Raw genomic sequence first — 144179 nt, 5'->3', positions numbered from 1 at the left:
CCTTGACCCCTGACCTCTGACCCTAATGCTAACCTTTACCCTGGCCCTGACCCTAGCCTGGCCCTAACCCTAACCCAAACCTGAACCCAAATCTTGTCTAACCTGAACCTGAACCCTAAACCTAGCCTTAGCCCTAACCGGAACCGGAACCCAAACCCTAGATATAATTCTCTTTTAAATTTGCTTGAATTTTTATATTACATTGTTTAAAGTAACGCATATTGCACCATTAATGTCATTGAGTACATTATTGTAGAAAATGCATTAACTGATGGCCTATGACCTACTGAGTTATGTCACCTTTTTAATAAATTTCTAACATCCCCAGACTATTATGGACACTGAATGAATAAGAAAATGAGAACTTGGAAAAGTGAAAGAAGCCAACCACTCTCCCACAGTCAATGATATTTTGACTCTTTGCTTCAATGTTTCTCTTATAGAAGGAGAAATCACAAAGGAATAGATTTGATGGGTTAGCCATTGTTAAGAAATTTTAAATTGTCAGTTTCAACCTTCACTGAGCTTGAAAAATGTACTATTTTTAGTTACATTTCCTATGTCAATCAAACTGGTTTAACCAGTTTTTCCCCTGTTCAGAATCAAAAATGTTTGCTGCTGACACATGTAAGAGTACCTGAATTACCCATGCAAATGTTCATTCATCATGAAGTATGAATGATGCCTGAGAAGATAAAGCAAGACAAATCAGGTACCACTAAAAGAAAATTCAAAGGAACTGAGAAACATGGTCAGCATTGTACATGAAAAATAGGGTAAAATGTTAACTACAATGTGAGATAAAGCTACAGCATTTTAAGGAAATACAAGGATAAAAAGCCAATAAAAGCAAACATACCAAAATGTAGCAAGACTGACCACGTGTTAGTAATCACTACAGGTGGGTGATAGGTACATGGCAGTGGATTGCTCCATCCCTTTCCTAGACTTTTGTTAATGTTTAAAATTTTCCACAATGAAAAAAATAAAGAGAAAAATAAGTTAGAAAAACATCCAGTTTGTGCTTCTTGAAGACCTTCATTAAACAACTAAATAAAAACGTAAAGAATAGTTTGGAGGCATATAAAAAACAAGACGAATTGTAGTATAAGCTTCCTAGGGAAAATTAACACAGTATAGAATATTGAATTAATGTCAGGGGAAAAAAAGACCACTGATTGATTAATTATGAAAAGGTTGTGACTTTTAACAAAATGGATAAGTAACTCTTTTAAAAAAGCTTTTAACCAGAAACATGAGAAACTTCATTTGGGAAATTTAGCATATTGGCTCAAACACACACACACACACACACACACACACACACACACACACACACACACACACAATTAATTCTCCAAAACAGAAAAAGGGGTTCTTAGGAAATTTTAACTATATGAATAAATAATTTTAAATGAATAATTTGAAGGAATTGGTTTGTGTACTAAGCCAGTTATTTTTTAAATCACTGAGTTCTAGGAAACAATAAATGCTTCTAAAAAATATTATACCAATTAAAAGACAAAGGGGAGGTTTTTGTTAAAAGTGACATTATATTGAGTCTAATATGAATACATTAGTAAAATTATATGTAGCAGACAACTTTTGGAAATGAAATTGAACTAAAACAAAAGTTAAGTTTTAAAGAACAAACCAGGCCTAATACTTAGTAGTTTTCTTTAGCAGAATCACAATGTTAGAGGGTAGAGGGGACCCTGGCATATGTTACCCACTATTTGGTCTAGAATAAGATGCAGGCACTACCTCAGGAAAGTTTGTGTGAACATTGAATCTATCGGGATAATAAACTCTGCATTATGAACCAACTACTCTGTGAAGACCCATGAATGATGAGTGTGACTTGTTAAAGAAAAATAAAATAAAGTCGTTGTCATATTAGCAAAGCGTTGTCAAAATTAAGAACCCTCAGAAGTTTCCTTCTGAAGATGAAAGTGCAGGTGCACACACGCAGCAGCCTCCTGCTCCAGGCTTTCCTTGCACCTCGTCCTCCCTCACCCTAGTGCCCCGGGCCCTGTCTTCAACCTTTACACATCCAGTTTTCACCAGGACTTTCTCTCTCCCTCCTGAATCAACCTCATCAACTCCTTAGTGCTATTTTTGCATAGAGGAGATTTACTTAAACATTTTCTGGCAAATTTATTTGAAGACCCCTAATTTAAAAGGAAAAAGGTATGCTTAAGAAGCAACTGAATAATTTGGTAATTCTCACAAACAGGCCTAAGGAAAAACTTAGGAGTGTGCCTGAGTACTTACAAATGCAAGGCACACTGTGCACTGAGCGTTTACACATGTACATGTACATACCTGTGTGTTCTTTGTTTTGAGAGTTTGCTGTTATTGCTCCTAAAGTCCTTTCAGTGCACTCTTCCTAAGTGATCTGATTCATTCCCTTTCTTTAAATACCTACCATATGTCAAAAATTCCACATTACAGCTCAGACCTCACCACTGGGTTCTAAATTTGTGACTTAAACTCCTTTTGTACATCTCCCCTTGAATATCCCACAGTAATCTCAAACTCAACGTGTACAAACTGAAACCCCTAGTTCTAAACATCCTCCAGTCCTCTCTGAATCTTCTCCATTTCAGTAAGTGGCACTGCCACTATCCCCACCCAGTCGCTCAAGCCAGAGACCTGGTAGTTAACTCTGATGACTTTTTTCCCCATTGTATCACTCAAATCCACAACATCAGCAGCTGCCACCTAAGCTTTCCATCTGTACAGGTCTCCCTCTCCCTGCTCACAGCCCGGTCTGAAACACTATCATATCCCACCTCAGCTGCTGCAGTGGCTCCCAACTGGCCTCCTCTAGCCCTGTCTACACATCCTCCAACCAGCCTCCAGAAAAATGCTGCAGAATGTAAATCATCTTGTATTGTGGCTCTGCTTAGAATTCTGCATTAGCTCCTGAATCCTCACCAGAATCCACAAGATGTACATAACTGGGTGAGAAGAGAAGACAAGTGGCATCTGCTTGGCTCCCACACCATGGCAACCAGCAGAGCAGATGTCTATGGCCAAATGTGTGGGGCTTTCCCCCCACCCACAAACAAGCAATCAGTTCTGCAATGGACACCTGCTGGGTGTGTTCTAATCCAATTCAATTGTGATGTTGTATGCCTGGGGATCCCGCAAGATTGACCGCATGTCAAACAGCAGTTGTAGTCCAGGCCCAGGAACTTTGACCATCCAGCTTCATGTGTTCATCATAACAAATTATGATGACTTTTTGTGTCCCTTACCCAACTACCCCTCGTTCCCTCTCCCCCTCCCCCAAGAAAGAAAGAAAGACCATAATATTATAAAGAATATTTTAAAGGCTGCAAATTAACAGCCAGATGAAGAGATATACAGGGCGAGGTCTGGAAGAGTCCTGAGTGCAGGAGCTCTTGTTCCATGGAGCTGGGGTGTACTGCCCTCCCAGACATGCATAAGTTCTTTCTTACCTTCCTGCAAGCCTCCGCACATTCAGCTGTCCAGAAGCTCCCTGTACCCCGTTCTCCTGGCCCTTTATGGAGACCCTGTCAGACGGGCATGATTGAAGCATGGACAAGAGTAGGAATCGGACTGTGTGATCTGGTACTAATAGATGACTGGGACTTCTCCTGAAATGGAAGTCTTATAACCTGCCATCAGACAAGGCAGATCAAAGAATTTTTTTATGGCCAGCTCCAAGACAGAAAGGCGAGAGAAGAGTAGAGTACGTTTCTAGTTTCCATCGCCTGCCCTGGGGAGAAAAAGGAGCAGGTGGAAGGGGCAGGAGGTCAGAGGGAGAGACTTTTCTGGGACCTGCTTCTGAGGCCTAAAGTGCCCCAACATTACAACAAAAGGCTGTCTTTCACTTTTGTCACTCTGGAGCTGTTCTGAAGCTGCTTCAGGAATCAAGGACAGAGGCCAAATGCTTTAAGAAAAGATATGCATGCTGTTTCAGTCCCTTAGGAAATAACAGGGGTCGTGGGAGTTATGAGGAAGGAACCAGGACGAAAACCAGCATCTTCATATTGTCCATCGCACGGCCTCCCTCTGCCCACCCTCACCCTGTGTGCTGCCCCCTTCCTCTCCAGGCTCCAGCTCCATGGCGGGGCTGTGCTCACACGGTTCTCTGCCTGGATGTTCTTTTCTGAGCTCTTTGTACAGCTGGTTCCTTTGCATTTTTTAGGTCTCAAGTTTAAGTCGCTTTCTCAGATAGCTCTTCCCTTCTAATCAACATTTGGGTGCTTTGTTTCCTTTATATTACTTTTCCTCTCCTCATATGTAACTATTTTACTTCCTTCTAGCTAACTTTCCTCTTTCTTTCTTTCTTTCCTTCTTTCCTTCCTTCCTTCCTTCCTTCCCCTCTATCCCCCCCCCCCTTTTGGCTCTTGTACCCAACTTAAACTGTGTGATATGTCAACAACATCTGTCTTGTGTGCTGCTGTTCCAGCCCCAGACATACAATGGTAGGTCCATAAATATTTGCTGAAGAGATGAACAGATTGATTATCCATGTTTTTAGAAACATTTCAGACAATAGTCTCAAAATTTTTTTCCCAAAGTAGATGTCTAGTTATATATTAATTATTCAATTGAACAAATACATGTTGAGTATTTTCTAAGCACAGGATACTATATTCAGAAAACTTTTTAAAATTAAAATAGTTGATTTGGCTGTGGGAAATATATATATATATATATATATATATAATCATATATTTCTAGAGGGACCATAACTGGTATGCCTCCTAAGAAAGACATTTCATCGATTTCCATCAAAATTATGGGTGTATATATACCCTTTGATCCAGCAACTAGACTTCAGAAAACTCATTCTACAGACACACTTGCACATGTGCAAAATGATGTGAGTTCAACACTACTCATTGCAGCATCCATTACATTAGCAACTCTTGGAAATTACACAAATATCCATCAATAAAGTATTGGTTAATTAAATTATAGTACATCTGTACAATGAAATAATATGCAGTCATTTAAAAGAGGAGAGGAGACGAGTAATTTCTCTGTGTGACAATCTGGAAAGACTTCCAAGGATACACAAGGAAACTAATGAGTGGTTACCTGTGAATAGGAAGGTGAAAAATTAAGTAGTTAAAAGATAGGGATGAGAGAGAGACTTTTGCTGTACCTTTTACAGTCTGTGTGTCTGAGAGAGAGAGAGAGAGAGAGAGAGAAAGAGAGAGAGACAGAGACAGAGACAGAGAGAAAGAGAGAATTTTTTGTGTTTCCTTAGATTTTGTGTCTGGCATTCATTTGTCACAGAGACAAATGATCAAAGTTGTTTACACCTCCCTGTGATCCAGCTTTTGCAGGTGTGCAAAAGTCATGTTGCAAACCTTCCAACCAATCCTGAGCTCACACCCCCAACTACCTCCTTGATCTAACTCACACACCCAGCCAATGTTTCCCCTGCCCTAAATTGACCCAGGGCCACGTGCCAGATGACAAGCGTTATTCAATCTGGATGACCTCAGCTGTCTAACCTGCGTTGCCTCACCCCTGCCTTTCAACAGAAGCCCAGAGAGACTGGGCCCTGGGCTTTCCCTCCTTCTCCCACCTGCTGGTGCTCACATGTGGCCCTGTGTGGTGTGGCGTGCATTTTCTTGGGGAACATAGGTAGTAAATTCTTCTTTGGTCACCTCCATAAATTAAAATGTCACAGGTGTAATTGACACATGGGCGTAGCTTTTTTTATTCTTTCTTAACAATGTAATGGTATTAACTATTCCAGAAAATCCAATGGTCTTTTGGGACATCTCTGAACTTTTCTTAATTTAAAAAATATTTTTAAAATATGTAAACATCACAAAGAATTAGAAAGTTAATGTATTTACATTTCAAATGAATAGGGCTAGCAACTATTGTTGAAAAATAAACAAGTAACATTTCTTGTTCTCTTTTGATTATGAAACATTAACATTTACCATCCCTTCCATTCTCATCCCCGCCACCCCCATCCTTCTCTCCTCCCTTTTTTCTTGCTTTCTCTGCCCTAGACAAGACACAGAGAGAGCCTCTGTGGGGATGGCTCGGACAGTTAGGGTGCTCATGTCGTAGACAGTATTCCTGACACTAGTACACCACATCCACCCTGACACCAGGGGACAAAGCTCTAGAAAGAGCTTCTGATGCCAATTCTTGCCTGAATTCCAGCTCCTGGGCCAACCCTCCAATCCAACACAAGTTTAGAGTAAAAACATTCTCATTAAAATCTGAGTGAAAGAGAAAACATGCTTACCATTCTTCCATTCTAATCCCTCTTGGAGCAGATGTCCCTGACTGCTGAATTGTAAAGTATGGGTCATAGATGACCACTCATTGTATTCACTTAAACTGCATGACATGCAACATGCCCACCTGCCCCCAGCTCTTGCCTCACTACTCTTTTAAAACAGGTTTGAAATTTAAATATAATTTGTGTATCGGATTATATTGAAGTTGTGTTAAAACCAATTCTTCTCAAACTATTCCAAAAAATTTAAGCAAGGGTCATTCTTCCAAACTTATTCTGTCAGGCCAGCATCACCCTGATACCAAAAGCAGACAGACACAACAACAACAAAAAGCAGACTACAGGCCAATATCCTTGATGAACATAGATGCAAAAATTCTCAGCAAAATACTAGCAATCAGAATTCAAAAGCACATCAAAAAAATTGCACCATAATCAAGTGGGATTCATCCCAGGCATGCCGGGATGGTTCAACATATACAAATCAATAAATATGATACACCACATCAACAAAATGAAGGACAAAAACCATATGATCACCTCATTAGACATAGAAAAACATTTGATAAAATTCAACATCCCTTCATGATAAAAACTAATTAGGTATAGAAGGAAAGTATCTCAACATTATAAAAGCCATATATGACAAACCCACAGCTAACATCATCCTGAACAGGGGTAAGTTTAAAGCTTTTTCCCTAAGAAAAGGAACAAGACAAGGATGCCCACTCTCACCATTCCTATCTAACATAGTAGTGGAAGTTCTGGCCAGAGCAATTAAGCAAGTGAAAGAAATTAAGGGCATCCAAATTGGAAAAGAGGAAGACATTTTCCCTGTCTACAGATGACATGATCCAATATATAGAAAAACCTCAAGAATCGACAAAAAAAAACCCTCTTAGAACTGATAAACAAATTCAGTAAAGTTGCAAGATACAAAATCAATATACAAAAATCAGTAGCATCTCTATACACCAAAAATGAATTAGCAGAAAAAGAAATCAAGAAAGCAATCCTGTTTACAATAGCTATGAAAAAATAAAATATAATAAAATGTCTAGGAATAAATTTAACCAAGGAGATGAAGGAACTCTACAATGAAAACTACCAAACGTTGATGAGAGAAATGAAAGAAGACACTAAAAAATGGAAAGACATTCCATGCTCTTGGATTAGAAGAACTAATGTTGTGAAAATGACCATACCTTAAGTGATCTACACATTCAACACAATTCCTATCAAAATACCAATGACATTCTTCACAGACATAGAAAAAACAATTCTAACATTTATATGGAACAACAATCCTGAATAGACAATGCAACCCTGAGCAAAAAGAATAAAGCTGGAGGCTTTACATTACCTGACTTCAAAATATGCTACAAAGATATACTAACCAAAACAGTATACGGATCCCATATAGGGATGGCCGGTTAGCTCACTGGGTGAGCGTGGTGCTGACAAAACTGTATGGTACTAGCATAAAAATAGACACATAGACCAATGGAACAGAAAACCCAGAAATAAATCCATGTATTTACAGCCAACTGATTTTCTTTTAAAGATGACCAGTAAGGGGATCTTAACCCTTGACTTGGTGTTGTCAGTACCACGCTCTCCCAAATGAGCTAACCAGCCATCCCTATATAGGGATCCGAATCCATGGCCTTGGTGTTATCAGCACCACACTCTCCCAAGTGAGCCACAGACCGGCCCTGCCAGTTGATCTTTGACAAAGGTGCCAAGAACATATATTGGGGAAAGGACAGCCTTTTCAATAAATAGTGCTGGGAAAATTGGACATCCATACGTAGAAGAATCAAACTAGACTTCTATGTCTCACCATATACAAAAATCAATTCAAAATGGATTAAAGGCTTAAATGCAGGACCTGAAATTATAAAATTTCTAGAGGAAAACACAGGGGAAATTCTTCAGGATGTAGGACTAGGCAAAGATTTTAGCACAGGCAATAAAAAAGCACAGGCAATAAAAAGCAAAAATAAACAAGTAGGATTATATCAAACTAAAAAGCTTCTGCACATCAAAGTAAACAATCCATATAGCAAAGAGAATCCAATGGAATTGAAGGAAATATTTGCAAACTATGCATATGACAAGGGACTAATATTCAGAATACACAAGGAACTCAAACAGCTCAATAGGAAAAAAAAAGAATAGTTCAATTGAGAGTAGACAAAAGAGCTAAAAAAAATTTCTCAAAAGAAGACATACAAATGGCCAACAGATGAAAAAATGTTCAACATCACTAATCATCAGGGAAATGCAAATTAAAACCACATTAAGATATCACCTCACTCCAGTTAGATTGGTACTTATCAAAAAAACAGAAAACAATAAATGCTGGTGAGGATGCAAAGAAAGAAGAACCCTTATAAATTGCTGGTGGGATTGTAAATTAGTATGGCCATTATAGGAAATATTATGGAGGTTTCTGAAACAAGTACAGATAGAACTGCGATACAATCCAGCAATCACCCTACTGGATACATACCCAAAGGAATGCAAATCATCATGTCAAAGGGATACCTGCACTGCCCTGTTTATTGCAGATCTATTTACAATAGCCAAGATTTGGAACCAACCTAAATGTCCATCCACAGATGACTGGATAAGGAAAATGTGGTATATATACACAATGGAATACTACTCAGCCATGAAAAAGAATGGAATTTTGTCATTTGCAGCAACATAGATGAGCTTGGAGAAAATTATGTTAAGTGAAATAAGCCAGGCACAGAAAGAGAAATACTGCATGTTCTCACTTATAAGTGGAGCTAATAAATAAGTAAATAAACAATAATAATAATAATAATAATAATAACAACAACAACAAGTTGAACTTTTGGAAGGAGAGAGTAGAACTGTGGTTGCTAGAAGTAGGAAAGGAGAGGGGGAATAGGAGAGAGTGAAAGGTTGGTTAATGAACACAAAATTACAGCTAGGTAGGAAAAATAAGTTCTATTGGTATACAGAAGAGCTGGCATCTGTAATTAATAATAATCTACTGCATGTTATCAAATGGCTAGAAGAGTCATTCACATCACAAAGAGATGACTAACTTTTGCAATATGAATATGTTAATTAACCTGATTTGATCATCGCACATTGTGTACATGTATTGGAATATAACTCTGTACCCCATAAATATGTACAATCAATATGTTTCAATAAAATTTTTTTTAGTTAAGAAAAAAATGGGGCCATTTGCCCCTGAGGTCCTGAAGACAACCCTGGGCCCCAGCCCTGCCCACCACTGCTGGCCTGGCCATGGAGCCAGAACCAAAAGCCCTATTTTCCTGTCATTCAGAGGCAGAGTCAGGTGGCCAGGCCTCGGCCCTCCTGCACCTTCCTTGACAGGCTTGACAGGATGTGGAGCAGCCCAGGAGCAGAATGATGGCTGAGCCAAGCTATCTGTAGGCCCCTCCTTGTGGCTTTGTCATAGCAGCCACCAGACATGGTTGCAGAGCAGGGCCAGGGTGGAATGGTCCCACAGAGAACCCCTTCCACAGCAAAGCACAGTCACATGTGTTTCTTGTTTGGGGTACTAATAAAAAACTTAAAACACTCAATTTCCTTGTGTTTGGTATTTAGAATAAAGGTTTGTAAACTTAAAATACAATTTAAAAATAAATATGTCAGTTTTATGTTTGATCCATTGTCAGAGGGGCAAAAGTAAGAAACAAAAGAGAAAAGAGGGGAAATCTGGGACTTTGAGAGAAGTGGATAAATGCAGGTGCACGCAGCACAAGGGCCATCCCGGCGCGAACAGAAACAGACCCGTAGCAGAGCATGTGTCTGACTAAAGACATATTTAGAAAATAAGAACATCTCTAGATCAGTGAGATAAAGATGGACACATTTTTAAACATTTAAACTGGTATATCACAAAAGAGGGACTCCAAATGCCAATAGACACATTCAAAAAGTCCCCAAGATAGTCAACAGGAAAATGCCAGGTAAGATCACAGGAGATCTCCCCACACAAAAGTGGCAGGAACTAAGAGGCCTACGGCAACAAACCTGGGGTGGGGCACTCAATCTGCTCCTGGGAATGTACACTGGAGCAGCCACTTCCAAAGCTGTCCGGCAGAGTCTGCCAGAGCTCCACATAAAGGTTCCCTGCGGCCCTGCAGCTTTGATCCTGGATGTCTGCCCTGGATGAGTGTTTATGTCAGCAAAAGTCAGGGGCAATAAAAGATCCAGCGTGACTGAGTGTCAAAGCATCCTGTTGACGTAAAGAAGCCAGACTCAGAGCAGTGACTGCCTGACTTCTCTCACATAAAAGGTGAGGTCAGGCAAAACCAACCATGGTGGTCAAGATTAAAACCATGGTCAGCTTTGGGGGGACATGACTACCTTTGCCATTTTTCAGATAAAGTATAAGCAGCTTGTAACTGATGGAGTTGTGGCTAAAGTCCCATTTTCTATTTCAAAACATTATGGTTTTTTCATTGCTTAGTTCATGAAAATATAGGGAACTTTCTCAAGAACACACATAGTAATTCCTACCTTATGTATAAATATAAAAATGTATGTAAAGTCTATGGAAAGTATGTGCATCCATTAATATTTCCTATATAATTAACAGTATACTATAGTTGAGTATTCATCATAATATAGTATACTGAATACAATATGGTATGATTATATTGTATGTAAGCATTTTATATATTTACATTTATGGATAATCATATGTAATATGTAACATCATATATAATAACATAATCTACTGATGTAGACTATAGAGCAAAAGGAGGCTTGTGGCTCCTTTGCTTTCAAGATATTCTGGAGCAGAGGGGTCTCTGTGATGACTTGCTCCTGCCTGTGGCAGCCTAGAGACCTGTGTCCTTTAGAACTGTTTCCCCACCCATCCCACTAACAAGCACCCAATTTTCTAAAATATAATTCATCTTATGTCTGGACAGATTCCCAGGCTAAACACTAAAATCCAAATTTCTGGCAGATATTCTCAGGCCGTGGGAATTCTGTTCTCAGCTGACTCTGGCTGCTTCTAGAGGACGACACACAAGGAGCACTTCCTCATCCCCCGCTGCCTCCAATCCCAACACCTATGAAAACGCAGGCTGGGGAGCTGCATCCACTGCTGGGAAACCAGATGGCTGAGACCCCTGATCTCAGATCAGCATGTCAAAGAGGCTTTCACCTGTTGGTTACTGGAAAATGAGGACCAGCGATCTTTTAAATGATGCTACTAAAATGTCTTCCCACACAGGGACTTTGTAAGTAGCATTTCTAACATCTTAAACTTAATGTCTAGATCCAAACATATTTTAAAAGGACAAATTTGCTGTGCATGCACACACGCTTACACATGAAAAATAGGGGCTTCTACGAGAACTTGAGAATCAACTTCAGGACCAAGTTAGAAAAACAGCAGAGTCAAAATTTAAAACTGGGCTGTTACGTTCTCTTCCAACACGCCGCCTCCTGCAGCACTGATTACATCATAAAAATGAGAAGTCCCAGTAGATGAGTGAGCTGATAAAATATCCTCCTTTTTCACTATTTGTTAAATAATTTTATGTGATATGTCCTAGACAATTAGGTAAATCTCAAAAAAGGAAAACAAACCTTAGAAGCCACATCACACATATATAATGGCCAAAATGTTCCATCCCCAAACCAAATCTATTCAGAAATGTAGACAAAAAGGAAGACCTCTATTGGTCATGGAGAAGAGAAGTGTAAAGAAATCCTGTGTGGGGAGAAAGAATTTGGGAGACGCCATGGAGGAACACAGAAGAAAGACTTCTTAGCCCACTTAGTATACAAGATATTGACCCTCTTGATATCTCTCTTTCTGTATTTCCATTTGAATATCCACTGGAAGACTTATTTTAGATTCCAACTCCAGCTAAATATTTGCAAGCATTTCCACAAATGGATAGAATGCCTCAACCTACTTTGCAAGTATCTGTTCTAATAACAGATGAGTGAATGTGTTAGTCATATTCATAGTGTGGGGCAGAATGGATTCACAAAAGAGTCTTGACCCTCATCTGTGGACCAGATAATTGCATTTATTCTCATATATTCCAATTGAAACAAATAATTTGGAATGAGAATTGAGAAAGCACTCAAAGAAACCCTGTACACTTTTATATCAGTGCCAAAATGAGGGTTAAGATAACTTAATCCATGTTATTACAGATACAACAGATATGTTATTTAGGGTATTATTGGAATGACATTGATGAAGATACCCTGGGGTAAATTCCTATTCAGCTTATTTCAAATCTTTTTAAAATAATGAAAAGAGTCAAGATCTCTTTTGTTTTATATTTTAGGTTTTATTTCAGGGTCAGCTTGGAAAATTATTTTACTAGTTTGTAATAGGGAAGGCATGCACACGGTACAAAAAGTATATTTACAAAGTACAGAAGGGTTTTTAAAGTATATTTAAAAAGTAAGTCTCCTTCTAACCCCTGTCCTTCAGATACCCATTTACTACTCTCCAAGAGATAAACACTGTTACTGATTTAGGATGTATCCTTACAGAGATATTCTATGCTTAAATGAGTATATAATGTTCAGCTTTTCTTTTTTATTTAGAGTGATAACACAGTGGTACCCTGCACCTTTCTCTTGGTCCTGGGGGGTCTCAGGAGGCAGGACTACAAGTAGCCTCTGCCAGGAGCTCCTCCAGGGAGCAGGGCCTCATGCAGCCCAGCCAAGAGAGTGCAGTGAGGTGAGTTGCTCAGGGCACACCTTGAGCTAGGGGCAGTCGTCTAGGGAGGTGGGCAACCAGGAACCAGACACAAAGTTCTGGCGCTTAGCGCACGCACTAAGCAACTTTATTGGATTCAAGCAGGTGTTATACTTGTTTTAGCCAACTGTAAACCCCTCCCATCACCTCCCCGTCTCCTAGGTAACTCAACGGGGGGGAGTCTATGGTTTGCGGTTGAGCCTTGCAGAGTCTTGCTGACACAGTGTTTTCGCATCCTGCTGAGACAGTCTAAGTCCAGGAGAGCAAGATGCTTCCATCTTTAACAGGCATTCGCCTTCGTTTTCCTCCAGTACCTGGTTGTATAACTTGCATTTTTTTCTCATAATATGAGTGTACGTCAAAAAATTTGTGGAAAAAATAGAGTTAGAAGATAATACAAATCTTCCCATGAAATTTTTGAAGAACACTTGTGTATCTTAGAGGTAGATTCATAGAAGAATTATGGAACTTATTATTGTTTTATTTTCTTATTTTTTTGGTGGTTGCTGTGGTCTCTGTTTCTTTGAGTGGATGTATCATAATTTATTTAACCAATCCCTCACTGATGAGCATTTAGTTTATCAGTCCAAATAGTACTGTAATAAATGTCCTTAAATATAAGAGTACATCAAAAAGTTCACAGAAAGATTCATATTATGTTTTGATTCTTTTTTTCCACAAATTCTTTGAAGTACCCTCATATATATATTGTTTTGCCCCTGTGTGATATATTTGCAGGATAAATGAAATTGTTATCCATAGAGGTTGCTATCCAGACTTATATTTCCCACAAAGAATTCTGAGAGTAAAAATTGTAGTGAATATCAGAAAAACAAATACTATGAATTATATGATTATGAATGACTTCTAGAGTACAGTGATAGTAATGCCCATGATGAATATTCCTTTCTCTTGATTCCTTAAGGTAAATAACATGTTATCTGGTACCTACTGTGCTTTAAAGTCACTTAGCTTACCATTTAAAGAACACGGAGGCTCCTTTTTAATCCTTAATTTAAATAATAACCTAATACTATTAATAGTTAACATGTGTCAGGCACTGTTCAAAGTAGTTCATATATTTTAACTCACTAAATTTTCACAACAATTATACAAAGTAATTATAATTTGTATGTCAATTTACAGATGAGGAAACTGAGGCCTAGAGATATTGTGTAACTTGACAGAGTTAGTAACTGATAGGTCTGGGATCTGGACTCTAGGTAGTTGGGAAGCCAGAGCTTGTAATAAACCATGAGACTATCCTGCCTCTATTGGGCATTTTAATTTTTTTGAAAAATCATGTTACACGCACATACACACACATCTACCATTTGTTGAGTTGATATTCATGCTCTCATTGCAAATGATCTTTCAATTTCTTGTGTCTTTTTCTCCTTTCAAACCTACCTTTTACAAATGAGGCAGATGAGAATACAAAGTTTTTTGGTTTTGTTTTTCTTTTGTTTGAGGACACCTAGAAAATTAGGAACCGAGTTGAAATGGTCTTTTATGACAGTCCCTGGTATTATAAATAAATGTATAGCAAGTTTATATTTTTGGTTTTAAATTGATGACACTCAAGTTATTTCAGAAATATGCCCAAGAAGGTCCCAAGAAACATTTATAATAATAAATGTTTAAATCTTTCTAAAACAAATAGCTTCCTGCAGTTCTTTCAGCAAGCTCCCTTGACAGTTTTCATCTGCACAGAAGTGGCTGTATTCTTTTGTACCTTGACATGCAGGCTTAGGTGAAATATTCTGGACATAAAAATTGCATTTAGTAGATCTGCTAGGAAGGGATCGTGTAAAAGTTATCTTTGATTTGTTAATGGAACTTTTTTTTTAGAGATGTAGTATATGGCAGCAGTGATATGCATCCTAAGGGAAAAAATGATCCATTTTATAAAGGTTTATTTTCATATTGTATACACTGTAGTTCTATTGTGTGTTTTTTGATTTAGTGACAATTTATGTGTTTTTCTGTCACAGAGCATGGTCTGTGGTGTTGAGTCTCCCAGCCAAGCCATCCAGCCCTGTCACATCAGAGAGGCTGTTCGACACGATGGCCACAAGATTGGCCCCCTTTCTCCATTCACAGTAAGTAATAACAGAGTTATAAAAAGTTATATTTATAACCTGAAAGAATTTTGATTTTCAGCTGGTCAAATGAAGAAGCAATGGAATTGCTGAAAGCAATTTGTAGTGACTGTAATTTTGTTGTAGAAATTTATTTTTTAGTTCTCCTGGGAAATAAAAGTCATTTTTGTCTCTTTTTGGAAGGACATTTTTCTACAAAATTTTTTTTCAATTACAAATGAAGCTTTTTTGTTGGGGCTTATAGGTTCTATTTTTCAAATCTTAGGTTTATAAAACATTCTTGCCGAATGATATGTATCCAAATATTGCTATAAGCACTTCATAATTTTACATTGGTTAGATTGGCATCACTACTTCTATCAGGTGTCCTTCTCCTAAACATACTTTGAGTTGGAAGAAGAAATTATTTCTTTGCTGTCTTTGAACTAGGCTGAAATGCAGACGGTGTTGTCCCATCTTCAAGTGATTTGAAGGCATATAATCAGGGTTTTGCTTTTTCTTAATGGAGAATTAAAGAGTTGATATTTCAGTGGCCTAAAGAAAGTGCGTGCCTGTGTTTATTTTAATTAAATGCTCATTTTGTGGCTGACCCTTTAAAAAAATTTTATTTAAGTTAATAGAAGTTTCTCCAAATCCTTCTCAATTATAAGGAATTGGTTTGCCATTCAGAAAGTAAGATTTGATTTACATAACCAAGGATATGTAAAATTTACATTTTTTTGATATTCACTTTTGTTTTAATATACTAATGCAAAATATATAAGCATAATGTTATACATAAACAAATAAATGAATGAGTAAATAATAAGTACAACATAGTATACATTTCTACTTGAGTGGATTTTACTATTATTTGTTCACAGAAATCACATGAGCTGACTGACCAGCTTGTCGTGATTTCTTTTTATATCATTTCCTTTTTTCCCTGTGCTTAAAGAGAATTCTTTATTTGCATAAGTGTTTCCAGAAGCTTGCTGTAGTGGTGATGAATATTTTCATTTTTACTTAATATTTATCTTGTGTATCATAAGAACAATGTTTTTTTTTTAATGTTAACATTTACTTGTATGTATTTGTGGGGTACAGTGTGTTGTTTCAATACATGCATATACTGCACAATGATTCACTTAGGGTATTTAGCATGGTTTTGAACCCATTAGTCTACCACTTCTCCATCCAACCCTTTCTGCTCCTGGCCTCTGGTAACCATTATTATTCTCTCTACTTCTATGAAAACCACTTCTCTGAAAACCACTTCTATTTTTTTAGGTTACACATATAAGTGAGATTATGTGTCATTCTGTGTCTGACTTACTTCACCTAACTGATGGTTTCCCGTTCCATCCATGTTGCTGCAAATGATAGGATATCATTTCTTTTAATAGCTGAATAGTATTCTATTGTGTATATATACCACAGTTTTTTTAACCCATTTATCTGTTGATGGGCATTTAGGTTGATTCCATCTCTTGGCTATTGTGAATAGCATTGCAGTGAACATAGGAGTGCGGGTGTCTGTTTGATACATTGATTTCATTTCCTTTGGGTATATGCCCAGCAGTGAGATAGCTGGACCATAAGGCAGATCTATTTTTAGTTCTCTTAGGAACCTCCATTCTGTTTTCCACAATAACTGTGCCAATTTACATTCCCATCAATGGTGTAAAAGAGTTCCTTTTCTCTACATCCTTTCCAGCATTTATTTTCTGTCTTGTTCATAGCAGCCATTCTAACTGGGGTGAGATGAAATCTCGTGGTTTTAATTTGCATTACAATTTTTTCATGTGCTTTTTGGCCATTTGTATGTCTTCTTTTGAGAAATGTTTTTTCATGTCCTTTGGCCATTTTTTAATTGGGTTGTTGTTGTTGTTGTTGTTGTTATTATTATTATTATTAATTTTGCTGTTAAGTTCCTTATATAGTCTGGATATTAGCCCCTAGTTTAATGTGTAGTTTGCAAATATTTTTTCCCATTCTGTAGGTTGTCTCTCTAGTTTGTTGATAGTATCCCTCTCTGTGCAGAAGCTTTTCAGTTTGATGTAGTCCCTTTTGTGTATTTTGCTTAGTTGCTGTACCTTTGTAAGCTCACCCAAAAACCCGCTGCCCACTTCCATTTCCTTTAATGTTTTCCCAGTGTTTTCTTCTAGTAGTTTCATAGTTTTACGTCTTAAATTTAGATCATTAGTCCATTTTGAGTTGATTTTTATGTATGGTGAGAGATAGGAGTCTAGTTTTCATCTTCTACATCTCAATATCCAGTTTTCCCAACACCATTTATTGAAGAGGCTGTCCTTTCCCCAGTGTATATTCTTGAAACCATTGTTGAAAATAAGTTGGCTATAAGAGTGTGGGTTTACTTCTTGACTCTCTGTTCTGTTCCATTGGTCTATTTGTCTGTGTTTAAGCCAATACCATGCTGTTTTGGTTAGTATAGCACTATAGTATATTTTGAAGTAAGGAATAGTGATGCCTACAATTTGTTTCTTTTGGTTCAGTATTGCTTTAGCAATATGAGATCTTCAGTGGTCCCATACAAATTTTAAGATTGTTTATTCTATTTCTGTGAAGAATTCCATTGGTATTTTGATAGGGATGGCACTGAATGTGTACATTGCTTTGGGTAAAATGGACCTTTTGATGATGTTAATTCTGCCAACCCATGAACATGGGATATGATCCCATTTATTTGATCCTCAATTTTTTTCGCCTAACCCCCTAACTGCTCACCCATCAACACTAAGCTTTAACCCCTAACCCTAACTCCTAAACCCTAACTCCTAACCCCAACACCAACCCTAACTACTAACCACTAACTCCTAACCCTAACCATAACCCTAACCCTAACCCTCCACCATGGCTGGCCCTGGGAGCTGCTGTGGGGCCACGCTGGGCCCCCTCTGTTGTGTTATTTTGTTTGTTGCAAACACTTACCTGAAGGACAGCAAATCTGAAGGGCTCCCAAAGGTGGGGAGGGGGCTTTTTCTCCCTTCCCCTGCGTGCAGAGGGGTCACTATTTCTGCGCCTGCTGCACCTGCCAAAGGCAGGCTGGCAGCCGCAGGGGCTTCGAGTCCTGCATGCACACAGACCTCCCGGGGCCCGACAGCCCTCCCAGACCCTGCACCCCTCTGCAGACGTGGCCGACATGTACTCACGAGGCGGGGCCGCAGTTGCCGCTGAGGGAGGGCGCCCCGTCACAGTGAGTGTGAAGGATCCGGGTGCCCACGGGCCGGCCCGCCCTGCTCTGCCCTGAAGAGGGGTCCCAGGCCGCTCAGGGCCTGGAGGTGATCTGCAGTGGGCGCCTGCACTCGGGGTACAGTCATGGAAGTGAGGCAGAATCGCGGCTGCTCTTGCCGCCCTGTCCATGTGTTGTGGGTCCAAGCAAACCCACTCCTTTTCCCATTAAAAGAAAATTATTTAAAAGTATTATATCTATCTTGACTTACACAATTTGTTCTAAGAGGGTGAAAGTGCTCGTTCATTCACTTTACGTACATTAAAGAGAATCACCACTTGGCAGTGAGGAACAGCGGGAATCCAGGGAGACACTTAGCACCCCTGCCTGTCACTGCGCTCTGACCTAGGAAGGCTCCCGGGAGCAGCCCGGGGCCGATGCCAGCGGCCTGCCCCACCACGGCGCTCTCTCGTGCCTGGCCGATGTGGTTGTGCATTCAACATGTGTGTCTCGATTCAACAGGAAGGGGTGTGTGTGCATGTGTGCACGTGTGCATACGTGTGCATGTGTGTGCATGCACACATGGGGGGATACAACTGGCCTGGAAGGGAAAAAAGGAATAAAAATACCCTCATTTTTAGCCATGATGTCCTTGGAGATTATGAAGAGTTGGAAGAACACCACAACCCTGTATTTAATAAAACTTTCTGGCATTTTTAAATTCAGGGATTTGAAATTGTACAGTCCATTTCTTGGTCCTCAGTCTTCATTTGCATAGTCTAACATTTCACTGTCTCCTAATTGTAAAATGTCAGAATAGTTATAAAGTAGTAGTTTTGGCAACTTCCAAATCCTATTATAGGGCAACAAAGAAAATTAGCATGTATACATTAGCATAATTTTTCATTAGCTTTGCAAAGGAATGTAGTTTGGTATCTTGGAAACTGCTCGGTGGGAAGGAAGGAGAATTTAGCAGTATTATTGAAGAGATGAGAAATTTTCTATCACTTTACCTTGTGTACAAATAAAGGACCTTGGTGAGTGCACTATTATAGTTATTTAGTAAAATGTATATTAAAAATGTTACTATTTATAAAGTACATTGTCTTTTAAAATGTTGCTTATTTCATTTTGTGGAAACATAAAAAGCCTCTTACAACAATAAAACACATAATATCTTATAAAAATGTATAAAAACTGTACATGCCACTAAGCCAGTGGGATGAGTCACCTCTGAATTTTTGGACATGAGCATATTAGTGACAGAAAACAGTATTATTTTCCGCCAAGAGAAAATATCTTCGCATTTTACCAGAAAATTTTGGAAAAATATATATTTAAAATAAATATTCACCTTACTTTTGAGAGAAAAGTATAAATATAACAACAATTTAAAATCCACTAAGATTTGCCACCCTTGAAGAAAGACTTGGCAACTCACGGCGATGCCCTTATCTCCGACACATGCCAGTGGCCTTACTTGAACTGACGTTTTATTTCCCCTCAGACCAAAATCATTTAAATTTTGTATATTCACATTCTTTATATTTTCTTTTATATGATCTTGATTTCATTTTTACATTTTGATTCATTTTCATTGAAAAAAAAAGAAAAATAGCCCAAATATTAGTTAACTGCCAGTGTAGGGGCTGCTATTTAATTCCATCTGTCCGTGTTGTGGGGGAAACCGGCATTTTGGATACTGTGGTTTGGTAACTGATGCTTCCTTAGTAACCACGAATGCCACAAGTTTTCCTAAACACAAATATTGGAAAACCTTGACAGTACTGCCTTTTCCTTTCCTGGTTTTTTTACTAATCCCCATCATATTACATCCTGTGCATTCCTCGTTGTGAAAATATGAAGAGACCGACATTGTGACAGAGTCCCCTGTGGCCACGCCAGAGAGGGAACGCCCGCGTGGCCTCCGTCGGCCGTGGTCCCCGCCAGCGCCTCCCGTCTGCAGCTGCGGTGCAGAGAGAGGGCTTGAGGGTCCCTTTGGTCGTAGAATTCTGAATTGTAGTGACCCGTTCACACGCCGTGCAGCCGGCCCTTTCCTCCTCCTGTTTGAAGGACACACGGCACAGAAAGGACGTGGAAAACCTGTTGCCAACCTGGAACCGACTCAGCCGGGTGCTCTGACAGGAATGGGCCACGTGGGCCGGTGGAAGGGTTGACAGTCACCAAGCAGGAGCCAGGGGAGCGAGGCCGTGTCCCCCTGGCTCAGGGCGTCTCTGCAGGAAGTCTGTCCACGAGCGGCCGCCCCACCTCTTAGGAGATGCGCCCGGAACTGGCCGGGGTCTGCTACGGAGCCCCGCACTCCTGTCGCCTCACTTAACATGCAGCCACCGCGAGGTTCGCGTGTCAGCCCTCTCTGTGGATGGAGACCGACACATCAAGTGCTTCTCTCAGTGGCACGCTCGGTGCCCGCAGGATTCGAACCCAGGTCTGCTCCACGCCCGGACCAAGTGCTTCACCTCGTGGTTGTTTGGACGTCTTTGAAGGTGTGGGACACGCTCTTTCACACTGAGGGACGATCTGCCCAGTGAGGTCGCAAACACTGTTTCCTGCCGCACCGCGGAGGGAAGCGTCTCGACGCGGCCGCGGAATCTCCCTTAGTGACGGCGTCCGTCCAGGGAAGGTCTCGGGAGAGGACCGTGGGGTTTCCTCCTAGAAGAACCCGCAGCGCTTCCCCGGGGAGGCCCGTGCGCGGATCCGCCCGAGATGCGCCCTCCCGGGGCTGAGGTTCCAGCCTGTGCGTCGCCAGAGAGGACAACCTGTGTGATTTCCACCTGCGCATAGCAATGTGAGTGTATTTTAAGTGCGTACAGTCGGCTACACAAAACTAAATTGCAGAGAATTACCTCTATTTCCTAGGCCCAATCAGAGCCTTTCTCTTACCTCCTGAACCGGCTGCAATTGAACGCGACGTGACGGTGCGGGACGGAGAGTCCAAGCGGTTCCGGAAAAACGCAGAAGGTGGAGCAGATCACAGACGGTACCACGGTCGCACCGGCAGTGTGCGCGGAGGAAAATGTCCCTGCTTCCTCCACGAGTATTTCAGAGCTGCCGTGCGGAGCTGCGCGGCGTCCCTGTGCCCTGGACCCGCAGATGCTCTGGAACCCGGTCTTGGTGCGGGGGCCGGTTTTCCAGAGCTCCCGGGTGCGCCGTGTCCGACCTCCTGTGCACCACTCCGGAGCTGCTTTTGTGCTGACGAGAGCCGGTTCAAGTTTTAAGATGTTTACCAATAATTTAAGCTTAAAGAATCTGAAAGTACTTCCTAAGGAAGAAGGAGATGCTTTTTATTTTTTGATTTATTTCTCACGTTTTAAAATTCTACTAAGAAAGCAGGCCAATTTTAGTTTTCAAAAATACTTTCAATGACACTGTGGACTTTTGGAGGGCAAGTATGTGACATCTCAGTGTGAGTGTAGCCGGGGTGCTCGGGACAGGACCACTCTCCGTGGTCCTGTGGTCCCTGTGCAGCACTTTGGTTCTGAGGCAGAACGTGGGGTGCACGGGGAGCTGCAGACGCTAGTGTTACGGTGAGAGACGTCTCGGGTGTGCACAGAGTGGCCTCAGTGGGAAGGCGTGGTCGGTGGGCCAGCTCTGAGGCCGGACATCCGCCGGCCCCTGCGGCCATGGCCCCATGTGAGGAGGTGTCTTTTTGTTTACAATATTTTCTAGTTCTTCAATAACGAACATGTATTATCTATATCATAAAAAGTTTACAAGTTAAATGGAATACAGCTTTTCATGTACTCATCACTAAATGTTAACTCTGTAGAAATTGTGCATCTTCTGAAATCACTTTTTAAATAGAGCACCTGAAAAGTTTGGCTGGCATCTATGCGGTGACTTTAGATTAGAATGGTCTGGTCCCTACCTTGCTTGGCCAATGACCTCAATTCACAATTTTCACTTCTATGAGATGGGGGGAAGGGGCAAGGGTTAGACCTTTGTAGAACAAGCAATATAAAAAATGCTTCTCAGATCAGTCATTCAATAAGGATTTCAAAGTACTTAGCATGTGCAAAATAAAATAGCAGAGTTAGATTCACAGCGGAAGTAGAATATTTGGTTTTTGCCTTTTAGACGATCCAGGGAAGGCATTAAATAATCAGCCAACAACCAGAGAAATCAGTTCACACATCATTCCTCCCTTCTGCAAACATGTATTGCTCAGGTACATAGGGCACAGAAACTGGGCAGGGATACAGAGATTAAATGCAAAACCTCTGTCCTCAACTTGCCATCTGGAAGGGGAGACAGAAAATAAGCCATATCCTCCCACCCCAGTGTGAAAACGTGATGATTGAGCCAGGTGCAGAGAAGCAGTCCTCTGAGGGCAGCCCAAGCCTGCAGGAGGAGGAGGAATCAGCTAGGCAAGTAAGGGGTGCAGAGGTGCAGCTGCCTTGCAAAGACAGGCCCTTGAGACCACTGCACACAGAAAGGACCACAGGTCATGGGAGGACTGGGACTGGGCTAAAGGTAGGAAGGGCAGCCCTGTGTATGCCTGGGTGGCTGCTGGGCTGGCCTGCAGTGGGTGCGGAGTCCAGAATGACCCTTTCTGGGGCAGGGGACTGATGCTTTATGAGCAGTTTGGAAAGGAGGAGCAAGGGCAGAGATTATGAGCTCAGCTTTGCACATGTTGAGCCTCAGGTGACCAGCGTCTGGAAAGATTGCCTGAGAACAGGACAGAATCTGTGACGGGTGAAGGCAGGAAGGAGGACAAGAGGACCTGGAGTACTGTGACTTTCTTACTGGGTCACGAGGATATTAGGATTTTGCAGTGAGTGACAGTCTGCACAGTTACTCTCAACAGTTAAATTGGGAGATTCTGATCAAGGAAAAGAAGACACCAGAAGGGAATGCTGAGGTGTGGAGACTTAAAAGTGAACCAGGCATCTGAGAGACTAGATCAAGATAGTCCAAGGGAGCCCAGAGGATTTCCCAGTTTGTCCTTCGTTTGAGTAGCATTATTTGGGGACTTTAGTGGGATGTTCTAGAACAACCAAATTAGGTGTATGTTGAAGACAGAAGGGCCTTTCAGTCAGGCTGAGTATCAAGCTGGGTATGAATCCAGATGCTGGTCTTCCCTTGAGCTAAGGATGCCTATGGGAAGTTGCTCATTCCCCGTCTTCTGTGTGATACTGTTGGTTTTAGGACTGAGTGACAGAGCAGCGCCTTCCAGAAAGACTCCCCCACAGGCTGATGAATAATAAGTCGACACATGTCGATCAAGAATGAAGTGAACAACCTACAATAAATGCCTGGCTTTGGGATTAGTGCCTTGGCTAAGAGCTCAAGGCCAGAGGATGCAAATTGTTCCTTAACATTTGTGTAGCCAGGCACAGGCCAATAGACTTTGATGAATCAGGGACATTATCTTTGGGAAGGCCATAAACTGGCCCACCAGGAAGCCATGTTGAAGTAGACAAGAGGAAACGCGTGCCCAGTTTCTTCTCATGGGAAATCCAGCAAGGCCAGCACTACTCCCACCCTCTGGAGTGCCCTGGGAGAGGGGCCGCGAGATGCGTCGCTCTGGCAAGTGGAGGCTTGACTGTTGATAGCTGAGCACACTTCTCTGCCATGAAATCACATCCAGATGTTTCACCAACATGTATTTTAGACACATCCTGACCCATATTCGTGCTTAGTGTGATCCTTCGAATAAGGACTGTACTTTGTGTTCTAGGTCCTTTGAATTTTGAACAAGTGCTTCGGGTTCAATGTAAACCCAGAGACAGCTGGGCGATGTTTCTCTGTTGGCTTCCCACCTGAGTAGGTACATGCAGCTCACAAACACTCACAGGCAAGCTCTGCACTGCAGCCTCAGCAAGGTAGGATCCCTCACACTGGCCCAGGGGCTTCAAGCAGAGCCACTTTGTAGGATGTGAACAGATGCAAACAATGATTTCCACATGGCCTTGGAATGCAGGGAATTTAGCCCATTCAGACTGTCTACTGAAGGAGCTGCCGAAAAGTCAGTTTGGGTATAAAGCTTCCACCTAGGTCCAAAATATCACTTCAACAAAAAGGCAGAAAGGTCTACTTTGGACAGTTGAAAAGTAAATGGTGAAAAGGAGAAATGGGTCATATAATGAGACTCATATGATGATAAAGTGTAAACGCTTTACTATGCCATTCACTTGTTTCATCTGAAGCAATGTGTTTTCTTATCTTGCCCATTCGGAAAATATATTAGAATGCATTGCAACAACAGCACACAGGTTCAAATATCATAGTAATGCATTTCTGTCATCCACACAAAACCATCTTAGAGAATGTTTCCTTAGGAAATACATACCAGAAGCAAATGTTCAACCATAAACAAGCCTCATTTTTTTTTTACTTAAGCCCTGCCTCTATGGATTAAAATGTTAGTCACCAATCAATGTATCTAATAAATACATTTAATAAGTCATTGGCAGAGCTGGCCCCTTTAAACAATTGTGTCATTGGAAATATAATCAACCTACAAAAAAACACTTTAAATATTTGGGGAGAGATCAAAGAGGCTTTGGGTATGTGCCTACATGTTTTCAACAGAAACACAGCTCAGTCTCTTCTTCACCCCCTGCCCTTGGCACTTTCTCTGCCCCCTCACACGCTGGACCACAAGCCAGGAAGGAGAATTCTACTGCTGGCCGGCACCCCCTCACTGCCTGACTTGAGTACAACCTTAGTGTCCTTGGGTCTCAGGCTCCCTCTCCATCAAGTGGGGATTCAGACTCATGATCTACATGGGCCAGGGCTTCTCGAAGAGCCCATGCCATGGGCAGCTTGTAGGTATTGCTCTAACCCCAGGCAGCATGTGATTGTGGGCTGGAAGGTGGCTCAGATCTCAATTCGACTGACCAATTATCATGTGTGCCTGGCACTGCTTTTTTAGGAATGATCACACGTGTCTGTTATATGCCCTTTCATTTTACATAATCACCACTAGAACCAGTTTGTAGTTAAAGAGAAAAGAAAGATTCTTCACTGGGATTTAGCCATTTATTTTGTAGTCCCTCGGGAATGTAAACATTTGTTGATATTCCTATTTACAAGCAATTACTACACTAAACTAAATGCCTAGGCCTCTGATCTACAATAATGGCCATGTTATGTGGTTAGAGAATGTTTTCAGATGGCATCCACTTTTATAGAACAACCTCCACTGGGAAGGACCTGCCAATCCTAGACCCACCTGTCCCAGTCCCCGTGCTTCACTGGGGCTATGAGGCACAAGGAGAGAAGAAACACACAACCTGCCCTTCAGGGTTTCACAGGATGCCCATGTTCCAGGGCAATATCCAGAATCCATTCATCCACCTATCAGCCAGCCAGGCAGCCCTGAAAAATATCCAGGGAAATACAGACAGCAGACAGGAAATGAACAGGGTGTGACACGTGCACAGCAGGGGACATTCACAGTTCCGTGGGAGCACACTGGGAACAGCAAAGCCAACAGGAGGACTCTGGGAGGCTTCCAAAAGTTTGTGCAGGGTCAGCCTGACTAGGGATGGGAGGCAGGAAGCGCTCCAGGCAGGGGATGAGCTCAGGAAGAGACACAGTTGTTTCCTCCACGGCTGCAGGTGGCTGGTGTGACCAGACCAGAGCGTGACCAGGGAGGGACACCGGGCGGATGGGAAGACAGAAACGAGTGATTCTGCCAGCACCTTGGGGCTCATTTGGGCCCACTTTTGGCCTTATGTTCACCCCTGTACTATGGACACTGGGACAGGCACCGAGCAAAACTGTGAGTGGGTCACAATTGGTCTTCACCTACTGCCGCTCCTCCCTGATGTCCTCGCTCACCCCAGGCCTTGCTCAGAACCCAGAGAACGAGGGATGCCTGCCCTCCTCCTACCCAAGGATCCCAAGTAGCACACACTTCTCCCTGATGGTGAGCCCTCTAGGGTCCTCCCCAACACACCACGATGGCAGATATGGGGAGGGGGCTGGAGTCTGAGCTCAGTTTGGTCACTTTGCCTGAAGACTCCACCCATGAAATGGATAATTTGCATTTACACTTTCACCCCATTATTGCTCTTTTGAAAAACACATTGTCTAGGGACTTTCATACCAAAGCGTCCTCTTCAGATCAAAAGTTCAATAGTGAGATTTCTTTCTGTACAATTTCATATAATAGGTACAATTATATATAATTTCATCTTATATATACAGATACATCTGTACAGAGGGTTGTGTAAAAATGGAGGTGCATCGTTTGCCATTTCTTTGAAGTGCTGAGGGGCCTGATATTTATTATTGTTGGTTTCACAGCATGCAGTGCTTCCTGCACTTTATCTCCAGGCTCAGGGAACAAGAACAAAGCAAGCACAGATCTGCACACTTCCAAACAGCCACAGAGATCTGCAAACTCAGGTTCTCATAGGAGCTAACGGTTAGGGGCCTGGGTGACTGATGAAAGGGCAGGTGGGGGAAGCAAGTAACCGGGAAGACAGTGCACGCTGACATCCTTAGGAGGCTCAACAAAGGACCCTGTGTCTGAGACAGCTGGACAAAGTGAGGAAGAACTGACTTTGCCCCATCCAAGAACTTAGGGTTCTTGTGTGAGGGCTGGCCCTCTTGGTTAGCAGAAGCTGTGCCAAACTAGGGGTGGGAGCAGTGGGCCACCTACCCCACCTGCCAAGGACCTATGGAACCAACTCCCAGTCCTGAGCTGAAGGTTGCAAAACATCACTGCATTTATTTGCATATTTACTGTGAGTCAGGCCAAGTGCTCAGTGCTTGGAGCTATTGTATGTGCTCTGTTCGCATCCACATGGCTCTGCTGCCTACTAATTCTGCTCCTGCCATGTAAACCTCACACCACAGCCTCCCCCAGGTCCACTCAGGGGTCCCAGAAACCCCTGCCCCATGTGTCTGGTGATGCTGAACCTCCTTTTGTCTCTTATTTCTAGTCTTCCCTTCTTTATCTCTTCCCACTGAAGAAGGAGCTGGTGGTAAAAGGATGAAGCCAACTATTAACAATAACAGCAAACACATCATTGCTACCTGCATTTCACAGACGAGGAAACCAAGGCAGAGAGGTTCCACTGGAGGAAGCTAGTACACCCAGATCCAACACAGATGTGGCCCCACTCACAGGACGGTTTTGGCTTCAGCATCCCCAAAACTCAGCTGCAGCCCACCACAGGATCTAAGAGACACTGCTGGATCCTTATATAATAATAAGTCCCTTCACAGCCAACAGGCTCTTAACTAAACCACTTAGGCGAGTTACTTAAACTTAATCTGAAAAATGATTCCTGACAGGTTTCTAACAGGCTGCTAGTCCATGAAAAACTCAAGGCAAAATGGGAGGGTCTGGTGAGGAAGAGGAAGCAGCTGCCAAGCTGGAAAAGTGAGGACAGGGTAGAACTCGGGAAGAGAAGAGATGGCGTGCAGGCTGGGAAGGAAGAGCACTGGGACCCGCTCTAAACCCCTTTCTCCACTTCAAGCATCACTTCTGCTGGTGACTAAATCCAAGGCAGGGTCAGGCCCTGCAGTGAATAAATAAAGAAGTCTTGCACTCTGGGCCAAGGCCAGTTGCCAGCCAATATCCACAGAAGGGAAGAGAAGGCAGAAAATGAACGCCTTTTCTGCCTTTCCTCTGATGTGGACAGGCACCACCCCATTCTTGCTTGTCCCAGGGCCGGCATTTACAACTGTCAACTGCACTTGCCCAATTTGAAAAGCTGGAAATGTATCTTTTTTTTTTTTTTTACCTGAAATAGTTTATTTGAGATTTAAACTGAATACCATTCCTAACTTTGCTTCTGTCTCCCATTGCTCTGTTTTCTGCCCATTCATATTTACAGATGGAGCCCTGCCTAGTGTGCATGTGAAGTAGTGCTTTACAGCAAGGGCTTCAGGCTCCAGAAAAAGCTGTGCTCAAATCCTAGTTCTGCAACTTGTAACTGTGTGACCTCAAATTGACCTTCTCAAAGCCTCGATTTCCCCATTGGCAAAATGGGGGTAATGACATTAGTGTGAGTTTCATAGTGAAGTATGTAGGGCCCTTGCTGGGCCTGCCATATAGCGACTAGACTCTCAGCAAACAGTACTAGTGGTTAAGAATTCTAGAGACTCTACTTACTGCTCCGATTGCAATTTTTGTTTCAGAGTTTATCCCTGTTGAGCCTCAAATGCAGGGCTCAGCAAACACATCAAAGCTGAGAAAACACAAGAGCAACCCTATTGCAGGCCAATCATGTGAGCAGTGGGTAGCTGTTTTCATTCTGTCCACATATAGAGCCTCCTTAAAATCCATCTCCTGTTCTCTCTGCTTTGAGTCACTAAGACTGAGCTGTGTGGGGCAGACACTGGCATCGCCCCCTCTGTGGCACCCGCCCACACCCAGAGGTAGATTACTAAGTCATTTTGGACATTTGTAGGTGGTGTCTGTCCATTCTCTTCACAGATGAGGAACCTGAGAATTGTAGGAATCTAGTCTCCCAGCTAGGAGCACTCATAGTCTGCAGGCTGAAGGCTGGGACACGTCTGTGTTCTGGGGGAGCCCTCGACCTGATGCCTGCAGGCAAACAGGTTGTTCAGGTGGGACACTTTGCAAAGCTGTGTGTTCCCACTCTGCTCCACTCATACAGCTTGACTACAGGGATACGAACTCATAGCCATCATTTTTAAAATGCAGAAGATGATGTGAGGAGTAAAAACACATGCAACCCAACCCCAGGAGATAACCACAGTCTACCTGCTGATGGATTTTCTGTCAGTCTTCGAGCTGAGTCGATTTGTGCTTGAGCCTAGCCTGGAGGGTGATGTCACATGGACACCCACTCCCACTCTCATCATGGATGTACCCCAACACACCTAGACCTAACCCCTCACTCCCCCTGGACCTACCCGTGCAGGGTCCAAGGATCAGGACAAAGGAGGAGCTCTTAGTGCATATGACTGGGAGAGCTTGGCCTGCCCAAAGCATTCCTGATGAGGTAAACTCACACCTCTCCTGCCCTCTGGATTTGTGGAGCACTGCAACTCAGAGGGGGTCCACAGAGTGTCAGCAGCCTCACTGATAGTTTGTCTAATTTGTCTCTTTCTACCCCAAAGCTCAACCCAAATACCACATATTATGATGCTAGTGTGACAAGACCAAACCTGCTAGCACCAAAGAAAAATGAGCAAGAGACAGGTGCACCAGGTCTCATCAGAACTCTGCTACATAACAAAGAACAGAGTGGGCAGGGACAAACAGAGCATGCTGGGGGACCACTCTGACCCTGCAGAAGTTAGGGAGCTCAGGAGGGTCTAGGGACAAGGTCACCCACCAAAACTGAGAAAGAAAAGATCCTTAAACTTGACCAAGCTAGAGGAGACCACCCTCCTTGGGGGCAGGGAGAGGGATGAGCTGCGATCCTGAGCTTCTCCTGGAGGCCAGCATGACCACATTCCCTGGCACAGCCGACATTCTAGGCTAGATTTGTGGTGAGGCGTCTTGTGCATTGCCACATGTTCAGCAGCGTCCCTGTCTTCTACCTGCTTAGGGCACACCGCCATTCCTGACAATGTCTCCAGAAGTCACCAAGTGTCTCCTGGAGGAGGGGAGGGTAAGATTGCTCTGTTTAAGAACCACCATGCTGCAGACTCAGACTCTGGACACTCCTGAGGCCTCCTATGGGCCTCCCATGCATATCAAGTCAAGACTCCTCCCCATGTGTCCTAGCCAGGCTTCCTGGGCTGGCATGGACCCTTCTCTAGCACAGGCAGGCATCATTGAGATCTGCTGACTGGCTGACTCAGCAACTCATACGAGGCTGACTTTTCTCCTATTATTAAGGATATTAAAAAAATTTCTCTGTGTGCATTTCCTTACTAAAAGAACTGAAAGAATTGTTGATTGCCAATCTCCTTTGTTTCTGATGAAAATGTTTTAAGTCACCATATACCTACAAGTTTGGGAATTTGAAGTCTACTACTATTTTCATTTTGGATACCGAAGACTGTAGGACAGACCTGGGGCATACGTTTTATTGGGTCTGAAACATGTTTCCTTTTTGCCCCTGGAGGCTCAGTTACTGGTTTGGGATAGCTTCCTTGAAGCTATAACTCGAGGAAGATTAGGCCCCTACCCATCCCTATTTTCTTTCTCATTCTCTGTCTGAAACAGTCCACCAACAAGACCTCCTGAGGCTCCTGAGACCCCATGATTGTGTGGAAAGACAAGTCAGGTCTGAACCTGTAGAGAGATTTTTTTTTTTTCAGTCCTGCTGCTGGACTATGAAAGAGGCTCAGCAAGTTGTTTTTGTCTACACCCAACCCTACCAAGGGCTTGGAGCCCTAAAGATAGCTACTCAAGTCTCAGCTAGAAACTCGGGCTCCATAAGCCCCTGGCCAGCTCTCCAGCCTTTGCTCCTGCCTTTGTCTGCATGTCATGCCAACCAGGAGCTCTGGAGCAACGGGTAATCAAACTTCAATGTGCACACGAAACACCTGGGGATCTTGCTTGAATGCAGATTCCAACTCAGTGGGTCAAGGGTGAGGTATTGCTAACAAGCACCAGACAGAGCAGATGTTAGGCCTTGGATCACAATCTGAGCCACAGGCATTAAAGAAATTATCTCATTTCCACCAAGCTGTTCCAGAAGCCAAATCTAGAGCTAGCTGAAATTCTGGAGACTTCCAGCCTTTTCTTCAAAAGGTTTCTTCCCACTCCACAAGCCCTGAGGTCGCTGCTTGGTCTGCCACCCCTACCCCCATTGCTTGGAAAACTGTTCATTCTTCCCCACAGTCCCTTGCTCCTCCATTTTAAAAAATGTCCCGGTTGGAGCTCCCTGCTCAGGGTGTCCCTGAGCCTCTCCTACCCACAAAACAATGTTGCCCACTGCAGCTGGGCATCTTGCAATCAGTAATCAGCTTGTGACTTTTCTGAAGTCCAGAGATCTGCTATTCACCCTAGGAAATTCTGCTTGAAAGAAAGTCAGCACCGCTGTCCATAGTCTGTTTGCCAAGTGTACATCTCTCGGCATTTTTTGTTTGCTTGCTGTGTTCTGGACTCTGTTTTGTTTAAGGGCAGGGATTGTAAGTCTGTGCCTTTGTGATTGTAGTTCCTGGCATTAAGTCCCTGGCATGTAACAGTGTAAATATTTAGCAAGATTAAATGAAAATTAAATTTTAGGGAATGCAATTTGGCAATCAATCTGTATTAAAGGCTTTAGAGTTATATGTGCTTTATAACCTAATAATTTCATTTTTAGGAGTCGAATTTAAAGTAACAATCAGAAATAAGTGAATTCAAGAAATAGTACTATATAAAGCTAAACACTGAAAACATCTTAAACATCCAGTAATAATAGAATGATGATAAATTATGCCTACATTCATATATGTACCTTTAAAAAACATGTTTTCTAAGAACACTTAATGAAAATGTTCATTAAATAACATGAGGTGGAAAAAGCAGCTTGCAAAACTGGATAAACACCATGATAGAGTTTATAGAGCTGATTGCTGAGTAGCATGATTACAGGTGATTCGAACTTTTTTCTCTCACTTCTTTGTATTCTCCAAGTTTCTTTTGCAATAAATTTTTGGTAAATTTATAATTATATAACTTCTAAATTACAAAAATTTGTGGCACATTTCATAATAATTTTTTTTAAAAAACTGTTGCTTTTGTCTTATAACTTCCTCACAAATTCCTCAAGGACAAGGACTGTATCTGGTTCAGCAAGCCCCTCCTCAGGGGCTCTGGATTAATAAGCACTTGGTGATGCTACTAATAATGGATGCACCTTTCTACAAACATGTTCTCCTCTCTCTACTAGCGGCCCTAAAAATGTCTCCGTTTTCATCACACAGGCCTGGAGATGTTTCTGACCCTCTCCTTGTCCCTTTTAATTTGACCTGTGACTATGCCTTGCAAGTTTGCCTCCCCAAGACCCTTCCCCCGAACCATCTACAACCTGGCAATTAGTAGACAGGTGATGCCCAATGGCGGTTCTCATTAGCATTCTTCTCTTAAATAATTGCCCACGACAAAGGCAAATATCAGCCCTTTCCCAGGTCGCCCGGGGGAGGCAAACAGAACGCGACGCCCTGGCGGGATTGGGCTGTGCTTCCTTTCCCAGGTTCCCCGACCGCCAAGGAGGAGCTCTCACCTGCCAGCGCTTGGCGGCCGAACGGCCGCGTGGGGGCGCAGCGTGGGCGGGTCCTCAAGGCACAGGGAGGCGGGACGCGGGGCGGGGCTAAGGGCGGGGCGCGGGGTGGGTCCTCCAGGCGCAGGGAGGCGGGGGGCGGGACTAAGGGCGGGGCGCGGGGCGGGGGTGCGGTGGAGCGGAGGGGCGGTGGGGCGGCGCGCGCCGGCGTTCCCCGCGCTCCTCCCGCGCGCGGCCCCTGGAGTCCCCGAGGCGCGCGTCCAGCCCAGCTCGGGCCGCCGCACACGGAGCAGCGGAGCGGCGGAGCGAGCGCGGGCCTGGGCCAGGGCCGGGGCCCGGGCGGACGGCGGGGGCCGGGAGGCGCCGCCCCCGAGGTCCTTCTGTGGCCCCAAAGGAGCCAGGGCGAGGGCGAGGCTGACCGGGGCCGAAACCATGAACCGGAGTTTTCACAAGTCTCAGACCCTGCGCTTCTACGACTGCGGCGCGGTGGAAGTCAAGAGCAAGGTAAGCCCCGGGCCCCCGCCCCCGGAGGCTCTGCACCCCCCTCCGGCAAATGAATGGGGCTCCCCGCGGGGGAGACTGCAGCAGTGTGGGAGGCGACAGGCGCCGGCGACAACTTTCGAGCTCGGGCACCGCTCCGCGCGGGGCTGCGCGGGGTCCGCGGGTGTGCACGAGGGACCCTGGCCGTCCTTCTCGCCCCCCGCGCGGGCACAGAGCCCGGCTGCCCGGGAGGGTCCTATTGGGGCCGCTGCGCTGGGAGGGCCAAGGGCCATCGGACTGTCGGCGCAGGCTCTGGATCCGCTCCGCGGGAGCCGCTCTTTTGTTCCACGAGCGAGAGGCGACCCGAGCGCGCCACACGTTGGAGGGGAGGGCGGCGTTTCCGGGGCGAACTACGGGCCGGGGGCTGCTTGGATTCGGGGCCGTAGAGGAGCCTCCGGGGGCCCGGGCCGCGCCGCCTACTCGGCGGAGAAGGAGCCTTGTTACCGGCGAGGAGGAGACGGGCTCCCGGCTCCCAGAGCAGGGCCCCCGGCCGGGCTCTCGATGCCAGACCCCCGGGCACCGAGCGCGCCCAGACCCCGACCCTGTCTGGGCGCGCCCCCGGCCCACTCCACCCCCCCGGTGCGCCCGGCCCCTCCCGTTGCCTGTGCCGGGCCGAGCGTGCCCGGGCCGAGCGTGCCCGAACTTGCGGGGCGCGGGCGCCGTGCGTGTCTGGGTAATTGCCTGATAGGATCTGGCGCTTCTTGCCCCTTTGCGGAGGCGGCTGCTTCGCCGCAGACGCTTTGTCTGTGAGGGTCTCGGTGGTGGACCCCGAGGGCCTTCTGCTGACTACTGTCTGGGGGCCGAACGGCCCTTTCGCCCTACCCCCGCTTCTCGGTAAAGCAAGGCGGAGCTGGTAGGGTGGTGGGGAAGGGGCCCGGCCGCGGAGGGTGGGCTGTGACCCCCAACTCTGCGCTCACCTGGGGTGCAGGGTGGTTGCTGCCTAGGCCGGTCTCTGGGAAAGCAAGTCCAGCGGCCCGAACCCCCGACCCCGGCCCCCGGGCTGCCTCAAGCAGCCGGGCAAAAGGGGTCCTTTGGTGGAGGATTTCCGGGGTGTCCGCAGAGGACTGGGAGGCGGGCCGCGTCTGAACCGCTGCAGTGAGCTGCAAGATTTCCTCCTCATCTTGGGGGAGACACAGTCGTTTTCTGAACCCCTCATTTCTAGTAAGACGCTGTCCTTTCCCCCGAATGCTTATTCCATGACCCTCGTCCCACACCCATCCCCTCTGGAACCCAGGAGTGCCCCCAACTCCCCAGATCAAATGTGCCAGCTGTGGGTTATTTGAGGGAAGAACCGCAAGCATGAGTGGGAGGTTGAAAATAATTGCCCGGTTTCTTTAGCCCATGAGAATGCGCCTTTCTAAAGATGCACTGTCCAGTACAATAGCCACTAGGCACGTGTGGTATTTACTTTTTTAAACTTTTTATTTTGAGATCATTGTAGATTCATGAGCAGTTGTGAGAAAGAATGCAGAGATCAGCGTACACTGCACCCAGCCTCCCCCAGTGGTAACTTCTTATGTGACTAGCACAATATTACCTCCTGGACACCTACCTCATCAATCTCACCAGTGTAGCTGCACTGGTCTCTGTGTGCGTTTAGGTCTGTGCAGTTATGTGACCAGCAGTGCAATCAAGGTACAGAACAATTCCAGCACCGTGATCCCTCCTGCTGCCCTTTCATGGTGGCTATTTAAAATGTAAATTCATTAACATTAATGCTAAACTCTCTGTTCCTGGCACTCAGTAGCCATATGAGATGCGGGGCTGCCTTATCAGACACAACTCCTGAGGATCAGAGGCCTCAGCAAGGCCCTGGGATGGATCTTGAGGGAATGCTATCACCAGGCCTTGTCCTGCAGTCCTGGGCTGGGGCACCGTGCAGGCCTCTGGGGCTGGAGAGGCAGCCTGTCTTTACCTTTCTTTGGGGGGTGTCAGCCTGCCTACCTGCTCCAGCTCCACTCAGCAAAGAAGGGGTGCTTCCCCGTGCCTGAGTGTGGGTCCAAGTTCAAGTCAGCAAGTGCTCTCCTGGGGGTGAATGGCAGGGCCACACCAGCCTGGGCCCTGCTGGATGTGCTGTTCTCCCCAGTCCCCCATGATGGGGCTTGACTTACTGCCTGCCTGTCCAGAGGGTTCATGTGGCTCTTCCTCCTGTACACAGCCTCTCATCACCCTCTTTTTGGTTAACATTTGTTACTAGGGAGTCCATGTCTGCAGGGAGTTGCTGTTGTCAAAATACCGGGGGCAAAACTTAATGACAACAATGTCTTTATTCAACCTAAATGAAGCACTGTCACACCATGGGTTTGTTTGTGGGGAAGATGGCAGCCAGCGAGCTGAGTCTGGCTTGAGTCACTTAAATTTTCTGAGCCTCAGTTATTTCATCTGTAAAATGGACATTGTACCTGTTCTGCTCACCTCCCAGGATGAAAGGAGTCAATGAATGTGAGAGCACTTTGAGTTAGTGCCTGTGGCATTTCAAGATATCCAGTCGGAGAACTGCCTCAATTCTCTCAGAATTTTTGTCATGAGCCATCTGCCACAGCTGGTCAGTTCCCATGCCTTGGAGCAGTGTCCAAGTGGGGGGTGGGGATGATCTTGACCTGGTGGCTCTTTCCCATTACATAGCCCCTTACACTTCCCCGGACATTTTACTTTAATTCCAGTGGTTCACCTGTTCCTCCCCAAACCAACAGTATGCACTTCTGATTACCTAGTTCCTTACCTTTGACCTTGGCCTCTTCTCCCATAAGACGTGTACCAGGGAGGGAAGGAGCTGTGCAGATGTTAAGGGAAAGGTGTTTTAGGCTGAGCAAAGCAAGAGCAAATGCCTAGGCCACCTTAGAAGGTAACAGGAAGGCCAGTGCTGGGGTGGGGAGGGGTCTGTGGGGGGCAGAGTAATTGGAGATGAATTTTCATTTGAGGAGAAGATAGCACAATACCATCATGAACTCAGTAATGCCTTTAACTATATTAATATTTTGTCACTCCCACCATCATCTGCATAGGCTTGAGAAATATAAAGGAACACAGTTTATCCCATTTTGGCAGTACGCTCAACCCAGAGCTATAGCCCTCTGGTAGGAGGCCCCTGAGTTAAATGAGTTATGTGTTGCCCCAGGTTCCTTCTGACTCGGGCATTGGTGGCTCATTCCTCATGGCCTCAGTCCATGCTTTCTCTGACCTGTGTGCCTCTGGTTATGGCTTCCTCCACCTGAAGTGCTTTATCTAAGAATCCACCCTATCCTCATGACCCTCTTAGACTGCTCCCTCTTCTACACAGCCGTTCCTGATGCCTGTGCTGGTCCAGGCTCCCTCTGTCTGACCCCGTCTTGGTGTTTCTGCTCATTGGATGGCCTTGTCAAAATGCTGTTGCCAGAGTTATGTTCAGAGCAGGTCGAGGAGCCTGTCCTCAGCCACAGGGCTCATGGTGTCCATTGTAGCTGGAAAACGATAACACCACTGATGATTTTCATCCCATTTGTGCTTCCTTGTTTAAATAATGTTGGGGCTTTTTTGGATTCTAACAAATACATAGTCATAGAAAATTTAGAAACCACAGCCAAGCACAAAGAGAGGTAAACACCCTTGGTAATCCACTGTTAAATGTTGCCTTGTAGCCTTTGATCTTTCATATGCATGTGTGCATGCATACATTTCTGTTGTGTAGGTTTATGATCATATTAACACAACTTAACTGTGTATTGCAAGTGTTATTTCACGTCATTAATATTTTTTAGAAAACATGTTTTTAAAACATGATTGCATAGTATTCCATCTCATTTCTAAATCATAATTAATGTAAAAAGTATTTTATTGGGGTTTTTTCCAATTTTTTTTTCCATAGTAAACAATCCTGTGAATAATATATTTATGTTTGTTTTTATAAAGATTATATATAGAATATATAAAGTATGTAAAGATTATTGATTTTATTAAATCAGTACAGAACTTTTATTGTTTCTTTAGGACAAATTCTTAGAAGTGAAATTACTGTGTGAAAAGTATGCATATTTTTAAAGCTTTGACTACATATTGCTAAATTTTCAACTGGAAATTCTCTTCTACCAATTTATATGTACTGTTTCATATCTATTGGTCCATCTCTCTCTCACCCCCTTCCTCCCTCCTTCCAGCACCAAGCACTTTCTCATTCCCAATTAGATAAGGGAAGTGGTATTCCATTGTTTTCATTTGTATTTCTTATCAGTGAGTTGAAAATTGTCATATTTGTTGACTATTTGTATATGTATCTTTAACTGCCCGTTTTTGTCCTGCATCCTTTTTCTCTATTTGTGTTATTACTTTACTTTTTATTGAGTTACGGGAGTTGCTTGTCCACAGGAGGTCTGTGGTCAGTGCAGATGGTGCTGAGGGTGCTGAATGGAGCTGGTGCCCTTTCCCTAGGGTGGCCCCACCCCAGGCATTAGGTGGGCCCTCCAGGGGGCGAGTGGTGAGCAGCATGTTGGTGGGGTGGCTGAGGCTGCTGGCTGCCCTGGTGCTGCAGGGCCACGCCCTTCCTTCTGGTGTGATGTGAGGCAGCTGGTGGGAGGTGCCGAGGCCAGGCTTCCCCATTGCGTGGCTGGGGACTTGCCTCCATGGGCCAGTTGAGAACTGCCTGGACTCTGTGTGACTCACCTGTGTGTCAGCTACACCCCTTTAAGATTCCAGCTTTGTTGTATTTGTGTTTAAACAGGTTCGGTGGCTTGGTTTGGGAAGTCACATCTAGCGGAGACTCTTATCAAAGACCCAAGGGGGGACGCCAGTCTGGTGGGCACTGATGGCATTGCTGCCCCCAGAAGGCTGATGACCTGTGGGTCTGTGGCCTGTGAGCAGCAAAATGCCCTGATGGCTTTCCTGGGGGCACCCCAACTAGCCAGGGACAAGCTCTTTTCCAGGGTACACGGCATTTCAGAAGGAGTGTCTGGGATTGGCAGATGCAGCCATTCAGGGTCTCAGAATCTCTAACATTTGTGAATCACATAGAGAATTAATGCAAAAGTGAGAGGCATCCTGACCCTTTCCCAGAAAGGGGTCTGCTGGACCTTTAGAGGCAGAAGGAGGGAGCTTGGAATGATAGCAGCAGAATGTCCCAGGGGGTTAGATTTGTTCAGCTGCTGTTTATGTCAAATCCACATGTTTACTGGCTCCCCACTTCCTCTTGGCAAATTTCTACCATCCCATGAACTCAGGGAGCTATGGCTGGGCTCCTTCATAATCCCCAGCTTCTCCCCAACATACACCCTGCATCCCTGAGGCTGCCCTTGTACACACTGGGAATTTAGAGAATGGCCCCGGCTGGACACAGCCCACTGTGCAGAGGTTGCATTCTGGAGTATTTCTTAACATTTATTTAATGTTCCCCCAAATATATGTGTATTTATGTGCCAGACATGGTTCTAAATACATTGCAATTGCAAAGCATAGCTTACTAATCACTATCACAACCCTGGAGAATAGGTTCTTTTATCACCCCCATTATAATAAAGAGGAAACTGAGTCACAGGGAGCTTCACTGACCTGCCCAATGTCATTATGCGCATAAGAGGGATTGCAACCCAGATCGTCAGGCTTCAGAGTCCATGATCGGTACCACTATTGTGCATGGCTGCTAGAAGAGGAGGGCTTCTGGCTCCTCTTAGGATCTGACAAACTGAAACCCACACCAAGATATAAATGTAATGTTCCTGGCTCATCCCATGTAGGATGAGAGAGCACCATGGCTGTCTGAATCTATAGCTGTTAAGAAACAGCTGGGAGGGCAAGTCTCATACTTTTAGGGGAAGAAGTTCTATTTTTCTTGCCTCACTTTAGAAGGTTCTCGCTGCATGGCCTCAAGGAAGATCCTCTGTTCAGCAGCTGTTCTTAAAGCTCTGATCCTATCCATCTATCCACTCATTTATTTGTTTACTTGTTTGCTGAGCAACTGCTGTGTTCCAGGCATAGGGCTTGTGCTAGAGTACAAGGGTAACCAAGACAGACAGCATCCCTGCCTTAAAAACTTATGGTCAGTCAGGTAAGTGGGCAGATTTGAGTGTGGTGGTGGTGGGTGGGGTCCTTCATCCTGCTATCCAAGGGGTTACCAAATCCACAACTTCACATGTCCTTGAAACCTGAGGTTTCCAGTGCAGCTCAGCCATCCCTGCCATCCCCTCCATCCATATCAGCAGACATGATGCCTGCTCGGGTCGGGTCGAGACACTAGGCCAGGTCTCTACTGCTTCCAGGAGCAGCGGGGCCCCAGTCTCCACTCTGCCTCATTTGGGGGCACTTTCATCCTCCCCACATGTGTTGGTGGGTTTAACATGCTGGGAGGCCAGCTCAGAAGATTAACAGCCTATCTTAATAGTGTGCTGCAAGGAAAGATTCAGCATATAGAACGTGCAGAGTGCTGCTTGGTTGTTGAGTTGAATGCACGCAAGTAACAGCTGGACTTTCCTCATGGCTGCTAGTTCAGATATGGTATGGTAGGGTACGTTAGAAAGTAATACTTTTTAGAAGGTGACAAACACTTGATTTGCCAGTTGGCTTATTCCCAGGGATCTCTGAGGGGTTAGTGGCCTTGCTCCTCCCTGCCTGTGGAGGGAACTAATGCTAGTGCTGTGGGTGGGGAGGGGTGAAGATGAGCTGAACAAAACAGAGAAACTTTGGAAATTAAAAATCCATGTTGCTATTTCTGCTGCTGTTGGCACCTCCTGATTTCTTCAGTGTTCAATTACTGGCCAAAAACCTGCTGTTGCTGGCTCTGCATCTCCAGGGGCGGTGTTCATGTCCTTCCTTGTGAACCACATCGGCTTCCTCTTCCAGAGCCGCTTGGGCCCCCTTTGTGCTCCAGGGTCCTGTCCACTGGAAATGGGGTAGCTTGGACCAGGCGCTTCCTGTTACAGCTGTGATGTCAGCTGCCGTTGGCTCCCCACAACCCTGTCACCCCCCACCCCCTTCACTCCGTGTTCCTGGGTCCAGGGATGAGCTCTCCTCCACCCTTTCCGTCCATCCCACACTTCCTACACTGCTGGCAGAGGAATCTAAGGGTGGGGCTCCAGTCCCCTCCCCAGGCAGAGCATATCCACTGTGTGTTTTGGGGTGTGCGTGTATCATTTTACTTGGGAGGAAAAAGGCTCTGTTGCTTGAAGAGTTTGAAAACCACCATAGTTTCAGCCTCATGGCCCAGCCCACGTTAAATTCTTAGTTTGTCAGACTCCCTGCCCCAATCGATGACTTCCCAGCAAGCCAGTCCTTTCCTGCCATGCTTCAGGCTCAAACAGCCGCCTTTTCAGAAAGTTGTCTCAGACCCCCTTAACCCAGTGACAGTCTCTCCTGAGTTCAGTTAGTGTGTGGATGTATATTACAGTAAAGTACACTAATCTTAAGTGTAAAGCTTGATGATCAAGATATGGAATGTTCCAGCTCCAGGAAGGACCCGCCCCCGATGTAACTGCCATTAGGATCTCCATCCCCAAAGATGAGTATTGAATGGAATGACACAGTATTATACTGTGCATGCAGTGCTGGCTTCTTTTGTTCAATATAACAACTATACAATTCATCCATATTGTATGTATCAGTAGATCTTACTTTTCCATTGAGGCCTAGTATTACATCGTGTGGATACACCACAACTTATGTGTCTGTTCTTCCACTGATGGAGACGTGCTCAGTTTCCAGGGTTTGGTCTGGTGGCCACATGCCTGAACTTCCCTTTGGCACATGATGGGCTTGCAGTTTTGACAAGTCACACAGAATGACCTATAGCCACAGTGGACACTGCTGTACTCCAGCTTTAAGTGACACAGCTGGCCCATGGGGCGACCTCAGTCACTGATCTTACCCACAACTCAACACTTGGACTGTTCTTGACTCTGGTGAACTCAGATGGGCACCTGCTGGATTTGGGGTTCAGCAGTTGTTGTGGGAGGTCTAAGGACTCGGGAGTAGCTTGTTAAGTATTTGTTGATTAAGCCAAGTAAGTCAGGAAAAGATTCTTTATTTTACAGAACTTAAGGTTCCCACTGCTGATGTGTGAAGGGGCTTTCACAGCCTTCATTTGACTCTGTGGTTTGAATGGCTTGGTTTTCCTTTAGTTCACGCCAGCTGGCTGTTCTAGGGACCCCTCTGGGGGCAGGATGTTGTGGCAGAGGCTGGGACGTGAGATGAACAAGGACCAGCCTGGGTGCTACGCGGCAGGCCACGGATATCTGTGTGCTGCTGGCTCTTTGTGTACAATGAAGGTTAGAAAATCTTCTTTGGAGAGAGTGCCTTCATTTTACATGGGGAACAAAGACCCCACAACAACCTCGTGTGTGGTGGGCTGCAGAGCTTCCAGTCCCCTTTCACCCCAGGAGGTATGCCTGGGTTGCCTGGTATGCAGCTCATCACCTGTGCGCACACTTGGGGATGTTGATGAAGTCTCCCTGTCCTGTGGTACATCAGAGTATGGTGGATTTCTCTGCTCATCCTCAAGGTCCTGCCTACTGAGTGGGTATATTTATTTTCTATTTTATCACATCAGTATGCCTGTCAAAAGCTGCATTATGAGTCGGTCAGTTCTGTGGCAGCAGGTCTCTCTCTGTGCTTTTGCTTCTGATGCAGGATGGATGGATGATTCTGACATGCATGGGCCCAGAAAGCCTCCCCATCAAATAGCCTTCTTTTGGGGACTTGTGCTGGTGGTGGAAGGGCCCTCAGAGGTTACTGGTTAAGGGCTGTGAAAGAGAGAAATTTGAGGGCTGTGTAAGCTGTTGTTTTTAAGGGGTCAGCTGTTCTAGAGGAATTTGGAAATGAAAGCAATATTAGTATCCTGTTTTCCATGGCTTGAGGGGCCTGAGTGACTGGCTTCCCACCCCCAGTCCTGATCTCACCCCCTCGCTAGCTGAAATAATAATGGAGTGTTGCCATGGGACAAAACAAAGGTCCTTGTCTCCAAGCCGGTCCCTCACTAGGTGGAGGAGGTCACCTCGGCCCATAGGCATCTGTGCTGGTGCAGAGGTGAGAAAGGGGTGTGAACCCAGCTGCAGGGTGAAGCCTCCTGGGCCCCATGCCATGCCTGCCAGCCCAGATACCTGGGCAGGGCTCTGCTCGGTACAGTGCAAGTCCTCTGCCACCCCAGGTAGCTTAGTTCTCTCCAAAAACTTTGCTCTTTTTGCCAGAGATCCCCTGGCACCTGACAGTGGATGAGATGTGCCATGAGGGGTGCCCTGAAATTCTTCCAAGAGAGTGCTCTATAGGGCCCCTCTCTGCCCCGTCTCTATTCTGTAAGCCTGGGGAGGACTGGTGGGAGGAGCTGTCATCCAGCCATCACCAGAGGAGAGACCAGGTGGGTGTGACGTCTTCTTGTCAGTTTAAATAAGGCCTCATGGTTATAGGTGCCTTTCTTGGGGTGTAAGCTGTGGGCCAGGCTTTGTTCTGGGTACTTGGCACAGAAGATTTTGTGGATGCTCACGGTATATTATACAGTAGACGGTGTCCCTGGCTGTAGAAATGAGAACCTGAGGTTTAACAAGACTGAACTCGTGGCAAAGCTGGGTGTTGGGATCCAGCGTTCTCAGATACAACACCATCCTGCATCCAATCTAGTCCCCATTATCCTGTGACCACACCTCCTATAAACAGACAACACCTACCCTTCCTGAGAGTGAGGGTTAGGGCTGTCTTGTCCCTCTCCCACATCTCTGGGACATTGGCTCAGGGCCAGTGAGGTCCCTTTTCATCAGCAGCCCATGAGCGCTGGTGTGGGTTGCGTCTGGCCTGTGTGTAGTCTGCTGGTGGGAGATAGGGCATGTGCAGGGAGCACAGGCCCAGGAGCACACGTCACTTGGTAGAAGCCAGTTGAACTATGTGGCTGGGGGTGGGTAGCGCCCACCCAGCTCTTCATCTTTGCCAGGAGCTGTGGGCTCTGGTCAGGCTTATGAGCACAGCTTTTCTCTCACAGGATTACAAAGAGGTTGTTTCATTTTGAAAAATGGCCCCCCAAAATAACCACCTGCCAGCAATGGAAGGGACAGCCTCCTGAGAAAGCATCAGCCCTGCTCAGAAGTTAAGAAGCATGGCTCAACCGAGAAAGGAAAGGCTGGGCTGTTGGTGGCCCAGACTGCGGTGAGAGCAAGCCTACAGCAGACCTGCTGTTCTGCCCCACTCGTGCAGAAGGCCAGCTTTTGCTCTGTTTGCAAGTTTGGGTCTTTGAGAGGGGCTCAGCGGCCAGCCTGTGAGACCTGTGAGGTGCCGGGCCCCTTCTCTAGTCCCGCAGGAGGACAAACAGCTCAGTGAACAAGGTGAGTGGGCAACTCTATCACCAGGCACCATGTCAAGCACAGCACCTGTATTCATTTCAGAGTCTTATGATGACCTGTGAGGAATATACTGTTTTACAAAGGAGGGGAAAGCTCAGAGCTTAATAAATTATCCAGAGTTATGTAGCCAGTACAGGTAGCCAGGATCGGAACCCGGATGTGTGGGCTCCAGAGCCTGGCTTCTCACGACCTGGCTCTGTCATCTGTATCTGTACCTACAAGACACCATGGACCCAGCCCACGTCCACCTCAGCCACTCCCAGTGGGGCCCAGACACAGCACACAGCCTGGAAGCTGCCCGGCTCTTCCATGTATCATGAGCTCGTGTCAGAATGTGACCCCACTTTCCTCCGCAGGCCAGAGTTCCAGGTGTCTGCCTGAGTGGATTTACATTTCAGGAATGTCCCATGAAGGCAGGGACACCCCCAGCCCACCCATGCTGTGCCTCTTAGCTCCAGGGTCTCACTGTGCCCCCAGTGTGCTCAGCTCCTGGAGCAGCTGACCCTTCTGGCCCCCACTTGTCAGCTGGTTTGGACTTCCCCTCCCATGATGCTGTCCCTTGTCCCTAACCTTCCACTCAAATTTTCTCCCCACCGTAGGAACTCTTTAGGTCTTGTCTAAATCCCCTCCTGGAATTCAGCCTCAGCTTCATTTATTAGCCTTGTGACTGTGGGCAAGCTACTGAATCCTTCTAGGTCTCAGTCTCCTGGTCTATAAAATAGGAACAGTGACATCTCCCTTAATAGGATTGCTGCCGGGATTAAACAGAGCACTCACATAAAGCTTGGCACCAACTGCATCTTCTCTACTGTGCTGTAAATACCTTTTGGGCATAGACCAAGTTCATAGATCTCTGTGTCCTCCCCCCCCCACCACCACCCTGGCCTGCATTTAGCCATGCCAGGTCCACAGGTGAACTGGAGCAGCAGGCCCCTCTGCAGGGAGTGCAAGTGCTCACAGAGGGACCACAGGGTACAAGTGGGTTCTTGCCCCAGTAGTCATCCTGGGCAGTCCCATGTATGACATGGTGCTTGTCCTGGCAGTTCTGCAGGTGTTGACAGCTACACCATCATCACTCTGAAGTACGGTGGGTGGACAGGGCACAGGGGCCAGGCTCCTCCCCATCTGACTCACAGGTCTGTGGCCCAATTTTAAACTGTGTCCCAACATGTCAGCCCAGGAAGTCATCCCACGGCACACTACAGCCCAGTTCCATGCTCCAACACATATCTTGTTAGGATGACCACCTGTGTTTCTTTTTAGACCCATTGGGTTATCTTTTCCTACATGCATCCTTCCTGTAGTTTTCTATGGGGCATGTGCATGCATCTACACTCCTTGGCTCGAAGTCCAAGGTGGCTGGCTTTTACCATACACATGCACATTCATGAGACCTTTTACAGTCAGGACGTACACAGGCTTGGCTGGTGGTCCAGCATCCATCCCTCCTTTCCTACAGACCCTGCTCTAGGCCAGGCGCTCCGATGTCTAAGGCAAGCCCTATCCCCTGCCAGCTTAGAGATGGTTTTAGAGATGGGCATGTGATCCCACCCTCACAGTGAGACACGGGGGTCTTCTGTCTGTGAAGTTCTGTTCTTGTGACTCCAGGAGCCACCTCATGAATTGTGGGAATATCACAGACGACCCAAGCATCCCCATCATGTGTTGGTGCATGCCTCCCTCTGTCAGTGTTTTCCTGCAGCATCTGATGCACACACAAGGTCCTGCGTGTCTGTCCTCCCAGCTCCCGGGCTATTCAGGCTCCTTCAGGTTCTGCTTGGGATGAAACACTCTGTCCCCACCTGTCACCTGATTGCTTCTTTTCCTTATCCACCCAGTTTAAATTAGGGCCTTGTGTTCTACAGTCTGCTTGCATTTTTCAGTTTGTAATTATACATTTGCATGTGTGATTACTGTTTAACTTCCTGCTCTGGGCAAACCAGCAGCCCAGTGAAGCCAGGCTGTTTGTATGCTGAGCACGGTATACTCAACACCAACTCATCTGGCATTCGGTGATATTTTGTAGTGAATGAGTACTGAAAAACAGCCCATACTTGTGACTAGCAAGATGCTTACTGGGCTGTTTACTATACTGTTTTAAAACCTTTAATGCGCACAGGAGCCCCGATCTTGTGAGAATGCAGATCCTGATTCCCTGGGTGGCTTCGAGAAGTAGGAGCACCCAGCCCAGAGGTCCTGACCTCCGGGATTCGCAGCCCAGGGCCTTGTTCTGTGCGGTATTGTGCAGAGTGATTTCGGTGTGATTGAGATCAAGATCATGCTGCGGAGTCGGCTTGTGTCCGTCCTTGAACCCTTGAACCCTTTGTAAAACGTCGCTTCTGTTGGCTTCACATTTCGGCCTCGGCGTGTGCTTTTTGCACGTTTGATGCTCTCTTGCTACGTGCGTTTTTCACTTTTGTAAATACTTGACCGAGCATTTTCCCTGGGAATAGTCGTGCTTCTGATGACCTGCGATTGTTCCCGCCTGCGCGGTCAGGGGCGGGGCCTCAGGGAGGCGGGGTGGAGGGGCGAGGCCTGGCGGGGGCGGGGCCTCACTGGTGCGAGGCCTCTGTGGGCGTGGTTAGAGGGCGAGGCCTCGCGGGGGCAGGGCTTGGTGTGGGTCCTGTTCCAAGCTGGGCGAACCGAGAACTGTCTGGACCCTGGCCTTAGGACGCTGGAGGACGATGTGGAAGGGGCTCGGGTGGCCCCAGTGCTTTGATGTTGATGGTCTGTGCCCCACGTGTCCCCCGGATTGTGGAGTGCATGACCCCCTCCCGTCTCTGGTACTCTCTCTCCTCTTCCCCTGGACTCTTATCTTCTAACACACTAATTTACGTACTCTCTGTCTTCTCCGCCAGGACGTGAGTTTTATGAGAGCAGGCGTCTTTTCTGTCCTCTTCGCTCACGTTCCCCAATGTGTAGGATAGCGCCTGGCCGGCGGCGTGCTGTAAGCGTTCCTCGGATGAATGGAAGCGGGGGACGTCTCTTACACTGTGCGTTCATTCACTCATTCGGCAAATGTTTATCCGTACCTATACCAAGCTCTATGGGGGATGAAACACACAGGAAAATAAGCTCCTACTTGGTGGTTTGAAGGAGTGAGTTCAAACAGAGACACGTGTCAGTCAAAAGCCCGCTTCTGTAAAAGCGTCCTGGACGTTCTTAAACCCTGGTGGTTTGGTGACTCATGGGTCTGCTCTCTTGTGAATGGTGTTTCTCAGACATTCTTCTCTTTCTAGTTAAGAGTCTGTTCTGCTGAAAGGAGGGATGTGCTATGGGGATTGGGTGGGAAGTGCTCAGAGGCCCTGGGAGAGTCCATTCACATACAGCAGTCGTGTGGTGCATGCTGTGTCGTCGCTAGTGGGAAGCACAGCCCAGTGTTTGTGACCTGCGCCCATCCCCAAGTTTAACCAGCGGCAGAAGGTAAGTAGTCAGAATGGGTCACTACACTTCCTCCTTGGGTAATGTGGAAACGAAGCCTTTTCTCCAGAACACCCAGTACCTTCGGGCAGCTGCCTGGCATAGCTGAGGCCACAGGGTCTTGTTTCTTAATCACCTGCTTGCAAGGGTTCTTTGAAATACTACCTCCTTGTTTTTGTCTTTTGAAAACATCCTCACCAGCATGCTGCACTTGGGCTGGCGTTTGGCTCTAGGTGGATGGGAGTTATGGCAAATCATTGCCCTGTAAGGAACATCAAACTGGTTCATGACTTCGTGTTCACATTTCCTCCAGTCTTTCTGTTTTGTGACTTCATCAGTCAATTTCAGTTTAATAAGGTTATAGAATTTTACTTTAAAACTAGTTGACAAATTTAATTCATTAATTCAATGAAAATTTAAGTGTCTACTGTATGCTTGTAGTCAATGGTAAGCTGCTGCAGTTTCCTGACATTTGTAATAGGGCAATTAAAAATTTAAATTTTGTGGCTGCTTGGGATTTGGCAGGTGACCCAGTTTCTAAGCACATTTTGACAGTAAAGACTCTTCCTTAATGCCTGGTGCTTCAGTTGGCCAGAGTGATGACAATCTGTGACATCTCTGTAGGCACCTTATAAAACATGAGCCAGGTGACTTAACCTTTCTCAAGTTCAGTGACATCTGTGAATAGGGGTTACCTCCTCCATTGAACCATGAGCAATCGGCAAAAGGATGTTTTCAAAATACACCAATTAAATTAAAAAGGGGTAGAGTAGCCCAGTATGGACAGTATGCTGCCATTGTTTAGAAAAGAAGGAAGATAGATATTATTGACATATATTTGCCTTCATATGCATAAAATATCTTTTGAAAGGCACATAAAAACTGAAATTATTGGTTACCTGTTGGGAGGGGGCTGGGTGGCTGGAGACTTCACTGAATACCTTTTGGATTTTGAGCTATGTGGTTATATCCCTATTCAAACCATAAAGGAAAACATACCAAACAGTTTGTCATCCTAATTTTTAAAAAGGTATTCATGTTGAGAAGCCTGGAAGAACATCCTCTAACCCATTAGCAGTGGTTTTCTGTGTGGTAGGGTGACATCCCTATGTGGGGCTCTCATGAGCTGGCCCAAGTGGGATGGGACAGCCCCAGAGCAGGTGCATGCTGGGCTCAGCAGGTATGTGTTGCTCGTCTCCAGATGGCTCCTTGGGTCATACCAGACATTGATTCTCCTCCTGTTTTGGGGTGAGGGGGGAACTCTCTGGTTTCTGCTGCTTCTCCCTGAGAGGCTGTATAAGCAAGCACACGTGGTCAGCTTCTCTGACCACTGCAGAGAGGAACACTGCCTTGACTTGTGTGCAGAAGCAGGAAGAATGCTTTTTAAAACACAGCAGAGCATTTTGAGGAAATGACAGAGGACGATAGAAATTCAGAGTCAAAAACTTTTGCGATTCAAATTCAGCTTTTTTATGAAAACCAACCTGAAAGGGGAGCTGAGCCAGGGGTGGGGGAGCAGTTGAGTCAGACACTGTGGTAGAGGGTGGGCAGAGTGACCATGCGTGGGTCATTGCACCTCTGAGTTTAGCTGCCTGCCTCTGTAAAGGAGGAAATGTGTCTCTCCCAGAGGGCTTATAGATTAAGTGTAAAGTATGTGCATCTCACACTCCCAAGCAGCTATCAAAGGGGAGGGTCCCCTAGTTAGTGTCCTCCCTAGTTAGAAAGACAACAGTGTGAAAAGACCTATGTGAGAAGAAAACGTTATTTAAGATTCTCCTCTCCGATCTTTTGAATGCTTGTGAAGGAAGCATAGACATTGGCCCAACACGGGAGTGGCAGTTGCTTTATGCATAGACTCAGAAATGGTGCCTCAATTCCTTTGAAGATGGTGATGATCCAGAGCTGCACGTTAAGTAGCAAAACATGACATTTTAAAGTTTTTAAGTAAATACTACCAGAGTGAGCTTAAGATGAAACCTGGGGACCATGTTGTCAGTGGTAAGAAGAATGCATATGCAGTTGGCTTGCAGTGGCAGCAGCTCATTGCAGAAAGAGCACTGGATCAGAGTCAGGAAATAAAGGTCTCATTTCGAGCCTGGAATCAAATTGCTCTGTGGCTTTGGGAAAGTCTCTCTCCCTCTCTGAGCTATCAGTATAAGGTCTTGGAAGGGCACTTCAAACCGGGAAGCTTAGGATTTAATTGAGTGCATAAAGACAGCTAACAAGCTTGAAGTGCATGCTGAATGTGGACCTTGTTTGTGATGACAGTGAGAGAATCGCATACAGTGGGGAGGTTTGCCAGAACTTACTAAATCAGGGCTCAGGATATCTTAGGCAGGCCAGAAGGATTTTGGATTTCTGTTTCTTTTAGACAGAAAAGAGGTTATATACCTTCTAGAGCCATTTATGTTCTGAATTAAATATGTTTCTACACAGAATGGATAGGTTTAAAAATATGGTAAGTTTAGATAGACCTCTTAGGTTTCAAGAAAAAGAAAATTTTCCAATTTTAGTACCTTTTAACCTGGAATATAAGAAATATCATAGTAATAGTTATGAATTATCCTTGGGGATAAACGTTGAATAATGAAAATGGATTTATATTGCCAGAGCCCTGTCACTCCAGGACTACCACTCATAAAGTTTTAGCTTCTGAATTGGAGAAGAACTGAAGGACTTTTGCAGTTTGGGGTCAGGGTGGAGACAGGCATGTGAGGGAAGGCAAGTTCTGCCCTGTTTGGAATGCCTGCCCTCTGTCCTCCTTACCAATTCAACACTGCAGGACCCATTTGAACTGGAAAAGCTTGCCCTACTAGCTGGAATGGACTGAGTCTCATATCCTGCAACTCCTCTGGAAGGCCCAGCAGTGATGTGGCACAGGCCTTCCCTGAATTCTTCACTCTTCATTTTCTGTATTAATTGTGTGCTGAGAGCAGAAGCTGGGACCCTTGACCACCTGGGTTTCCGGCTGGCCTGGAGCAAAAGGAGAGCCTGTCCAGTGCCACCCTCCAGGGTGTCCATGTTTCTGAGCATGGCTTCCAATCAGCCTTCAATTGGCTGTTCAAAAAAATTAATCTTTGAGGTGAAACTTTTTAAAAAAATAACAACTCTATAAGCAGTAAATGACATGAAATAAAATTCACACCTTTAAAGTGTAAAATTGAGTGCTTTTTAGTATGTTCACAGAGTTGTGCAATCACTACAACTATCTACTTTTAGAACATTTTCTTTACCCCAAAGAGAAACCTCAAATCCATTAGCAGCTATTCTCAATTCTTCCCTCCCTCCAACCCCTGGCAACCACTGTCCTACTTTCTGTCTCTACATATTTGCCTATTCTGGACATTCCATATAAGTGGAATCATACAATATATGGGCTTTTGTGTCTGGTATCTTTCACTTAGCATAATATTTTCAAGGTTTGTTGCTTTGCCTCCCACGGACTTGTTACCCCTTTTCCCCTGGGTGACGGAGCTGCCAAAGATTACTCAAAGCCCATCTCTTCTGAGCAGTGAGAAGCCCCGAAAAGAGGTTAATCTCCCAGAATCCTCAAGAGAGAGGCATTCCTTCCATTTGGGAAATTAACCACGAATTGGGGTTTTCTTCCTGTGTTTATTCTCCAGAACAGGAAGTTACAGGAAGAGAACCTAGGTGGGGTTTTTTCTAAGCACAGTTTAACAGGTTTAGCAATAGAAGCTGGTAACATTCAGTAAGAAAAGCAAGGTAACATTCTATAATGCAATTTGCAACAAAACTTGATTTTAGCAAACATTCTCTTCTTATAGTAATTTCCCAGTATCTTTACATATCAATCAGTAACCTGCCTGTCTTTGAGCCAGCAACCTTGCTGTGTTACAATTCCTTATCTTACAACAGAGACTATAGCCAGGGGAAATTTTACTGTCCTTTGCAAGGTCAATATTTGAAACTGCAAGGCCTTGGAAAACCAGGTCCTGTGAAGTGCATTTGCTTTATGCATACTCCACAAAGGTTCATCTTTGTTGTAGCATGTGTTATAGTACTTACTACTTTTTATGGCCAAATAATATTCGGTTGTGTAGATATAGCACTTTTGTTTATCCATTTATCAATTGATGGACATTTGGGTTGTTTTCACTTTTTGGCTATTGTGAATAATGCTTCTATGAACATTCATATACAAGTTTTTGTGTGGACATATGTGTTCATTTCTTTGGGGTATATACTGAGGAGTGAAACTGCTGGGTCATATGGTAACTCTATGTTTAATGTTTTAAGGAACTGCCAGATTGTTTACCAATGAAGTTATACCGTTTTACATTACTACCAAAAATGTATGAGGGTTCAGATTCCTCCACATTCTAACCAACTTGTTGTTATCTTTTTTTTTATTATAACCATCCTAGTGAGTTTGAAATAGTAGCTCATTATGCTTTTGATTTGCATTTCCCTAATGACAAATGAAGTTGAGCATATTTTCATGTGTTTATTGGCCATTTATATATCTTTGGAGAAATGTCTACTCAATTTCTTTGCCCATTTTTAATAGGGTTGTTTATCTTTTTATTGTTGAGTTTTAAGAGCTCTTTGTATATTCTTGATGCAAGTCCCTTATCAGATATATGATTTGCAAATATTTTCTCCAATTCTGTAGATTTATCTTTTCACTTTTTTGGTGGTGTCCTTGAAGCAAAAAAGTTTTTGTTTTAATGAAGTCCCATTTATCTATTTTTTCTTTAGTTGCTTTTGCTTTTGGTATATCTAAGAAATTATTGCCTAACCCCAGTAATGAAAATTTAATCCTATGTATTCTTTTAAGAGTTTTGTAATTAATTTTAGCTCTCACATTTAGTCCATGATCCAATTTGAGTTAATTTTTATATATGGTATGAGGTAGGAGTCCAGCTCCATTGTTTTTCATGTGGATATGCAGTTGTCCCACCACCATTTGTTGAAAAAATTATTTGCACATTAAATTGCCTTGACATTCTTGTCAAAAATCAGTTGATCACAAATGTAAAGATTTTTCTGGACTCTCAGTTCTGTTCCATTGATCATCTGTATGTCTGTCTTTATGTCAGTACTACATTGTAAATATTGAAATTGGGAAGTGTGAGTTTTCCAACTCTTCTTTTTTAAGATCATTTTGGATATAGAGTCCTCTGCATTTCCATATAAATTCAGGATCATTTGCCAATTACTGCAAAAAAGGCAGCTAAGATTTTGATAGGGGTTGCATTGAATTTGTAGATCAACTTGGGTAATATTGCCATTTTAATAATATTAAGTCTTCTAATTCATGAACATGGAATGTCTTTCCCTTCATTTAGATCTTTTTTTCAACAATATTCTGTAGTTTTCAATGTACAAGTCTTCTACTCCTTTTGTTACATTTATTCTTAAATATTTTGTTTTTTAATGATATTAATAGAATTTTTTTCTTTCATTTTCAGAATGAGTCACAGTTTATTTTTGTGTATTTATACTGTATCTTACAACCATGCTGAACTCATTTATTAACTCCAATAAGTTTTTTTGTGGGTTCCTTAGAATTTTCTATATACAAATGCATGTCATTGGTGAATAATGATATTTTAACTTCATCTTTTCTCATGCCTTTTATTTTCTTGCTTAACTGTCCTGGGTAGAACCTCTAGTACAGCATTAAACAGAAGATGTGAAAGTTGTATTCTGTTTTGTTCTTGTCTTGGAGAAATCATTCTGTCTTTAACCATTAAGTATGATGTTAACTGAGTTTTCATAGATGCCCTCTACTAGGATTTCGAAGTTTTCTTCTATTCCTAGTTTATTGAGTGTTTTTAATCATAAAAAGATGTTGGATTTTGTCAAATGCTCTCTCTGCATCTGTTGAGATGATCATATGGCTTTTCTCCTTTTAATATTGTATACTACATTGACTGATGTTAAACCAGCTCTGCATTCCTATGGTAAATCTCACTGGTCATGGTGTGTACTTTTTTTTTTTTTAAAGATGACCAGTAAGGGGATCTTAACCCTTGACTTGGTGTTGTCAGCACCAGACTGTCCCAAGCGAGCCAGCCAGCCATCCCAATATAGGGATCCGAACCCGTGGCTTTGGTGTTACCAACACCACACTCTCCCAAGTGAGCCACGGGCTGGCCCTGATGTATACTTTTTATATGTTGCAGGATATGGTTTTCTAGTATTTTGTTAAGGATCTTTGTGTCTCTGTTTATAATGGAAATTGGTCTGTAGTTTTCTTTTCCTGTGATGTCTTTAAGAGTTTGTAAAGGTTTGGTATTAATTTTGTAAACACATGGTAGATTTTACCATTAAAGCCATCTGGGCCTGGATTTTGCTTTATGGGACTTTTTTAAATTAGTAATTTAATCTCTTTAATTGTCATAAGTTTATTCAGATTTTCTCTTTCTTTTTGAGTGAGTTTTGGTAGTTCATGTCTTTCTAGGAATGTATCCATTTCATGTAGTTTATCCAATTTGTTAGCATACAGTTATTTATAGTATCCCTTTATAATCCTTTTTTTAAAAATAAAATTTCATTTTAAAACAGTTTTACAGAAAACCTGCAAAGATAGTACAGAGAGTTCCCACATACACAACACCCAGTTGCCTTTATTATTAACGTCTCATATTAATATGGTACCTTTGTTATAATTGCTCAGCCAATACTGATACATCATTATTAACTAAAGTCCACACTTCCTTTGGATTTCCCTAGTTTTTATCTAATGTCCAAGATCCCATCCAGGATACCAGATTGCATTTAGTTGTAATGTCTCATTAGGCTCCTTTTGGCTGTGACAATTTCTTAGACTTTCCTTGTTTGTGATGACCTTGCTGGTTTTGAGGAGTACTGGTCAAATATTTTGTAGAAGATCCTTCAATTGGCACTTGTCTGTTGTGTTTCTCATTGTAAAAATGAGACTCTGGATTTTGGGGAAGATAACAACAGTGGTAAAGTGCCATTTTCGTCAGATCATATCAAGGTTATAGGCAACATGACATCATTATTGATATTGACCGTGATCACGTGGCTGAGAATGTTTGCCAGGTTTCTCCACTGTTGAGTTACTCTTTCTTCCCTTTTTCTATACTGTACTCTTTGGAATGAACACATTATGTAAGCCTATATGTAAGAAGTGGGGGTTTATGCTCTACCTCCTTGCAGATGGTATATTTACATAAATTATTTGGTATTCTTCTGCATGGGAGATTAGTCTACTCTCCCTCATTTATGTACGCAGTCATTTATTTATATCATTATGGACTCATGTTTATATGGATGTTTGTTTTCTACTTTGAGTTATAATCTAATACCACTTTATTATGTTGCTCAAATTGTTCCAGCCTTAGCCATTGGGAGCTTTTTTATTGATTTCTATTTCTCTTTGACATAATCCCCATGATTGTGGGTTTTGTTTTATTTTCAGGACTTCCTTACTTTCCGGTATTATAAAATGCCCCAGACTAATCTTGTACATTTCCTGTGCTAGTTCCAGAATCAGTCATTTCTCCAATGAGTCTTGGTTCCTTGGGTGCTAAGTGTGATCATTGCTACTCAGATGCTTACAATCTTTCTTAATTCCTTAAGGTTAAAAGTGATGTTCTCTCTTTTATTCCTGATTTTAGTAGTTTGAATCTTCTCTCATTTTTCTTGATCAGTCTACACATAGATTTTTCAGTTTTGTTGATCTTTATAAAAAAGCAACTTTTGGTTTATTTTTCTCTAATGTTTTTCTAGTCTCCATTCCATTTATTTCTACTCTAATCTTTATTATTTTCTACTTTCTGCTTGCTTTGAGTTACACTTCTTTGTAAGTTTCTAATGATGGAAGTTTAGGCTTTTGATTTGAATTCTTTCTTTTTTAATACAAGTGTTTATAGCTATAAATTTTCCTCTCTGCACTGCTTTAGCTGCATCCCATACATTTTGGTATGGTATGTTTTCATTTTCATTAATCTGTACGTATTTTCTAATTTCCCTTGTGATTTCTCCTTTAACCCATAGGTTATTTAAGAGTGCATTGTTTAATTTCCCATTTTGTGAATATCCAAAATTTTCTTCTTTAATTGATTTCTAATTTTATTCCATTGTGGTTGGAAGACACTTTGTATGATTTCAGTCCTTTTGAATTTGTTGAGACTTTTTTTAGGGGCTAACATGTGGTCTGTCCTAGAGCATGTTTCATGTATACTTGAGAAAAATATATTCTGCAGTTGTTGGGTGTGATGTTCTACAGATGTCTCTTAGGTCTAGTTGGTTTATAGTGCTGTTCAAGTCTTTCCATTTCTTTATTGATCTTCTGCTTAGTTCTGTTCATTATTGAAAGTGGAATATTGAAGTCTCCAACATTTTTTGTTGAATTGCCAATTTCCCCCTTCAAGTTTGTCAGTTTTTGCTTCATCTCTTTTGAGTCTCTGTTGTTAGGTGTATATGTCTTTATAATTATTATGTCTTCTTGATGGATTGACTCTTTTATTATAAAATATCTTTCTATGTCCCTAGAAACAGTTTTTATATCAAAGTCTGTTTTGTCTGCAGTTTGTATAGCCACTTCAGCTCTCTTTTGTATACTGTATTATTCCATTTTCTTGATTATAACAGAATACTTGAAACTGGATAATTTGTAAGAAAGTGAAGTTTATTTCTTACAGTTTTGGAGGCTGGGAAGTTCACAGTCCAGAGGACACATCTGGTGAGGGCCTTCTTATTGGTAGGAACTCCCTACAGGGTCCCATAGTGATGCAGAATATCACATTTCAAGAGAAAGGGAAGAGCATTTTCACGTGCTCTCCTTATAAAGCCACCAGTCCACACTCATGATAATTCATTAATACATTAACCCATTAATGGGTTGTCCATTCATGAGGGCAGGGCCTTCACAATACAGTCACCTCCTAAAGGCCCCACCTTTAAACACTGCCAAGTTGGAGAATAGTCTTCCCCGTGAGCTTTGGAGAGGACAGACATTCAACCCATATCAGATACTGTCTGCATGGTATATTTATTTCCATCCCCTTTTTTCAGCCTATTTGTTTTCTTGAATCTAAAGTTTTCTGTAGACACTGTATAGTTGGATCGTGGTTGTTTTGTATGTGTGTGATTTGCTTTTTTGTTTATTTTACACTTATGTTTTATTATTTATTTATTTTTATTTTAACATCTACTTGTATATTTTTGTGGGGTACATTGTGTTATTTCAACACATGCATATACTGCACAGTGATCCATTTAGGGTAGGTAGCATAGTTTTGTACCGATTAGTCTACCGCTTCTTCCCCTTCTACCCCCCACCCCCCCAGCCTCTTGTAACCATTATTCTACTCTCTACATCTATGAAAACCACTTTTTTGTTGTTTGTTTTTTGGGTTTCAGATATGAATGAGATCATGCAATATTTTTCTTTCTGTGTCTGGCTTGCATCACTTAGCATGATGGTTTCCAGTTCCATCCATGATGCTGCAAATGACAGGATGTCATTTCTTTTTATAGCTGAGTAGTATTCCATTGTGTACATATACCGTAGTTTTCTTATCCACTCATCTGTTGATGGATATTTAGGTTGATTCCATCTCTTGGCTATTGTGAATAGCATTGTGATGAACATGGGAATGCAGGTGTCTTTTTGATATATTGATTTCATTTCCTTTGGGTATATACCCAGTAGTCAGATAGCTAGGTCATAAGGTAGTCCTATTTTTTGTTCTCTGAGGAACCACCATACTGTTCTCCATAATGGCTGTACCAATTTACATTTCCACCAACAATGTAGGAGGGTTCCCTTTTCTCCACATCCTTGCCAGCATTTGTTATTTTTTGTCTTGCTGGTAATAGCCATTCTAGGAGAGATGATATTTCATTGTAGCTTTAATTTGCATTTCCCTGATGATTAGTGGTGTTGAACATTTTTTCATGTGCTTGTTGGCCATTTTTATGTCTTCTTTTGAGAACTGTCCATTCAATTCCTTTGCCTATTTTTTAATTTGGTTATTTGGGGTTTTTTGCTATTGAATTGTTTAAGTTCCTTATATATTCTGGATAGCAGCCCCTTGTCTTATGTGTAGTTGGCAAACACTTTCTTCCATTCTGTAGATTGTCTCTTCTCCTTGTTGATAATGTCTCTTGCTGTGTTGAAGTTTGATGTAGTCCTATTTGTGTATTTTTGCTTTAATTGTCTGTGCATTTGTAGTCTCACTCAAGAACGTGCTGCCCACTCCCATTTTATGTTTGCATTTCCCCTGTGTTTTCTTCTAGTAGTTTCATAGTTCGGGGTCTTAAATTTATATCTTTAATCCATTTAGAGTTGATTTTTGTTTATGGTGAGAGATAGGAGTCTAGCTTTTATAGATATCCAGTTTTCCTAGCACAATTTATTGAGGAGGCTGTCTTTTTCCACACTGTGTATTCTTGGCACCTTTGTCAGAAATCAGTTGGCTATAAGTGCATGGGTTTGTTTCTAGGCTCTTGATTTTGTCCCATTTGTCTGTTTTTATGCCAGTAGCATGCTGTTTTGGTTACTATAGCTGCATAGTATATTTTGAAGTCAGGAAGTGTGATTCCTTCAACTTTGTTCCTTTTGTTCAAGATTCCTTTAGCTGTACAGGGTCTTTTGTGGTTCCATACAAACTTTAACTGTTTTTTCTATTTCTGTGAAGAATGTCATTTTGATAGAGATTGCATTGAATGTGTAGATTGCTTTGGGTAATATGGACATTTTGCTTATGTTAATTCTTCCAACCCATGAACATGGGATATCTTTCCCTTTATTTGTGTTCTCTTCAATTTTTTTACCAGTGTTTTATAGTTTTCATTATAGAGGTCTTTCACCTCCTTGGTTAAGTTTATTACTTGCTATTTCATTTTTTTGGTAGCTATTGTGAATGGGATTACTTTCTTGATTTCTTCTTTGGCTGTTTGGTAATTGGCATATAGGAAGGATATTGACCGTTTCCATTCACTGCTTTATTTTCCTCTACATGGGCCATTCTTTTCTGTTTCTTGGTGTATCTCATAATTTTGTTCAAAACCAAACATTTTAAATAACATGCATTAACTCTGGAAACCAGACTCTTCCCTCTCAAGGTTTTTCTACTGTTGCTGTTGGATTGTCCAGTGATTTTCCCGGGCTAATTATGTGAAGTCTGTATTCTTTGTTACATGTGAGTCTGAGTGGTCAGCTAATGATTGGACAGAGATCGCCTCAAATGCCTGGATCAGTAACTTTCTCAGCCTTGCTGAGGGGCTCTGTGTGTGTGGCACATCTCCACATCCTGGCAGGTCACATAACATAACATAAAATTTACCCTCTTAATCTTTTTCAAGTGTCCAGTTCAGTAGAGTTAAGTACATTCACATTGTTGTGCTCCATCACCACCATCCCTCTCCAGAGCTCTTTCATCTTGCAAAACTGAAACTCTGTCCCCATCAAGTACCAACTGCCCATTCCCCCTGAGACCTGGACCCCGGCAACCACCATTCTAACTTCTTTCTCTATGATTTTGAGTACTCTAGGTAACTCGTATAAGTGGAATCATTCAGTATTTGTGTTTCTGTGACTTGACTGATGTATTTCACTCACCATAACGTCCTCAGGGTTCATCCATGTTATAGCCTGTGTCAGAATGTCCTTCCTTTTTAAGGTTGAATAATATTCCATTGTGTGTATGTATCACATTTTGCTTATTCAGTCATCCATGGATGGACACTTGGGTTGCTTCCATGTTTTAGCTATTGTGAATAATGCTGCTACAAACATGGGTGTACAGATATATCTTCGAGACCCTGCATTCAATTCTTTGGGGTGTATACCCAGAAGTGGAATTGCTGGCTCATATGGTAATCCTATTTTTAATTTTTGAGGACCATCATACTGTTTCCATAGCAGCTGCACCTTTTCACATTCCCACCAGTGGTGTGGTTTCTCCACATCCTCATCAGCACTTAGTATTTTCAGTTTTGTCTGTTTTGTTTTTTTTTTTTTTAATTTTTTTCAGTACTAGCACCCTAATGGTTGTGAGGCCTCAGTATTTACTCTAATGTGTTTGTCCTGTTCTTGTTTGTCCCAACTGGGCAACCATGCCTGAGGCACTTTCACAGTGATCCCTAAACCCTAATGCAGTAGTCTTCAAGTATCTAAAATAATTTTAAGAACTACAGCTGTAAAGGGGATAATGTATTTTTAAGTTAGAATCTAGGTTTTCTTATAAGAAATATAAATAGTTGCAAAAGATATCATTTCCAGCATGTTGTAAAAAATTCCTTTAAAAATAAAACTTTTAGGCCGCACAGGGATCCCAAGCCTTGACTTTAGTGTTATTAACACCGCGCTCTAACCAACTCGGCAAACCGGCCAGCCCCTAGAAGGTGACTCTTAAAGTTACTTTCAAATTCGACAGTTCCGTAATAACTGAGATTTACACATCAAGAGGAAAATTTGAGCGGAGGCTGGGGATTTCAGACTTGATCCTAAAAGTCAGTGGAGAGGAGTTTCAAGATGGCGGCGGCTGCGGCGGCTGGCGCGGAGTAGCTGAGGTGGAAAAGGTGGCCACTGGGCCTCAGGCAGCCGGGAAACTTGTGGACCTTCCTCTGGCCATCTCTTAAGGGAGGACTGCTGCTGCTGGCCGGTCGTGGGGGCTCAACGCCACTTTGCCCCCGGCAGGAGAGGCTGCCTCATTTACAGGCAACAGCTTTGAAGTGTGGAGCAGGAAAAGAACTGATTCTTAGCTGCAAAAGTGAGTCTTGAAACAGGGAACACGGCGCCAGGGCTGCTGTGGATGCAGCCAGGATCCCGGAGGCTGGGGCCGCACTGAAGGCGGCCAGCTGCCCTATTCAGGATTCGAGGTTTCAGGCCGGCATTAAAGAAGATTCCTGGGAGCGCCCGAGCGGCGCCGCGACTGAACAGCCCGAGGCGGCAGCGCCGAGAACACGGAAGGCGACAAACCAGAGACAGAGCGAGCGCCCGACCTGGCACAGCACTGTGAGTGATCCCTGGCACAGCTCTGTTCGGGGGGTGAATGCCCACGCGGCTTCCGCCTGCACCACCAGGCCACTCACTGCCCCGGTGCTGCCTCCATTTTCCCAGGTGCGGGCAGCTCCGCCCTGCTCGGCCATCACTGAGCCCATTTGCTTGGCCTGGCGCGGGGCTTTCCGGACCCTGCGGGCCGACCTCCTCTCCCACTCCCTCCACGGTTCTCTGGCAGGACTGGGGGTGTGGGGCGTCCCAACCAGTTTTGGGAGGGCTAGGAAGTACGGGCGGGCCGACTGTCACTCCACCACACCCTGGACTCCGGCCCCGGTAAACTTCCTGTTACTGGGAGGCAGATACCATCTCTGCGACCACCAGTTTGGAAAAAAGCCTAACGAATTTCTGGTTGGGAATAGTGCGGTAGGAGAGTTCCCAGGTCCGCTTGAACCTGCCGGAGAGCAGGCTGCAGGCGGGCACTAGACTCGGTTTATACCGGGGGGATACAAAGGTGAACAAGACCCGAGAAAGATCTACACAGTGCTACAAAGGCACCCAGAGAGACCGGTCGTCTGTGCCTAGCAGAAACCTGGTAGACTTCCTGGGCGAGGCGGTGCTGAGCAGGGTCTTGAAGGCCCAGCTGATAGACGAGGGGTGCAGAAGACACGCCCCAGCCCAGCACAGTGTTCACAGAGGGGGGAGACGTGCGGCCAGGGAGGCGGAGTCTCGACAGAAACCACACACCCGGTGGGGTCGCCACTGCACGATCTAACAGCCTGGGCCAGAGCACACGGAAAGGGGAGAAGTCCTGTACAGAAAGTGAAAGCTCAACAGAGATCACACACCCTGTGGTACGTGATCCACCAGCCCAGCTGACCAGAAAGGTGGCTCCCCGGAGAAGCCCAAGACCCGAGGCAACCACACACACAAGACACTAGAGGCCAACTGAGCAGTCACGGCGGGAGCCATACCAAATTGGCAACCACAGCAACATCCTAGTTAGTCATTAGTCTTAAACCGGTGGACTGTGAAACCCCCTGCCACAATGAATAAACACCAAAAAAAAGACACCAGAAATACAAAAAATCAAGAAAGTACACCACCAAAAGTTAATAAATCTCATACTCTAGATCCTATAGAACAAGAAGCCCTTGAAATAACTGACAAGGAATTTCGAGTGATAATTCTAAGGAAACTGAATGAGATACAAGAAAACTCAGCTAGACATCATGATGAAATGAGGAAAAGTATACAGGATCTGAAAGAGGAAATATACAAGGAAATCAATGTCCTGAAAAAAAATGTAGCAGAACTTGCTGAACTGAAGAAGTTATTCAGCGAAATAAAAAACACAACGGAGAGTTTAACCAGCAGGCTTGTCGAAGTTGAAGAGAGAACCTCTGAACTTGAAGATGGGCTGTTTGAAATAACACAAGCAGACAAAAAGAAAGAAAAAAGAATCAAGGACATGGAAGAAAATCTGAGAGAGATATCAGACAACCTCAAGCGCTCAAATATCCGAGTCATGGGTATTCCAGAAGGGGAAGAAAATGGAGATTCCATTGAAAACATATTCAAAAAAATAGTGGCAGAAAACTTCCCAGGTATAGGAAAAATCACAGATCTTCAGATCCAGGAAGCTCAACGATCTCCAAACGTATTCAACCCAAAAAGGCCTTCTCCAAGACATGTCATAGTCAAATTGGCAAAACTCAGAGACAAAGAGAGAATCTTAAAAGCTGCAAGAGAGAAGCGTCAAATCACCTATAAGGGAGCCCCAATCAGGTTAACATCAGACTTTTCATCACAAACCCTAAAAGCTAGAAAGGAATGGGATGATATTTTCAAAATACTAAAAGACAAAGATTGCCAGCCAAGAATACTCTACCCTGCAAGGCTATCCTTCCGAAATGAGGGGCAAATAGTATATTTCTCAGACAAACAAAAACTGCGGGAGTTCACTACCACAAGACCACCCTTACAAGAAATCCTCAAGGGAGTACTGGGTTTGGTTCCTGAAAAATAACTACCACTGCCATAAAAACCTAAGAAAAATCTAAACCCGCTAGTACAATAAAAATGGCATTCATGAAGAGAAAACAAGCTAACAAAAACACTATCTACAACCTAAGGAACCAACAAACAAAGAAACCAAACAGTAAATCAGAAAGCAAGGAACAAAAGACACCTAAGACAACCAAACAACCAATAAAATGCTAGGAATAAATCAACACCTTTCAATAACAACTCTTAATGTTAAAGGCTTAAATTCCCCAATTAAAAGACACAGACTGGCTGACTGGATCAAAAAACAGGACCCAACTATATGCTGCCTACAAGAGACCCACCTCACCCATAAAGATTCACACAGACTAAGAGTGAAAGGATGGAAAAAGATTTACCATGCAAACAGAAAAGAAAAACGAGCTGGAGTGGCTATTCTTATATCTGACAAAATAGACTTTAAACTAAAAACCATAAAAAGAGACAATGAGGGACACTACTTAATGATAAAAGGACTGATCCATCAAGAAGACATAACAATCATAAATATGTACGCACCCAATGTTGGAGCAGCCAGATTTATAAAACAAACTCTATTAGACCTAAAGAAGGAAATAGACACTAATACCATAATAGCAGGGGACCTGAACACTCCACTGTCAATATTAGACAGATCATCTAGGCAAAGAATCAGTAGAGAAACACAAGATCTAAACAAGACTCTAGACCAATTGGAATTGGCAGATATCTACAGAACATTCCACCCAATAACCTCAGAATATTCATTCTTCTCATCAGCACATGGATCATTCTCCAGGATAGATCACATATTAGGTCACAAATCAAGTCTCAGTAAATTCAAAAAAATTGGAATTATCCCATGTATCTTCTCAGACCACAATGGATTAAAACTAGAAATTAATAACAAACAAAACTCTGGAAACTATACAAACACATGGAAATTAAACAGCATTCTACTTAATGACATATGGGTCCAAGAAGAAATCAAGCAGGAAATCAAAAAGTTTATTGAAACTAATGAAAACAATGATACATCATACCAAAACCTGTGGGATACTGCAAAAGCAGTATTGAGGGGAAAATTTATTGCATTAAATGCTCACTTCAGAAGAATGGAAAGATGGCAAGTGAAAAACCTAACACTTCACCTTAAAGAACTAGAAAAACAAGAACAATCCAATCCTAAAGTTAGCAGACGGAAAGAAATCATTAAGATCAGAGCAGAACTGAATGAAATTGAAAACCAAAAAACAATTCAAAAGATCAACGAATCAAAAAGTTGGTTTTTTGAAAAGATAAATAAAATTGACAAACCATTAGCATGGCTAACAAAAAAAAGAAGAGAGAAGACTCAAATAACAAAAATTAGAAATGAAAAAGGCGATATTACAACTGATTCATCTGAAATACAAGGAATCATTCGAGACTACTATAAACAACTGTACGCCAACAAATTTGAAAATCTGGAGGAAATGGATAAATTTCTGGACACACACAAGCTCCCAAAACTGAACCGTGAAGACGTAGAAAATCTGAACAGACCAATAACAATAAAGGAGATTGAAGCTGTTATCAGAAGGCTCCCAACAAAGAAAAGCCCAGGACCAGATGGATTCACAGCAGAATTTTACCAAACATTCAAAGAGGAATTGACACCGATTCTTTACAAACTATTCCAAAAGATTGAAACGGACGCAAATCTCCCAAACTCATTCTATGAAGCAAACATCATCCTGATACCAAAACCAGGTAAAGATATAACCAAAAAAGAAAACTACAGGCCGATATCCTTGATGAATATAGATGCAAAAATCCTCACTAAAATACTAGCAAACAGAATACAGCAACACATACGAAAAATTATTCATCACGATCAAGTGGGATTCATCCCAGGGATGCGAGGTTGGTTCAACATACGCAAATCAATAAATGTGATACACCATATTAATAAACTCAAGCACAAGGACCATATGATCATCTCTATAGATGCTGAAAAAGCATTTGATAAAGTTCAGCACTCATTCATGACAAAGACCCTCTATAAGTTAGGTATAGAGGGAAAGTATCTCAACATAATTAAAGCCATATATGACAAACCCACTGCCAATATCATCCTGAATGGGGAAAAGCTGAAAGCTTTTCCTTTAAGAACAGGCACTAGACAAGGATGCCCACTCTCACCACTCCTATTCAACATAGTGTTGGAAGTACTAGCCAGAGCAATCAGAGAAGAGAAGGAAATAAAGGGCATCCAGATTGGAAAAGATGAAGTCAAACTGTCCCTGTTTGCAGATGACATGATCCTATATATCGAACAGCCTAAAACCTCTACAAAAAAACTGTTGGAATTGATAAATGATTTCAGCACAGTAGCAGGATACAAAATCAACACACAAAAATCAGTAGCATTTCTTTTCTCCAATAGTGAACATGCAGAAGGAGAAATCAAGAAAGCCTGCCCATTTACAATAGCCACCAAAAAAATAAAATACTTAGGAATTGAGTTCACCAAGGAGGTGAAAAATCTCTATAATGAGAACTACAAACCACTGCTGAGAGAAATTAGAGAGGATACAAGAAGATGGAAAGATATTCCATGCTCTTGGATTGGAAGAATCAACATAGTGAAAATGTCCATACTACCCAAAGTGATATACAAATTCAATGCAATCCCCATCAAAATTCCAAAGACATTTTTCTCAGAAATGGAAAAAACTATTCAGACATTTATATGGAACAATAAAAGACCACGAATAGCCAAAGCAATGCTCAGCAAAAAAAATAAAGCTGGAGGCATAACACTACCTGACTTTAAGCTATACTACAAAGCTATAATAACCAAAACAGTATGGTACTGGCATAAAAACAGACACACTGACCAATGGAATAGAATAGAGAATCCAGAAATCAACCCACACACTTACTGCCATCTGATCTTTGACAAAGGCACCAAACCTATTCACTGGGGAAGGGACTGCCTCTTCAGCAAGTGGTGCTGGGATAACTGGATATCGATATGCAGGAGAATGAAACTAGATCCATACCTCTCACCGTATACTAAAATCAACTCAAAATGGATTAAGGATTTAAATATACACCCTGAGACAATAAAACTTCTTAAAGAAAACATAGGGGAAACACTTCAGGAAATAGGACTGGGCACAGACTTCATGAATACGACCCCAAAAGCACGGGCAATCAAAGGAAAAATAAACAAATGGGATTATATGAAACTAAAAAGCTTCTGCACAGCAAAAGAAACAATTAAAAGAGTTAAAAGACAACCAACAGAGTGGGAGAAAATATTTGCAAAATATACATCTGACAAAGGATTAATATCCAGAATATATAAGGAACTCAAACAACTTTACAAGAAGAAAACAAGCAACCCAATTAAAAAATGGGCAAAAGAGCTAAGTAGGCATTTCTCTAAGGAAGATATACAAATGGCCAACAGACATATGAAAAAATGCTCAACATCACTCAGCATCCGGGAAATGCAAATCAAAACCACATTGAGATACCATCTAACCCCAGTTAGGATGGCTAAAATCCAAAAGACTATGAACGATAAATGCTGGCGAGGCTGCGGAGAAAAAGGAACTCTCATACATTGTTGGTGGGACTGCAAAATGGTGCAGCCTCTATGGAAAATGGTATGGAGGTTCCTTAAACAATTGCAAATAGATCTACCATACGACCCAGCCATCCCACTGTTGGGAATATACCCAGAGGAATGGAAATCATCAAGTCGAAGGTATACCTGTTCCCCAATGTTCATCGCAGCACTCTTTACAATTGCCAAGAGTTGGAACCAGCCCAAATGCCCATCATCAGATGAGTGGATACGGAAAATGTGGTACATCTACACAATGGAATACTACTCAGCTATAAAAACGAATGAAATACTGCCATTTGCAACAACATGGATGGACCTTGAGAGAATTATATTAAGTGAAACAAGTCAGGCACAGAAAGAGAAATACCACATGTTCTCACTTATTGGAGGGAGCTAAAAATTAATATATAAATTCACACACACACATACACACATACACACACAAACCGGGGGGCGGGGAGGAAGAAGATATAACAACCACAATTATTTGAAGTTGATACAACAAACAAACAGAAAGGACATTGTTGGGGGGGAGGGGGGGGAGGGAGAAGGGAGGGAGGTTTTGGTAATGGGGAGCATTAATCAGCTACAATGTATATCGACAAAATAAAATTTAAAAAATAAAAAAAAAGAAAAAAAAAAAAAAGAAAAAAAAAAAGAAAACTTTTATCATATGATCTTTAAAAGTTAAACAGTCGCTGCTGATTGTTCTCAACAAATGCCCTAGGGAGAGGGCTTTTCTCACTGAGTGAGCTGACTCGGTGGCGTATCAAAACCCTGTAAGTGGAGCTTTTCCCATAGTTGCAAGACAGGTCTGACAAGGACAGTTCTCCGGGTGTGGGGCTTTGGGGACCTCAACACTGCTGCCTCCCTCAGGCTTTTAGGCTGCTGGTGTTTACAGCTACTGTAAGGCTGCTCATTTTCAAAGCTGAGGACAGGGGATAGGAAGTTCAGACACCACAAAGTGTGCTATTCTTACTGAGATGCTGATGTTTTTTTCTGGAATAAACACTCCTTGGATTGTTGCAAGCCATTGGTTAATTTCCAGAGTTCTCCAAAAGTTGATTTTTACCATTTTTGCATTTTCTCATTGCTTTTATGGGTGAGCAGATTTTTGCAAGTCCTTACTCCTTAATTCTGAAAGTGCTTCAGGATTAACTCTTAAAACAGCAATTCCCTACTACATTTCCCAAGCACTTAGCTTTCTTGGGTTTTTACCATCTCTTTGTCTCCTTGTTCTTGACCGTGAACTTTATCAGTGCCATAGCTTACTCAGTGCTCACCACTTTTATAGCAACTGGCTTGTAGGTACTGTTCATACAGCAGGCACTTCTCAGGAGAAGCAGAGTCAAAACTGTGGTGAGGAGTTAGGCAGATAGACAGCCAGCCAGATAGACAATAGGTAGAGATGATAGACAGGTGAGAAGTTAGGCAGATAGACAGCCAGCCAAATAGACAATAGGTAGAGATGACAGACATGAGAGCTGACAGATAAATTGATTGACATGTATCTTTGTTTTCTAATTATAGTATAAGGATCATATTATTGTTGAATACTTTTTAAATGGAATAAAAATGATTTTCATTTAGAGGCTGATGTGCTTTTGTTATTGGTCTTGCTGTTTTGTATTTGTGATAATTTTTAAGGATCTTAAAAGGTGAAATCCACCCCCCACCCTCAGTTTTTACTATCTTGTTACAGGAATAATAGTTGGAGTCAGCTACAAAGTGGAATAAATGTGACTATCAAAACAATGGTGGAATAACAGTACATTTAGCTGGAAGCTTTGGAGAATAAGGAGTTGCACATCTGTGAATTTCCCAATGCCAGATGATCTTACCTTTTAAAAACATGCTTGATTTTTTCCCATGATTTACCAGTTTACAAAATAATGGGTTGGTTTCCTTGCATCCTCCAAAAGGTAACACATAATCTTTGTTTTAAGCACATGTATTGATATATATCGGATGTGTTCCAGTTCATAAGTTATCCTTATTGGTGGTCAGATGCACAAATGGTCCCATCTTTAGCTGATGGGAGATTATTCAAGCTAGATACTCAGCCTTTTTGATCTGACCTGAATAATCTTTGATAACTCCTTGCTTCCTAGAAGGACGAGATTCACAGGCTCATGTACATTTTGTGCCACCTGCCTAGAATGAGCCATTTTGCCTAGGAGCCAGGGTCCTTTTAAGGAGAAATGATGCAGTCCACACTCAGGCTGCTAGTAGGAAAGCTGGACTTTTTGGTGCAGTGTCTGCTGATTTGCCTACCAGCCTAGTCAGGCACAGCAGTGCAAACTTTTTAAAAACTTTTCTTAGTAAATACTGATCTTTGACTGAAGTCAGTTACCGGTTTGGAGTGAGAAGGTGACCTCCCAGAACAGGACAGCTCCCTTTGAGGCATTTTACGTGAGGAATAGTAGGTGAGTGAATGAAGCTCAGCAGATGCTGGAGCGTCACGCTGCTGTCAGCCCTGCTACATGGACAGACACCCACATGTGAGACCATGAGAGTACTGGCGAGTGGCAAGTCTCTCACTGAACTTCAGTGGAGCATGCTAATGTGCTAGCTCATGTCTCCCTTCCTCTTCTGATATGGCCACCAGCTCTACTCCCATGATAACCATTAATCCATTAACCCGCAAATCCGTCAATCCATTAATCCATGAATGGATTCATCCACTCACAAGGGCAGAGCCTTCATGGTCCAGTCGCCTCTTAAAGGCCCACCTCTCAACACAGCCCCATTGGGGATTAAGTTCCAACATGAGCCTTGGAGAGGACAAACAACATTCAAACCATAGCACCGCCTCAAAGAATTTTGAAAAACTACCACTGTAAAAGGGATAACATATTTTTAAGCTGGTATCTAACTTTTTTGTAGTAAGTATAAATAGTGGCAGAGGATATAATTTCCAGCATGCTGTAAATATTTCATTTAAAAATAAAGCTTTTAGAACATGGTCTTTAAATATAGCCAATGAAACCTAAATGCTGCAGTGATTTGATATTACCACCATGCATTTTAAAATAAAATGAGTGAGCTTCTTTTAATGATCTGAAATTTTACATTGTTCCTTTTTCTCTTTGATGTTGTCCTTCCATTACTCCCCCAAGAGATTTTGTCGTAATATTTTATACTAATAACGTATACTTATTTACCATGCCAATCTTCTCTGCAACAAAAATATGTATATAAACTGAAGTTTAAAAGTTTTTTTCTTTTTGCCACAAGGCTCTATTTGTTAAAATATTTCTAAGTTGTTTAATGGTACAGAATTTTAGTTTGCAAGATGAAAAAAGGTCTAGCGATTGAGTGCACAACAGAGTGAATATAAATAACACTCCTGAACTGCACGCCTGAAAATGGCTAAGATGGTGAATTTTGTGTTATGTGCATTTTACCACAATTATAAATAATATAAATAAATAGATTTTTTACAGTAAAAATAAATTCTGTATTGAGCTGTTACAATTATTATCAAATCACAATTGAAACATATTTTGTGGAATTTGATAATATTAGCCATCCAAAGTAGACATTTCAAAACCCTTCATTTAATGGAAAGTGTCTGTTGCTGAATGAGGCAGAGGCAGCATCAGTTCTGCTGATGCTTTTCTTTGTCACAGATGTCAACACTGCTGCAAATCTTTGTTTACATAAACAAGTAGTAGAGGGCAAGGTACCTAGGTATGGGTCAGTTCTTTGAACTCTCCCCAGGTCATGTGCCAAAAATACATAATCATATAGTGGTCTATCATTAAAATTATTTTGATAATTGGCCAACAATTTAATTAGGACAGTTTTTGATTTTGTTGAAAGTGAGGAATTGGAAACCACTGACTTGCAAGACTTATTGCCTGGTCATTAGAGCCATTCACCTTTTCAATTTCTGGTAAGTAACTAAATAATGGCTTTACCAGGAATTCTATGACAGTGATTACACCTGCTAATTCCTTCATTTCATGGCACCTTGTTTAATTTGATATAATGGGGAAATAAAAGTATTAATTTAGCACTCCATACCAATATGATTTTTAAATTAAATGCTTTTATTATATCACATTGGGAGCTCATTCAATGTATGGAGCATGATCACAATGTAGCTGGGTTGGCAAAGCCAGCCTCATCATCAGACACAAATCAGACTTGTTTTCTCTCAGGAGGAAGTCTGAATTCATTTTTCATTTTAAATTAACATGTTAAGACATATTTTGAGGAAAATTATTGAAAGTACTGAGAAATAAATTGAGATGCATCCTAGATTAGATGCTAAATGCAGTTAAAATTAAAACACTGTAGAAATAATGTGTTTAATGTGTGCTGTCTCTCAGTATTTAGATTGTGGTGACATTGCATGATAAGTCACACAGTGTACAGGATGAGGCAAGGCCTGGTGTTCTTCGGGTGAACGTGAGCGTGTGTCCTATTGGCATGGGGTGGGGGGGCAGTCCTTGAAGAATTATGTATGAAAGTACTGATAAAAAACCAGTGGCTTTGGAATTTAGCATATATTAGCTATATGAGATGGGAAAGATGAATGTTTTGTGATTTGATTGGAAAACTGAATCTGAAAGAAATCACATAGAATTATGTTATAGGCTTTATCTCTTGTGTCTTAAAGTTTTGCAGCCCCTGTGTGTGAGGAACTGCATTGATGTGCTGTGCCACTGGGGTGCATCCTTGGTTGAAACACTGAGAAGAAATGTCATGTTTATCTGTGAACAGTGGGGTGAGGGGTTTGAAGGTGGGCCCTGCTCTGCACCTCAGACAGCAGCAGGGGATGGCGCAGAGCCCTTCCCTCTGCCCTTTCTAGGGTCCAGCCACATCAGAGTACATGACTGTGGCCAGACACCAGGTTCTGGGGTCATGCTTCTTACCTTACTGAATATGTGGAAGGTGGGTTTTAGGGGTTTTCATTAGTCATTGAAGGTGTCTTTTCTCAAACCAGTATTTTGAATTATCCCATTGTTGGGTGCCTGGAGTTTTTATTACCAGGGGCAGTGCAGGGTGGGTGAGAGGTTTGTTCTGTTTTGGGTAACCTGGGGGAAGTGCTTTTTGAAAGGGAGGCAGGAAAGGAGACTGGTTCTCAGACAAATCAATTTTCACAAAGAGGATCCCAGGAAATTGAGATCTGGTGGCTGATCCCCTTAAAACTAGTGGTTCTCTGTGTGTGTGCCCCAAAACAATTACATCAGCTTCTTCTGAGAATGGTTTAAAATGCAGATTCTTGGGCTGCACCCCAGAAGAGCCAAATCCAGAACTCTGGGGGTCCTGCCTGTATGATTTGAGATGATTTGCCCTTGATTAGTTGGTGTCTCCATGATATAATGACTACTTTTGTGTAAACATTAGATGTTCAATTTTTGTATATTTTGAAACCAATATAGTTATCAATTATATTGAAGAGCAAAGGAGAGGAACATCAGTCCTAAGCCAGAATCCTCAGGCTTACAAACAACAGTGAGCCCTGTAGGAGGTGAGCTAGGCTCCTCTCCTGCAGGAGCTCCACGGGCATCTGGGATGGTGACCCAGCCTGCTGGCAAAGAGGTTGGTCCCTGGGCATTTCACAGAGTCTGGCCACCAATTATACTTCCAGAGGGGGGTGTAGATGCACCTTTTGGAGAAAGACCAGCTTTGTCTTTTTTGCAGCACCAGAACCCACCATCCTGTCTCTCTGGATTTGTGAAGCAGGTTTTTTTTTTTAACCAGGTTCCTTCTTTCTTTCAATTTTATTTCCACTTGTGATCCTTTTGAAGTAGTCATTTGGTCCTATAAGAAAAGTCAAATCAAAATTAAAACCTTTAAGGGCTTCCCCTTCCTTAGAAAAAAATCCAGAGCCATCATCTGGCATTTGTTTCTTCTCCTACCTGTGAGTTCTCTGAGCTCTGCCATGGGCTGTGCAGAGGCCACCTCAGAACTGCAGAGGAGGTGAGGGCCCTGGATTAACATGGAGTCCTGTTCCATACCACTCACCCTATTTACAGTTAAACTTGACGTCATTTTTCCTACACCCGAGCTCCACGGCCTGTCCTATTCTGTTCCCAGGACAACAGTCAGTGTGGACGAGGGAGCTGCCCCCTGGCCACTGCTATTTTCATTTCTTTAAGGACCCTTTTTCTGCCTGGTAATTTCTCATTGTCATATGTCACCATGTTCCCAGGGCCTCGTGGAGGCTCGGGAAACACTTGTTTATTAAGTGCACCAACTGCATCTAATGTCTGGGCCCTCTCCCTGGTGTATATTTACATAGCTGTCTTTTGCTTTGTAGTTTGGGGCTGAATTCCGAAGGTTCTCCTTGGACCGTCACAAGCCTGGGAAATTTGAGGATTTCTACAAGCTGGTGGTGCACACCCACCACATCTCCAACACGGAAGTGACCATCGGCTACGCGGATGTGCACGGGGACCTGCTGCCCATCAACAACGATGACAACTTCTGTAAGGCGGTCTCCAGCGCAAATCCCCTGCTCAGGGTCTTCATCCAGAAACGAGGTACCCGGAAAGCTGAACTGCTGATCTTGTTTGGCAGTCGTTTAAAAAATAAATAGTTTTTAATTTTGTCTGTCATGTGGACCATGTGATTCTATTTTTTAGTCTTTAGTGGGAGATTAAAGAAATTAACTTTGTTTTCTCAACAGGCTTAAAAATACTTAAACTGCATTTTCCACCTCAAATAGTGTTGACTTGTCTTTTAAATACTGAAGAGAGGGCCGGCCCGTGGCTCACTCGGTAGAGTGCGGTGCTGCTAACACCAAGGCCGCAGGTTCGGATCCTATATAGGGATGGCCGGTTTGCTCAGTGGCTGAGCGTGGTGCTGACAACACCAAGCCAAGGGTTGAGATCCCCTTACCGGTCATCTTTAAAAAAAAAAATTAAAAAAAATAAATAAATAAATACTGAAGAGTTACCAGAGTTGGGGAAGGGGGTGTGGGGGGGCAGGGTAAGGGAGGAATTGGTAAAGGGTCATGAAAAACGATTACACTGTATAATGCTGAACTTTAAAATAAAGCATCAAAAAAAATACTGAGGAAAAAATAACATGAATACTTTCAGTATTTTAACTGGAAGCAAGCGAAATTCAGTAATGAAGAGGCATTAGTCAGTAGCCGAAAAATGAGAGGAGGTGACTACTATGTATTTTCCACCGTCTTTTTAGGATTGGGAAAAAATGTTAGCTTTGAAATTATAACTTTGATTAGCTTTTAGCTCTGAAGGCCTAGCTTTGCTATAAGTAGTAACAGTGTCATTTTATGTGACAATAAATGACTAACACGGGTTCGTAGAAGGGAGGGAGGGGCACACTGCTGCGGGACCTCGTGCTGCTCACATTCCAGTACGACGTTTCACACTAGATTTTTTTTTTTTCCTCTTATCTGTAAACTTAAATATGCTGAAGGGGAAAACCACCTGCAGGTGAGGCTCGGTGCCGGGAAAATGGTGTTTCTACCACTGGTTTGGTCGTGATGTCCCTCCCGCTGGGGCGGACTGGTCGGGGAGTCTCTGGGTTCGCGAAGGCTCTGTTGGGGACGCCTGAGCAGGGACTGGGGGAGCAGCCCGGCGGCCGGGCGACAGGCGCGAGAGCCCTGACCTGGGTCTGTGTGATGCGGGTACGGACAGCACCGCCACCGAGGCTGCGCCGCGGGGCCTGCACGACAGTCCCGCTCGGACAGCACCAGCTGCCGCCTCTGTCCCCGCCATGCGGGCGCCGGGGAGCGGCAGGAGACCCGGTGACCTCGCTTCGGACTGAGTCTCCGGCCCGAGTCAGAACACGCAGCTTCTGCAGGCCCTGCTGAGCACGGCGTCCTGCTGATGGCCCCAGAAGGCAGCACAGCTGTCGCTCACTGCCAGGCCGGGGACGTCACCAGGCCCCGGGACGCACGTGGCTCAGCGCAGCCTCAGGAGCCGCTGCTCCGTTCTCTGCCGGCTTGCCGCTGAGTGGCCGCTCGGCCGCTGTCCTGGGGTCCTGGGACGTTGCCGGTAACCTGTGCCCCGCGTCCCTGCACGGCCCCTCGTAGGCGGGCCTCAGGCTGCTTTGCAGACCCATCCCGTGTCCCCCGCCGCGTTCTCCACCCCTGTTCTGCTTTCTCCGTGTCACTAGTGGCCCTCAGGGCTGACTCTGTCGGTCCTCAACCCGTCGCGAGCGCGAGCGGCCAACCTGGTGGCGGGCCGGTGTGTTCGGCCCGAAGACACACGTGACCCGCGTGGGAAGCCGGCCGCACAGCGTGGGTCCCGTCCGGGGAGACCAGCGCTCAGGCCCGCCCACCCCTCTGGCTCTGTGACATGCGTCATTCCTGCTTTAATGCTGAGCTCCGGTGTCCTCGTCTGCACTGGGTAACGGCGCCTCCCTCTTAGGTTGTTGTCGGGGTCAAACAGGAAAACACGCCAGTGTCCACAAGCCCTCGCTGGTCCTGCGGGCCCTGCCCGGATCCCCGATCCCTGGGCTGGGTCAATCGGAGCTTTCTTCTCGCTGCCCTCAGGGGCTCTGATGTGAAGACCGCGAGTCTGGGGCAATTGTGCATCAGTGGAGGGTCAGGCGCTTGCCGAGTTTAGAGCAGACCTGCTTATCTGTGTGGAAGGCGGTGTCCTTGTGAAGATCCACGCATCTGCTGAGGTTGGGGCAGAGCTGCAGACCTCGGGAGTCGACACAGTCCTGCCACCTTTTTACTGCGGCAAGGGCTTCGAGGTGTCGGTCCCTGTTTTGCCGTTTTCATGATTCCGCCACCCCACTCTGTCATTTGCTTGATAACTTTCTGCACACTGATGTATATCTTATATGTATTTTAAGAGGAAACTGTTACTGTCACACATGAAAAGTCAGCATTCATCTAATACATGTTGAGATAAACCCACAACTATGTTTTAAAAGTTAATCTGTCACTTAAAATAATCTCTTCCCCTAAACCGCACAAGGACATGACAAACTACAGACCAGGATCCCGTATAAATGGAGATATAAAAACCCCCCAGTGAAATACTAGCATATGGAAAACATGCGTGCACACAAAAATTTGTAAACCAATGTTCGTAGCAGCATTATTCACAATAGCCAAAAGTGGAAACAGGCCAAATGTCCATCAGCTGATGAATGGATAAACAAGGTGTATATATTCATACAATGGGATATTACTCGGCCATAAAAAGAAATGAAGTACTGACACATGAAACAGGGAGATGAATCTCCAAAATATTATGAAAGAAGTGAAAGAAGCCAGGCACAAACGGTCACATATTGTATGATGACTTTTACATTTGGTACTCATTATTCAAGGATTCTGTATTGATGACACTGTTGTGACCTAACCCTGTATTTCCCCAGGAGCAGTGGTTCTGTCTTCACCAATTCAGTGCTCATGGCCATTTTATAGAAACACCATGAATAACAAGAATCGACTGTGTGTGAAAAAGTCCAGTATAGGCAAATTTATAGAGACAAAAGGCAGATTCATGTTTACCAGGGGCTGGGGGTGGGTGAGTGGGCAGGGATTGGAAGGTATGGCAGTTTTGAGGGGGGACGATAGAAATGTTCTGTAACTAGAGATCTCTATAAATACTAACAACTGTTGAATTATACGATTTAAATGAGTGAGCTTTATGTAAATTATATCTCAATAAAGCTGTTAAAAAATAAAATGTACTTTGCCAGGACTGGCCTACTGATGAGCAGGATTCAAAACAGATTCTCCTGAGTCTGAGCTATAGCCCTGGGTAAGGATTTCTGGGTTTGTTTCGAGCCTTTGTTTCTAAAATTTAGCCATACTCAGTATGTGTGAGTACTTTGACTTTTTAATTAACATATTTTTTCAAATTTTTGAAAAAATCCTCTCTTCGTCTGGTAATAGGAAACTTCCTGTACTTCTATGAGAGGGCCCTGGGTGTAAGCAGTGCCCCAGGTGGGGCGTAGGAACCTGGCATCCTGAGCTGGCCTCTCTTGTCCTCATTAGGAAGGCGGACAGCACAGCCTGTGGGATTAGCTGGACCTGTCACTTTGTTGCCAATAGAAATCAAAGATATTTATACATCACATAATAGTTATATCCAGCTATCCTAAATATCGTTTACAGTAGTCATCATTCAGCACATTAATAAGAAAGCACATATAGGATTATATCACACATTTGCTTTAGTATTCTGATAATTGTCTCCAAAGTAATTTATTTCCTTTGTAATCCCTGTGTTTTATCTCATGCCTTTAAGAACATTATCCCAAGGATGGGTTTGTTCCCAAGCATCATCAGATTACTGAAGGGCTCTTGGCACATACAAGACTCGGAGCCCCATTTGTGGAGAGGCTGCATTTGGGGCTCAGACAACAGGCCAGGAAAGACTTGGCTTTGATCTCCTGGGAACTAGTCAGGGGACGTTCTTTTGAGGACTACGTGGCATTTCTGCCCACAGGGGCCAGAGAATCAGGCCTCCGGCCTTGGCTCCCACTAGTTTCTTTCCTCTGTGTTTACTATGATTCTGCCATCATCTGTCCAGGGCAACCATTAAAAGCTGTGGGCTTTTCCCTCGGGTAAAAACAGCTTCACTCTGCCCTTCCTTTTAATGCTTTGCCTGTTTACGTAAGAACAGTAGTTACCAAAGTGAAGTGGTTGTGGTGGGAGAGTCTGGACTCACATTTGCATGTTTGGGTTGCAAACCCAGTGAGTGTTAAGGACCCACTTCTTTGTTCCCCTGTCCAAGGGTGCAGGAACGTTTGGGGAAGCTGGCCTTAGCCAGAGAACACAGGACCAAAACCAGCAAAAGATACTCGCACTATCTTTTTCTATTTTTAGCAGAGTAAACAGGAAGTGCAAACTAACTTTTCACCACTTATCCAACAACTAAACCCTTCAAATACCAGCATACTTGGTAGTCTTGTTACTCACCACCAGGCCCCAGCCCAGGAGGAGAGGTGGGATCATCCCTCTGAAGGGAGGGACATACTTTCCCAGGGTGTGTGACGAAGGCCAGGATCTCCTCCTTAGGGAGTGTGAAGACTCAGTGACACAGAGATTTCCAGCACAGAGTACTCTGACCTATTTAATTTTTTTTTTTTTGTCTCATTTTTGTGACCGGCCGCACTGCGCTCAGCCAGTGAGCGCACCAGCCATCCCTATATAGGATCCGAACCCGTGGCGGGAGCGCTGCTGCACTCCCAGCGCCGCACTCTCCCAAGTGCGCCACGGGGTTGGCCCTGACCTATTTAATTTTAAAGTAAACATAAATATTGTACATTTGTTTGTATCTGTTAACTGTTCTTGGCATTCTGGGCATTCTTTTGGATTCCTAGAATAAGAACACATTTGTAAACTTTTTGGTTTATCAGAAGTTGCACGATGGGATATATTGCTTGTGATTTCACTCAACTGAATTGCTAGAAAAAGTAACTAAGGGACATGCTTCAAAGTAAAACAAATAGAATGATTGAGAATTTGGTTGTGGACACTGGCAGAATTTTTAAGTATCGAGTATATAAATCCTACTTATAATTGCTTTTCTTGGATTCTTATGTAAGTAGCTAGAGGTGTGTTCAGTGTTTAAATTGGGGGTTCACTGCTTAGCAGAAAGCACCCAGGTTAGCTGTCAGAACAGAATTTCTGTATTCTTCTCCCTGTTTTATTCTCTTTCGTTGGTAGGGGAGAGGTGTATCTTTCCTGAATTAACCTCATTTATGTCCCTGTGCTTAGGACCTGGCCTTTAACACCCCTTTGGTATGGGAGCTGTTCCATGGGACACATTTGCTTCTTTAATTGCAATAGATTTCTGGAAGTTTGTATGTTTGGAGGATTTCCTTTTTTTCTTCGTTTTTTTTTTTTTAATTCAAAAAAAGGCAAAGAGTCTCTCACTGCTCTTTGTGGGAACATGAAGAAAACACAGGTAGCCACTCTCACCGTGGAGTGGGAGTGCATGGGAGCGAAAATGTTCTGATGTGGCTCATTGGAGAGAAACAAAGCCGGGGGGTCCTCGAGGGCGCCCACATGGAGGGCGACTTGTGCAGGCACCATCAGACTCCACGGTTCGGTCTCCCCAGGTCTGCATCTTCCTCCCCCAGTTGAGCCTGTGGGAGGAGCGGGGAAACACAGGTGGTAAACTCTTGTTCTCAAATGGTCCCAGCACAGCACCGTGTATGTACATGGTGAGAGTTTTTATTGATCGGACCTCTTTTTCTAGTCACACATACTTTTACATATTCAAAACCGTAGTGTATTTATAATTTCGATTCTTTTTTAAAACCTAACATATCAAAAACATATCCTGTCATTAAATAGTTTGCAAAACTTTTTTGTTTTTAAAAAGTTTTTTCTGTTTATAATATATTTGTAAGAGAAAATTCGGACAACATGGAAATAATGTCACCACCCTGATGTGACCACCACTTGCATTTGATGAAATCACTCAATGGATGCAATTAATTGGATGTAGTTTTACATAAATGGAGTCATAATATTCATGCCGTAGAGATTATTTTAACCTAGCATTATATTTTTTGTCTTTTTGTGGTTGTATGTAAATATGAATCATCCTTTTACTTATAGACATCAGTTATATGAATCTAAAAAGTAACCAGTCCCTTATTGATATTTAAACTTTTTCAATTTTTTTATTATTATAAACTGTGTTGTACATTTTTATATACTTGTCAGTTTCTTTCTTTAGAGCAAGCTAGTAGAAATGTTTTTGCTGGGTTAAAAATCATGAGAATTTTGAACTAAAATATATATTGCCAGTGCACCTCTCCTTAGCAGGACATTAGAATAACATTTGAATTGATTCCTTTTCACTTGAAAAGGAATACTACATCTTTGAAGACTGTTATTGAGTGGCATGGAGTCTCATGATCTTTGAATTTACCCTCTCGAATGCTGCAGCAAAGGCCAGCAAGGGTCTGCCTTCCTGCCAGGACAGCACAGAGTGGGGGTGGGTGGGGGGCCACCCTGCCCTGGGGACTGGGATCCCGCTGGGATTCCCGCCTGCTCCAGGCACCTGGCACTCCATGTCCAGGGCACTCCTTGGAGCCAGCCTCACCAGGCGCAAAACTGTAGGGCCGCAGAGCCTGTCTCCTGTCAAGCAGACATTGAGCAAAGTGGAAACAGCTGCACATGAGCAGATTGTACCTGCTGAAGAAATTTTCTGTCACCATAGCCAAAGGCTTGTGTGGCTGGAAACTGTCGTCCAATTGTTGCGGCATGTCAGAGTGGCTTGTGTGTGATGATTAACACATTTATACATACTGGTTAGCAATGAGGATGAGCTCAAGGATTTTTACAATTTGATGGCAAAGGCGGCCAAGCACGGGGGCACAGTTTGGGGCTTTCTTTTCATGTTTAAACTGATGATAATCTTGAGCCAAAGTGATTGATTCTAAGGCTGTTTGTGTTAGCAGGACTTGTCTTTGAAACAAACCTTTTTTAAACAAAAAGCAGCATACTCCTCGGATAATGTAACAGCACTGTTTTTCTCTTTTTCCAGGGTGGGTTAGGGTTATGTGTACTGTTGCCTGTATTTAGAAGGGAGGGGTTCTTCAGCCCTCTGGAATGGCCCTGCTCGGGTGAACTCTGCATCCCCACTCACATGTGTGCCCTTGCCTTCACCACTTGGCGCTTCAGCATGGTTGAGGGAAGCTCTGGTGCCCACCTGACCACTGTCGCATGCAAACCAGACATTCACTCCTGGATTCACTAAGTGCTTATTAGGCTTTGCTCAAGTGCCATGGCAAACGAATCAGATACGTTTTCTGCTGTCCTAGCACAGGTCTCTACTGACGGGAGCAGATTGCTAGGTAAATGAAAAGTGAACAGTAGGATTTCTGAGAGTGGAAAGGGCTGTGGAGGAGATCAAGCTCGCTGCAATGCAGTGTCTGGGGCTGCTTGTGGAATGGGGCTTGAGTAAGGCCTCCTGTGGGACAAGGAGGGGGCTGGAGGCACTGAGAAGGGGCATCCAGCAGAGGTGCTGCACAGGAGGGAGGCTGGTGCTGGTGGTGGGCCAAGTCCCATGCGGTGTGCGTGCTGTACTGTGTCTGGTGTGGCTGTGGAAACATTTCCAGCAGGGGCTGCGTGTGACCCAGAAGAGGTGCCACCCAAGAGATTGACTGCTGCGTTCAGCATTCGCTAAGATGTCTTGCTTTCTCTCAAGTCAACTGCTACAGGGCTTACCCAGAAAGTTGAGGTGCTCTCCCCACCCACTTCTGCCTGTCATGGATGGCACGCTCTAGGAGGCAAGGCTACGCCTCATTCATCTCTGGAAAGCCAACAGAGTGAGCCATGGTCAGTGTGAGGCTTGGAAAGACCTGTTGTGTCTGGAGTGGATGAAGGAAGATCCAGTGTCAAGTCTCATTAAATGTCGCCAAAAGCTGGTGGAATGAGAACCACTGCCCCCAGGCAGGTAGGGGTTGAGTTTGAGCCCCCCAGGCCCTTGTTGGGGTTCGGCAGCCACAGGGCCAGCTGGGTCATGACCTTCACAGATTTGGAGAGCTGACCTGGCCTCTGGCACCTCCCAAAAGACGGGTTCTTGTTTCACTCCTGCTTGACCTGGCTCAGGCAGCCCCAACCTCATACCACAGAATGCAGAGTCCTCCCTGGAAAGTCGGCTTGTAGAGTTACCGCCTGTCTGCTAATGCGTCACTCTGCAAGCAGGCTGGGACCTCTGTGCTAACTCTCCTGTACTCTGAGGAGCATTCAGTTTGGACAGTCAATTGCTGGGCCTCCTTCTTTATAAGGCCCCTGACATGTGCCTGGTACTCTGCTACATCCTGGGAAAACAGTACCCTCACCACCCACCCATTTGGCTGGTGCTGTGCCCAGGCTGAGCAGGATGTGCTGTGGCGTCTGGGAAGACAGTGTCTGCATTGGATGGACAGTGCAAGGTCCTGGAGAGAGATAGTGGTGGGGGCTTGGTTTAGGGTACCAGACTGGAGCCTGCACTGGGAAGAGGTGGCAGGAGCTGGCAGGGACACTCCATGGGGTCTGGTGGGGGTTTCCTTACCAGCAAACAGTAGGTGCTCACTAAGGAGCTAGTAAATAAGTTAGGAAGCCCCCACTGGAGGATGCTGTCGGGTGATAGGTGCCGTGCAGGGTCATTTTCAGAGGGGCCTCCGGAGGAGAGGGCAAACAGGAGAAGCACCTAACAAGGACCAAGAGGATTGGGACCAGTTGCAAATCTCATGGTAAATCTGTATTAGAATTGCCTTCAGTTGAGACGTTTTAGTATGTTTAATGTGACTGGCTGAAACATTATTTGGTGAGAAATAGTTGATGGGTATTGATCTTAAGTTGTATTCCATGAGCATTTTGTATTTGTGACATCTTTGCTAAGTAGAAAAAAGCATCAGGATACTCTAAATAATAAAGTCCTTACCTCTTAGCCAAAGATTATGACACTTAACCTATGCCTAAGTAGTGGTCTTAGGGTTACCAAGCTCAGGAAGCTATTTACATTTCAAATTACTAGTAATTTTGAATCCAGTTAAATGCTATTCATTTGAAGGAAAATCTTTTTTGGAGAGATGAAGACTGTCCTGGAGGACAGCCTGTAGTGAATGTTGGCCCACCAGGAGGAGGCGGCTCTCGTGCTGCACTAAGGTGGACGCTGGCTGTGTGTCTGGCTCTGTTTAAAGGGCTTGTAACTCCACAGTCTGAGAAACCAGGAGTCAATGGAGACCCAGGTGGGCTCAGGTACAGCCCACCCTTCAGCTGTGGCCTGACCTCAGTAGGACTCCCCAGGGAGGAGAAGACGGTCCTCCCCAAGCCCTGTGTGAGATCGCTCCGGCATCTTCACCACGGTCCTGGGCTTGCAGCCCTGCAGGTGTCTGCTTGCTTCTTTCTCACTTTTCTTTCTCCTTTAATTCCCAGCCTCAGCCTATCCCCCAGCGCTGTTGACTGTTTTTCCACGTTCTGCCTGGCCTTCCCCCTCCTCTGTGTTTTTGTGGCTCCATGCCGGGCTGAGCTGGTTTCCTGCCTCCTCGTCCTCCTCTTTTATTCCCCCTGCCGGGCTCTGCTCAGCACAGCTTGAAGACCTGCCTGACCACCCCACCCCACCCCGCGCCCTGCCACACGGCTCACACACCAGAGGATCCTCTAATCACGTTTTCACTAAAGCATCTTGCATTTTAGTTTCTGTGTCCCCGTTTGTAGCACTCCCCAGCTCAGTTCTATCCTTCTCTTTTCTCTTAACATTCAGTGCTTCCTGAAGTTCACCTCTGTTACCATCTTTACTTTAGGAGTATTTAGAAATAGTTCCCTGCAGGCCGGCCGTGGCTCACTCAGGAGAGTGTGGTGCTGATAACACCAAGGCCGCGGGTTCGGATCCCTATATAGGGATGGCCGATTAGCTCACTGGGTGAGCATGGTGCTGACAACACCAAGTCAAGGGTTAAGATCCCCTTACCAGTCATCTTTTAAAAAAAAAAAAAGAAAAGAAATAGTTCCCTGCATGGCCTGGGGACATCCTGCACCAGAATCTCAGGGTGGTGGTTCAGAGCTTGTGAAATATGCAAGGTCTGGAGCCCCCTCCCCCACGCCCATGACCACAGAGCCAGGATCTGGGGGTGAAGGTCACAGCTCAGCTGCTCTCATGACAGTGAGGGTTGCCTGAGAACACATAGAAACATTTATTTAATATTTTACTGTTAACCAAGGATTTTTCAAATTATCATGTGACTCTCACAACAAACCAAGTTGTGTAATTCCTTTCATTTTGTACATGATGAAACTGAAACTTGAAAAAAGTCACCCATTGTAAATATAGTCAACTAAAGTGGTTTGAAATTTATTTAACATCTCTGCTTGTTGAGGATATAAAAGTAGTGACATCCAAGCAGCTCACTCTCTCCAGTGATTAACTACGTTTCACTCACTAGAGCTCAGAACCAAGAATATATTTAGTGGCCCAGCATCACACTGAGACCATATTGTTTTTCTGTGGCCAGGAGAATCCTTGTTCAGTAGTACATTCACGTGAAGATGTTCATTGTAGAAATGATTTACCTGTACTAGTTTGGAGTCCAAAGATATAAAAATTTCCACTGGGAACATTTTTCTTTTCCCAAAACATAAGCAAGGTTTGGATTTCCTCTTGCACAGCAGTTTCTTTTCCTGTTTTCGTCTGTACCCTCTGCATTTTCCATCCTTTCCTGCTGGAAGGTGATTCAGCATGAGGCCGGCTTCCACAACACATCCCTCCTGCACCGGTTCCCATGAGCCCCAGGCTATTTTGAAGCACTTAGACACAGACAGGGAATTAGGAGGAGGATTACAGTTGAATTTGGAGCTGTTCAGTCCTCAGGTATTTTCTGTGGGGACAGGGCCTAGGTGTCCTCACCTTGGTCCTGCCCGATCCCACTTTGGCACTGCACTTAGAGCTACACGAGGGAGAGGGCCAAGGGCAGAGCTGCCACTCCTTAAACTGTAACGGAGCGTGTTCTTACCAACACACGTTACCTAGTAATAAAGATTAATTATTACTTTTTATAGTGATAAAATATACATAAATTTACCATTTTAACCATTTTTAGGTATATAGTTCAATAGCATTAAGAACATTCACATCATTGTAGAACCATCACCATCATCCATCTCCAGAACTTTTTAATCTTCCCAAACTAAAACTCTGGACCCATTAAAGCATTTTGTATTGTTGGTGAGTTAAAGTCAAATTCCAAAAAAGTAGCTCCGTACCTATAAGTATAAATTCCTATAAAACATCCGTGGGGCATGTTTATAACTGATATGTCTATGGTCTTGCTAGAAATTTCAAATCAAAGGGTGAGGAATTATAGTTACTTCAAAAAGGAAATCACTTAAGAAATAATTGTCAATTGCTGATGCAGGCACTGAAGTATGGAGCCATTTTTTGGAGTTTGACAGTGAGACCCTGGTCCTTCCCTCGGGGACTGCATGCACTAAGTGCACCCCAGGCCGGAAGCTGGAAGGCCCTGGCACGGGGAAGCTGTGAGATGTGGGAGTGCTCACCCTGTGTAATTTCAACAGAACTTACTAACATGGGCGCTGAGGAGGGGCCGAGCTTCTTATACCTCAGGAGGGTCTCTGAGTTAAATTCCCCCAGGAAGGAGCACTTCCCAGCTCTGCCAGCCTGCCACCTGCTGGGGCCTTTCTGAACTACATCCATCCACGTGCTGGGAGCAGGGGCCACACGAAGCTTCCCACACATTCCCCACCTCCCATATGGGGTGGAGGGAATACTGAGATCCCAGCTGCTGACAGGGTGGGGACTTTGGGAAGGTGATGACGGGCAGGAACATGGAGGATATGGTACTGTGGCCCTCATCTTCAGGCTGGTGGGCTGGTCTTTTCTTTCTCAACTTCCCTCCCTCTCTCCTAGCTTGTCTTTGGTGTTTGGGACCACTGTGGGATTTACAACATATGACATGCTCTCCAACGTCTTGTGACCACCAGCCCCACGTGGCCCCAGCTGGCTCTGGGCAGCTTTTGGGTTCCAGGCCCCCACGGTGAGGTCTGCTGTCCGCCCTTACCTCGGGTCCTGCTGGGCAGTGGGCTTCCATTAGGGTTGATGTTCGATTGAGGCCTCATCTTGGGGCTCCTACACAGTTCTGCCTCCAAATGCAGCTACAACAAGGCTCCCCCGAGGTGGAGGCTGAGGCCAGATGGCCTCCCTGACCACCCCACACTCTACCTCAGGGTAGGGGTGAGGGTCAGACTCAAGGAGCACCAGAAGAGAGTGTCTTACCATTCAGAAATGAGCCAAGGAGCCCATCACTCCACGTGTATGTCTTCTAGTCATGTCGCTGTGCACTGTTGGACAGGCTTTGACCTTAACACCTTCCAGGATTTTAATATTCCTTGATGACTGAATGGAAACCAGTCATGTGGTTAACACAGACCAACAACATGAAAATGTGTGTTTTTGATGTTCAGGACAATCCTCAAGGTGCAGTGAGATACTGTGACCAATATTTAGATTCAGGGTTTAGGAGGCTGGTTTGTCAGTACTGGTAAGTAAACTTTGGTCTTGAAGCAAGTCTTTTCTGACCTAAACCGTTTCTCCAATAAACAATTCCTTCTGGCTACCCTCATTATCAAGTGTATATGTCTAAGCACATTTAGTTAATAAAAAGTGAGTCTCCTCCTATGTCAAAATCATAGGAATTGGAAATTTAAGGAATTTTAAAGATCATCTAATCCAGCTTTCTTATTTATAGGAAACTGAGACCTAGCCAGGCTAACGCCTCCCTTAGGTCTCTGACAAATATAGCCATATCATGTCACAGGCATTTGTACACTTGGTTTTGTTATAGACTAAAACCTAAATGGTTTAAGTACTTTTCATGCAAATTACTCGAGAGCAAACGAAAGAACTGGTAGGAATTCATCTGTCTGAGCTGCCTGCCATCTGTTGTCCTGGGCAGAAAATTCCTGTCTGTCCTTCTTAGTGCCCGGGACTTACAGGGAGACTCCCAGCTGTCAAGCTACTGTGGTTGACTCTCAGGGTGTTTTGAGTAATGATTTCTTCCCCGTCTTCCCTCATCTTAACAGGGTCTTGCTCTAGGTCGACAAAGCCCAAAGAATCATATAGCAGGGAGGAAAAAAAGAAAGATAAAAATTCTAACAGCTGTGGAAAATTTGGTAAAGTTTGCAGCAAAGTCAGTGAGAGGTCCACAGAGGCTGTGGGATGTGTGCTGATTGAAAAGGGGAGAGAAACCATTTGTTGTCCAAGTCCAGTGGTTTTGTGAAAGGAATCTTTCACCTGCGTTTGTCACGGAGATGATGTGGCTGCACGAGCCCCATTCCCAATGAAGATGGCTCAGGGTTATCGTCCCATGCAGCTCCGACAGGCCCAGACTGTGGCCAGATGTCCAGGCAGCTCCAACCACCCTGCCACTTTCTTTTGCAGGTCTTAGGGTGGTGGCTGGTTTAGCACGAGGAGGTTGATAGGTTTGTTTAGTTCTGGACCCTCCTGGAGTTACTGGGGATTTGCTGAAGAAATCCTTTGAATAAGTCTTCAGTGACCTCCCTACCTATTCCCAGGCACTTCTAAAATTAAAATGACATCCTCTTTACGTTTTGCAACTTTGCAAGTCCTCATGCACCTGGTGTTATGGAACCAGTTGATTCTCTTATATCCTCATGCTGCCAGGGTTGTTTTGCAGAGTAAGATGGGAGGAATATAAAAGAGCCTCCAAAACACCCTGGCACCTGGTAGGCTGTTCCCAGGACTAGGTGAAGGGAGCTGCAGAAATCCTGCACATTTCACAGGGAATCAGGCATACAGTTTCTGGGCCTGTTGTTTCAGGTGGGGATTTAATGAACTCTGTTTACTAAATGTGGATGGTGATTTTGTTGAAAGAGACCAAGGAAGAGTAACAAAGGCTTCAGGGCCTCCCAGAGCAATCAGGGGCATCCTTCATCAACCACCCCACCTGCCCTCCACTCCTCAAATCCATGGTCTCCCACCTGTAGAACTACTCTGAGAAGTGAGGGTCCTTTTACAAAGGACCAGAGTGAGTCCCAGAGAGGCTGTGTGACTTTTCAGAGACAGATGACAGACTGGGATCCGTTCCCTCCCCATGGCCGGAGTTACAAATGAACAAGAATATGTTGCAGCTCTCCCACGTGGTCAATACATAGAAAATTGGATCTACAGGTTAGGGTTTCCATTTTCCTAAAGGGAAACTTGAGGAAGTGTTCTTGGACTGCAGAGTATCCTTTGGTGACAGAATGCGGACGGGAGAGAGACATACATAATAGTTCTCAGCCCTGCTGGAGTTTGACCCTCCGAGGAGGCTCTGCCACTCGGGACCCTCCCTGGCCTCCTATGGGTCCACTTGCCTGTGTCTAGATAGACTTTGGCACATGGGGCGGCTTCTTAGAAATGGCAGGAAGATGACTTATTTGGTTCTTCAAGTCCAGGGTCTTCCAGCTGTTAAGTGGAAAACACAGGGTGCAAAATGGTGCATATGATACACTAACCCCACAGTAAAAGGAGAGAATAGGAATCTATGTTCACATTTGCTTGTGTTTGTATAAGTGGACTCTGGAATGATCCATAAACTGAGTGAAAGTAGAAACCCTGGGTGGGGATGGGAGTGACTGCTAATGGGCTTGAGGTTTCTTTTTGGAGTGATGAAAATGTTCTGGAATTAGGCAGTGGTGATGGTTGCACAACTCTGTGACTGTACCAAAAACCATTGAATTGTGCACTTTGCACGAGTGCTCTCTGTGGTAGATAGAGTATATGTGACATGGTGTCTCAGTACAGCTGTCTGACAATTCTTTAAGCAGCATTTCATTTGGCATTGAGCCTCTGCCCTGTCGTGTAAAACTAGTCGTGTTCTTCTTGGTGCTTTACCTCTTCCTCTCGGGAAGGAGGGGTCCGGCCCACTGGGACTGAGGGGGACTCAGGGACGGCACAAGGCCATTTCTCCCTCGGTGGTCTGTGGGCCATCAAGGAGGTCGACACTGAGCACAGTGTGGGTTGGGGAGACTGGCCAGCCTGGTGAGCTTCTGGTGTGGTGTTAGTGGAGTAACTGGAGACAACTAAAGTCTTCTGAGTGGACTTGGAGGAAAAAGGGATGTCTTGCCCATTTTGTACTGGCCTCTGGATGAGCCATGGATGTGTTTGCCCAGCGCCCTCTGCTTGGGAAGGGCTTGCTGTTGTGTGTGTTGGACTCAGCTTTTTGTGCAGAGATCGGCCCCCAGCTGAGGTGGGGCAGTGGCTCTCAGTTGAGTTGGGAAGGGACCAGCGGCCAGTCCAACGAGGACCTCGTTGACATTCCCCTGGGCCCCTCTGTGGTTCTCCTGCTATCTGCTTTGAGAAGAAAGAAGAAAACAGTTGGTTTGGTGTGTTGGCAAAGCCTGGGCTTGAACACTGGCCATGAGAATTGCTGAAGGAGGTCAGCTCTAAATATGGGCTTTTCTGCCAATAGTTATTTTTGCTCGTTTTGATTACAGTTGTGCTTTCTGGTAACCACTGCAGTGTCGCATAAGTACAGGCTGAATCATGGCGGTCTGTGGAACCAGATCTGGGGTGGGGACGACACATGGACAGCCCCCTAGAGCTGGGTCCTCTGCCCCAGATCTGCGGGTGGTGACGAGCAGCCGAGCTGAGCAGGGCGGCGCTGGGTAATGCCAGGGCAGCTGCGTTCTGACCTGATGGCGTCATTCTTCGCACAACCTCCACTCACACCTGAAATCGCTCTTGTGCTCAGCAGTCCTAGGAAGGCCATGCCACCCCTGTGGGGACTGCTTTCTGCCTTGACTCTCACACCTGCCCGTCCCAAGGCCTGGCCTTTACCAAGTGCCTGCCCCCTGGTCTACCCTGGCCATCCCAGGACATGGCGACTGGCTGAGGACCTGTCCTCCTGTGGCATAGACCCCAGAGAGGCTGTGTGAACTCTGCCCTGCGTTGTAGTGGGAAAGCAGGGACTTGTGTTTCCTTTCTTTTTCCTACATCATAAAAATTCAAGAGTAAGAAGGTGGGGAAACAGAAAGATTCTTCCTCTGGCAAGCTAGGGGTCAGAAGAGGGACAAGGATGGTTAGTGCTGGTCCTGAATCGGGTTTGGCCACCACACAGTTTGGTGGGCTGCATGTGGAGAGGCAGCAGTGGTCTTCCTGTTGTCCTCCCTGGGAATGTCGTTTCAGGACATGGGCCAGCAGAACACCCGGCCAGGTGACTTTTGATTCCTGGGCAGGGGTTACGGGGAACAGGGTGCCGTGAGGAGGTGCCCTGAGTTCTGGGTTGCAGAAAATGTTAGAGACCCAGCTCTGGAATCTAAATCCCTGTCCCCCCAGACACCCACATGGTTCACTATTTGTACTTGACAGGGTGGGTGGGGCCTGCAGTGTGACCAGGGCACGTGACCAATGCCAGGCACCTGGAGTGCGGCTCACGCTCCCCAGGGGTTACTAAGTCCTCATCGTGGCTTAAGATAAAATAGTATCTAATTAAACTGTGGCAGAGACTGAAGGAGGACAGAAATACAATAGAAGGAGAGGGATATTACTGTGTCCAAGGCAGCTCACCTGTAAACATTGAGTGTTTTTAGTTAAACTTGTTCTCTGGTATATATTATACCAGAACTTGAGTTTTTTCCCCATCAAGCTCCCTTGGAACCACCAAGGTCCTGTGTTTGCCAGGTCAGCCCTGGTCCTCAGACGGGAGCGACATGGAGCACAGTGATTAAAAGTGAGTCCTAGTTCCCCAACAGCCATGCAGCCTTGGGCAAATTATCTCAGCTCCCTTGTGCCTCAGTCTCCTCGTCTATTAAATGTTGGTCTGGGAGGATTAAATATTTGACGTTCTCATTCTCAGGCATCTCATGAGTATTAGCTATTGTTACCCACAGGCCCAGGTGGGGCTGAGGACATGAGAAAGGCGTCAGTTGCTCGGCAGGTGCTGTGGGCACAGAAAGAGGGGAGCCAATCGCCTTTGCGGGGCTGGAGGAGCGGGGAGGGCTGGTGTCCCCTCTGTTCTCTTTGGCTGTCCCACAGCGCCTACATTGATGGCTAGACTGCCCTGGGGCTCCATTAGGGATGCTGGGGTTCCCCTCGCAGAAGCTGGCTATGGCTGTGAAGTCCACAGCATGCAGAATTCTTCCCACACTCCCTGTATTATGCATCCAGCCCGTGGGACACAAGTTGTGTTCATTCTGAAGCAAAATTTAAAAAACAGTAAGCTCATGTTTTACGGTGTGGTCATCACTAGGACAGAGCCTACTGTGCGGAACCCAGCAGAGTACCCTCCATGTGTTGCCATCCCCCACCAGGACCAGAGGGTGAGCAGGCCTGCTCCTGGTGAGGAGCCTTGCTGGCATCAGGGTCACTAGGATAACTCTAGTGGATTCTTCCTCAATTTCTTAAGATGATTCAGAAGATTGGAAAAGGTGAGATGACATTGGTCAAGAAGTAGCTTTTAGGAACCAAGGGTGAAATTTTATATGTTACTTTTATACAGTGGGAGGAGCAGCTACAGATTAACGTGCATATGCAATGTGTGTGTACAGGTATGTGCATGCAAGGGCATACATGCACTGAGTATGTGTGCATGTGTGAGGGCATGATATGCACTGTGTGTGCATGTATGAGAGTGTGTGTGTGCACTGTGTGAGTGTGTACACTGTTGACGGTTTACATGTAAGGGTGCGTGTGCATTGAGCATGGGTGTGCATGTGTGCGGGCTTATGTGCCCTGTTTGTGGGCAGGTGTGAAGGTTTACATGCAAAGGTGTGTGTGCATTGAGTGTGGGTGTGCATGTGTGAGGGTGTGTGCCCCTTGTATGTGTGTGCATGTGTGAGGGTTTACATGCAAAGGTCTGTGTGCATTGAGTGTAGGTGTGCATGTGCGAGGGTGTGTGTGCATACGTGGGGGTGTATGTTGTATGTGCATTTCCCATTGTATCCCAGGGTCTTTAATCATGTGCCTAGATTGACTTCACCTTGGTGTATTGTGACATTCAGGTAACTTTGAATCCAAGTTTAACTACATAAGAAGGACAATAAAAGTTACTTACTTACATTAAAATTAATTTTTAAAGTCATTTCTTAATACGTTAAAAATTAAGCCACCTTCTGAGGCTATAATTGCCCATTCACAAAGAATTCGTGTGTTAGAAACTCTGCCTGTGCTGAGAGAATTGCCCACCCACCTCAGCAAAGCACATCCACACTTGCCAGATTCTCATTAATACGGTAGCTTATTCAGTGTTTTACTGGAAAAGGCCCAGGCCGAGAACCTAAGGAGTTATTTGTAGTTATTAGTTATTTGTAGTCTGTATGGTTTCCTGCAATACCAGAAAGAATGGCTGTCCTGGGATAGCATGGCCAGAGTCGGAGGCCAAGCTGGGAGGCTGAGGGTGTCTGCTTCACTAGCACTCGCAGGTTCCTGTGCAGGTCTGAGCTCCAGCACAGCCAGCCTGTGACAATGGCCCGGGGGACGAGCCTGGCAGAGGCATCTGGGTTTACCTTTTCTGCTTTCCATGTTCCCACCAGTGACTTTAGCTTCTCCACTGTACCAGTAGATAAGTTGTTTTCCGATTTGACTAGATCTTGGTGTGACTTTGAGCGAGGTGCCCCAAGCTGTTTTGAGGCAGTCGAGCGTGTGTGGAGGGAAGCCGCGTGTCCACAGTGCAGCAGAAAGGGGAGGTAGAGTCTGTGGTCAGCAGGCTGTGTGCATTCTGCTTTTCCGCGGCACTAGGAACAGGCGCCAGCTGAGCCTCAGGCCTGACCAGCATCTCACAGTGACTGAACTTCACTCTTTTCTTCCTGATAACACATTCTGGATTGTGTCAACTCTCACTATGTTGCCTTAATTTCTTGTGGCTTATTTCTGCTTTGTAAAGGAAGAAGATAATTTTAATTGTCAGTCACTTATCGGATAAAGGTGCTACTGGAGTTAATGAAATAATGTTGCCAAATTACTGACAGCGTCTGAGAAGCAAGGTCCTGTGTCTGTGCATAGTGTCCATTAAAACTACAGCTATTAACAGGTTCACTTTGCCACCCTTCCCTCTGACTGCAGACTGAAGATAAAGGCAGACGTGTTTGGGGTACCCCTGAACTGCTGCTCCTTCCCTCTGCAAGTCCATGGGTGCTGTGCAGGAGCCAGAGCAGAACAATCTGGAATGACTGAAAGTGCTACCTTTATTACAAAAATGGAAGCAATTGCAAGTTGTCAGAAGAAAAAAGAGCCCTCAGCAGAAATGTATGGTGACTGTGTTCAGAAATGCATTCTAAGTTCCATTGTGATTCAAACACCACACCAGAGCCTGCAGGCAGCCAGGGCAGCCCAGCCAGACTCCCAGGCAGTTGCTCCCAAGTACGGCTCTCCACCAGGGGCCCAGACTAGCCCACATAGCCAGCGTGCATTTCCTGGTAACAGCCCTGTCCCCTGCACACTAAAGGCAGATAGTATGGTAAAGGTAAAAACTTCCAGATTGTGATTTATTACTGTAGATTCTAGTCTATTTAGGGGAAGGAGAGTAGATTTAAAACAGAGAAAAATTTAGACTCTCTCATTAGAAAAAAAGCACCATGCCAGGAGTCTCCGGGACCTAGTGTTTCTTTTTTTTCCCCAAAGCTGGAAGGAACCTTTTTTTTTTTTTTTTTTTTTTTTTTGTATAAAAGCTATACTGATATATAATTGACATTCCAGGTCATTCACCCACTTAAAGTATCAAATCCAGTGTTTTTCAATCTATTCACAGAGCTGTGCAGCCATCACCACATTTGGTTCAAAATACTCTTCATCACTCCAGAGAGAAGTCTCTGTGCCATCAGCTGTACCCCCATTCCTTCCACCCCAGACCCTGGCAACCCTAACCTACTGTCTGTCCCTAAAGACTTACCTCTTCTGGACATTTCACGTAAATGGAACCAGGCAATACATGGTCTTCTGTGTCTGGTGTCTTTCATTGAGCATGGTATTCTCAGGTCTGTCTATGTTGTAGCATGTGTCAGTGCCTCGTTCCTTCTCCTGGCTGAATAATGTCCCATTGTTTGGAGAGACCATGTCTTATTTATCCATTCATCAATTGATGGACATTTGGGTTGCTGCTGCCTTTTGGCTGTTGTGAATGATGCTGCTATAAACACTCACACACAAGTTTCTGTGTGGCCATATGTGTTCTACTCAGTTCCTCAAAACGTTATATATAGAGTTACCATGTGACCCAGCAACTCCACTTCTAGAGAGAGTTTTACTTCTCACCTGGATCCCTTTTATGTCTTTTTCTTGTCTAATTGCTCTGGCTAGGACTTCCAGCACAATGGTGAATAGAAGGGGTGAGACTGGACACCTTCGTCTTATTCCTGCTGTCAGGGGGGACGTCCAGCCTCTCTCCACTGAATGTGACCTCGGCTGTGGGTTTTTTAAATGACCTATATCTGGTTGAAGATCTGGCGTTCTTTTTCACATCAGGGGCAAATGCATCTGGGGGTGGTTTTTAACTTCACCTTGTTTGGGAAATAAAAAGGAAGAAAATATGGCTCCTTGACCACTGACTTATTTACAGGAAGAAAGTCCCCGAAAACAGAGTTCCAGGTTTCAGCAGTACCATCGTCCTCCTCATCCAGCACTGGAACGGCTGTGTCAGTTGGTGTCTGCGCACGTGGTTTCGCTGTGTGCATTGCTCTCGCTCAGACAAAGACATCTGAGTTGACTTTCTGACTTAGGCAATGTCAGCTTCATACCAAAGCTTTATTTACAGGAAATATTCATTGTATTTTCCAATGTGTTTTGTTTAAAAGTTGTATAGAAGTCATGAAGGCTGGTTTTGATCTAGAAGAGTCGTTATGACTAGTTTTTCTAAATTCATACCTTCGCGGTCTGGGAAGTGGCGAGTGCTGAAGCCAAAGGAATGTCTGCAGAGACAAATGACGGGTTTCTCCCAGCTCCAAAGAACAACACAAAAGATGAAACGGATTCCCAGTCAGACGGCACTGGAGAGGGCCTGTCCCTCTTGCACCAAGCTCAGGTTGTGTGCAGCAGGCAGGGGCGTCCACTCTGTTCCAAGTTGTGGGGAGTCAACCGAGCCCACCCTGCCCCTTCTGACTGGCATGTACCTCAGGAGACCATCTCAGCCTGAAACCCACCAGGGCCATGTGAGTTGTCTGACTGTAAAGGAAAGAGATAGATGCTGGTAGTTTTTGTCTTTTGGTTATTTTAGAACACTTAGGAAGATTGGCATAGTTTTCAACTGCCTGTGTGTGGCTTTTCTTTTCCCCTGTGCTCATTCCTGGCTTGTTTTGCAGAAATCTCTCCCTTGGTTTTGTCTCTTGCTGTCTCTCACATTAGTAGGACCTCCATTTCTTCCTTAATTTTCCCACAGATGCCTCATTCAGACAGGGAGCATGAGGCAGTGAGCTGGGAAGCTGGCCTCGCAGTGCACCCTTCTGTTCATGTCTGCTGGGCGGGCTGTATGGCAAAGCACTGCCCACCAGCTGGCCCCTCCGCAAGGTGACTGCACCCCACCAGGAGCTACATGGGGAGAAGGCAGGCTGCAAGGACTTCTGGCCAGTGGGTGTGTTGCTTGCAGCTTTTTGGCACATGTAGCTTCATCCAAATATCCAGTCCTGTACCTATTACTAAAAAATAAAACTAACATCAGTGCTTCGTGCAGGTGAGATGATGATGCTGGGATGCTGCTAGATTCATATTCAGGCTGTTTCCCTCCCAGACGACTTGTAGGTAATTGGAAAAAGTGTTGGATTAGCGCCTTTTTTTTTTCTTGTGAAAGCTATTTGTATACAGTTTTGTCTTTGTTCTCAGAACACATTGTCCAAAAACACTAACTCAAAGTGTGAATTAATGTTTAGTGTGTATTTCCAAATAATATTGGAAATAAATTCAGAACTGAGGTATCAGAACACAGGAAGGTTGATTCCTCGGCCATTAACAAATAAAGACAAATAAATGTGTTTACTTTTCTATCAGTAAAAGCTAATGGTTTTCGAAGTGCAGTTCCGGGATCTAAAGTCCTTCCAGGCCATTGCTGGCAGCTGTTGTGAGTGTGTGTGTGTCTCCTGTGCAGACCATCATCAGTGAGGAGGAGGGGCGCTGAGAACGGGCCTGGGGTGAAGGGGCTGGCCCTGCAGGTAACAAAGCTAGTGTCAAGGTGTCACTGGGCCAGCGCCTCCCCAGGGGAGTCTGGGCCCTGGGCCTCAGGACTAGGTGGATCTGGAGTCAGGCCTGCTTGAGATCACAAGTCCCCACGGACCCACGGAGCTGAGCAGCACTGTAATCATGGTGTGATAGGGAGAGTTACGTTTGAAAACAAGATTGTCCTTCTGAAAACATGCAGGGGCAGCTGTATACCCAGCTGTAGGTAGAGTCAGAACCCCAGGGACTGGCTGGGTGTGTCTGGGGAGGCCCCCAGCAATGCCTGGGGGCACCAATGTGGATCAGAGGGTCTTCCTGCTACTGTGCTGCTGGGGAGCCTGGGGAGCCTTGTGAGACCAGAGTCCCTGCCCCAAGAAGAGGGTTGTGCTTCATCCCAGTCTGCAGCCCAGCCTTGTGTGTCCCCACCTGCCCCACTGGCTGTCATGCCCACATCCTGCCTGGCTCTGCTGCCTGAAACTCCACAAGCAGAAGCCTCAGGTGAGCATGTGCTCTTCACCCCCTCAACACCTGGGCTTCCGAACTGTATTGCCAGGAGTGAGGTCACACTCCTGACACCTGGGATCAGGTGGGCCATTCCCTTCCGGGCCCTGGGGCTCCCAGCCAGGCTTCCGTGTCACTTTTCCATGGAGCGTTTAACTTTCTGCAGAACTCTGAACTTTTATCATTATCAGAGGCACAGTGGGACACGCTCGTCAGACCTCTGCCTCTCTAGACAGGCAGGATCAGGAGCCAGCAGCTCCCCATCCCTAAGGGCCAGCCCCCCTGGGTGGGCCCAGGCAGCTCATCGGCCTGGAGCCATCGTGAGGCTTCACTGGCTTGCCAACCAAAACGTAGCCAATTTTAGGGTCATTTGGATTTTGCATTACCCAAGTCATTTGCTTCTGGATAATAAATAAGTGTTGTGGCAGATTTCACTTGGCTGCTCTGTGGGATGTCAACGACCACAGCCTCACATGACCTGTGTGGTGGCCTTCTCACCAGGCTCACCTGGGCCCCTGGCAGCTCCCTGGCGTTTCTCCCGCTACTCCGAGTCTTTGTAGGGACAGCTGCTGCAAGCCCTCCCTGGGTGGCTTGGGGAAGAGCAGTGGCATTTCCTTGGGGCCTCCTGCCTCCTGTCAGCCCTTCTCCAGGGGCTTGGGGGCCGTGACCCAGGGCAGGCAGGACACCCCGCGAGGGGCGGGCGCGGCCTTGTTTCCCAGCAGAAAGGCACCTCCTGGGTAAAAAGCGTGACTGCAGCCAGCCGCCGGTCGTGCCCGGGTCCAGGGGGTTCGTGCCCAGCTCCCCCCTTCGTGGCCCCACAAAGACGTATGAAATGGGACACTGTTGTCGTAGTTAGCGCTCTCTCGCTGGACGTGCTCTTGTGACCGTCTCTGCGCAGGGAGCCGCCTCCTTCCAGGAAGAGGAGCCGCGGCACGAAGCCCGCGATCCGCAGTGGAGGAAGGGGCTGGGTGGGGAAGGACCCGCGGGCCGTCGCCGTCCCTCTTCCTCCCGCAGACGCCGCCGGGCCCCCGGACCCCAGCGGGGATGTGCTGGCGGCTGCGTCCTCTCCGGGGGTCCTGGAGTCCGGGAACAGAAACCCGTGCGCTGCGGCCGGTGGCGGCAGGAGGGACCGTGAGGGACCGGGCGCGTGGGCAGGGCAGGGTCGGGGGAGCTCGGCGAATGCCCGGGAGGCACCGAGTGCAGCCGAGGCCGCTGGAGGAGGGGACGGGGTAGGTGACGTTTTTGTGGCGATCGTGCGGCTTCCCAGTAACATCAGCACTGGCAGGCCACGTGGATACAGCCCAGGCCTCCCCAGTTTCCCAGCGCTCAGCCTCCAGTGCCGGCAGTTTTTAGGAATTAACTACAGCTGCGTCTGGTAAAATTGGACACACAGAAAAAAGTCAGTTTCCCATCCACAGCCAGACCCGCTGTTTCGTTTCATTCGGTCTGTTTACTGTTCCATTGTAGGAGAGTGTCTGGCCTGCACTAAGTGCTCTCCCCACCTGTTAATACATTAATGAATGAACAGACACACAAATGCACAAACGATCACTTTGAGTTTTTACAATGAACATTTTTACTTTGGCAAAGGGGCTTGGGCCTTTTTGACATTCTCCTCCTCCATTACCCAGTGCACGAGTCAGAACACCTAGGTCCTGCCAGCACCTACTGGCCTCCAGCCTCAGTTTCCCCCTCTGTCAAAGAAAGGTGTCATTGGCCTCGGGCTGTGAGAGGACGGGTTTGGCGGTGAACTTGGTACAGCACAAAAGGTGAGGGCACAAGGCACAGGCTTGGGGTACCACTTGGGAGTGAGCAGTGCAGACTCATTTTATAGATGTTGGAGCTGGGCTCAAAAACGGCAAACAGCTCACCCAAGGCTGGCAGGCTTCAGGCAGTGGGCAGCAGCTCTGGGCTTGGACCAATCTTCCCTGACTCTGCAGATTGCTTTTCCCTGCATCCTGAAGCCATAAATCTGAGAAAACTCGTGACCTGGGAACTCAGTCTGGTTGGAGAAGTTCAGGTACTGTCCCAGGACTAACCCTGCAATGGCTTTTACAAGGCAGTGGCCATCGGCTTTGAAAGGGTTTCACCAAACCCCACAGGGAGCAGTCCTGGGGCCTCCCCAAACTTGGGCCTCATTTCCTTTTGACAGAGGAATGTGTGCCAGAGTCAGCTTTATTTTTACTTTAAGGTGCTTTCAGGAAGTGGGCACTGTTTGAAGAAACTCATTTAGCAGAAAAACTCAATGTCAGTTTGTGCTTTCTCCCCCTTTTCCAGGTGGTATCTGCTCAGGGCCTGGCCGCCCTTCCCTTCCCAAGCAGGTTGGTTTGGTGTCCGGCCTCAAACCACCCACCCCCCAGCAGTCCCAAGTCTTTTCTTCTCCACGATAGACTGTTTCAGCACCCAGTGCAACATGTTTCCTGACATGCATCACACGCATGTGAAGTTGGGGAAGCTGGTGGCTGAATATGATAGCCTTTAATTTCTTAAATAAGGACTTGATATATTGAATAGTCGGTTTGTTCATTTTCACATCACACTGGTTCTGGACAGTTTCTACTAATGGCTGGTATTCAGGGTTAGACCACTTCTCCCAGGCAGACAGAAGAGTGCTTACAGGCCTGGACCCAAGCACAGGGTGATATTTATGTTTCTATTTTTTATACCAGGGCAACAGCCACTATCGTTTGCTGCTTTACTTAGAAATGCACAGGGACATGACTTTGGATTAGGAAATGATTTCTTAAATATAGCTCTAAAACCACAAGCAAGAAAAGAAAAAATAGACAAACTGGACTTCACCAAAATTAAAATTTGTTGTTTGTCAAAGAACACTAAAAAGAAAATAAGACATTCCAGAGAATGGAAGAAAATATTTGCAAATCATGTATCTTAAAAGGGACTTGTATACAGAAGATGTAAAGAATACTCACATCAATAATAAAAAAGAAATAATCCAGTTGAAAATGGGCAAAAAATCTGAATAGACATTTCTCCAAAGAAGATGTACAAATGGCCAATAAGCACATAAGAAGCTCAACAGCACTAGTCATCAAGGAAATGCAAATCAAAACCACAGTGAGGTGCCACTTCCCACCCACTCTGGTGGCTAGAATCAGAGACAGACCAAAACAAATGTCAAGAATGTGGAGAAATCAGAACCTGCTTACACTGCTGGTGGGAATATAAAATGCTGCAGCCACTGTGGAAAACAGTCTGGTAGTTCCCCCAAAAAGTTAAACACAGAATTACCATATCACCCAGTAATTCCACTCCTAGGTGAATTCACCCCAAAAGAAAGGAAAACACGTGTTCACACAAAAATTTGTACACATATGTTTGTAGCAGCATTATTCACAATAGCCAAAAAGTAGAAACAGTCCAAATGTTCATCAGTGAGTGAATGAATAGACAAATGTGGTCCATCCAAAGGAATACTATTCAGCCTTGAAAAGAAATGTATACAACATGGATGAACCTTGAAAACATTATGCTAAGCAAAAGAAGCCAGACACAAAAGGCCACCTGTTGTATGGTTCCATTTATATGAAAGGTCCAGAATGGGCAAATCCATAGAGACAGGAAGTAGATTAGTGGTTGCTGGAGGCATTGGCAGGTACACGATTTCTTTCTGGGGTGAGGGACATTTTGTAAATAGATAGTGGTGGTTGTTCCACAACATTGTGAACATACTAAAACCACTGAATTATACACTTTAAAATGGTTAAAATGGTGAATTTTATGTTATGTAAATTTTATCTAAAAAATCTTTTGAATTAAATGCACAGGGAACATGGGTTTGTGGGCTTGGGAGGCAGGCAGTGCCGCCTGCTGGCCCCACTGGGACTGGGACAGGGGCAGGGCTGGTGCTTGGCTGTCTCCTCTTGTTTCCTGTCCCAGAGATTGTCCTGGAGAGTGACCTCTCTAGAGGAAGGAGCGTGGCCTGGCAATGCTGGCTAGCCAAGGCAGTGGCCACTGGACGATCTTCTCTCCTGAAAAGATTACCATTGGAAGAGACATACCAAATATTGGCAGTGTTAACCTACAAGTAGAGTTACAGACCTTGGGGTTTTTTTAATTATTATTTTTGCTTCTATTTTTTTCTTTAGTGAATACAGATGACTTGGGTTGATTTTTTTAATAGAGGGAAATAATAGAGAACCAGAACCAAAACAAGATGTCTTTTAAGTGCTTCCAATGAAAATTTAAACCCCATTCTCCTAATTTCTTTCCTGTCTCTCCTCTTGTGTCAGGATCCTCTCCTCACCCTCAGCTTCTTAGTTGGGGATGGTGTCAGCAGAATGTTCCAGAGGCAGGTGCACAGACTGGCCCTCACTATGCTTTAGTCCACTGTGCCCAGAAATAGGATCCTGAAGTAGGTTAAGAATTATATGCTGTAGAGTCCCTTTCTCCTATATTAGTGGAAATAAAATGTTGCTTAAAAGGTACAGAAAACACTACTTAGGTGAAAACTAGTACTTTGTGTGTGTGTTATTTTTGTTTTTGTTCTGCCAAAAGAAAGCTTATTAAGTACATTTCAGCTTCCCTGAAATCTCACGAGAACTTATTCTGTAAAACTGTTTTAAAATGAAAGGCGGTGGGGGGTGGGTGATCTTATTAGCAAGTGTTCCTGAAGGTGCCTCTGCCTTTCCTCCTCTGACGACTGAGTTGCTCCCTTCTCTTCGCTTCCAAGCGCCTCCTGGGCACGCTGTGTCCCTCCTGTTTTCAGATCCCCTGTGCTGCTTGTGAGCACTGAGCAGACAGGTGTGTCCCAGCCCCCCACCCCGCCAGGTGTGTGCTTACCTGAGTATTTCCCCATGTCTGTCTAGACCAGTCATGGGTGGAGCCTCAGATACATGAGATACATGTACAAAACAGTGTTCTGCATTGCAGGGAGATGGGCTACTGATGGTAAAGAACAGAAGATTTTTAGTGACTTAGTTTACCAAAAGCAGACTGCAGTCACTTACTTGATCAGAGGCTGGCTTGGGGGTGGGGATGTGATAGCCACCTGAGGCTGCTGTCCCGTGACATGACCGTGGCAGGTAAGCCACTGCAATACAAATTGAACACACAATCCATGTCCCAAGAAGCGGGAAGCTGGGTGGGGGGCAGAGGTGCGAGTGAGCTGGGAAGAGGTGCCCTGTGGCCCTGCCTATGCAGCGCCACCCCTCCCAGGCTCAGGGGCCCTGCTGCAACAGGTGGCAGTCATATGGCAACAGTCAGAATTACTAAGGACAGAGCCCTGCCAACCACCCTCAGCACATTCTCAACCAACAGAATCATGTCCTGAACAAGCCTGTGGGAGACGTCAGCTCCAGGACCACCCAAGAGCCTGCTGGGCAGAAACAGGAAGAGGAGCTGGGGGAAGAAGGGACCACAGACAGAGAACAAGTCACAGAAGACACCTCTGTGCTGGTTAGAAACTGGTCTTGTCATCTGAGAAGCTCCAGTTCCTGGACCCCTGTTGGGGGGGCCTCAGCTTCCCGCCCGGACGGCACAGCTCAGAAGAGCAGCGCCCCTTCCTCATGGCGAACCAGCTGTGGTCAGACCACAGGTAGCAGTTGACGAAAGAGCCACCACGGAGCCGTCCCACAGCACCAGGGGGCCTCCATGTGGGGCAGTGCTGTGTGGTTGCAGGCAGGCGGGTCCTGCCTCCCTCACCTAATATGCTGTCGCCTTCGCCATCAGCCTAGGCATCCCGGCCTTGATGGGAGTTGTTCCCTGCTGAGAATGATCCCCTCGAGGACATGCGTTGAGTCTCCTCGCAAGCCCTTCAGGAGCTGACGCCTGTGAAGGTGCAGCACAGGGCAGGTCAGACCTTCTCTGCCTGGGTTTCTGTCATCTGACATTGTGCTCTGAAGCGCACAGACCAGCCTCCCAGAGAGGAAAACAAGAGGACCGAAACACGTGTACCTCCAGTGATGGCCTTGTTTTCTCACTGGACCCGTGCCCTGGAAGGGGCCCTGGGACAGCATCCACCCACAGCACCCAGGAGGCCGAGGGGCCAAATGCCCGATTCAGGAGCAGGAGGAGATGTTTGTTGGCTCCGAAGGAAGCAGCCTCAGGGTGAGCAGACACCAGGTGGGAAGAGGCAGCCTGATGGCCGAGAAGCTGATCAGACCCTGGCTAAAGCCTGTCCAGCCCTGGTGTTTTCAGCTCCACGAGCCACAGCTGTCCTTTATCGCTGGAGCTGTTTACTTCCAGAAGACCCAGACAGATTCACTTCCTTGCACCTTATTCTGCACATGCTTTGAAGCACTTCTTAAAAATGCATATTCCTTTTTGACTTTGAAACCAGCCGATAAAAGCAACCACATTGCCTTCATGTGCCTTAATGCGCCAGACACCCCCCAGCCTGAGCCAGAGCTCAGCAAATCTGAACGTCTTGTCACTAGTGTTAAGGATGGTGAAAATCCTAACTCAGAATGACATCCCAGGACCTTTGTTTCCTGTTGAAAAACGGCCAAAATGGCCTCTCGTCTGAGTAGATGGTCCTAATACTGAACACGGCCCTCGCCTTGCAGGGTGGCACATTCTGACACTCAAGTCAGATTAGCTGGGAATAAAGAGGGACTGGATGCACCTGTTGGTCAGCTTCCGGTGGCCACCATCCAGAGGACGAGGTTTTAGTGCAGTTCCAGGTGGCTCCCTTTGAGGTGTGCATCCTCTAGGACTGTCTGACTCATCATTTTGAGCACATATGGGCTGGGGGATTGAGGGAAAATAGAGTAAGGAAATTGGTCTTAAGGTTTCAAAACAAAGTTTTGGGGAAAAGGTAAAAACTGCAAGGGAGTTTTGAGATTCCTTGTTAATATGTGGCACATTTTGTTTTTCAACTTACATAGCAGACTTCAAAAATGTTGACATTTATGTTGTCTTAAGAAGAAATCTTGTAGTGGCTTGTTTTCTGATCCAGTGGTGTAGTTCTTGCAGAATATTTCTTGTATGTGTCTGCATGTTGTTTAATTATGAACAGGGAAGCTGTTTGGTCTTAACTATCTTGGACAAGCTGGGGCTGGCAGAGGTGCTTTAACAGGCCGTGCTGGTCTGGTGAGTGGAGCCTCCAGGTCTCTCGTGGGGTGCGTCGTAGGCTGTGCCACTTCCTGTGTGTTTGGCCCAGCGATTCTTCCAGATGACCAGGTGGTATACAGTGTAGCAGACTCACAGTAGCTCATCTCTGATCCTGGAATAGAGTCTGGCTAATTAGTAAGCTCATCTTCTTGATGCTTTAAAATCGGCTAACTAACCCTGAAAGGGAAGGAGACTTTCTCATTTCAGGTGATGAAAAACCGACTGAACTGGCAGTAAAGTGAATGGTTTAAGAACGAGGAACATCATGAGTCAGACTGAAAGATCAGGAATTTGGGGTGGGGGTGGGAGGGATGTCAGGACAGGAGGGGCAACGTGCCAGTGCCTGGTAAATCTGTCTCTTCTTGGGCCCCAATGTGTTGGATTCTGTAGAAAAAGCAGAGGAGCCGCTGAGGAGGGGTCTGCACTGTGGTCAAGCACATAAACACAGGGTGGTCCCTGCCATTCTGATCCCTTCTCCAGTCCCATGCCACCAAGGGGGACAAAACGGTGCCCTTGTGCCTCGGTTTCTGCATCTGTCTGGTGCTTCCCTTGTTGAGCCATTACAGGAATCAAGTGGAAGTCTGAGTGCAGGTCCAGTGCATTCTCCACGCTTTTGAGCTGTGGTCACCCCTGCGGCTCCTACAGTGAGGACGACTGGGCTCGAGAGGCATCTGGCCAGGTGGGCAGGGATGTCTGGAGCAGGAGAAGCTGGCAGGGAGGTGTGGGCAGAGGGCATGGTTCAGGCGGGGTGGGGGCTCCCTGCTGCCCCACCCTTCACATACAGACCGGAAACTGGTTTTGTTGGGGCTTCCTGGTGCCATGACCTCATGGTTTGCTTTCTGCCGGCTGCACGAAGCCTGACTCTAATGTATTGTTTCCTGATGAATATCTGCTCCTGAGCTGTTTGTTTACAGGTGGTGTCAACTGCTGGGTACTACAAGCAGACACACAAGATCATTCCTGTAACTGCAAGTCAAAGCTAACATTGATGGAGTTTTCTTAAATTTGTTTTTGTGGTTGAGTGAGGATGTGCAGGACACTGGCGCAATTTCACACTGCTACGGGTGGCAAGACAGATTATGTTACAGTACACACCGAGAGTCTTCACAAAGAGCTCACCATCTGACTTGGGAATTTACCTTAAGGAAATAATCAGAGATGTACACAGAGCTGTCTGCCCAGGGGTTTCCACCTCATTGTTATTTGTAAGATCAAACTAAATGTCCAACCACAAGAGAGAGGTTAAAAATTCAGGCAAATCCATTTATTGGAATCTTATGTAGCTGTTGAAAGTGTCTCAGAGAGGAATATTTACTGACCAAATGTTCCTAATACACAGCATTAATTAGAAAAACATCATATCAAACATGCCGTATGACTGACACACACACAGAAACACCAGAATTCAGCGTTGTCATCCTAAACTGGGGATTCAGATGATTTTATGTTATGTTGTGTGTGTGTGTGAGCATGTATTACTTCTGTAATCAAAAAATTGTTGTGTTATTTAAAACACACCAACCACCAAGAAGGGAAGTGGTAAGGAAAACAGAGTGTCCTTCCAGACGAGGATCATCCCAATTCCACGTGAGGTGGAGCTGCCTGGGCTCAGACAGCACCCATCATGGTCTCTGTCTGACTCTTCTTGGCCTGCACAGACAGGTTCCTTCCGTGTATGAGGTGGTAGGTCACAGTAATAGTGCTAGTGGTTCATGCACAGTCTGCTCTGAGTCAGCTGGTGAGGGTGAGAGGAAAAGGGCCCAGAGTGTGAACTGCTCTGCCGTGGACAGGCTCTGTGAGCCCCATCTCATGTCTCCTAGCTTCTCCATCACCCCCCAACTGTCCCAGCACTGCCACCTCAGTGCTGCACAGTGAGACACAGCCTGCTCACAGGACCCAAGCATGGAGGGCATTCTTGGTACCCCAGCCCACCACCTTCTCTTTGGCTGCCAGAGGAGGCTGCACCTCCCCGTGGCCTTGGGTCCACCTTCAGCCGCTGTGTCATCCCGAACGTGTCTCTGGGCTCAGACTTCAGATCCGTGGCACCAGGATCCTTTTTCCCTGTTCTTCTTTCTTCAACACGATTGTTGATGTTCCCAGTTCCAGGAGACAAACACAATGGCTGAGGCTGAGCAGAGACAATTCTCCAGGTAGACACATTGCCCAGAATTTACCAGGCAGTCCTGGCTTTACATAATAAATGGCAAGACTGGTAATGTTCCAGCCAACTTTCCCCCAGGACAGCGGTGGAGGACACCTCCCCCACCCCCACTGCCTGGACACGTGGCCAGCACTCCTGACGGCGGGTGAGAGACGCTGTGTCTCATTGGTGTGTGTGTTTTCTGTGGGGGTGGGGACACCAGGGACACTGAGGAACACGGACAGTTGTCCACAGCAAGGAGGCCGGTGGGGCTCTCCCCAGCCTATCTCATTGGGAAGCATCCCTGAAATGTGGGGCCCCACAAGGGGCTGTGAGCGGGAGCAGGGCAGCTCCTGTGCCCACCATCCTGGCCTCACCATCTCCCTGTTGAGACACGGGAGGGGCTGGGGCACCACAGGGCAGGCAAGAGGCACCGAGGAGGAGGAGGAAAAACGGCTCCTGCTGCTCAGAGGGTGGCCTTGGACCCGCAGAGCCACACCCCCTGAATGGATCTCACCTCAATGGAGGCTGGTAGGCACAGTGAGGTTAGAGAAACCCTGAAACCATCCTCCCAAGAGGGGCAGAGGAAGTGCTAGGCTCCGTGGGGGGTGGGAATGGGGTGACTCTGTGTAAGCTGCAGTTAAGCTCCCCGTGACCAGACCCCAGCTTCACTGTGAAGTAGGCAGCTGCAGGAGAACAAGTGCCACCCCCACCCCGGAGGCTAAGCTCCTGGTTACTCTGCCACTGCATCAGGACCGTTCCTCGGGCGCTTACCTCCTTCTGGAATCACGTATTTCTTTGCTTGTCCTTTGTGCATTTGTGTGACAGCCTGCCGGCCCCACAAGGGCCGGATCAGTGTGTGTCTGTTTGGGTAGCACTTCTTCCCTCAACAGAGGACAAGCTCCTGAGAGCAGGTGCCACTCTCCTGCCACACTTCTCTGTTCCCATAGCCTGGAGCCGCACCTGGTGCAGACGCCAAATAAATATGAACCTGAGTGACTGGGTGGCCAGGAGTCCAGTGGAAAATATTTTACAATTATAAGCTCTCAACTTCAAATCCCCTTGTTTATATTAATTCAGCAAGCGTTGACTCTGTTTCATAAGTTCAATCTTTGACTTCCCGTCAGCTCCTGTCTTTGCTAATTGTGAAGTAAATATTTAAGTGTGTTCAGAGGAACTTAACAGATGATGCTGGTGAGGAGGTCTCTGTGGGTCTGTGATTGGACAAATATTTACTGGGGACCTCTGTGTGCTGGCACGGGAGCACAGAGACAAACCAAGACAAGTATGGGCCCTGTGCTCAGATCACAGAGTCTGTTGGGGAGTGTATGAGTCCGATTCTGTTGCTTAAAACAGAATACTTGGAACTGGGTGATTTGTAAGAAAACAAAATCCTATTGCTTACAGTTTCAGAGGCTGGGAAGTCCAGAGTCCAAGGAACGTATCTGGTGAGGGCTTTGTCCTGGTGGTGACTACAGTGATTCAGGGTATCACATTTCAAAATGGCGGAGCAGAGAGAGAGACTCTCATGTGCACCCTTTTAAAGCCCTCAGAACCACACACCCCCCGACCATTATTATTAATCCATTCACTACTGCATGGTCCTACAATCTAATCACCTCTTCAAGGCCCCACCTTTCAATTACCATAATAGGAATTCCCACCCTCAACAGTTACAATGAGAATGAAACTTCTAATAGGTGAACTTTGGGGGACACAATTCAATCAATCCACAGCATTCCACCCCTGGCCCCCATGTCCTTCTCACAGATACATACATTAATTCCATCCCCAAAGTCTTAACTTGTTTCAGCTCAAAAGTCCAAAGACCAAAGTTCCATCTATGAAATCAAAACAAGTTATCTACTGCTAAGATACAATGGTGGGACAAGCATAGGGTACATATACCCATTCAAAAAGAGAGAAATAGGCTGAAAGAAATGGGTAACAGGTCCCAAACAAGTCTGAATCCCAGCAGGGCAGGCATTAAATCTCAAAGCTGTCGAATCATGTACCTCGACTCCATGTTCAACATCCTCTGCATGCTGTCTGGGGCAGCTCCACTTCTATGGCTTTCCTGGTCTCGGGTGATGCTTTAACTGTCATAGGCTGGCATTGCATGCTGTTAGCTCCACAATTCTGGGATCTCCATGGCAGTCCTGCTCCCATGGCTCCACTAGGCATGGCATTGATGGGGTTTCTCTGCTGCAACTCTGATCCCACATTTCCTCTTGGCATCGCTCCAGTGAAGGCTCTGTGCAGTGAACCTGCCCCGGCGACAGATCTCTTACTGGGCCCCCAGATTTTTCCTATATATCCTTTGAAATTGTGGTGGAGGCTCCTAAGCCTTCACAGCTCTGGCATTTTGTGAGCCTGCAAACTTAACACTGCATGGAAGCAGCCAAGGCTTCCAGTTTGTATTTTGCAAAGCCGTAGGTCCAGCCAAACCTAGGGCCAATTTAGCCCCAGGCGGAGCAGCCAAAGCAGTCAAGGTGCTGGTGTGGAAAGCAGCATCCCAAGGTGGCCCTGGGCAGTGAGCCTGTGGAGGGTGCCTCAGGCCTGTTCCCCTAGACCATTCTGTCTCCCTAGGTATCTGGGCCTGAAATCAAAGGGTTGGCCCCAAAGGCTTCTGCAATGCCTTCAGGGCCTTTTTTCCCTTCTCTTGATAGTCCTTTGTTTAAATACTAATCTTAGCACTATTGTATTTTTCTCCTGAAAATGCTCTCTGCTTCTCTACCACATGGCCAGGTTGCAAATTTTCCAAATCTTTATGCTCTGCTTCCCTTTTAATTATACATTCTGGCTTTATGTTATACCTTTTCTTCCATAACTCAGCGTAGGCTGTTGCAAGGAGCCATGCAGCTTCCTGAATGCTTTGCTGTTTAGAAATTTCTTCTGCCAAATACCCTGGGTCAGCACCTTTTTTGGGCTTGGACACAATGCAGCCAAGGTCCTTGCCAGTTCATAGCAAGGTTGAGCTTTGCCCCAGTTTCCAAGTCCCTTCACATTTACATCTAAGATCTTCTCAGAATGGCCTTTACTGTCCATATTTCTATCAGCATTCTGCTCACCACCATTTAACTAATCTCTAAGACATTCCAAGCTTTCCCTGATTTTCTTGTCTTCTGAATTTCCACCAGCATCTAGGCTTTTTTTAGCCTGTTCCTCCAGATTCCTCCAGCCTCTCCTCAACACCCAGTTCCAAAGCCACTTACCCATTTTCAACTATTTGTTAAAAGCAACACCATCACTTCTCTGGTACCCATTTTCTGTATTAGTCCATTTCTATTGCTTATAACAAAATACCTGGAACTGGACAATTTATAACAAAATGAAATTTATTGCTTACAGTTTCAGAGGCTAGGAAGTCCGGAGTCCAAGGAACACATCTGGTGAAGGTCTTCTTTGGTGGTGGCTTTAGAGCAATGCAGAGGGTCACACATGGCAGAAAATGGCAGAGAGACTCTTATGTACTCTCCCTTTAAAGCCCTCAGAACCACGCCCACAACCACCTTTAAACCATCAACTTAATCACCTCTTCAAGGCCCCACTTTTCAATTACTGTAATACGGTTTCCCACCCTCAACAGTTACAGTGGGGATTAAGTTTTGGGGGGACGTTCAGCCCAAGGCAGGGAGTTCATGGTATCTTTGCCCACTTTCTGTGCATCCCCATTTCCTAGCCCAGTGTGGGGTGTGGGACCCCAGTACACGCTCCATGACTTTGAGAAGCATCAGCTGCAGTAGGATGAAGTGAGGCCGTGTTCTGTGCTCCTGTGGTCTCATCCCCTGGTCATCGCACCTCACACATCATGTGGAAGCAAGTTGTGATAATACCATGAGCTGTGTCTAAAGTGCTGAGCAACATGCAATACAGAGTGAACGGCCAGCAGCAGGATGCTTCCCAGGGCACCATGGACAACCTTGAAAGGAGTGGTCTCCAACCAGCAGAAGAGAGAACATGAGCCAGATGGCAGCGGGCAACACTGGTGACAGTGTCATCTCTGTCATAATCTCCCTGGTGTGGGCAAGAGCCTGCCCGGCCATGGGGGGCCATTGGTGTATCAGAGTCTTCAGACTGCACCTGAGGGTCCTTCCCTCAGTCCAGGATGGAACTCTGGACCTAGCATGGTTCATTCACTGTGGGATTGGAGGCTACTTTTGTCTCTCCCTTCATGTACCCCTCCCCCCACCGTATTCCAGTGACTGTCTTGAATTATTGAAAAAAGAAAAACCTTTCACTTTGCAGCAGTTGTACTGTAGCACTAAGGCAGAAACGCTCAGTCTCCTGGTGTCACCGTCAGGGCATGGCTGCTCAGACCCTCTCTCCATCACTGTTTTCCTTGTACATGCTCAATTGTATACAGGCTTATTTTTCTGACTCCCACACTGGACTATGGGCTCCACGAAGCTAAGGTTTTGTCAATCCTGATCACAGCTGTGGGCAGAGAACAGGCAGAGTGAGTAACCAATAATCCCAACCCCTGGCCTCCAGGGCAAACTGCGGTGTCTTGTCAGCCTGAGGTTAGCCCTCACCATCCCTCCGAGGCCCTGGGCAGGCTCAGAGCCCTCCCCCTGGGGCTTGTGTCCAGGCACTCAGCTGGTCCAGCTGACAGGGCAACAGGCAGATGGTTCAGAAGTACACATTTGGAAACCTCCAGTTAACTAAATAGTAACATTTCTTCTAGCTGGTTCTACAACTTTTAACCCTTAATGTCTACTTAACTTTTAAAGAAAATGTTTCATCATACTAAGGGAATAGTTTGGTGTATGCGCCATATGATGATTTTTAGCCTTTTATTCTTTAAGGCATTTTTAAAATTAAGAGACTTTATTTTTTACAGCAGTTTTAGGTTTACAGAAAAATTGAGTGGCAACTACAGAGAGTTCCCATAAATCCCCTCTCCCCCTACACCATTTCTCCTGTTAATAACATTTTGTATTCATGTGGTGGTACATTTGTTAAAATTGATGAGCCAGTAGTGATACATTATTATCAAGTAAGGTCCATGGCTTACATCAGGGTCCACTCTCGGTGCTGTACATTCTGTGGGCTTTGACAGGTGTGTAATGACATGTATCCGCCATCACAGTGTCATGCAGAAGGATTTCACTGTCCTGAAAGTCCTCTGGTCCAGCTGTTCATCCCTCCCTACCCCCAACCTGGCAACCATTGGTCTATTTACTGTCTCCATAGTTTTACTTTTTTCAGAATGTCATACAGCTGGACTTATACAGTAGGCGGTCTTTTTAGATTGGCTTCTTTCACTTAGCGATGCGGATTTAAAGTTCCTCAATGACTTTTCATGGCTTGATAGCTTCTTCCTTCTTATCACTGAAGGCACCCATCATATGGATGTACTGCAGTTTATTTATCCTTTCACCTACTGAAGAACACTTTTCCAATTTTTGCAATTATGGATAAAGCTTCTGTAAACATTTGTTTTTAGGTTTTTGTGTGAACATAAGTTTTCAGTTCATTTCTGTAAATACCAAGGAGTACAACTGCTGAACAGTAAGAGTATATTTAGTTTGTAAGAAACAGCCAAAGCAGCTGTACCATTTTGCATTCCCATGAGCAATTAAAGAGTTTCTCTCGCTCTCATCCTTGCTAGGATTTGGTGTTGTCAGTTTTCTGGATTTTGGCCATTCTCCTAGGTGTGTAGTGGTATCCTGTTGCTGTTTTAATTTGCATTTTTCAGATAACATATGCTGAGCAACTTTTCATTTGCCATCTGTATCTCTTCTTTGGTGGGGTGTCTGTTCAGACCTTTTGCCCATTTTGTAACTGGGTTGTTTATTATTGTTGGGTTTTAAGAGTTCTTTGTATATTCTGAATGTATGTTCTTTATCAGATATGTTTTTAAAGGTATTTTCTTTCAGCCTCTGCTCTGGTATTACCCTGGTCATCTTAACAGTGTCTTTTGCAGAGTAGAGTATTTAATTTTAATGAGGTCCCACTTACACGTTTTTTCTTTCATGGATCGTGCTTTTGGTGTTATATTTAAATACTAGTTGCCAAACCCAAGGTCACCTAGATTTTCTCCCGTTATCTTCTAGGAGTTTTATAGTTTCGTGTTTTACATGTAGTTTTTTGACCCATTTCAAGTTAATTTTTGTGTAAGGTGTAAGGTCTTGGTCCGGGGGGGGGGGTTGTTTTTTGCACGAAATGGATGTGCAGTTGTTCCAGGACCATTTTTGCAAAGACCATCCCTTATCCACTGATTTGCCTTTGCTCTTTCTCTGTTCTGTTCCACTCACCACACTTGATGACTTTATAGTAAGTCTCCAAGTCCCCCAACTCCGTTCTTCTTTTTCAATATTGTGTTGGCTATTCCGTATCTTTTGCCTTTCTGTACAAACTTTAGAGTCAATTGGATGACATCCACAAAACAAAATGTTTACTTATATTGAGAATAGTTTATTTTGTGTATACACCATATAATAATGACTTTTAACCTTTCATGCTTTAAGGCATTTTTACCCATTCTTCATAATTAGAGGGGTTTGGGTTTGGGGAGGGTTGCTAATTTTTATGAACTCTGAGATGGTTTTGCAAGTGCTTTCTACATGTTTTTTGAACTATTTTCCTAGGTTAAAAAACCTTTTCTAATGAATTTTTAAATAAACTTTTTAATGTAGTATCAGGCTTCTAGTGATTTAGCAAAAAGTAATTTGCTTGAAAGTGAACGTCTGCATTCACAAATTAACGTAAATAACCATGGATACTCTAGAGGATTCTGCATTTTTCAAATTAAAAAGTTTCAATTTTAAAAATTTTAAAGTTACTTTTAAAGCAACTTCTGTCTACATTTTGGTCATTTTTTAATTTGAAGTTGTTTATCTTTCATCATTTTAACTTGAATAGTGTTTTTTATAGTTAAGTAACTAAGCTAAAGTCTTCTTCCTCGGGCATTCCTGTAAAGCGATGCTTTTAACCGTCATTTTCACTCCGAAACACGGAAAATCTTATGAAAACCCAGAGTCCGAGTCCCGACAAGCTCCGGCGGTGCCACAACCGCCGCCCTCCTGCGTCCCAGGCACTCAGGCCGCGTGTCGTCACCGCGTGACGCCCACGCGCCGTGACGTCGGGCGTCTCGCGTGACGCCTGCGCGCCGTGACGCCGGTCGCCACCGAGTGACGCCTGAGAGCCAACGGCGGCCGCCTTCCCCGAGCTGCGGGAGGCCCGTGCGGAGCGGCACCTCCCGGCGGAGCCGCACCTCCCGGCGGAGCCGCAGCCGGGCCTGGGCCTTGGTCCGGCCGCCCCCCACGCCCCGCCCCTTCTGTGGCGACCCCGCCGTCCTCGGGGCCAGGCCCCGTCCCGCCGGTCTGCTCCCCCCACCGCTCGCGGTGCGCCCTCACGGCCCTCACGCCGCCCCGCAGGCCGCTCACTCGTGCTCCAGCGCCCCGTGGGCCGGAGGTCAGGGCCTGGCCGGTGCCCTCGGCTGGACGGACGCGGACCCCTTCTCTAGCTGCTCGCCCCGCCATCCTCTCCCCTCCCCGTCTGTTCCTGGAGGGGCCGAGAGCGAATTTCGCCCAGCACGTGAGGGCGCGGCCCGACGGGGACCGGGATGGCCCGCAGACCGCTTCTGTCCTGACGTTGCTGCAGCAGCTGGCTGCGAAGAGACAGATAGAAAGCTGCTGTCTGCCAGTTAAGGCCAGAATATCGCTAGTCTTGTCACTAGACGTCCATCTCGGCGACTCACCGCTCCAGCCGCCGGCAGCGTCTCACCTGCCTCTGGTGAGCTTTCTTGGTGTGTGTCTCTGAGAGGTTCGGTCCCTGCTAGGAAGTTCCCACCGCTGGTAGGCACCGCGGAGCCAGCATCGCGGCGCGGCCCCTTGTCCATCTGTCCGCTGCTCCGGCTACGTCCTCCTGCAGCAGTTCTCGGGGCCTGGGCGCTGGGGGAGGAACAGCTGCGGCTGCCCTCACGGGCTGGGTGCACGAGGTGCAGCGGATTGGGCAGTGCAAGATGAGATGGCCTGGTGACGACGACAGTGGTGCCGTTGTCGGTGTCACTGGGCGCCACCCGCCCCACCGACTCTGAGTGTCCTCCTGCGCTGTGCGCCAGCTGGACCGGTCATCTCCGAGTGCAAGTTTGTTTTTTTCTAAAGCGGAGCCCGCCATGAGTCTCCTCTCCTGGGTGCTGTAGGGGGGCTGCCTTAGCACCGGCCGCATGGGGGACAGACGGCGGACGGGTGCGAGGGCTGTGATCCCAGAGCCTGTGTTCTGGCCCGGAGCCTCCCCAGCCACTGAAAAACAGCTTGTGCAAACAGGCAGGTGCTCCGGTGAGTCCAGGACAGCGTGGTCTGTGACTGTCCTGGATGTTTCACTGTCCAGCACATCTCAGGGTCCCGGGCGGCGGAGGCTAAGACGTCAGGGGGTTCCCTGCCGAGGGGCCGCACCCTCCCGAGCAGCTGGGCAGGAGGACAGGGTGCTGACCGGATCTCTGACGAGCTGCCCAAGGCCTGGCCAGCTGGGCGCCCGGTCGGAGCTGGGCCCTTTCTCTGTCGATCATTATCAGTGGCACCCAGATGCAGCCGCTCTGGGGTGGCCTGTCTGTGGCCGTGATACGCGGCATCGCTTGAAGTGGAACCTTCTCGGGAGTGGCCGATGGAAAATGAAAAGGGCCTTTATGCGAGAGCTGTGGCCACCGCCGGCTCCACCAAGCCCTCAGGAGCGAGTAGCCGCCTTCCCCGAGCAGAGGGCTTCCCGTTTGTCACCCTTTGCCAGGGTTCGGGAGGATGCCCCCAGCACCTTTGCCAGGCGGTTTTACCAGTTTTCGAGCCGTTCTGACCGGCTCAGACTCGGGAACGGTCCAGTCCTCATCAAGGACAAACGTGATAAGGGAGGTTATTTTGTAAGAAAATATTTTGAAAACCTGTACCCATCATAGCTTTATAGGACGAGACTTCTGTTTCTCCTGTTGTTGAGAATATCTTGAAATGTAAGTGGGAGAAGAAAATATTTGAGTGAAAACAGTATGGGGAGGGGATGGGTAGATACTTGCCTAAAAAATGTAATTCGCTGAATTGTTTACTTTTTGGAAAATACAAGATTTAACATATTGCTTGATGAAGAAGCTGTGACAATTTTGCTGTTGTAAATAGGTATTTTATGAACCAAAGCTGGAATTTTAGGAATGGGGCATTCTTTAGAACAAATTTTATTTTTAAAATAGTTTGGAATCTTGGCTAATATAGTCCATATGCCATGGTTTATACTTAAAAAGGAGATAGAGAAGTGTATTGTGTGAAATTCTGCAGTATCACAGCCAGGCTCCGTTTGACGAAGTTGAATTCTGGGGAGCAGGCAGGATGCACTGGGCTGGTGCCAGCCATCCAGACTTGGTGGAAACAAATTCACACATGCTTGCTGTCCCTCCTCCTTGTAGAGGCATCTGCACATCCCCCCCTGAGCTGCCCACTCCAACTTTTTCATCTAGAGGCTGCCTCAAGACTTGCTCGTCTTTCAGCTTGAACAACAATTTGCCAGTCATGGGCAAACCCTCCCCTCATCAACCCCTTGTGCAGAATTAGTCCAGGAGCTCCCAGCACCAGCCCTGCCTGAGGGCTGTCCCACTGCACCCAGACCAGGGGTTCAGAACCTGTCTTTGCAGGAGTCCTGGGTGGCTGGTGAGAAGCGTTGCATGTGATAGGGCACAGCCCTGATCCTTGAAAATCCCCAGAGCACATCCCTGCTGGTTGTGCCCATGCTGGCTCACCGCTCACCACACTTCCTGAGACACCACCTTCAAGAGAGGGGGCATCGGCCAGGGCTGGGCTGGAGGAGGTGAGTGAGAATGGGGGGGGGGGGGGGGATGCCTTGTAGCTCTTGCCCAGCCCTCTGTATCGCCTTCCCCTGGGACCACCAGGTCTGTCTAGGAGTCCAGGAAAGCATTGCTGCTGCCCAGGCAAACGCTGCCAATGTGGGGCTCCCGCAGGACCTTTCTCCCACTCCAGGCTGCCCCAACCCCTGGAGCCCCAAGTATGTGTCTCCAGAACCATCTCTGTGCTCGCTGCCCTATCCTCAGCACTCCCCACATGTCATTGTGCACACACGCATGTTCACACGTGGCATGATGCCTCCAGGCAGGAACCACACAAGCACCCACAGTGGGGTGTGCCCCATGAGGTCCAGTAGGTCCCACTTTACTCATTGTTTGGATTAGCCAGTGTCTTGTGCTGGAAAGCAATAATTATCCCACATGTTGACATGTTGAGCCCTAAAGGGAGTGGCTGGCTTTTCAGTACTTTTAGATTTGCTAAAACTCCCTTGGAGGCACGGTTAATAAACCACAGGAGCTAGAGACACAAGGTCAGGGCTAGAGGATCAGTGTTGGATGTTAGGGTCTACTCAGTATGATGAAAGTCAATGTTTAGGGGTTCAAGAGTTTGATTATAGGATCCCTGGAGTAGAAGAGGCCCCTGTGTCCATCCCCACCCACTCCCACTCCCTAGGGGACCTCAGTGATAACAGACCCTTCACTGGGTGGTGGCGAAGGTTTCATGAGATGTTTCAGGGGACAGATCTCTAGGGCTGCTCAGACAGATTTCAACCCTAAGGCTTATCTTCCTGGTTTGGAAGGTGGGACTGCTTTGCTACCAAGGAGGTCCCTGAGAAGTTGGAAATGCATGTGCTCTGCAACCGTAAGGAGCAGGGGTGGGGTGAAATACCCAAGTTTCTCCCTCACTTGTCTGGATGATTTCTATGGAGGACATTTAGGAGGAAATTGAAAATATTTTTTAAAATAAGCTATCATTGAGCTCTCGTGTGTTTTCTTATCTGGTGCCTACTTAGATGTCAGAATGGAAAGGCAGTACCTGCCATGTCTGAATGGGGAGGTTGTAATTAATTACTGTTGGTGACCTTGTTGAAGCCCTTACATTCCAAGTGTACATTTAGCTTAATAATTGACACCAGCGTTCAGTTCCAAATATTTATCTGGTACAGCTAGAGTATTTTATCATAATTTAAAATAGATTAACAATGTTGAAAACTACAGTGTATAATAATAATAGCATGTTGTTGAAGTAAAAGTGTTGAATCCAAAATTATATATCAAAAAAATCAGGATGATTAAGGAGTTTGGAAGTTGCCACCCCTGTGTGGGTGAGCTTTCTGGATGTAATTAATAGTGTTTTAAACAAAAAAATTGTAATATGTTATTTGAAAGTAAGGCCTGGTTTTTGTTACAATAACTTCTGGATTTACAGTTAGATAAATGTGGGAAATGATTCCTATTTCTGTGCGTGTATTGGTGGAAAGTAAGAATGACAGTGACAAATTGGGAAATCTCTAGTTTCTCTGAGACCTCTCTTCCACAGCCAGATTTCCACATTGAGAGCATCGTCCTGCAGGCGGGCAGGAGGAGCCTGGGCTGAGACAGCACAGCCTTCCTACCAACCTCCTGCCTGTCTCTAAAACATCTAATTCCAGAGCTTCCTACCAAGACAAGGTGTCCTGCTGCTCCCACAACCCTCTCATGGCTGGTGGATCCATCAGCAGTGGCCGCCCCAGTGCAGATGCCCAGACCGCATTGCCTGCAAGGCAGAGTGCTGTGGGGCCTCACGGGACCTCGTGGGCCGCAGGGGAGATGCTCACCATCCTGCAACCCCACCTTTGTTTTATTTGGGGTGTAGCCGAGAGGAGGAACAAATGAATCAATGATTGGCGTGGCGTGGCGTGGCATGGTATGTGGGTGCCAAGCTGATCATATGGTGTCAGTGAGCTGAGGCCATGTGCTGCTAGCATGCTGTGTCCATTTCGCAAGGAAAAATGCAAGGGGAGAGTCCAGCATTTGTGTACAGGTCCAGATGGTGACAGAGTGGTAGCTGTTAGTCAGAAAATAAGTGGAATGATAAATTATATTTTCTGGCAACTTCCTGGAGGTTAGCAATTCAACACCATTAGAAAAAAAAAACTTTGCTAAAGTTTTAGAGGCAAAGACATATCTTTGAAAGGTTTAATTTGAAGTTGGCTAGAAGTACGTTTTATATTACTGTTAGATGGGTAACTCTTGAGTCTGTGGCTATATACTCTGGACACAACATTGAGACATAATGCTTAGGAGCAATATGAACCCGACTCAAAAACAGAAGTTATAAGCTGTGAGCCCTTCAGGTAAGAGAACACACCGAAGAGGCCATGCCCTTGAGGTTTGGAGGATTTGGAGTCCAGGGGAGGGAGGATGCACATTTGCAGTAATCTGGACTTGGCATGCAGGGCAGGCCCTGGCCCCTGGAGTGTGTGGGGGAGGAGAGGCCCCAGGGCTGTGGGACCCATGGAGGAGGGGTCGGGGTCACAAGTGAGGGTGTGGCTTTGTCTCCTCCTGTCCTGCTGGGACAGGTGGGGTTCTGTCGGTCCAGGCTGTCCTTGCTGGTTTTCTGGGCAGAGAGCGGAGACTTGCTGAGGGGTTTTGGTCTGTGCTCCTTGGTGAATCCAGGGTGCCGGCTTCTTCAGCTCCAAGTCTGGTCCTCTTACCTTTGTGTCACCTCCAGGGTTTTTGCTGAACTTAGCAGGAGGGATGGGAAGAACCACAATGCTCTGTCCTCCTTGAAGCAGAATTCCACACACCTGCTTTTATCCCTCAGTCATGGGGAGGAGCCCCACCTGACCTCTGCGTCCGCAGTTCTGGCTCAAGCCTCAGTCTAGTCCCACAGCTGAGCTCCTGCACCCACCTGAGCTCCCACACCCACTGGCCCTGCCGGCGTCGTGATGGGGCATGCACGGCTGGGGCTGGGGGTCTGTCTGGAAGCCCCAGTCCAGGGTGTGCAGAAGAGGCCAGTGCACGGAGCCTCAGCCACTGCTTACGCCTTCCCACGTGGAAAGGCACCATCGCCCTTCTCCCTCTCCCAGCACCTCCACGAGCCACTGTCCAGCCGGGGCTTGGCCGCGGCCCTGAGGAGCCTGCCCGGCCCCTGTTCGATCCAGCCTTTCCGAGGGATTCCTGCCTGCGGGTCCCACAGCCCCAAGCGCACCCCTGGGGAGGGGCATGTGATGGCCACTGTCAGAGGGCTACCCTCTGGAAAAGGCTGTTTCAGAGGAGAGCCCATCATGGCCCAGCTGTGCCATGGGGGCTGCCAGCTGTGTGAGCACCCTCAGGCTTTCCTGTGGGTTTTGCTCTCTCTGGGTCATGGGATAGATGCCTTTGTGTTTTTGGTCTGGAGGAGCCCACTCCATCCCAGACCCTGGACCTGATGGGCCCCCGATGCCCCACACAGCTCCCACCATATCCTGCTGACATCCTGTCTGATGGCATTTTGCACGTGGTTGTACTTTGTTATTTCTGTATCACTTTCTCCCACTAGCTTCATGGTTGCTTCCAGACAAGGACTTTATCCACTTGGTGTCCCCAGTCATCAAGTATGCATTTGATGAGTCTTTGGTGTGGAGAGGCTGGGCACTGGCTAGGGACAGATATCTCATTTCCATATGACACAAGCATAGACACCGTGTGCACACGTAGGTGACTGTGTAGAAAGAGCTTGATAGAGACACACCCAACCACTAGTGGTCATGCCTGGGGAGGAATGGTCCAAGTGTAATTTTAAAAAGTCATCTTATTCCAAAAGTCCTTCCAGACCCTGCTGTATCACTGTAGGGTAAATGATGGTATCGATTCAGGGTTTTTGTAGGTGTACGTTGTGTGCTGCTTAGGTTGGCCCTGGAGGGCATCTCAAGGGAAGGGATTGTTCTCAGGCTCCAGCATCCTGGCTCTTGGGTGTGCTCATCCTGCTGCTGCAGTGTGTCCTGGATCCTGTGCGAGGTCCTTCTCATTGTCTAGGCAGTCACCAGTTCTGCTGGGTTGAGGTGCCCAAGCACTGGCCTCCTTTCCAAGCTGCCTGAGTGCACTCTCATGGTGGAAGTAATTTTGTCTTTGAAGTCTTTTCTAGAGCTGTGTCAACCAGTGTTCCACTGCCCCTAAAGGAAATCAATCATAAGGGGCTTTGGCCTGCTCGCAGAAATGTAGATACTGGGCTGATACCGACCACCCCCACCTCACCCCCAGGAGCCAGCCTGTTTATAGCAACTAATCTGCTCGGGCTCCCAGTACTCCTGGCCAGTGGTGTGCTGTTGGGAGGGTAGGTATTGGGTTCCTGTAACTTAAGAGAAATATTGTACCATTTTGGAAGAGAACTGAACTCTGAGAGATTTTCCTGTTGCTCAGTCTTTAAGAGAATTGCTCTTAAATTAAATCTTGCTCCTGTGGCTATTCCCAACTCACTGTCCTTCTCTTTTTCCTTTGTTCTTACCAAGCTTTCCCACCAACACTGCCTGTGGCTTCTTTTTAACCCATCAGTCTTTTGTCTTTTGCAGCCACATAAATGAGGAATGGCAAGTGTTAGGATCAAGGCTATGGACAGGAAACTGTCTTGTGGGTGCCTGTGAGCCAGTCTCCTCTCAGTGACGTGCTGGAGGATCCTGGAGCACTGACCAAAGAAATGGTCAGCCTTTGGCAGAAGGGAGGAGTGTGGGGAAGAAATAGTACCCCACCAAGTTTTTGTTGGCAATGCAGAGCAGGCCACATGAGCTGCAACAGACTCCATGGGCCACATGTGCAGGGAGGACGTCCCCCAGGCTGTGAGGCTGGGTGCATCGTGAGCCCCCAGATGATGCCCAACAGCGCATGGGACTTCAGGGAAGGAGTGTTCCCTGCTATCTCATCCACTGTCCTCGTCCGCAGAAGTGCATGGGAATGATTCTCTGCTGAGCAACACCTCAGTGACACTGAACTGCTGGTTAGCACACGCTATAATCCGTGGGTGTTTACTCATAGGAGGAAAAGAAGGAAAGGTATTTCTTGTTAGTATCTTATAGTTGGAAGAGAAGAAATATATAAGAGAATCATTTTTAGGAACTCGACCGGGTGAGATTTAAGAAGTCCTCTAGTCTGGCCTTCTGTCTCCATGAAAGCTCCTAGTGTCTTGGGCCCTGCTGGGGTTTAACCCACGTCTTCAGAGCTTACCAGCCTTCCCTCTACTGTTAATTCTCTTCGCTGCAGGCTCTTACTGCCACTCCTTAACCTTTAACTCATTTTATTTGGTCCATTGGAGAACTGTAGACTAGAGAGTCATTTAGGGAGGTGACTCCAGTTGAACTTGGCCTCAAATGTTTGCCTGGTTACTGCTGCTGAGCCCATCCTATGATCGCAGTAGGGTGGTGGTGGGCTCAGTTGAACAGTCCATAGGTGGCCCTGGCATGTTTGTGAATCAAATGCCTTGCACACTCAGCATCTACTTGTGTGTGTGACTGAAGAATCCATGTCAGCACGTCTGCTGCAGGTCCCTGCCAGGCTCATACCACAAAGCAGAGAAGCAGCTGAAGGGCGTTGAAGGGGAGGCAGCAGAAAGTGCTGAAACGTACCTGGATAACCCACCTCAGGCTTCCCAGGTGTTGCCAGTATTTGGTTTTTTTTGCTCTGCTTTTTTAATTGCCTCTGTGTGGTGGTGCGCCTCTGACTGTCCCCTCTCTGGACTGTTTCAGAAGAGGCAGACCACTACAACTTCGGGGCGGGCACCCTGTCGCGAAAGAAGAAGGTGCTGGTGACGCTGCGGGACGAGGGTCTGCGCCGGCGCACGCACCTCAACATCGGCATGCCCCACGACTTCCGCCCCGTGTCCTCCATCATTGACGTGGACATCCTCCCCGAGACGCACCGCCGAGTCAGGCTGTACAGGCACGGCTGTGAGAAGCCACTGGGCTTCTACATCCGCGACGGCACCAGCGTGCGGGTGACCCCCCACGGGCTGGAGAAGGTCCCGGGCATTTTCATCTCCCGCATGGTCCCCGGGGGCCTTGCAGAGAGCACCGGGCTGCTGGCCGTGAACGACGAAGTCTTGGAGGTGAACGGGATCGAGGTGGCCGGAAAGACGCTGGACCAGGTCACGGACATGATGATCGCCAACAGCCACAACCTCATCATCACCGTGAAACCCGCCAACCAGCGGAACAACGTGGTCCGCAGCAGCCGCACCTCAGGCAGCTCGGGCCAGTCCACGGACAGCACCGCCAGCCACCACAGCCTGCCGGCCGCCCACGTGCTACAGAACTTCCACCCAGACGAGATGGAGAGCGACGAGGAGGCCGACATCGTCATCGAGGGGGCTCTGGAGCCCCGCCACGGGCCCAAGACGCAGGGGCCGCCCTCAGGCAGCCTCTCTCGGGTCAATGGCACCAGCCTGGCTCAGAGGCTGCACCGGGACCTGGCCCTGAATAGCTCCGGGCGCGAAAGCAACGGCAGCATCCACAAACTGCTCAGCTCCCTAAAGTCAGACCCCCGCCACAGCCTGGTCTTCCCCCAGGGAGGAGTCGAGGAGCACGGGCCCGCGGTCACGCTCTAGTGCTGCGCGGACTGCCGGGTCGCCTGCAGCTCAGATGCCTGCAGACCTCACGGAGCGGGCAGAGTCCGGAGAGACCTGGCCAGGACTGTTGAGTACACAGTGATAAGTAAAATTCCAAGGGGAAATATTTTTAAATTTTTTATTCCAGTTTTAAAATAAGAAAGATAATTGTATAAATCACCCCTCCTTTTTTGTTTTTATCACTCCCTTTTCTCCCACAACCTTACTCTGCTTCACCTCCTTGATATAGTAAAAATGCCATCTATTTTTATAGAATTTCTTCACAGAACTTAAAATACACACATATACACACACAGTGTACTAGACCTGAGAGCAGGTCCTAGTACCTTTGCAAATTGATAGAAAAGATCTGATCAAGTACTGAAAATACTTCATTTTTAAATTTTAAAAATACTCACTTTTCAAATGGAGGTTTAAAATTACTTTTTTAACACAGTCGGATTCATGGGTTTTTTTTTTTTTTTTTTTTTAACTTAACCCAGGCAGAAACACCCAGTGATCACAGTATCTTCACTGTGCCTGTTGCTGACTTGCAGGTGAGGCTAGTTCTGCTGATGACAAAAAGGCAGAGTCTGGTTTTACAGAAACCTGTAATAGGTACAACCATAGAAGGTGCATTCCAAATATTCACATTGTTTATAGTCATATTTCAAAAAGCCAAATGTGTGTTGAACTCCTGAGCACGGCCTGGGACATGAGAACTCACCTAGAAGTAGCCGTGGTGCCACAGTGTGGAATTGTCCCCAAGTGTCCCCAAGGGCTGTGTCTGTGACCATCTTTGGAGATGACTCACCTTCAGCCTTTGAGGGTGAACTTAATTTCAGGAAGCACTAGCTCTGCTGGATTGGAAGGGGACTCCCAGCAACACTATCTGTGCTCAAAAGCCAGCCTTTCCTCTGAGATCATCTCCAGTCCCGTCCTGTGGGTTGGTTGACTCCAAGGGCAGTATGTGACGTGTTTCGGCAGAAGTAGTGGGTAAGCTTCGCACACCTTTGGAAACACAGCCATTTAGATGTGTGAGTTCTGTTATCTTTGTTTTCAAAACAGCCATTTCTCTTTCTGTGTCATAATAAATACATGCCAATTTCCATTTCTAGACTATATGGTCAATGGCATGAGTTCTTTTTCTTTCACTGTAACAGGTCATGGGGAACATAGTGATGCTTAAATGTTAAATTCATTGTCAATTCCCTTCAAACTTCTAGCAGCATTTACATATTTAGTAATTCTAAAGGGTTATTCACGGTTGATCCAAATTTCATATGAAGCGTGTTTTCTGTTTGAACACAATGTTGGGGAGAAAATGTTGTGTTTATACTTTGAGAACTAAACTTTGACCAAATAAGTCTCATAAATACAGGGGGAAAGTACTTTTCTACGTTGCCAGAGCCTGGAGCACCTCCTGCTGTTTCTCCTTTAGTTCAGCACCACTTGCTGGTCAGTGGCAGAACTGTCCTGATTTCATGAATGTCAGGCTGCATCTCAACATGTCCATTTTTCCTGAATTTGTTAAGTGAAAAGCAATTCTTTTCCTTTTGGAAACTAATTATTGGACAGAAATTGCTTTTGCTGAGTAGTGGTTTTGTGAGTCTATGTTTCATTTTGTTATTTGTATACAAAGGATCACTGATTGTTCCTAAGCACAGGGAAGTCTAAAGATGCTCCCCCTTTGAGGTCTCAGGTGAGGATCCAAATCCCCCCAAACTTATGGGCTCTCATGAACTGTAAGAGCATCTTGTTTGGTACCCCAGCTCGGAAGTGTTTTTTATTAAGTATTATAGAACCAAAACACTAAAGTTTACTATAACAAAAGAAATGTTCTTTTACTAAGTTATTGCTGGCTATTGAATATCTGTTGAATAACTGGGTCTGCTACCAAGACAAAATTATATTTCTTACCATGTTTTAAGTTGTTAAGCAAATGTGAGTAATTTTTTTAAAAAAGCTTATTCTGAGATTTGTGCGCTATTCATCATTTTAGGAATTATGAACTGCTTGGAACAGCTGCTCAAGTGTATTTTTCTACCCAGGTCTGTACTTCTGCAACTTTTTCTTTTTTAAGACAAAACAAAACTATGTCATATATTAAAGTTCTCTTGGTTTTATATATTACAGAATAAAACTTTTTTTGCTTTTGAGTTAACAAAATGCATTCATGATATATTTCAGTTATGTTCTAAATAAGGGGAGAGAGTCAGTACTAATGACAAACTAATCACTCAAAAGGGAATAACTAATATTCTTCAAGTGCCTATTATTATGTGCCATATTTTTTCACTTAATCCTCACACATTCTCTGTAAGGCAAGTATTATTCCCACTTTATAGATGAGAATATGGGCCCAAGCTTAGATAGATAGATGATAGATAGTCTAGAACCCTCTTTTGAAGTCGTTTTGAAAAGGCTTTTCTGAATACTTACACAGCCCTTCCTAAATATACCCTGGTTTGCAAAGTTTCTGTTAGCAGTATCGTTCTGACACCACTAAATGTATAATGCACAACTACCAAGACTCACTCGCTCAACAAATTGAAGATACTGTGACAGCGACAAGCACGCTAACAGGGGCTTTTCAAGTCCTCATCACCTGAACCCTCACAATGATGCTGAATTGTAGGCAGCCTTTTTCCAGTTTGGAGTTGAGAAAACTCAAGTAGCTGGACAGTCTGATGAGGCACCAAAGCTGGATACATTCTCTGAAGCTGTCAGGTTTCAGGGACATTCGCAAGGCACAGTGTGAGATGCAGATGCTTGAGTGTGAGCAGGAGCTGCACCTCTTGCCACAAGAGGGGTGGGGTGCTCGGGGTTTCCCTGGCCTGATAATCCACATCACAAACCCCAGAGCATGGAGGTGGGAGGAGCCAGCCTTTCAGCCAGTGATGGACTCTGCTTACCAGTCAGTGAGGTTATTCAGTATCCTGTGGCTTTACATGGGGTGATCACAGACATGGGATGTGGGGGTGGGTCTCATGGCAAGTAGCAAAGGTATCTGGAAAATGCTATGGTTGTTACAAAGTCCAGTTTAACTAAATTCTGAGATAAGTTTTCCAACAGTACCATGTAAGTTACATTCACCTCTGCTGAATGTTTTTTAAAGGATGCAAGAATGGACCAAGTGTGGTGGAAGCGTCCTTTTTTAATCCTTTCATGGAAAAAAAAATAAGTACTGGAATGGGTGACAGTTTCATTGGGGGGGGAACCTTTCCTCCATATCAGGAATAAAAACTATGAAGTTTTTTTAAAAACTTAGTCACAATTGTCTGAACAGTTTAACTTATTAAAATGATGTAAGGCTGAACTAACAGCCAGTTCCTAAATGCAGAAAAATATTTAATGTGTACTGTTTGTACTGGAAGTATGAACCTACTTAGCTGATTTCCACCTTTACCTTTTCTGGGAAGGTTAGCTGCTCAGTGTAAGCTCTGGACCTCCCATTTCAAGCAGGCTGGACGACTCATGCCTGGCCTACCCCCAGATACTCTGATTCAGAGATTTGGGGAGAGGCTTGAGAATTTTCATTTCTAGCAAGTCCCAGGTGATGTTGATGCTGCTGGTCCAGGAATCATACTTTGAGAACCATTCCCTCCTTAAAGCTGTTGTCAAGAAAGTAGTAGGATTTGCTTGTGAGCTTGGACTTAATGAGCAAAGGCTTATCTGACAAGCATATAGGATTTTCCTCTAGTATGTTATGTACTAGTATTGACAATGTCATTTGACATCAGGTAACCTGCAAAAGTATTTCCTAATGTGCACAAATACGATGCTTTGAATTACTTTTTACTTCCCACCCCACACCTGTACCTTTTTCCTTTCTGTCTCTAACATCTGTCTCCTAAAGTATTTATCCTTGAAGACATTCCAGGTCGATATAAGAATTCTTGTTTGCCTCTTCTCTTTCCTCACTTATGTTTTATTCTCCCTTAACCTCATGAAAAGAGATGATTAGAGAACTTTCTGGTGTCAAGAATTTTTTCAGTACTGAACCATATTTCCAAGGAGACGCAAACTCTTATTACATTAATAAAAAGCAGACAAAATGATTCAACATTGGTCTTGAAACCCAATAGATAACTGCCATCTTCCACATTCCTTTGCATAGTGAGCTTTGAAGGTAAACACATTACAGCCATGCCTCGTTTAACGATGGATACATTTTTAGAAATGCGTTGTTAGGCAATTTCACCATTGTGCAGACGTCACAGAGTGTACTTACACAACTTAGATGGTCTAGCCTACTACAAACCTAGGCTATGTGGTAGAGCCATTATAATCTTACAGGACCACCGCCGCATATAACGTCATTGACCAAAATGTCCTCATGCAACACATGACTATTTCTTCACCTGAGTCCTTTTGCACTCAAGATACCGTGCTAGGGAAGAGCTTTTATAATAGTTGTACTTTTAGTAGGCTGTCGCACCATCTATGAAACAACATGGCCATGGCGATCCAAAAGTCTGTCTTATATGTAAGAACTGAATTACATATGCCATGTGAACCCCACCTGAGCTCAAACTGCATAGAGAACCAAACGTATAGATGATCTGAAATCTACCTCTACATAACTTGACCTCATAGAGTCCTACACATCTACATGAGAGGATCATAGAAATCTGCAAACACTTAACCAGACCCCAGAGAGTACCTCATATAAATACAAGGATCAGAATCCAAAATTTACTTCCAAATAACCAGTTTCAGAAAGTACCACACATCTACATAAGAGGATCAGATCCAAAATCTACCTCTACGTAACCATACTAACCAGACTGCAGAATTTCAATCCTGTAGATGATTTTACCATCTTACTTTACAGGTAAAGAAAGGCAGGCAGACTGGTATTTCCACTATCACATAAATAATTCTTTCTAGAGCCTGACTTCCAGTGTTTTTCCCACCCCGCTATCTGCTTTCAGAAAGGCAGCGTTTATCTGCACTGTTCTGGCTTAGGATAGACACCATCCACCAGCTTTGAATTATTCTGGAAAGAGCCTTTGCCTCCATTGTATCGAACAGAAGCTGTCATCCAGTGTGAGGGACTTCACTTCTCTGTCTGAAACAGGAATTGAAAGTCTGCTTATATGTAAAGGGTCACTCAAGCAGCTCATTGAAAATACTGAAGGAAATGTTCCCTGCTCAGGGCCACTGACCCACAGAAAGATCAGTGAGAAAAAGGCCTTCTGAGAGCACCCTGCCTCTTCACTTTTTGTATGTGAAAGTATTTTGCAAAGAGAATAAATATCTTAGGTGAATGCTACCACAGCAACCTGAGGAGGCTATGGTCATCCCCACCGGTAACAAACGCAGAACCAAGCCCAGTCTTGCCCACACACTCCCATTCCACTAGCTGGGCCTTCCCCACCAACCCCATGCCGTCAGCGGTCAGCCCCCAACATGGGTGCCTCCTTCCACACAGACGTCTGCTGTGGGCCTTGGAGCACCAGGTGACATCTCAGGGCTGACCAAGAACTGGCAAGAAGAGTGACCGCACCTGGACAGGAGGGACTCCACCTTGCACAGGTGTGTAGGAAGGACGTCTGGAGCATCACATCTGGGTACCAGCCACGTCCACACAAAGGGTTTCTGCCTTTTCTGGAGTCAACCTCAGACTTGAGGAAACCACCGCTTTTTCCTGTCGCCCAGCCCCAGACCTCTCATCCCATTGGCCAGAGCTCAGTCACTGGACACTGCAGATCCATCACCTGACAGAGGACTGGGCCCAGCCCCTGCCACTTTTGGGAAATCACTTTTCCCTGTGCTGGGAGGATTTGGCCAAAGTGGGGCTTTTGCCTGCAAAGACGGTCTGCGTCTCACCCCTGCCTCGCAACCCCTTCTGCGCTCTGCCACCTGCAGCCGCTGGTCCCGAGATGCCGGCACCGGGGCTTCTGCTGCAACCCATGCCTCCAGCGTCCCCAGCCTGGAGCAGTCCCCTCTGCCTTTCCTCTCTCTCCGGGTCTGTCAGACGCAGCTGGCGAGGCTGCTGTTTCCTCACTGCACCTGCTGGGGCGGCCCGGGGGTCGCAGGCGGTGGGGGTGTTTAATAAAGTGTATGAACATTTTTGAAGTTCTGGTGTGTGTGTGTGTGTGTGTGTGTGTGTGTGTGTGTGTGTGTGTGTGTGTGTGTGTTTAATAAAGTGTATGAATATTTTTGAAGTTCTGGGGTGTGTGTGTGTGTGTGTGTCTGGGGGGTGTGTGTGTGTGTGTGTGTGTGTGTGTGTGTGAAACCGTCTCACGGAAAAGCTGCAAGTACACCACAAAGAGGTGGAGAGCAAGCTGCCAGACCGACACTCTGGATTCTCAATAACTGTTTCTTACAAACAACATCATCTTCCTACATGCCCACAAAACTGCCAAAGTCGAGGAACTAACAGAGACACGACCACCCAATCCTTGGCCCAAGGCAAGTTTGGCCAGTTGTCTCAATAACATCTTTTCTAATAAGAGGACCCAGTTGAGAATCCCTCATTGTAATTAGATGTCTCCAGTCTCCTCCAACCTGGAACAGTCCCTTACTTAATCTTTCTTGGATTTTCATGACCTTGACACTTTGGGAGATTACAGACTGGTCATTTTTTGTCATGTTTGGTTTTGTCTGGCTGGACTTATAACAGAAACGATGCTGGCTCTTCTCCTGCTCTCTAACAGGAGGTGCAGCACCTCAGCATGTGCTGCTGCTGCTGACACTCATTTCGGTCACTTCTTTAGGTGGCATCTGCCAGGCTGCCCCACTGTGAAGCTATTCTCTTCCCTGCCACATTCTTTTCTTATGGTACTTGGAAGTCAAGATCTGGGTTCTAGGTGTGCTCATTGGTCCTGGGAAATCACTGATCCCAGGCCTTCCCAGGGGGCAGAACTAGGAAACTACAAGCATGTGTGTGCAGTAATATACACATGTTCCTGTACACACATGTGCAGGAAAGAGTGAGCTCCTGGGCCTGAGCTGGTCAAGCCCTTGCATACTCTATAAAGGGCCTGCTTTTCAACTGGCCTTTGGCCTTCTCCTGGGACGTGAACTCTGCGAATCTCTAATGATGAGTGCTTTGCACACTTGGAGACTTGGATCACACTGTCTGTGCAAACATGTGACTGAGGGTGAACCCCTGCTTTCCTCCGGGCTCTGGAGCCTCCTGTTGTGCCCACAGGACTGACCTCGCAAAAACAGGTGGGACTCAGGCTCAGGCACACACACCCACTGGACAGCACTTCACATGTGTCGTCACAGCCTATTGCTGGAAGTTAAGAGCATCCCATGTGACCCCTGGGAGAGGACGTGTGGAACCCTGCACCTGGCTCCTGCAGACTTCACCTCCAGTGCTTGTCCCTCAAGGACGCTGATCTGTAGCTTTTCACTGTAGGAAATCATACTCATGAGCATAACAATTTGATTCCTGTGAGTTTTTTCAACTACTCACCAAACCTGAGGTTTTGGGGACGATCTCTCTCATACAGTCTACACACACATATGCACATGCCCATTTATGTCTCTGCTGACTTCTATTTCTAACCATATATATTGATACCAATACCTTCGATTCCAAACCAGCACTACAAAGTTTACCCACCTTTCTCCCTTTCCTCATTTGCAAGAACCCTGCTTTCATTGTGCTTAATATGTTTCCATGTTGATCGGACCCCTGCGTGTAACCAACCTCCCATCCTAACTGCCACCTCTTCCCCATGCAGGTGCCTCTGCCCATCCCCAGCCTGACACTCCCACTCGCACTAGGCCAGCCTCACACGCCTCATGCTCCCACACCCTCCTGCTCGGGCTCCACAGCTGGCTTAGCTGCTGCCACTCCCCTCCCCGCCGCTCCACCTCAGATCAGGACTGAGACAGAAGGAAAGAGAAAGAGGAGAAGAGCACATATAATAACATTTATTTCCTAAAATTATTTCAAGAACCTCTCAGCTTGTCACACTGTGATCCCAGGTCCTGAACTTAACCCTGAAGACCAGTTCTTTGCCACTGCACTTTCCAGTGCTGCTCACGGGGGCTGTGCCTCTCAACTGTCCCCTACTTGAAGCCACTTTGTGCTGCTGCCCAGCTCCTCTCCCACCACGGCTCCTGTCACACAGAAGACCCAGCTCTCCTGCCCCTGTAAAGCTGCATGACTATGTCAGTTGTCGGGCTGAGGCAATAGCTACACTAATTGTATTTTTAAAGCAATTAATAACTAAAGCCAAAAAGCTTTATTTTAGTTATACTAAGTTTCCATTTGTATTGTCAGGGCTAAGGCTCAGACCCTTCAAACCCATCGTACAGGCTAGGTCACCAGACCCCTCCCATGCCAGGCTGGGTCACCAAGCCCCTCACATGCAGGTCCACAAGCTCTAGGTAATTGGGAAAGATCCTGGGAGCCACTGGCAGATGACACAAGCTCAGTCCTCGGCAGTAACAGCAGCAGCAGCTGCAGCAGCAGATGCAGAAGCAGCAGTGGTGGTACCTCTAGGGGCATCCCAGAGGCACTGGCAGCAACAGCAGCAGTAATGGCCTCCCAGGGGCAGGGGGCCCTGTGGATCAGAGACACTCGTCCTTTATACTTAAGTCATAACCAGGAACACCTTGATGCACACGCACAATTACATCAAACAATAACCAAGGAACACCTGGGTGCACGTGCATATTTACATCAAATGCTTGGCAAGATTCTGAACATTTGAGGGGCCCTGACCGTTTTCCTTCACTTTACCTATGTTAGACATCAGCTAAAACATAATTGCCTAAGATGGCAGCTGGTGGACGGGAACACCCAAAATGGCTGCGGAGAGTTTCAGGTCCCTAGAACGTTTTCCGAGAATCACAAAAAAACCCTCCCCCTTCACCACCACATCCCTTCCTGCGGGCGTGAATTTCTCCACCTATAGAAAAATCCCAACTCAGCTTAAACCCCGCTCGCTTCCCTCCCCTTCCTTCTTAGCCAATAGGAACAGTCCAGCTCAGCCTAACTGGATATAGAAGGCCCAGCCCGGCTCTTGCTGCTGCTGCTCCCACTCGAGAGGGCGTCCCGCTTGTTCATTTTGCCGGCCTAATGCACTTTGGTTGAGTCCCTGTCTCTTGGTGTGTGTGTTTTTTTTTTCACACATGGGCCAGGGTTTTTTTCTTTCAACCTACACTACCATCTTTCCAGTTCCATCTTTCTTGCTCCCATGATATGGATATGCACAGGGTCTGGCTTCAGGGCTGGGAACTCTTCAAGGGCTGTAGGGAAAATATAGGAAAATAGTCAGGGCCCCTCAGATGTTCAGAATCTTACCGAATATTTGATGTAAATATGCACGTGTGCCCAGGTGTTCCTTGGCTATTGTCTGATGTAGATGAGCTTGGGCACCCAGGTGTCCTGGGTTATTGGACTTAAGTATAAAGGACGAGTGGCTCTGATCCACAGTGCCCCCTGCCTCCGGGAGCACCACGGGGAGGCCACCACCACCACCGCCCAGGAAGCTGAGGACTGAGCTCTGTTGCTTTGTGTTGCTTTGCCCCCCACAGATTTGTCACCCCACTTCCCTTGGGTGACAGAGATGCAAATGATTACTCAAAGCCCATCTCTTCTGAGCAGTGAGAAGCGCTGAAGTGGTTAACTTCCCTGGGACCCTCTAGCAAGAGATCCCTTCCTCAGGAAATTAACCCCGAATTGGGGTTATCTTCCTGCATTTATTTTCCAGACCAGGAAGTTACAGGAAGAGACATAGGTGGGGTTATAGTTTAACAGTATAGGCTGGTAACTTTCAGTGAAACAAGCCAGATGACATTCCAGTAAGGCAATTAACAAAAGCTTGATCTTAGCAAACATTCCTTCTTTAGCAATTTCTCAATATCTTTACATAACAATCAGTAACTAGTCTGTCCTTGAGCCAGCAACCTTGCTGTGCCACAAATCTTTATCTTACACCAGAGACTTATAGCCTGAGGAAAATTTCCAGTCCTCTGCAAGGTCAATATTTGAAACTGCAAGACTTTGGAAAACCAGGCCCTGTGAAGTACATATGCTTTTTAGAATATTTCACAGAGCTCATGTCATCTGCCAATGGCTCCTGGGATCTTTCCCAATTACCTAGCATGGACCTGTGTGTGAGGGGTCTGGTGACCCATCCTGGCATGTGAGGGGCCTGTGACCCAGTCTGTACAATGGGTTTGAAGGGTTTGTGAGCTCTAACCCCCTAGCCCTGACAATACAAATGGAAAACCTAGTGTAACTAAAATAATGAAACATTTTGGCTTTAGTTATGAATTGCCTAGCCATAAGATAGCACTAGCTTTACAAAGGCATAACTCCATTTCATTCACGTTTCATTGCCAGCATCAGACAGGACCTGATAGACATAGAGAACAAGCCAACAATGGTAACAGAATTAGCTTTAGAGAAGACGCAGGAGAAATTACAGCTCACCACCCCATCTCTGCAGGTCACGGTGGGCTCTGGTCAGCAGGTTAGGGTTAGACAACTTTGTTGAAACTCACCACGTGTGGTACTCAGACTTTTTTTCTTCAACAATTACTAAATGTGAGTCTAGACGGGAAACAGTACTTCTCTGGTCCCTGGCCTGTCCCCCTGCCTCAGGCCGCTGGGGCCGGGGTGCTCTGGAGCGGCAGCTTCAGCTTCTTGAGCCACCATGCGGAGTGCACACCTGCAGCACCTTGTGCTTACTGAATGTGAGCAATGGAGAGAAACAAATTCCAAGAACATTTTTATGAGGCTGGTGGGGGAGGAGGAGCTGTTCCTGTCCTGCTTTTTGCTAGTTCCTTGCACTCATTTCAAGTAATGAAGAAACTTAATTAATTGACCTGGAATGTGCTGCTGGGGGTGATCAACAGTCAACAGATGACCCACCTTCGTGCCTTTGACACCTGCACATTGCAGCAGCACCTTGTTTCAACAATGATAGCAACAACTTCACAAACAACGAATCAATGGGTTAACTGGGTTAATCTCTTTTTCCAACTGGTAGCACTGTTAAATGAGACACCACTTATATCTTTAGAAAACTAAATAAGTATGCATTCATCTTAGAATTGCTAAATATAGAAAAACACAAAGAGGAAAGTCACTCCTCAACTCACCACCAACACACTGGTACCTCATACATTCAGGGCATTAATTAAGAGCAAGTGAGTACAAACTTTCGGCTGGAAGCACTCTGTACTCCTCACTGCTCAGCGCAGATCTTGTCCTATCTTCTTAGTGCACAATCATTCTTTTGCACACACACTGCCCTGCTCACCTGTGGCTCATCGCTCGACAACCCCTTAGGACCAAAATATGTGGGACAGTAAGTCACACTGGGAGTCCATGATTGGACCTTAAAGGCTGCATGATACAGCCAGATGACCACACCTCCAGTACATCAATTTCTCAACAAGTGTGTCACGCTCGTTCTCAGTTGCAAACAACACAAATGGCTAGCTACTTAAGAATGATCTAGAGTGTTCCAACAGGAAGGCAGTAAGGTCTGGGTGACAAGAGAACCTGAATGTGGTGTTTACTAACTGGATACAAAATTCAGCACCCAAAGGAAAAAGCACAGAATAAAAAGTCTCAGGCAATACGCCCTTCCAGTAAAAAACAGGACCCGAGCTCCACTTACACCCTAAGGGCTGAAAGAGCAAAGATTTTGATACTGCTCCTGAAACAGGCTTAACTGGTACAGCTCTTACCTTAGTATCTCAGAAAGGGTGCCCAGCCACCGGCACACTCCCGCATACACTGTGGAGTGGCAGGGGGTGCTGGGTGTCTCCTCTCCTAGCCCCTGCCCTGGGAAGTAATGCTGCAAGGGTTTTGGTAGGGCTGAAGATCTGAATTTTGGCTGACTCTGAAATGATGGGAAAGCAGGCACAGCTACAGGTCTGTGTCCCCACAGAGCCGTGATGTCCATTTAGACATAAGTTAGTCCTGACACTTCACACTTTCTCCTCAAGCAGCAGCTCCCAGCTCCAGGGTTACAGGTGGGATTCACAGTCACATTTGTACTTGGGCCTCAGGCCTGCCTCCACTTGGAAGTTATTACTTTTTTACTCTACTTACTTACCTTTCTTGACTTTGATTCTCTTCTACAGGATTTTCTGCCCTTCCCAGGATGAAGAACATTGTCGTTGGAGAATAGGAAATCAAATACAAGTTGAATCACTTTGCCTAGCTTCTGTCTCCTGTCGAATTCATGCCATTGTAAAGCAACAGACCAATGTTATTCCTATTCTAAGAACTGCTTTAAGTGATGTTTGGCCTTTTTCCTGACACACTCTCCTTCTAGCTGGGGCTACCCGGGAGCTCTCCAGGGCTGCACTTGGTTTCTTCCTCAGCTTCCCCTTCTCTGAGGTTATCTGTTACCTAAAAGTCATTTAGCCCTCGGGGCCATGTTCTGCTCCTCTGTGAGGAGATAAAGCCTGATTTGTCCCTCTCACAGGACTGACAACAGAATCAAAATATGAGCACAGTCTGCAGGGACTACACACTTGCAAAGAAGATGGCTTAGAAACCATGCTCTCTGGAAACATCCGAAAAATCAAATTTCTATTTGAAAAACCTATTTCTCATTGAAACTTGAGTTTTTTAAAAAGCCTTACTTATCATGAAACAGCTTATAAAGCATGAGTAGTATGAACGTCCCCCTATCCACCACCGCCTCTTTTAAGGAAGCAGAAAGATAAGCTCAGGAAGTGAGGTTTCCTGCCCGGCCACATGTTGGTGAGACATCGTATTCACCAGTTACTGGACGGCAGAATGAGGCATGTCTGCACAGGCTCTACACCCACTTCCCTTGCTCTCGCTATTTAAGTTGTCAGGAATGAAGGAAAGCTGCATGACGAGGTGTGCACCCACCTACCCCCACACCAGCTGCCACCACTGATGACTGCACTGCGCCAGTCTCCACTGTGAAGACATCTCCAGCATGTATGCCTTAAAATCAATACCACTCCGAAAGCACCTGTAAAGCTGGTTGACTACTCCAGTTGCCTAGTAAGGCAAATCATAACTAAAGCCAAAATGTTTCATACTTTAGTTATCTTAAGTTTCTATTTGTATTGTCAGGGTTAGGGCTCAGACCTTTCAAACCCACTGTACAGACTGGGTCACCAGACCCCTCACACACAGGTCCACGCTAGGTAATTGGGAAAGATCCCAGGAGCCATTGGCAGACAACACGAGCTCAGTCCTCAGCAATGGCAGCAGCAGCTTACAGGTCCGGTAGCTTACAGGTCTGGTGGTGGCAGCGGCCTCTTGGAGGGTCCGGGGAGCCCTGGCAGCAACAGCCTTCAGCAGCAGTAGCAGCCTCCCCATGCCCCCCCCACCAGGTGCATCCTTGGGGTGGGGGGCCCTGTGGATCAGAGCCACTTGTCCTTTATACTTAAGTCCATGACCCAGGACACCTGGGTGCACATGCTCAATTACATTAGACAATAACCAACGAACACCTGGGTGCATGTGCATATTTACATCAAATGCTCGGCAAGATTCTGAATATCTGAGGGGCCCTGACCATTTTCCTATATTTTCTCAACAATCCACCCCTTCAGGGTCCTTCACCGTATAGTCTATGCATTCAGAATCTTCCGTGATGTTCCCTTAGCGAGGATAACTGACCCTTGCATTCACATATTACACATTCTATCCCAACAATCCCAAGAGCCTTTAGATTGCTGCAGCATCAATTCAAAAGTTCAAAGTCTCATCTAAGACCAAAGGCAAAACTCCTTTCAGCTGTGAATCTGTGAAGAGTCAAAAACAAATTTACTTCCAAGATACAGTGGGACAGACATTGGGTATACATCCCTATTCCAAAAGGGAGGAATAGATAAAAACAGGCCTCAAATCTGAAACCCAAACAGGGCAGACATTAAGCACACTGGCCCCAGTGTGGGCAGCCTCACTCCTACAGCTCCATCAGGTGCAGCCCCAGAGTTCTGGGCTCCTGGCAGCAGTCTCACAGTCCTGGCTCCACTAGACATTTCCTCAGTTGGGGCTCTCTGTGGGGGCTCTGACCCCGCTTTTCTGCTCCACGTTGCTCCATAGATGACCTCTGCAGCAGCTCCACGCCTGTAGCAGGTCTCTGCCTGAGTCCCCCAGGTTTTTCATACATCTTCCAAAATCTGGGTGGAGGCTGCCACGCCTCCACTGCCCTCATGTTCTGCCGGCTGCAAACAACACAATGTCACCGCCACCAAGGTTTCTAGCTCATGCTCTCTGGAGCTGCTGCTCGAACCACACTTGGAGCCTCCCAAGGCAGGGTTGCTCCAGCCAGAGCAGCTGGGATGCAAGGAGCAGTTTCCAGAGGGCACCAGTGCCCCAGGTCTGTCCGCTGGAGAAACTCAGTTCTCCTAGGCCTCTGCGATGGGAGGGGTGCTCTCCCAAACTTCAGAAATGCCCTCAGGACATTTTCTTATTATCTTGGCTATTAGCATCCAGCTGCCCCATCCCCTGCTCTTGAATCACTTGACCAGCTTGGTTTACACTGGCTGTTTACTCACAGTCTCAGATAGTTCTGCAGCGTTTGCCCACACTGTTCGAACTGCATTCACCCTGTCCATCAAGGAGTAGCTGCCCTGCCCCTGTGCATATCTGCAGCTCTCCTGTAACCACTGCCACAGAGACAGGCATGTAGTAACGGAGGCTAACTTTTCTACCTTTTCAACAGGTGAAAACATACTTGAAATTATGCAGGGGCACTCATCCTCGGGTCATCTTCCCATCTGCATATGGCACTCTTTTCTTGGGTTTATATGCCCATCTGCTTTCTTGGGTTTACACGGAACCCGTTGAGCCATCAGGTTTAAGTGGCACCCTTCGAGCCATTCACCTTCAGAAAATTGTGACATGCGTTTACTACATCATCTCCAGAGCACATTACACCACCCACCTCTAGGTCCCATAGCTGCAGCAGCCAGGGGCTCTCCCTGTTTTGCTGCTTTACTGTTTCCCCAAGCCCACCAATTAGACCTGGGTATACAGGACATAGGTAGTGAATTGGGTCACCTGTGGGTTGCCTACAGGTCTGCCGGGTCCCATAGGCTGCTTGTGCTTCACTTTTCTGACGAGCAGGTCATTCCAGGATGCACATTCTCCACCAACTCACCATTGGGTTCATCATACATCTTCAGTGTCAGAAGCAGGGACAGTCTGTTGCTGTACTTCAGCCTCCAGGGCATGTATATGCACTTCCAACCTGTCTGCTTTCTGCTGCAAGTCTCAAAACTGTAGACACTTCATGGGGTTTCTGGTGCATGTTGGCTCACAGTACAGTGAGCAACAGCTAGACCCCAGTCAACAGGAAAGTGGCCACCAGGCCCTACGTACTCAAGGGTAGCCACATTTCCTCCCCCTCCCAAGGGGCTTTCTGCTTCTTTACCTGCTTGGCATCCTACCCAAGAGGCCAATTGCAGAGCTCTTTTACCTGCCTGGAATCCTGCCACGACTATGCCAATTGTCAACCTACATGACTACACCAGTTGTCGAGTAAGGCAAATCATAACTAAAGCCAAAATGTTTCATTACTTTAGTTATACTAAGTTTCTATTTGTATTGTCAGGGCTAGGGCTCAGACCTTTCAAACCCATTGTACAGACTGGGTCACCAGACCCCTCAACATGCCAGGCAGGTCAATGATAGGTAATTGGGAAAGATCGCAGGAGCCGCTGACAGATGATGCAAGCTCAGTCCTCAGCAATAGCAGCAGCAGCTTACAGGTCTGGTGGTGGCAGTGGCAGCAGCCTCTCGGAGGGTCCCAGAGGCCCTAGCAGCAACAGCCTCCAACAGCAGTAGCGGCTTCCCTGTGGCCACCCCCGGGGACACCACAGGGGCGGGGGCCCGTGGATCAAAGCCACTCATCCTTTATACCTAATTCCATAACCCAGGACACCTGGGTACACATGCACAATTATATTAGACAATAACCAACGAACACCTGGGCACATGTGCATATTTACATCAAATGCTCGGCAAGATCCTGAACACCTGAGGGGCCCTGAACATTTTCCTATATTTTGCCAACAGCACCTCGGTGTGTGGCAGCACTCTTCCTGTGAGGTTTTACAAATGATATTATGGAAACAAACAAAAAAACCTCATATTTATCAAATTGAATTAATAGTTATTTCTACTTAGCAACGTCTACCAACTTAAAAACAAGCATTTTATGTAAAAATACTTAGTTTTGCTTTCAAATTATTGAGCTATTAACCAATGCTATTCTTTGCAGAACTGTTAAAAACTGTTTTTAAAAGTCTATTCATAAATTAAAAACACAAATTTATTTAATCCTAAACTAATGTTTCTTTATTACCAGTCAAAGCTATAGACAGGAGTCTGGAAGACCTTCTAGTGCTCGCTTCGGCAGCACATATACTAAAATTGGAAGACCTTCTAAGTTAGGATTGATGAGTCTGTGGGTTTGTTAGATATGGTGTGTTTGGTTTATATCTGTCGGGAAAATATAGGAAAATGGTCAGAATTCCTCAGATGTTTGGAATCTTGCCGAGCATTTGATGTAAATATGTAACTGTACACGTGTGTGCAGGTGTTCCTTGGGTATTGTCTGTGCAAGCATGTGGGCACCCACGTGTTCCTGGGTTGTCTGACTCGCACCCAGGTGTCCTGGGTTATTGGCCTTGAGTATAAAGGATGAATGGCTCTGATCCACAGTGTCCCTGCCCCCGGGATGCCAGGTGGGGGAGGGGCCACTACTGCTAGAGGCTGCTGTAAGCTGCTGCTGAGGAAGCTGAGGACTGAGCTCATGTCGTCTTTCAGCTCCCAGGACCTTTCCCAATTACCTATCTCATGGATCTGCATGTGAGGCATCTGTGACCCAGCCAGACATGACATGGTGGCCCAGCCTAGCACATGGGGGGGGGGTCTCTGACCCAGTCTGTACAATGGGTTTGAAGGGTCTGTGTGAGCCCTGGCTTTAGCCCTAACCCTTGACAATACAGTTGGCTCTGTCGGCAGGATTCCAACAATTGTCCTAGCCAGGCAATATCTCAAACACTGTTGTAATTTAAACACTAAGATGTACTCATAAATCTAAATTACCAAGATATCTGGATTTTTCCTTATTTATTTATTTATTTAGTTAGTTTATTTTTATTGAATCATAATTGATTATACATATTTTGGGGATTCAATGTTGATGTATGTTGATCAAATAAATATTATGTATATTGTTACAAATTCTACTTTATGCCCCTTGTCCAATCTCTCCCTATCCCCCTCTCACAACTGATAACCCCAGATTTCTTCTCTCCTTCTGAAAGAGTAATGGTTACTCTGTTGATTTGTTGCCTAGATGATCTGTCCAATGCTGAGAGGTGTATTCAGGTCCCCCAGTATTATCATAGAGCAGATGCTTCTTCTGTCATGCTGGAATGGGCTTTGTGGAGAAAGACATCCTCTTCTTTTCTTTATCTCTGCTGGTGACTCTCCTTGTGTTAATGCACTTCAGTGGTTGGTGGACCATCTGCATGGTAGTTGTGATGTCTAGCCACTTTTGCAGCAGCCATGGTTACTGTGGTGGCTATAGTGGGCCACCCAAACGGAGGTGATGTTTTTGGCATGCTCCTTGGTGTGCTGGTGTGCCTGGTTGTGGGCAGAGGTCCAGTCCCTGGCTCATTGCCCCAGGCCCCCAGGCAGGGCCCTGAGGCACTGGTGGTGTGCCTGGGTGTGAGCACAGGGTCTGGTCCCTGGCTTCAAGCCTCAGGTTCCTAGGTGGGCCCCAATGTGCTGGGGGTGTTCATGGTTGTAGGCATGGGTCCAGTCCCCGGATCCATGCCTCAGGTCCCCTAGTGGCCCCAAGGTGCTGGTGGTGTGCCTGGGCCTGAACTAATTTTTTGTCCTTTGCTTACTTCTAAAACAGGGGAACTTCCTGTGGAAACCAGTACTTGAGCTATGCAGTTGAGCTAAATTGCTGCTTTGCTGCTGTTTTCCTAGGAAAGGCTTTTTGTGCAGCTTAAGGTGTAATGGTTGATCTTATGGGTACTTCCATCCCTCCAGAGACCTGGTGCACCTGGGTTGTGCAGAAACTCTGATCTGGGCCTGAGTTTTTTCATCAAACTGCACCCCATGCAATTCTGCATTCCCGACCAGTCTCCTCTGAGTAGTCCTGTGCTGATTGGAGGGCAGATCAGCTGTCCTTGCTGTATCCTAGTGTTCTGCCAGTGGGCCCATGTCCCCTATCACCTGTGCTCCAAACATTTCCCATGGGACGGGCCCTGTGCCAGTCCCTTGCAATGACTAACTGGACTCTGAATGGGCTCTCCTTTTTCAGCTGTTCTGGCTCCTCGCTCCTGTGTGGGTCCACAGAATCCTAGTGGTCTTGCTGTCCTGGGGGCCACCAAGGCCCTCTTCTCCCCTGCCGCCTCCAAGCAACTCCATCCAAAAGGCACAGCTGCGGATTCTGCAGGCTCCTGCTCCGTGCACTCAGCAGCTCCAGCCTTAAAGTGGCCATGGCCTGAAACACTTCGAGCAGTTTTTTCTTTCTCTCATCATGGCTTCTCCCGCCCTCATGAACTCCGTAGGTCTCTCCTCCTCTTCCCCTGAGCTCCAGAGGCCCCAACTTGGCTGTTGTTACATTTTTATAGTTGTAAATTGGTTGATTTATGGAAGAGAGTGACACTGGGGACCGTCTATTCCGCCATCTTGACTGGAACCAAAAAACTCAATCATCCTGGATTTTTCATTAAGCTATTCAAATATCCAGCTGCCAGCTGAATTTGCAGCAGGAAAAAAAAAAGCTATTTGATCTATTTACCATCTTTTCATTTCAGGTTATGATTTTGTCCATTAGCATCTGGCAAGGAACCAAATATTAGAACTTAAAAGGGCAGTTCATGCTTCAGTCGGAAGCAATATAACACCTGTTCACCTGTGGGATGTAGTGAACACACAATAAAGGGAGGAGGTTCGAAGTGACCTAAACATAAACTCACCCCCAAGAGCCCACAGTGATGAGAGAGTAATTCATTTGAACTCTTTTGGTCCAACATTAATGACTTATTCTGACAAGCTTTGGAAAGCTACGCAAATGAAGACCACATTCCACCCAAAGTTATGTGTTCAGAGTAACTTGTTTATTTTTAGATTTTAGATTTACAGTCAGTCATCTTGTAAATGAAAGTGTACATCACATTCATGCTAAAGCCCCTGGAATGAGGCAGAGGCATAGAGACTGACAGACACGGGGAACGTCGCACACACAGAGTGATTCAGATAAGCTCACGAGGATGCGACTACACTTGCAGTTTCTTCCATTGCATTCGACAGCTGAAGCCCTTCGTTATTGGGCCTTAGGTTGTCCTCTGTCTCTTTATTAGCATCTTTCTACTCCTGGAAATGTCATCTAAAGTCGATATAAGCTCAAATAGACAGACAAACATATTTAGCATATAACCAGGGAAATTTGATGCAAAGATACTTTACTGCTTCAGGAAGAAAGGTCTGCAGTATTATCCCCACAGAGAAATATAGATAATGTTGTTGATACATTAGAGTGTAACCTTAAAGTATATGCACAAATGTTTTCACAGTGAGAAAACATTGTTGGGAGTGTATAACATGATCAAAAGTAGGTAGCAGCTTGACTTTTTAAATTCATGAATATTAAACTTTAAATTAAAAATTAGTCATCCTGGCACTGTCTTCCTGGTGATCTCCTGCACATCCCTTATCCTCTGAGGGCTACCATGGGTAGGAGTCCCTTGCCAGAGAGGGGTGTAAGGAAAGAAAATGTCTCAAGACTTTTATGCTAATCTGAGTAGTCTAAGTTCTGCAACCAAATGATCCAGAAAGCAAAAGGCTGACATGGTCACTTCCAGAAGGATACTGTTTTCTGAATTCTTTGAATCTGCCTGTGCCACTGTGGCTAGGCACGTGGGAGGGCAAGGCGCCCTTACGCAGATCACTGCAGGGAAGCAGCTTGCTAGTAACTGTCCAGGAAATGTCAAAGACCCATTCTCTATTGGTGGTGCATGGAAAATAAAACATATGATTATGCTGAGAACATCTCTTAAGAAACAGAAGGAATAACCCTGCCCCCACCATGTTGTAAATGGGAAAACAGGCACAGTGGGGCGAGAGCCTGGCATCAGCGTAGGAAAAGGTTCAATAGTTCATATACAGAACTTCCTAGGTGTTGAAATTAAACTGGGGATATTGTTTAAGTTACACCAAGTTGTGTAGAAAAAGGTTCAATAGTTCATACACGGAACTTCCTAGGTGTTGAGAAGTTAGGCTGGGGATATTGTCTAAGTTACACCAAGTCCCTCAGATATTACGTGGGCAAGTATTTTGATCCTGAAACACAATGTGCAGCTCTAAAGACATACGTGCGGGCTTGTTCCTAAGCAGGACTCAAGCAGCTAAGAACTTACAGACATGGTAAAGTCCCTAAACAGTCACTTTATTACTAAGTAGATCTCATACTGAATTTTCCCAGTTTTTCACATTAGTTTTTAAAATACTGAAACCATGTTTAACATTTCAGTAGCAATACATCTATTTTTAGTATCTCAACTTTTACCTTTAGTCATCAAACCAATTAAACATGGAACATTATGTAGATAGGATATGACTAGGAAAACTTAAAGTACTGGGTGTTGACATACGTGTGTTCTGCTCACTTCTCAATTAGTAGCTTATGCAACAGAAATGGTCATGACCACCACCTATGAATGGAAAACAGAAAGCCAGATGTGAGCCAGGCTGCAACCAGGAACCACCGTGATTGCAACATTGGAGCTACAGTCTGGGGTGACCAATTTTCTAATAATGTCTAAAATTACACACAACCACAAGGGTACCAACCTCACAACTGACATAATTAAACGCTCCAGCTGCTTTATCTTCTGCCTGCCAGGGCTTCCTTAATGAAACTGGCCTCACAGGATGAGAGCCCAGTGTGAAGTCCCAGAGCAGCGCTGCCCCCGAGGCTCCCCAGCACATCTCAGAACTCAACATACACTTTCAATCCTGTGCCTTCCTTCTTTTGCGTAAGCGGTCTTCCTGGTGTACATGTTTACTCAAGTTATTTGAAAGCACATATAAACTTAGACAAAATTAGTTTTCAAAAATAACCAATACGTACATTCCCTGAAAAATGCATAATTTCTTTAAAATGACCTCATGAATTTCCAATTGTTTTCAGAAGTTATCTTCCACAAGATTAACAGCAAAGAGAGCCTAAATTTGATATATTGATATGTTTATGTGATGTTGAGAGTGTGGATTTTATTTTCAGCAAACTGCCTTTCTCTGTATCTTCATTATTTCACAATGTATGATTTTCTGTCTTCAGCATTCCAATTCTAAGCAAGCTGCTTAGTAGAAAGGGAAGAAATGAGCCAACTTATCAGTGAACTCTTGCAGAACTTCCATTTTTTATGAATTTTACAACTCTACCTTTCAAGTACATACATGTATCTATATAAGAAAATTAAGTTACTAAATCATTAAAGCCTTATTATTCATTGCAAACATTCAATTTTTTTCTACCTTCCTTTTAGGTTAATGGTAAATTATTTAACATTAAATTTTCCATATCATGGGTTATAAACTGTAGGAAACTAGATAATTTCTGGAAAAAATGTATTGATTCATTGCAACTAATCCTGAGTTTGTATTTGAAAGTATGACCTCACAATCTTAGTTTGTACATAGTAACTATGTCTATATGGCTGCTTGGTTTACAATTTAAATATTAGCAAGATTTTAAATTCTTATTGGAAAGCTTCCCCTTTAAAAAAAAAAGACTTCATGTATTTTCTTTTTAAAAAGTAAACAATCATGTTAGTCATGATTTTATGACTGGAATAAAGAAAAGTGGTTTAGGAAGCACCTTCCTTAAAAGGCTGTGAAAAGCTAACCTTAGCTACTATTAGTAGTGTTATATTTTTTTCCTCTCTAAATGGATAGCTAGATCATTTGCATGAATGACTGGTATTAGTATTTTTTTCTACCTGATAACATGGCAGGCTTAAAGATCACTTTCACATACACCAGGCTCTGGCTTTTAATCTATTTCATAAGGTGCCCCCCCCCCCCAGATGGTAGTCCCCAAATAAGCAACAATTTAGGCTCTTTTTGTGTGTCTTACCACATCTTTGACGTTGACAGTGTAAGTAAATTGGTATCTTAGCCGTGTATTATGAAAAATATGACAATATTCTAGAAAAATATAACAATATTCTAGCTTCAATGTTTTTGACCTTCTCGGTCACACATTTACACTTTTTACTCAGGTGGTTCACGAATCACAAATCAAGAAACTCCTGAGTTTAGAATCTGAAAGTTGACTACTGAGTACTGGGCATCCTCTGAATATGGAAATGGCTTCCCTACAAAATATCTGTACTGCTAAAATTATTTTTAAACTTGTTAACATTAAAGACCAAGTAATATTTAGGACAAGTTGCCAAAAATTAGAATAATTCTAAAGCTGTAATTTAGTACCTTTATAACAGAAAACCTAAATTGCCGAAGTCTAAGTTAGCAACAGAAAACCTAAATTGCCGAAGTCTAAGTTAGCAGGTGTGCTACAAAGTAAACCTTTATAATTAGGTACATATAATACTTTTGCCACCTATGAAAAGGTATTCGTTTGAGATAATTAGAAGTATAATAACCAATAAGAATGAAATTCAGCTTGTTTTGAAAGCTAAAAAAATTTTTCAAGCAGCACTTCATAGACGGCAATTTTATTCTTTAAAGAAGTTCAGCAGGGGCTCACTTTAGGTACCTAATGAGCGAACAGTGCATTTATTGTTATTCTAATTCAACCAGGACTTCCCTCTTTTCATTCTTCCTTAATGATGTATTATGTCATTACCGAGTTTATCAAACCAAGTGTTTAGAAGGGTACCTTGCACATAGAACTCTGGTGACCATTTTGAAATTTTTGTTGATGTTACCACCAGACAGTTGGGACATGGGTGCCCTATGCATCTCGACACCTGAAGAACTATCTACAGGTCTAAAGATAGCATTGCATCACTGCCAAGTGACACATCGACTTTAGCAAGTGTAGCCATCCCTCGGTATCCACGGGGGTTTGGTTCCAGAACCCCCGTGGATACCGAAATCCACAACGCTCAAGTCCCTTATATAAAATGGTGTAATATTTTCATATAACCTGCACACATCCTCCCATCTACTTTAAATCTCTAGAATTTGTAATGCCTAATACAACGTAAATGCTACATTAATAGTTATTCTGTATTATTTTTATTGCATTGTTTTCTAGTTTTGTTTTTTTCTTCAAATGTTTTCTATTTGCAGTTAGGTGAATCCTTGGATGCAGAGCCTGAGAATACTGGAGGGCTACAGTAAACTGAAATTTGAAAATTTTCCATTTGCCTGAGACATTCCCAGTTTTAGCACTGAAAGCCCAGAGAATTCCCTCAAGTCCTAAGCAAACTGGACAGCTGGTACCCTTCCTCAGTCTTTCTCTTCATCTGTAACACAGATAACGCAGTTCCTACAGTGCAGGGTTACCGTGAAGTTGGTTTAAATGGGACAATCATGTATAGAGGTAACATATCAATTAAAGTAGGAAGCCAGGCCAGCTAGTATCCCCCCAAGCTTTGTCCACCTTCCGAGCACTCCAGCTTGGGTAATTTCCTTATGCGTAAAATGGGAGACCACTTTGTAGGACTAAATGCTAAAATGCAAACATGCTGGCGACAGTGCAGAGAGCACAGTGTAAACCAAAGATGACCACTGTTACTAAAGTATCCAGTCCATTTCCCAGCAATGTTGAGCAGCTGATAAGTATCATTTAGTAGAAATACCTCAAAAACTAATGTGAAAATTAGGTTAGAATTTTGGGGCTGAGGGGTTTGTTTGTTTTGTTTTTTTCCCCTTTCTTAGTGAAGGTTAATTGTTGCTCTGTTTGGTGAACTCTAAGAAATACAAAACTACACATCATCAGACTAAAACGACTGTTACAAAAAGGTAACAGAATTCAGAGAAGCTAATGTATAGCACTACATTTAAATTTGTTTTTAATTGAATAGACTTCGAATAGGTAGTATTTTTAAAGTTGCTGTTACATAAGTAGATTACATTTTTAAAGTATACTACTTTTTGTAACCATCATATAAAAAAAAGAATTGTCGCCCTCCTTCTGAATTTGTTAATGAGCTTAAAAAATCTTTACCACTAAAATATTAGTCTGTACTTTTAAAATAAACTCACTTTTTTTACTTTTGCAAGAACTCCCACACGTGCTTTTGCAGCTCAATTATATCAAATTTTGCTCTGTAAGTCTAAAAAATGCTTTAATAACCAGCAACTAGCATAACACTAAAAGACAGCATCAAGAGTTGTAGTACAGCTAACATATGATTAGAAATCAGGATA

At 45.5% G+C, this 144179-nt stretch overlaps 1 protein-coding gene across 1 annotated transcript; it reads left to right on the top strand.

The window, feature by feature from the left end:
- The first annotated feature begins 32692 nt into the window (after positions 1–32692).
- Positions 32693–121916, top strand: PARD6G (par-6 family cell polarity regulator gamma). Its single transcript, XM_063077039.1, has 3 exons — positions 32693–32890; positions 71491–71713; positions 118968–121916. The coding sequence occupies exons 1-3, from the start codon at positions 32819–32821 to the stop codon at positions 119822–119824; spliced, it is 1152 nt and encodes a 383-aa protein (XP_062933109.1). The 5' UTR covers positions 32693–32818; the 3' UTR covers positions 119825–121916.
- The last annotated feature ends 22263 nt before the right edge of the window (positions 121917–144179 follow it).

The sequence above is a fragment of the Cynocephalus volans genome, chromosome 13, assembly GCF_027409185.1.
Source record: "Cynocephalus volans isolate mCynVol1 chromosome 13, mCynVol1.pri, whole genome shotgun sequence".
NCBI classification, from domain to species: domain Eukaryota; kingdom Metazoa; phylum Chordata; class Mammalia; order Dermoptera; family Cynocephalidae; genus Cynocephalus; species Cynocephalus volans.
The sequence above is the reverse complement of the archived record's forward strand: the minus strand, read 5'-3'. Positions and strand labels throughout refer to the sequence as shown.

Excerpts from the sequence above, each read along its gene's own strand:
- PARD6G (XM_063077039.1), top strand. The coding sequence starts at position 32,819 with ATGAACCGGAGTTTTCACAAGTCTCAGACCCTGCGCTTCTACGACTGC. Across the intron at positions 32,891-71,490 it reads CGGTGGAAGTCAAGAGCAAG|TTTGGGGCTGAATTCCGAAG; the intron begins GTAAGCCCCGGG and ends TTTGCTTTGTAG. Across the intron at positions 71,714-118,967 it reads GGTCTTCATCCAGAAACGAG|AAGAGGCAGACCACTACAAC; the intron begins GTACCCGGAAAG and ends GGACTGTTTCAG.